Below are 128,188 nucleotides of genomic sequence, written 5' to 3'. Positions count from 1 at the left end.
AGAATAATGCTGTGATGCATATAACCTGGACTGAGGCCTGGTGCACATCAAAAACCGCTAGCAAATCCGCAAAATGCTAGCAGATTTTCAAACGTTTTTACTTATTTTTCTGTAGCGTTTCAGCTAGCATTTTGCGGTTTTGTGAAGCGGTTTTTGGTGTAGTAGATTTCATTTATCGTTACAGTAAAGTTGTTACGGAACAGCTACTGTAACAAAAAACGCCTGGCAAACCGCTCTGAAGTGCCGTTTTTCAGAGCGGTTTTCGTTTTTCCTATTCTTAACATTGGAGGCAGAAACGCCTCCGCAATCCAAAATCTGCAGCAGCCTGGGAGTATGCCCATTGAAATACATTACCCAAGCGTATCCGCACCCGCAAAACGCAGCCGGATCGCAAAACGCAGCCGAACCACTGGTGTGCACTAGGCCACAAGCTTGTTTAGACGTGGTTGTTCAAAACAAAAACACACACACACACACACACATTTCTATAGAGCTTTTCTCCCATAGGACTCAAAGTGCTTAGGCTCTCTCAGATTCAGTGGTTTGTAGTAGGATGAAGTATTCACACAACAACAAAAAATATATTTCTGCAAATGCCAAACTGAACAGGTGGGTTTTCAGTCTGGATTTAAACACGGCCAGAGATGGAGCTGTCCTGATCTGCTGAGGTAAGGAGTTCCATAACGTAGGAGCAGCATGACAGTCTCTTGGGCCAAAAGTTTCCCGATGGCAAAAGTTTGCAGGGTTCTTTCCCATTCGCAACCACTAGGTGGCGATAAAACTCCATTAGCCGGGCACAACTGAGCTAAGTAATGTAGAATGTAATCTCCCTCGCCAGCGATCACTGGCAGCAGAGTTACATCTTTCCCTACTACCCATGGCGGCCAGGAGAGGGAATAGTAACGCCGCTGGGATTTGCAGGCCGAGGTTGATTACATTCTACATTACTTACCTCAGTTGTGCCCGAAACTCCCCCAGCACTGTTCAACGCTGGAGTTTTATCGCCACCTAGTGGTTGCGTCCGGCTAACGGAATAGTACCGTTTGCAGCCTTCATCTGGGTCATCAGAATTAATTTTATTTTGCCAAGTAAGTTTGCACCTACAAGGAATTTGTCTTGGCAGTTGCTTAACAAACACAAACAAAAACAATACAAGGACAGACAGTGTGAATATTACAAGTCAAGGACATTATAAGTATAGTGGCAGTAAGCAATGTGAGAATTGTTCATTTACAGTTCTGTGCTGATTACTATCAAGTCCTAGCAGCTCTAACGTGGTTCAGCATTAAGTATGGCTACCAATTGAGGAAAAAAAGCTGTTCCTGTGTCTGGAGGTTTTGGTAGCGATTGACCGGAATCTTACTCCTGAAGGCATGCGCTGGAAGATGGAGTGAGCTGGGTGAGAGGGGTCAGAGGCAATTTTGGTTGCTCTCTTTCTGCACCTGCTAGCGTAAAGATCCTGCAGGGAAGGTAAGCTACAGCCAATTATCCTTTCCGCTGTTCGGATGATGCGCGGCAGCCTCCCCTTTTCTAATGCTGAGCAGGAGCCGAACCATACAGTCATAGATGAGGTTATGGTGGATTCAATAATTGCAGTGTAGAACTGCACCATTAGATTTTGAGGTAGGCCAAACTTTTTCAGCTGCCGTAGATGGTACATTCTCTGTTGCGCTTTCTTGACAATAGTGGCAGTGTTGTTGTCCCATTTTAGGTTGTGTGAGATCGTGGACCCAAGAAATGTGAATGACTCTACCTGGGTTATCGTGGATTCATTTATGGTTAAGGGGAGGTGCTGGGGGGGGGGGGGGGGGAGATCTCCTAAAGTCTATTATCATCTCCATGGTTTTGAGAGCATTTAGTTCCAAGTTGTTGCTGCTGCACCAGGAGGAAAGCTGTCCCACCACATGCCTGTACCAGGGATGATCGGAACCAACAAATTCCGTTCCGCCGGAATTAACGGATTCCGTCGGAATTTAAAAAAAAAAAAAAAAATCCTCCTCCTCCAAAACAGCTTACATACCTTAGCCAGGATTTGAACCCAGGTCTCAGTGTGTAGTAGGTATCTGTCTTACCCCCTAGACCACCAACTACACTACATGCTAAAGGTGGCCTAGCATGTACCATTATGATCAATCCAATAGAAGAAGTTGCAAATCCCGGCCAAGGTATGTAAGCTGGCTTTTGAAAAAGTACAAACCCTTAATCATAGTAGGAAGTAGCAGTGTTATTGAGTCTTGGCCAAGGTCTCTGCACTGAATAGGTGCAGGCTTAGGCAGGGCCGTTTTCTCCGTTTCTGTTTGGATTTTGCATTTAACGTGTACATTTTTCTATATACATTTCTCCATTTATGCATTTGTGGCAGCATGTACTGTATGCGAGTGTGTGGGGAAAAAGCAGAAAACTGTGCGTTTGTAAATCTGTTATCCATTTGCAGATGGATTCAGGTATGTGTAGCTGGGAGAGCTTGCTGTGTAGCAGAGATGGCATTATGGTATTAAATGCAGAGCTGTAATCTATAAATAAAATCCTGGTGTAGGTTCCTGGGGTGTCTAGATGGTGTAGTACATAATGCATACACAGGTTCACGGCATCATCTGCGGATCTTTTAGGCCTGTAGGCAAATTGCAGAGAGTCCAGCAGGGGATCTGTGATAGATTTCATATAAGCCATTAACAGTTTTTCGAATGCTTTCATGACCAATGATGTCAGGGCAACAGGCCTGTAATCATTTAAACATGTAGGTTTTGAATTTTTTGGGATTGGTACAATAGTTGAGCTTTTAAAACAGGCCAGAACAATTGAGAGTTCGAGAGATGCTTTGAATAGGTCTGTGAATAAAGGAGCTAATTGATCAGCACAGAGTTTCAGGCATTTCGCAGAGAGAGTCTGGCCCCATTGCTTTCTTAGTGTTTTGTCTTTTGAAGAGTCTGTTTACATCTGATTGGCATATTGTTAGAGCATGCACATCTGGGGACAGGTCAATAGATTGTGTCTGGCCTCTTGTGTTGTGTAGTTGCTGAGGCACCGCAGGGGGTGGAGACATTGGCTGGCAGGAAGAGTGTTCAGTTTGCCTGTGGCAGAGATGCAAATTGACTTGTTGTGTTTGGCTTTTGTTGGTAGTGTCAAACCTGCAATAAAATGTATTCAGTTCATTTGCAAGCTGCAGATTGTGTAGTGAGGGCGGAGATTTCTTCCTGTAGCTGGTCATTTCATGCAGAGATTTCCATATTGTGGATGAGTCGGCGTTTGAACATTGTTTCTCAAGTTTTTGAGAATAATCTTTTTTTGCGGCGGTAATGGCTCTCTGCAGTTTGTATTTCGCAGCTTTGTAGAGGACTTTATCGCCTGTACGATGTGCCCTTTCTTTATCGAGGCGCAGCTTCCTGAGATGTGATGTAAACCAGGGTTTATCGTTATTGTACCTGGTGCACTTTTTGTGGGGATGCAGGACTCTTCACAAAAGGTAATATATGATGTCACAGCGTCAGTGTATTCATTTAGGTCGCTGGTGGATTCTTTAAATATATTCCAGTCAGTTAAATCAAAGCAGCTCTGCAGTTTTTCTACAACTTCACTAGTCCATTTCTTAACTGTGGTCACTACAGGTTTGGCAGTTTAGTCTTTGGATGTATGTTGGGATAAGCTGTATAACAGCATGATCAGAGTTCCCCAAAGCTGCCCTGCTGACAGAGTGATACGAGTCCTTAGTCGTAGAGTAACAGTGATCAAGTGTCTTACCTTCTCTAGTTGCGCTTGTGACGTGTTGCCTGTATTTGGGGAGTTCTTTGGAAAGATTAGCACTGTTGAAATTATTATTATTATTATTATTATTATTATTATTATTATTATTATTATTATTAATATAGCGCCGACATATTACGCAGCGCTGTACAGTGTATATATATTGCCATTAACTGTCCCTCAAGGAGCTCACAATCTAATCCCTACCATTGCCATATGTCTATATTATGTAGTGTAAGTACTGTAGTCTAGGGCCAATTTTTTTTAGGGGGAGCCAATTAACTTATCCATATGTTTTTGGAATGTGGGAGGAAACCAGAGTGCCCGGAGGAAACCCACGCAGACACGGAGAGAACATACAAACTCTTTGCAGATAGTGCCCTGGCTGGGATTCGAACCAGGGACTCAGCGCTGCAAGGCGAGAGAGCTAACCACTACGCCACCGTGCTGCCCAGTAGTATGATAAAAAAAGAATCTGGGTACTCCCTTTCCACCTCAGTGATTTGATCTGCGAGATCTTGGAGCGCAGGCTGCATACATGTTTGTGGAGGGATGTACACAGCAGCCAAAATAAATGAAGAAATCTCACGGGGTGAATAGTAGGGTCTGCAGTTTATGAAGAGTGTTTCCAGCCCAGCCGAGCCCAGCATGTCCTCTTAATAACTGTAACATCCATGCACCATCTATCATTAATATAGAAACAGAGACCTCCACCTTTGGTTTTGCCAGAAGTAAGTGGGTCCCGGTCAGATCTGTAGAGTGTAAATCCATTAATCGGCAGAGCGTTGTCTGGAATAAGCTCAGATAGCCAAGTCTCTGTGAAGCAAAGGGCAGCAGAGAGATAAAAGTCCTTCTTTGTTCTGATCAGTAGTTGAAGCTCGTCCAGTTTGTTGCATATGGACCTGACATTTGAGAGTATGATTCCAGGTAGTGGAGAGCGCAGTCCTCTGCGTCGAAAGCGAGTCTGGATCCCGGAGCGCTTGCCTCTTCTTCTAAGCCTCACTGCCTGGTTCAGCACAGTAGCTCCACTGGTTAGGATCCCCAGAAGAACAAGAGTAGATGAAATATCCAGGGGTAGATTACATTTGTCGAAGTTCCGAAAGCTCAGTAGTTGTTCACTGGTGAAGGTTATCCGGGTTGGGTTGCACAAGGCAATGTTGAAAAATAAAAATACATAAAACAAACATAAAAAGACAGAGCAAGCTGCCGAGGCTGCCATCCTCCAGGCGCCTCCTCTCACCACAGGAGAGAGTAAATGCAAATGTGCAGCTGTGTCACACACACAGGTCATACCAGAACAGGGGTGGTTGCTGAAAGGAAAGTGTATTATGGCCCATACTCACGGGCTGCAAAAGTGGCCTGTCGCCAGCACACGTGAGCGTGTGCGCAACAGGCCAGCGACAGCTCCTCGCTAGGTCCCTCCGCGTACACACGCGGAAGAGGGACCAGCGGTGCGACGGAAGCTGTCACCAACATTCCTCCTCCCCCCGCCGGAAGCTTCGTATACTTCATGGAGGTTGCTGTCGCTAGTCCGCGTACTCACGCGGACTAGCAACAGTTGCGGCGGAGTTGCGGCGGCGTCTGTCGCCATGCGATTGAAACTTTCAATCGCCTGGCGACATCAGCGACGGGCGACAGTTCGGGGTGCGCGCAACGCCGCATACTCACGGGCGACCTGTCGCCGCAAAACGTGCGCGCCGCGTGTTGCGGCGACAATTGTAGCCCGTGAGTATGGGCCATTAGTGCTTGTGTGACTGCATTCACATTCATTTACTTCAAGTAGAAGTCCAATGTCAGAAACAGCCACTCCTGATCAACTTATAGCAATAAAAATGGGACATTTTATCAAAAGTTTCAGACGGGGGGGAAAAAAAAAAAAAACACAAACAAACAAACAAACAAACACCTTTAGTTTTTTTTGTACCACCGAATGCTTTGATCAAATTGCTATAAAATGAATGTTATTGTGTGGTGCCTTGAGCGTTTAGCCGGAGATTTTAGCAAAACTCTCAAACGCTAGCGCTTTTCAAAGCGCAAGGGTAATAAAAGTCTATGGGCCCATTCTCATTTGGGCGATTTGCGCTAATCGCCACAAATCACCCAAAACCACTAAACGCAAACATGTAGCCTGCAACATTTTCAGGCGATTTCCCGGCAATCGCGTTTTAGTGCTATAGAAGCGCAACACACAATCACTAAAAAAAAATAAATAAATAAATAAATCACCAGGTGTGAATGGTGATACTTTTGGCGTTAATCACCAAAAACCACCTGAGTAAAACGCTAGCAAAATCGCTAGCGTTTTGCGATCAGCAAGTGTGAATGGGCCCTTAGAATGATCATCTGTTTTAGGGATATGTAATACTTAAAAAAAAAAAAAACTAAAAACTTTTCAGTAGTAAACATAATTGTAAAAGTGAAGCTGAAGCCAGTCCCGTCCCACATCCCCCATATCATAGCAGTAAGCTGTAGCGGTGACAGGTCCGCTTCCTGTGGAAGGTACCTGCTGGGAGGAGCCGCGGCTGTGGCTGGCAGCGGCGCGCCCTCTTGTGGCAGCTGACGAGTAGCACGTAGTGTTCCATCCAGGAGCTCCTCGCGGTCCGGCGCCGTCTACAGAAACACTCCGACCCGCCTAGCTCAAACCAACACCGCCGGGGCAGCAGTGGGGAGAACCGAACCTCCCGCCACTGATGTACTTCCGCCGGCCCGTCACGTGACTTCCCCACAGCGGCCCGTCACGTGACAGAACTTCCAGAGCCCACAAATAGTTAACTCCGCTTTTTATTATAAAATATAAAAATAATAGTGCTCATTTACTCATTGTTCTACCTCGAATAAAAGTATACAATATAATAATATAAATGTATAATTTGAAGAGTTGGGGGCAGCCATTATTCCGCTAGAGCCCTCCAGGCATGGCTTAATAGCTGTCGCAGGATGTGTGCGGCGTTCTGGAGGGCGGCGGCCATTTTGCCGGAGACCGTTTCGCGTTGAAGTCTATGAAGTGGCATCTTCCGGAAGTGGAGACAGAAATCCGCAGCTCAGTTTCTGGTGGTGAATAGGGGAGGGGTCTGTGTGTGATGGTGACCTCCATGTGATGGCGAGTTACGGTAAAGCTGCTCAGGTACTCAACAACTGACAGGAGATCCCATAGCATTGTCTTATTATTACTGTGACTATGGAGAGGGGGAGGAGGGGGGTTCAGGTCGGGGCTCTGGTGGAGGGGTGACATTGTGGCTCCACACTTATTGCAGTGCACTGTAGGTAGTTCATGGTGACCCAGAACCACTAGGAGAGTATAAGGGACTAGGCTGGTTCACATTGGGGCAATTCTTCAGCGCTTTGCTGATGGCGTATCCCTATGGATACATTCATACTGCAGCTGTTGCGATTTCGATTAATTGAAAACACGATGCATGCAGCATTTCAGGGGCAATTGCTCTGTGATTCTTGTTCTATTGAATGGGAATCACAAGTGCAAATTGCGCTGAATCACGAGATTTTGTCTTCAAAACGCGGAGCCAAACACGATCACGGGCAAAGCGCCCAGTGTGAACCAGCCTTTTGAGAGACCTAAAGGTCCTCTTACTAAAAGGTGATGCTAAATTATAATTTTGCCATCTTAAAGGTCCACCATAGCGGAAAAATGTAAAATACATGAAAACACATAAGTATAAAGTACATTTCTTCCAAAGTGGAATTTGCTATAAATTACTTTTTGCTTATGTTACTGTCACTTACAGTAGAGAAATCTGAAAGAACTGACAGGTTTTGGACTTTGCTCAGTCCAACTGCCAGAATAGTGCCCAGTGAGGAGACATGCTTCCCAGCATCATTGTATATATATCCTTTCCATGAAGTGCCAGATATTGTGGGACGGGCTCTCATAGTCATGGAGCCTCCCCAGTAAATGTGATCTTTGACCAAAAACCCATATCTAGAGTCTCTCAATTCACATAAGCATAAGCTGACATCATTCTAGCATTGTTTAAATAGTTACACAACTTGCTGTTCGTTATATCCTGCTGTACCGCATATGACATTTGATTATAGAAGATACAGAATGTTTTATGTACACTTAGGCTTGGTCCACAGTAGATGTGGTTGCAGAACGCAATCCGGGCTCCGGTTTTCGAAACCGTAACGTAAATGGCTGGAAAACTGATCTGTTCTGCCATTTTTGCAGCACTTTTCTAGTCCTTTTACATTTTTGCAAACTGATCCATGCTGAGTGGGGAGGGGGCCGCCATGCTGAAGGGGGCAGCGGGCACAGCAGGGAGGAGGGGGGTCGGACCCGCCTCACCTGGGACTCCCGCTCCCCCTACAGCTAGTTTCTTTTACTCCCCACTCACAGACAGGGCTGGGAGGTCCGCCGCTTGGGCGCCAGGCGGGGAGTTGTTGCGTCATTAGCCGTTGATGGCGTACGCGTATTTTCGTACGCGTCTGACGCATATGGGAAGTGGGTGTGTTACAGATTTGGCGACCTATCAATGTGTGGCTGCATAAGCTCCCCATCAGGTCCTCCAATGTGAAATATACTGTGATTGATCAGTTAGAATATAATGCTATGATTGGATGCTGCTTAACACAGTGGACTATATAAGACTGTTGCAATGATTGTTTGATGTCAGACCACATATAGCCTTGCTTGAGAAAGGAGCAAAATGCTTTGAAACGTTGCAGATGTTTGCTATATGATGGAATCTTGAAATAAAAGAGCTATTTGAAGACGACAGTGTCGGTCCCTTTCCTTCAACATATAAGGACTTATGTTTATGGAACTTTGAGTTCAGTTTAGCTTCCGACAGGTTTTGGACTAGCCCATCTCCTCATGGGGCATTCTCAGGGTTTTCGTTATGTTCAAAAGCACTTAGTGAATGGCAGTTGCTCCATCCAACTGCCATAAAAGTGTAGTGAGCTGGGAGGCTGGCCAGCATCTCTGTATAAATTATTTTGAGGGACTGTCTTTATAAAGAATAAAGGCCATGTTGAGAATATCGCATGAAGAGATGAACTAGCCAAAAACCGGTCTGTTCTGTCAGATTTCTATTACCTACTGTAAGTGACAGCAACATAGGAGAAAAGTAATTTATGGCTCAGTTTACTCTGAAAGAAACATACAGTACTCCTTATTTGTATGTGTTTACATTCATTTTAAATTTTAAATTTTTTTCACAATAGTGGGGCTTTAATGTGAGTTTTACTGCAGCTTTACCCAGCTCCATAAGATAAGGTCTCATTCAGAATTCCCGTTGCTCTCCACAAAACCACTTGCATACTCATGGGGTCTTCTAAACCCCATCATCCAGTCACATAGTCCATGCAGCCTGACTCTTCCCCCCCCCCCCCCCCAATATTCTGATCTGCATCACAACAGCCCATACTAATCGTATTTTCAGCAATTACCACTTTGTCATCTCCTGGAGGTGGACGGCCATGTCATTGAATGTCATTGAAAGCGGACCTGAACTCAGAATGTCCTCTCTGCTCTAAAAGATACACAACAGCATAATAACCTTTAAACAAAAACATTTCTTTGTTACAGCTGATACAAATCCTGCAATAAATCTAAGGGCCCTTTTCCACTATGAAATGCGATTGCGATCCTGATCGCGATCGCAATCGCGTTTCAATTTCCACCATGCGATTGCGATTGAGCTACTATACTCATAGTACAGCTCAATCGCATACAAAACGCGGCAGGATAACGATTGCGCTTTGACCAAAATCGCATCGCAATCGGATCGCACTAATGGAAATTGCTGCTGCAGTTTCCATTAGTTTAATGTACCTTGCGATTTGCGATCAGAATCAAATCGCAGGCTAGTGGAAAAAGGCCCTAAACAGGCTCTACTTCCTGACTCATGGAAGCAGACATATTGTTTACAATTAGTGCTTTCAAATGAGCTTATCTGCCATCTCTGCCATAGGCAGTCATGTTACGGGGGGGGGGGGGGGGGGAATCAGATTACAACTTGTGATTAGACACAAATGAGGGGTAATTAACCAGGCTAAACTCTCTAAACACATACAGGGTGCTTTTCTCTATGCATTTCTCCAGTCCTGTGCTAGAGTTCAGGTCCACTTGAAATAGCTTGCTCTCTTGTGATAACGTGTGGTTAGTGGCACGGTGGTTATGTGACTCAGACCTACTTTTTGTTGCCAATATGAGTAGAGGCATGGATGTTTAAGTGACTGACAGCCCTGCCCCCTCCCACCCCACCAGGCTGTGGGATGGAAAGGAGTAGGGACAGAGGCAATCAAACCACAGTGGTTTTAATTTCCTTTACTGTCCATCCAGATGGAAAGGTCACATGACCCTAAAGCTGAGCACTCGTGTAGGGGAGGGGTTATAGAACTGGGACAATGAGGGAAATATGGGTTACCATTAGCCGCTAGGAAAACAAATTCTGGGTTTCAGCTTTGAAATGTACAATTACCTCAGCAAGTACCTTAGAAATCTATTTCAAATATGGGTCACATGATCCTTGGCTGCTGCTTCCTGATCAGAAAGTCACAGACGTCAGTGGATGGGGCACTGTGACACAGCAGGACTCACTCAGTGAGTGGGCCTCAATCTCAGCTCAGTATGATTAACTTGCTCAGCTCAGAGGTGGGCTTCCCACACAGGAAGTACAGGAAAAAGGGCCTCTTTTATCTTTCTAACTTAAAGGGGAACTGAAGTAAGAGGTATACGGAGGCTGCCATATTTATTTCCTTTTAATCAATACCAGTTGCCTGGCAGCCTTGCTGGTCTATTTATCTGCAGTAGTATCTGAATACCAGCAGAAACAAGCATGCAGCTAGTCTTGTCAGATCTGACATTAAAGGGGAACTTCAGCCTAAACAAACATACTGTCATAAAGTTACATTAGTTATGTTAATTAGAATAGATAGGTAATATAATCTCTTACCCACCCTGTTTTAAAAGAACAGGCAAATGTTTGTGAGTCATGGGGGCTGCCATCTTTGTCATGGGGGCAGCCATCTTTTTGGTTGAAAGGAGATGACAAGGAGCAGGAGACACAGTTCCAACTGTCCTGTGTCCTGATTACCCCTCCCAGCTGCACACGCTAGGCTTCAAATGTCAAATTCAAAATGTAAAAAAAAATTTCACCAAAACAGCAGAACAAGAACAACAACATCAGAAATCCCATCATGCTTTGCACAGCATCAGGGGGAAAAAGCCCGGGCAGTTTTCTTCTGTGCAGCTAAAAATGAGACTTGTATAAGAGAAACAAAGTTCTGATGCTGTGAAACTGTTAAAGAAACACAAAGCCTTTTCAGTACTGCTGAGTCGATTTTTTAGTCCGGAGGTTCACTTTAATGTCAGAAACACCTGATCTGCTGCATGCTTGTTCAGGGGCTATGGCTAATAGTATTAGAGGCAGAGGATCAGCAGGAGGGCCTGGCAACTGGCATTGCTTAGACGGAAATAAATATGGCATATCCCTCTCACTTCAGTTGTCCTTTAAATCTGATGCCTAACATATGCTCACTGTATCTGTGTTATTTTCTTCCCTGCAGCAATGGGCTACATTCTCCCGGATGTGGTACATCATCGATGCCAGGATGCAGCCTCCCGGGAAAATAGCCGAAATATGTGCCCAACGCCTGCAAGGCATACACAAGCCAATCTACCATGCCTTGAGTGAGTATACTACAGCAGTGACTGATCAATTATTTGTTTTACTTGTATGCCTTGAAGCACACCTGATGTGAGAGGGATATGGAGTCTGACATATTTATTTCCTTTTAAACAATGCAAAGTGCCTGGCATCCTGCTGATCCTTCAAATAAAATACTTTCAATATCAGATCAGCGCTTCCTATAGTGGCCTGTCAATCCACTACACCTTCACCATTATCACCCTGTGAGATCCTCACTCACCAACAGTAGAGGGCCTGGATTACATAGGCCAAAAGACACCTTTGGGGCATTAATGGGCTCCCCTCGCCCGCGATCCTCCTTCCCCTGCTTCAAACCAACAATTCTTCAATGGTGACACTGGACCCTTGCTTCATATAGTTTACCTCAAGAGATAATAATAAAACCTCATTGTGCAGCTTGCTAAAAACAACCGTGCTTTATTGGGCTATTGCACTCACGTTTAGGAGATGTTTCAGAAAGGCTTGTGGGGTACATGAACGGGCTCTCCACCCCCGTGCGACCTCCCGGGCTGGCCGCCGCTTAGTTGTATAGGGTCCCGATCCAGCTCATCCACCGCTAGTCCTCACTAGTGAAGGCACGAGTGGAGAGTGAGGAAAGTTTTTTTCCCTTATAGGTTATATATGAGATTTATTTTTCCTGATAAGTGTTTACTGATGTTATTTACTTTATATAGTAATTTCTGTGCATAGATCAACTTCCATAGGAACTCAAGCGCTGTAATTGTTGTGTATATATCCTCTATCCTCGTCTGCTTCGAATCCATCTTCCCATAGACCCTGAACAAGCATAGATCAGATGTTTCTGACTGCAGTCTGACTGGAATAGCTGCATGCTTGTTTCAGGTGTGTGATTCAGACAACCCTGATACTTGAAAGATCAACAGGACTGCCAGGCAACTGGTATTGTTTAACTGGAAATAAATATGGAAGCATCTACGTTGCTCATGAACTGAGAGGGATATGGAGGTGGCCTTATATATTTCCTTTTAAACAATTCCAATTACCTGGCTGCTCTGGTGATCTCTGGCTGCAGTAATGTCTGGCTCACACACCTGAAACATGCATGTGGATCCAATTAGACTTCAGTCAGAGCAGCTAATCTGCTGCATGCTTGTTCAGGGTCTATGGCTAGATGGATTAGAGGCAGAGGATCAGCAGGATGTGGGGCGACTGGTATTGTTTAAAAGGAATTAAATAAGGCAGCCTCCATACCCCTCAGATGTACTTTAAATGCAAGCTGAGTCCCCTATTTACAAATGACTTGAGTTACAGCGTTTCAGAGATACAAAGTTGTCTTTTTGTTTAAAATATACAATACTGGTTTTCTATTGCATATTTTGATTTTACAGTATTGTATAAACTGTTACAAATAATTTAAAACACTTTAACCTCCTCAGCGGTATGGACGAATATATACGTCCATCACCGCCGGAGGTCGCCGCTCAGGCCCTGCTGGGCTGATTTTAATGAAATAAAAAGCAGCACACGCAGCCGGCACTTTGCCAGCCGCGTGTGCTGCCTGATCGCCGCCGCACTGCGGCGATCCGCCGCGAGCAGCGGCGAAAGAGGGTCCCCCCAGCCGCCCGAGCCCTGCGCAGCCGGAACAAACGTTCCGGCCAGCGCTAAGGGCTGGATCGGAGGCGGCTGACGTCAGGACGTCGGCTGACGTCCATGACGTCACTCCGCTCGTCGCTATGGCGACGATGTAAGCAAAACAAGGAAGGCTGCTCATTGCGGCCTTCCTTGTTTATTCTGGTCGCCGGAGGCGATCAGAATGACGCTTCCAGAGCGCCCTCTAGTGGGCTTTCATGCAGCCAACTTTCAGTTGGCTGCATGAAACAGTTTTTTTTTTATTTAAAAAAAACCCTCCCGCAGCCGCCCTGGCGATCTCAATAGAACGCCAGGGAGGTTAAAAGCACACTGAAAACAACCAAACACATAGCTTATACAGTCCTGGCCAAAAGTTTTAAAACTGTCAAAAATATTAGTTTTCACAAAGTTTGCTGCTAAACTGCTTTTAGATCTTTGTTTCAGTTGTTTATGTGATGTACTGAAATATAATTATAAGCACTTCATACGTTTTAAAGGCTTTTATTGACAATTACATGAGATTTATGCAAAGAGTCTGTATTTGCAGAGTTGGCCCTTCTTTTTCAGGACCTCTGCAATTCGACTGGGCATGCTCTCAATCAACTTCTGGGCCAAATCCTGACTAATAGCAACCCATTCTTTAATAATCAGTTCTTTGAGTTTCTCAGAATTAAGGTCCGTACACACGCCGGACTGGAGGCAACGACGGGTCCGTCGTCACCTCCCGCTGGGTGGGCGTTCCAACGACAGTCCGGCGTGTGTACGCACTGTCGGCGGACTGATACAGCTGCTCCTGAGCGATCCGCCCGGCGGATCGCTCAGAAACAGCCGTATCAGTCCGCCGACAGTGCGTACACACGCCGGACTGTCGTTGGAACGCCAACCCACCCAACAGGAGGTGACGACTGACCCGTCGTTGCCTCCAGTCCGGCGTGTGTACGGACCTTAAGTTGTTTTTTGTTTGTCCACCCGCCTCTTGAGGAATGACCACACATTCTCAATGGGATTAAGATCTGGGGAGTTTCCAGGCCAGAGAACCATAATCTTAACATTTTGGTCCCCGAGCCACTTAGTAATCACTTTTGCCTTATGACACGGTGCTCCATCGTGCTGGAAAATGCATTGTTCTTCACCAAACTGTTGTTGGGTTGTTGGAAGAAGTTGCTTTTGGAGGCTGTTTTGGTACCATTCTTTATTCATGGCTGTGTTTTTTGGCAAAATTGTGAGTGAGCCCAGTGCCTTGGATGAGAAGCAACCCCACACATGAATGGTCTCAGGATGCTTTACTGTTGGCATGACACAGGACTGATGGTAGCGCTCACCTTTTCTTCTCCTGACAAGCCTTTTTCCAGATGCCCCAAACAATCAGAAAGGGGCTTCATAGGAGAATATGATTTTGCCCCAGTCCTCAGCAGTCCATTCACCATACTTTCTGCAGAAGATCAATCCGTCCCTGATGTTTTTTGGGGAGAGAAGTGGCTTCTTTGCTGCCCTTCTTGACACCAGGCCATCTTCCAAAAGTCTTCGCCTCACTGTGCGTGCAGATGCCCTCACACCTGCCTATTGCCATTCCTGAGAAACCTCTGCACTAGTTGCACTCTGATCCCGCAGCTGAATACCCTTTAGGAGACGATTATTAGCCACAATATCCTTGCCTGTGAAGCCATTTTTATGCAACGCAATGATGGCTGCATGCATTTCTTTGCTGGTCACTATGGTTAACAATGGAAGATCAATGATTTCAAGCATCACCCTCCTTTTAACATGTCAAGTCTGCCATGCTAACCCAATCAGCCTGACATAATGATCTCCAGCCTTGTGCTTGTCAACATTCTCACCTGAGTTAACAGGAGGATTACTGAAATCATCTCAGCAGGTCCTTTAATGACAGCAATGAAATGCAGTGGAAAGGTTTTTTTTCAGTTATTATATTTTCATGGCAAAGAAGGACTATAATCCATCTGAACACTCTTCATAACATTCTGGAGAATATGCAAATTGCTATTATAAAAACTTAAAGAGACTCTGTAACATCAAAAACATCCCCTGGGGGGTACTCACCTCGGGTGGGGGAAGCCTCCGGATCCTAATGAGGCTTCCCACGCCGTCCTCTGTCCCACGGGGGTCTCGCTGCAGCCCTCCAAACAGCCGGCGACAGACCCGACTGTGACTTCAATATTTACCTTTGCAGGCTCCAGCGGGGGCGCTGTGGCTGCTTTCGGCTCCGAAGTAGACGGAAATACCCGATCTCAGTCGGGTCCGCTCTACTGCGCAGGCGCCGGAAACTTGCGCCTGCGCAGTAGAGCAGACCCGACGGCGATCGGGTATTTCCGCCTACTTCGGAGCCGACAGCCGTCAGAGCACCTGCGCAGGAGTCGGGAAGGTAAATATTGACGTCACCGCTGTACGGAGGGCTGCAGCGAGACCCCTGAGGGACGGAGGATGGGTGGGAAGCCTCATTAGGATCCGGAGGCTTCCCCCACCCGAGGTAAGTACCCCCCAGGGGACGTTTTGACGTTACAGATTCTCTTTAAGAACCACATTTTCTAATTTCCAATATTTTTTGACAGTCTCAAAACTTTTGGCCAGGACTGTACTATATGTCCAAATCCAGAGTTGTCTGAATGAGTAAATCATTTACCAGGGTTTCATCATGTATAAGCACTGGACTCAACTGAAACAATCTCCCGGAACTAAACCTGTAAGTAGGGGACACGCTGTAATAAATAATTTTTTTTTCTGGATTTATGCTGTTCACAAGCTTTAAATTCATACCTGTGTATTTAAAGAAATTACTAAATATAGTGACAAATTAAAAAATGTAAATGCCACAAATACATTTTAAAAACGATAAAACATTTTTTATTAAAAATAAATGATTAAGTACTGCTGTTAAAAATGAAAGTAACTTATTAATAAGGTAGTGGAGATACCCAGGCATTTTATAACTACAGGCAATCCACTTTAATGTGTCCATACATCAGACATTGTATGGGCAGATCAACCAAAAGACAGATCTCTCTCTCAGCGGAGAGAGATCTGCCAGCTGCCCATACACTGCAGGCAGATTCCCTCCTCATCTGGCTCCACCCTCTGTCCTCATACTCCCGTCCCACGTCGGTGCCGGCATAACGTGGGCACATGTGCGTCGCCACACATGTGCCTACATATATACGCCAGCAGCCACATGGGGCGGGAGTATGAGGACAGAGGGCGGAGCCAGCGGAAGATACCGACAGGTAAAGTATACTGCATGAGGCACCCAGGGGCACATTTTACACTGGAGGGGGGAGGGGGCCATGCCGGGGTTTCCGTTGCGTTTGTCGCTCGTCCTAATATCGGATGCTGTTACCACCGTGCATCTGATTAAGCATGTCACTCCTACATATTGCATTTGTGATCTGTACAAGTGACCAATCTCGGCAAGGAATTGGTTGCATCGTCGATTGGGCATGCTCTTGGCGACACCGATTTTCATCCAGTTATAATAATTGAATCGAATGGTCGATCAGTCGCCTGATGTATGGCCACCTTTAGCCATCAATCTAGCAAGCTGACACGATTATGCAGATGTTGTCCGAGCCTCTGGCTGAACGTGTGCAGTGCCTCCAAAAGGTTGATGCAAAAATGATAAAATTGCACTGCATGTTGATGGCAAATGGGGGCAAAATCAGGGCTGTGCAGCCGGTTCAAAAATACTCCAATTCATCAGCTTAGGATTCCTCCACCTCCTCTAGTCTGCATATAACAATCTTGTTGATTGAAAGTATGTGAAATAAGACATTGCATCACTGCCTAGCTTAGGAATTGTAACTTTCACTGCCAGGGTCCACCCATGGCATGTGCGCCACATAGCTTGTAGTGCATCAGGCAGCACAAAGCTAGCGGTGGAGACTTTCCAGTCTATTTCAGATATCATTTCTGATGGAATCTGATCAATGCTAAGTTTCATACGGGTGTGAATAGTATTGATGTTTCAAGATCCATTTTCAATTGGAAATATTTTTTTTACACTTTGCAACAGCAGAGGGCGCTGTTGTTTCAAAAATCCAAAATCTTTCTTCATTCAGACTTTCCTCCTGCATGTCTGCTTTGTTAGAATAGGTGAGCTATGAATCCTAAATACCCTGTTCCCCCTAAAATAAGTCCTACCCCAAAAATAAACCAGGGCGTGATTTTCGAGAACAAATTGAGGAAAGGAAGGTCTCGCACTATGTAGTTTTAATCAAAGTTTCCAGCAAACTATACAATACATGAAATGTACAACATCCAATAAATGAGCAGTTGTGGTATGCATATTAGTATATTCAGCAGCGGTGCATTGTGGGAAGCCACAGTTGCTCACTTAAAGCTGAATTATCGCAAATGCCTTCTGTTTTAAGAAGGCAAATTACTTTGAAGAACTTCATTAAGATGTTCAGGGTTTGGAGAGTTATGATGATGTTCCAGAATGTGATGACCTTAGACTGGGTTCACATTGTATCAAATGAAACACTGATTATTGTAAAAACTGGTCTGTTTTCCATTTGAACGGATCAGTTAGTTACATTGAGCTTTGCCACCTCTGCTGCTGTCCATTCAGGTTCCTGCACAATAGAAATACCGGTATATCGATCCCAGAGCCCCATCAGAAGCAACAGGCTACAATAGGTTGGCAAAAACCAATGGGAATCCGCCCTGAGGACCAGGGAGGATTTATTTTCATTGGCCCACTACTCAGTGAACCAATGAGATTCCCATACTGCCCCTACCCTCTGGAATGCCTTGCCAAACTTAATCAAGACAGCTCCAATCCTGCACACATTTAAATCAAAACTGAAAAGCTGTTTAGTCTGGCATTGATGATCATTTTCCCCTGTAACACATCATGTACTGATCTGAGACAAGCTTATGTGCTTTGGGTCCTACGGGAGAAAAGTGCTTTACAAATGTTTCATTGTTGTAGAGAGAGGTGGAGATGACTGCTTGTATATGTTCTAATGTTGTTTTGAACATCTGTTCATTTGGACTGCTATCTTATTTAAAACTTCTTCCCCCTTTGTGGAAGATGTCTCTTAAAGAGAACCCGAGGCGGGGTTCTGACAATGCAATCCACGTACAGAGGCTGGGTCTGCCTATACTGCCCAGCCTCTGTTGCTATTTCAATCCCCTCTCAGTTCCCCCTGCGCTCTGCAATCCCCCATAAATCACAGCCGCGCTGTGCAGGCTGTGTTTCCATCTGTACTTTCACTCTGCGTGCTCCCCCCGCCTCCTGCATAGCTCCGGTCCTGCTCGCGTCCCTTCCCCCCAATCAGCGGGGAGGAAAGGGGCGCGGGCGGGGACCAGAGCTATGCAGGAGGCGGGAGGAGCGGCAGACTGACAGTACAGAGATGAACACAGCCCGCTGTGACACACTGCGTGTCGGCAGCGCGGCTGTGATTTATGGGGGATTGCAGAGCGCAGGGGGGGTTTAGGGGGGATTGAAATAGCAACAGAGGCTGGGAAGTATAGGCAGACCCAGCCTCTGTATGTGGATTGCATTGTCAGAACCCCACCTCGGGTTCTCTTTAAAGGACACCTGAAGTGAGAGGAATACGGAGGCTGCCATATTTATTTCCTTTTAAACAATACCAATTGCCTGGCAGCTCTGCTGATCTCTCTGGCATCAGCAGTGACTGAATCACACACCAGAAACAAGCATGCATCTAATTCAGTCAGATTTTAGTCAGAAACAGCTGATCTGCATGCTTGCTCAGGATCTATGGCTAAGGGCTTATTTCCACTGGGAGCCGCATCCGTTTCCAATTCGGTTGCGGCTCCTGTTCTGCTGCGTAGCCCGATTCGTTAAGCTGTGCCATGCACAGCTATAGTGATTCGCCTGTGCACCGCAGTAATCTGCCAAAGTGCGATCTGGACTGCAGGAGATGTAGTAGGCAGCGTTTCCCTGCGCAGCTCACATGCAGGGAAACGCTGCCGATTTGGCCCGGATTCAGACATAGTGGAAATTGGACACTTTTAGCCATTGCCCCTGAACAAGCATGCAGCAGATCAGGTGTTTCTGACATTATTGTCAGATCTGACAAGATTAGCTGCATGCTTTTTTTCCTAGTGTGATTCAGACAGTACTGCAGCCAAATAGATCAGCAGGGCTGCCGGGCAACTGGTATTGTTTAACAGGAAATAAATGTCAGCCTCCATATCCCTCTCACCTCGGTTGTCCTTTAACTCCTTACTGCACCTGGTGCAGAATAATCACGGCCCTGGAAAACGTCACTTGAAGCCCCAGGGCCGTGAAAACACATCTTCAACAGCGAGCAGCCGCCGTGCGCTCCAGTCGCCGCCTGTTAGTGGGGAGATGAATGAATGGGAACGCAGTGAACGCCATTGTATCTTCCTGAAGTTACAGTGCCACGCATTACTTCTGATTCACGTCCTTACGTACCCGAATTGGAAATAATGTGTGAGGACATCTTGTGGCCAAATAGTAAAACTACATCCAAACACATTTTATTTAACAAAAATGCCAACACTTACATCTAAAATTAACTATTTCCCTTCCCACACTCCCCCATAGTACCCAAACATTTTTTCTGTCTATAAAAATAAATTGCATAAAAAAATACATAAATAGTTGCCTTAGGGACTTAACTTTTTAAATAGGTATGTGAAGAGGGTATATTACTGTTATTTTTTAATTTGCAGGCTTATAATTAGTGATGGATGCAAAACTGAAAAAATGCACCTTTATTTCCAAATAAAATATTGGCGCCATGCATTGTACTAGGGAAATATTTTAAACGTTGCAATAACCGGGACAAATGGGCAAATAAAATGTGTGGGTTTTATCCACTATAGAACGTTTTATTTTAACACTATAATGTCCGAGAACTGAGAAATAATTACGTTTTTCAATTTTTTTTTTCTTATTCCGATTAGAATGCGTTTAGAATAAAATTCTTAACATAATGTACCTCCCAAAGAAAGCCTAATTGGTGGTGGAAAAAACAAGATATAGATCATTTCGTTGTGATTAATAGTGATTAAGTTATTGGCGAAAGAATGGGAGGAGCGCTGACAGGTGAAAATTGCTCTGGTCCTAAAGGTCAAGTGGTTAAAAGCCAGAAATCATGCAGTGTGTGTATTGGTGTCTTGGTTGCTCCTCTCCTGTGCTGTGCCCAGCTGCATAAAGCCTCGTTCCCCTCTGCTATACAGCGCTTTATGCTGGTGTAGATCTTGCGTTAGGATCCCAGCAGCTCACTTGGATGTACAGCAGCCCTTTGCTCTGGAATGTCAGCGAATATTTTCAGCTGAAGATTTTACTATTCTGTCAGAGACATGTAACAACACAGAGGAGCTGTTGTGAATGCTTGAGTGAGCCGGCAGCCTCCACCTGTCCTGCTGGATGTCAGCCTGTTCTTACACTTTCCTCTCAGCTCTGGAGGGACGCCACATGCCCCGCAGCCGCATAGCTGCACGAGAATCAGAGAGGCAGCACGCCTGCTCATCACCCACGATTCTCAGCAGGTTCACACAGTCTGGGCTTTGCCTTCTAAGGCCTCAGTCACACTGAGGTACCTTCAGCACTCGTTTTTGCACTACAGCACAAGTAATCCTGAGGGATTACTGACACTGCATAGATTGCGGCACGATTGCGATTTCCAACGATTGCATGTGTGCCATTTCCCGCAATTGTGTCTCGCGATTTTCATTCACTGGAATGACGCAATAGCTGAAAAATCGCAGAATACCGCAATGCAAATTAGCAATCACTAGGCAATTGCAATTGTGTTAAATAGGGCCCAAAGGAAAACCCCAATGGAATGCCCCCTCCTGTCCACACAAGAAAGTTAAAAGAAACAGTAGGTGAGAGGTATAAAAATTGTCAATTCGTGTATTAGAGGAAAGCTGAAATAGACAAAGGTACTTGGCACTAGTCTACTTTACGGGACCCAGCAGGAAACTTCATAGAGAAATTCTGCTAATGTGATTGGGTAATCAATGTGCAATCTTGTGCTAATCAAACACAGCGTTGGTAATGGTTGATGCAGTTACTAGCGGCTCCTCACCCTGGCTGAAGGGTATAACTGTGATAACAAGAGAAGAATATATGGAGGAGCGCTCCTTAGTGCATTGAACCTTTTACTCATAAAACATGCAAAGATTAGAAACACTCAAAAGTGATAAAAACAGGTATATCTTGGGTAAGAACCCCAATCGAAGGAAGGCCCCTATTGTCCACCACCATCTGGGACACCCACCACTGCTGGCCACAGAGGAGGAGCAGGTCGCCACCTATGGTTTTTCGATTGGGGTTCTTACCCAAGATATGCCTGTTTTTATCACTTTTGAGTAAGTGTTTCTAATCTTTGCATGTTTTATGATTAAAAGTTTGAATACACTACGGAGCGCTCCTCCATATTTTCTTCTAATGTGATTGGGTAAATGGCATTCTCTAGAACTTTTAGGTTTCCAGTAGGTTGTAGTAAACTACGCCCACACTGTTCAGCCATACAACTGAAGGAAAGTATCCATTTAGGCAGTGTAATGAAATAGAACGGTCAAAAAATGACTCCACATGTGCCTTATATACACAATTTGTTAAATTTTATTTGGGAACATATCCCACGCACACGATACAAAATCAATTCAGTGTTCTCCCCAGGCTCTTTTAGCCGGGTGCTCCACCCGGCTAGTTTTGGTGAGCACCCGGCTGTTATCAGTTCACTTCCGCGTATGATGTAAGCAGAGTTCCGCACAGAAGCACCGGCCCTGCATTCTCTCATATTGCCCCACCCGGCTACTTTTTCATGCCATCCGGCTGGAAAAAAATTCTGGGGAGAACACTGCAATTAAAACCTTAAAGTCCTAGGAGGACCAGCATTTCCACAACAAAAGTACATATTAATGTATGTCGGACAATACTAAATACGTAATTTGCAGAAATCCAAAAGCATAAGTAGCAAACAATAACCGTGAAGCATGTATCACTACAAACCACAGTGATCACTTCTGGTATATACACAGTTAACAGGCTCCGCAATGCATGAATCACAATCTGTGAAAAATGCAAGATAAATAAAATGAGCAGAGGAGATTTGGGTGCAGCCAGCGCCACCACAGGCCGTAATAGAAATTACAGCTATAGCGGTGCACAGTCAGTAACTTCGGCGCCATCAGTAGTTTACTATACCGGAAGGTTTACTATATCAGTTTACTATTATGAGATGATATTGTATCCCCCTTTGAACTTTGCAGTGTATTTTGATGTTTTACAGAACGCAGTTGTACATCACAACTACATGGTGTGCAGACATTAATTAAAGGCCAAGCCACTGCTGATGACGGCCACGATAAAAGGTTACGATGCGCAGCCATATAAAATATTTCCATCCGTCAAGCTGTTAGTGGTGACTTTAATTTGTGGTCGTGTTCGAGAGGCGATGAGTAACCGCATGCTCTGAGGCCGTAAAGCACTTGTTACAGCGGCTGTAAACAGCTGCCACATCTGGGCTGATGGATGGCGCACATGAATCACTCCCCGCACAGTACAGAGGATGGTGTCCATAATCCCGCGGCTGGGCGGGAGAGCTACCTGCAGCCGCGGTGGAAGCTGAGTGATGGGGAAGAAAGCGTTGGAACTTGTAGGCCCTGATCCTGGCTGACCTCTGCCGCTCACCTGTCTCGCCTGAATACCTGAGTGGCAGATGCTGGAACTTATGAAACATGCTGCTTGTGATGAGGAGGGCTTCATGTCCCTGGGGTCAGCGTTACCTGCTTAACCTCGCCGCCCACCCCGCCTTTACTGCAGACTGTCAGCAATTCTGTGTCCAAGGTCGTCTGCAAGGAATTTCTGCAATGGACAAGTTCAGCCAATACCTGTTCTCTTCTTCTGTGGCTTTTTCAAGAGACAGTAAAGCTACCTTATTTTATTCATTTATTTCCACTGCAGCAGAATCCCTTTATACAGTATAATCTCTATAAACTGTAGTAAACTCTGATATAGTGAAACTCCAGTATAGTAAACAAAGTGTAACGCTTGGTATAGTAAACCCTCATATAATAGAACTTCTGTTATAGTAAACCTGTTATTTGACCTCTGCGGTATTTTATATCTGGCAATAGTGGAAAGTGGGCGGGAGCATGTGTCATACATCATTCAGAGACCCATGAGCCATGGTTGGTGGGTGGGCCGACAGCCACTTATAGCCTGCTTGCTATCTGTATATTACTCTGGGCCTGCGTGGATTACCTCTAAAGCACCAGCTGGTGAGACCTATGCTTCCTGTGTCAGCTGCTGCCTGATTACTGAGGGAATTGACTGCCATCTGTGACTTGCTTGTGCATGGCTGCAACGCTACAGTAGCATCCAGGCTGCACAGAAATGTGGACAGAGGAGCGTACTATCAGGACTGGACCTATATTAACTGGTGAGATCTATGCTTCCTGTGTAAGCTTCTGCCTGATTACTGAGGGAATTGACTGCCATCTGTGACTTGCTTGTGCATGGCTGCAACGCTACCGTATCATCCAGGCTGCACAGAAATGTGGACAGAGGAGCGTACTATCAGGACTGGACCTGTATTAACTGGTGATACCTATGCTTCCTGTGCAAGTTGTTGCGTAATTATTGCATGCAAATCCCTGCATTTTGAGCACTGTGCATATTGAGACACTGTGCTGACTTGCTAAAGCATTGAAAAGAAAAAAATGACCCCCAGTTATTGACTGAATTAAGATGCAGTACTATAGTATACTTTGTGCTTGAGTATGACCATTTCTGATATAGTAACTTCTGATATAGTAAACCACTTTTCCCATTCCCTTTGAGTTTACTATAAAGGGATTCTACGGTAGTAAACTCCAAGGGACTGGGCCAAGTAGTTTACTATATCAGAAGTTTACTATATCAGAAATTGCCATACTCAAGCACATAACGTATACTGTAGTACTGCATCCTAATTCAGTCAATAATTGGGGAGTTATGTTTTCTTTTGAACGGCATTTTATTTATTTATTTTAGTTTAAAACCGTAAAGTACACAGGAAGCATAGATCACCACCAGTTAATGCAGGTATCGGTAGTGTGCAGCCATGCACATGCAAGTCACAGATGACGGGAAATTTCCTCAGTAATCAGGCAGCAGCTTACACAGAAAGTATAGGTCTCTCCAGTTGATGCAACTTCCAGTCTTTACCCCATGCACCAGCGGGGGCTTTTGAGGTAATCCACGCTGGCCCCGAGTAGTGTGCTGCCGGCCCCACCCATGGCTCATGAGTCTGTGACTGACCTATGACACATGTGCCCGCCCAATTTCCTTTATAGCTGGATACAGAATACCGCAGGGGCCAAAAAACAGGTTCGGGCCTCTTGCACACTACATGCGATTCAGATTTTTTTATACGATCCGATTTTTAATTCTGATTAAAAAACATAGCAACTTACAGTAGTTTTTTTTAATCTGAATCAAAAATCGTATCGTATTTAAGTGGACCCAAATTTTAAAATACAAGATTTCAGAAATAAAAGCTATTTTCTAAATTATAATGATAAATAGCAGCCTTTTTTCAGCTGCATTATGACAAATATAAAATATTTTACATTTATCGGAGGAACCCCTCCCTTCCTTTCATATTGCCAGTATTTTTCCGGCAAACTGGTGGAGGAGATAAAAAACAAAACACCAGCTGCTACTGATGATGTCACCGGGAGGTGATCTCCGCTTGTGTGAGATTTTGCATAGACTATGCCCGTGAGGGAGGGTAGCTGATGACAAACACACCCATGATCTAAAACCTCCTACTAAGCTCAGAAGTAACGGCTTCCACCTGTATAACCCTAGTTATGAAAAGAGAAGGGGGAAAAGCATGCACTGAAATGCTCATCGGCTTAAAGGAGTGTTTATTTATCTTTGTGTCAGAGTGGTGCAACTAAATATTTTGAATTAAAAACATGTTTGGTTTGGGTCCGCTTTAAAAAAAAATCTGAGTCGCATGTAGTGTGCAAGAGGCCTCTCTATAACCGAAGTTCTATTGTATCACGGTTTATTTTGCCAACGGTTACTCCCGTGTACTTATAATGGCACTTGACCGCTAACTGGACATTTAGCGTACTATACCCATTTATATACTATACTATACCAGTGTTTACTATAACAAGATTATGCTGTATTTACAGTTTATAACACCACTATGATCAAAGACAAAAGTCAAGTCAAAAATCTCTATTGTCATGTAACGATAAAAACATTGTACAATATTTTTAGGTGCAATTTTCCAGTTCAAACCTTAACACAGTAAAACTAAATAAAACGTTAATAAAAAATTTAAACAATATTTCCATATTCGTACATTGTATTACACTTGTCCCCTATCCAATATACTATATCAGAAAACACTAGGTCAGATAGACCACTTAGTAGCGTTCAGCATAGTAATGGATTAGGAAGAAAACTGTTTCTCATTCTATTCATCTTGATGTTTATGAGTCTGAAACGTCTGCCAGAGGGAAGAGGTTCAAACAATGCATATTCTGCATATTGTAAAAATATATTAACGTTCCTGGAACAGCCGTAACTATGTAGTTCTTCTGTTGAAGGGAGAGAACAGCTAACTATCTGCTGGGTGACCTTAAAGGGGCTCTGTGGGTGTGTGCTGAAGATAAAAACCGCCACTTACCTGGGGCTTCTATCTGCCCCATGTAGCAGTAATGTCCCACGCCGTCCTCCTCCGATCCGCCGTTCCCCGCCGCCGGCACCAGGCAATTATTCGTCTGTCATAGCTGAATAATGCGTGCTGCCGTTCGCCTCATCGGAAGCTTACTGTGCAGGCGCAGTACGAAGTTTTCTTGTACTGTGCCTGCGCAGTAAGCTTCTGATGACGCGGGAGTGAGCAGGCCACAGCCGCAGTTGGACGGCATGCCGTGCTAGACCGGGGCCGGCGGCGGGGAACGGCGGATCGGAGGAGGACTGCGTGGGACATTACTGCTACAGGGGGCTGATAGAAGCCCCAGGTAAGTGCTGGTTTTTATCCTCAGCTCCCCCCCTACAGAACCCCTATAAAGGGTTACGAAAACCCATACTTACCTAAGAAGGGGGAATACTCTGTAGCAGGGATGTCAAACTCCAGTCCTCACATTTTTGGCACAGCTCAAATGAATTGATGGGACTGAATCAGGAACGTTCTGGTTCATCAAGTAGAACATGTTTCTCCATTTCTCAGTCCAACCTAAACACTGGCATGGATATGGCCCTCAACGACTGGAGTTTGACACCTGTGCTATAGAGCACAGTTCCCCAACCCTGTCCTCAAGGCCCACCAACGGTGCATGCTTTGCAGAAAACCACAAACATGCACAGGTGAGGCAATTAGTGTCTCAGCAGAGCTGATTAACTACCTGTGTGGATTTCCACAAAACATGCACCGTTGGTGGGCCTTGAGGACAGGGTTGGAGAACACTTAGTAGAGGCTTCCCAGGCAGTCCTCTGATCCCAGACCCCGAAGAATTCCAAGTAGGGCTTGTCAGAATGAAGTTCGAGGCTGTGAGTACTGCACCTGCACACATACGGCCTGCGCAGTAAGCCGGAACCGTTCCTGCAGCACCTCGGGAGGGCGAAGCCTCTGGATCCTAATGAGGCTTCCCCTGTCCTCCTAAGCCTCGGCAATCCAGGGCTGCCAGCCTCTGCCCGAACAGCACACATGTAAATATGTACTTTCTGCACTCCTGTGCAGGCGCAGTAGCGGCTTTTTGATAAGCTCCAGCGGAAATAGCTGAGCCCAATCGGGTCTGCGCCTGCGCAGTAGAGCAGACAAGATTGGACTTGGCTATTCGTGCAAGAGCCCTTTGGAATGCTGCTACTGCTCCTCCACAGGAGTGCAGAAAGTAAATATTACTGCAGACACACCTGTGCACTATGAGAGAAATCGCCGCCGGGAGACTTGGACGCAGGATACAGCCGGTATGGCTTATTCTGCTTCTGCACCAGTACCCGGCGATGTTAAATAGTATTCCCCCTCCAGGTCCACGTGGATGGAGGGGAATGAAATAATTTGTCTTCCAGCAATTGCTAGAGGCCGAATTACAGTGTTTAAAAAGTAACTTCAGCTCCGTCTTCTGACGGCACAGACGTTACTCACTGTGCGCCGCTATAGCCGTAATTCCTATTACGCTCTATGGTGGCGCCAGCCGCGCCCAAATCTTCTGTGCCGGAACAGCAGTGTTCGCTTGTCGGTGGATTTTTCAGGGGCTGTCAGCGCTGGATCCCTAAGGCTGAAGAGGACGTGGTGAGCCTCATTAGGACCTATGGAGCTCCTTTTTCTGTGCTATTGTGCAACTGGAGAACCACAGAGACAGGACCAGGATGCTCTCTACTGTGTAGTGATAAAAATACACCAAAAGTCTCCTAGGGATGTTCTGTTCCCTGAGCACCCTCAAAACTCCCAAATGTTAATGTTAACTCCCAAAAAGCAGAAGTCTGAGACCCTCTCCACACAATTCCCATTAATAAGTGTATGATGGTTATCTGCCTTCTTTCTGAAATCCACTATGGGCTCCTTAGTCTTAGTTATGTTTAAGAGCAAGGCTTACTACAGGGCTGGGCTTATTATTTTAGAATTCCCACCAGGATGGACACTCCAGACCACAGTTGAAGAATAGAAGACCCTTCACGCTAATGCCTGTAAACAGCACCACTGGTGATTCCAAAGCCCGACTTCCTGTGGGTTCCAGCCCTCGGGGCTATTTACCTCTGAGTGCATTTTGTGATTGCGTTTGATTGTAAAACGTTCGGTACCCTGTTTACTGATGGAAACCTAGCAGGGATAGTTCCATTAGTGCGCTGTGTTTGCGATGCGATTTTTCTCAAAATTGTTGTGCCTGCTGCATTTTTTTTGTGCAATTTGCCTCGTATAGAAATGCAGGAAAATCGCATAGCAATCATGCCATCACGCAATTTGTTTCCCCATCGATTTTAAGTATTTTCCCGCCTTTTTTTAATTTCATTCTTCTGAAATCACAAATGCACCGTAATTGCACACAACAGATCGTGGTAGTGGAAAATTTAACAATTGAGTTTCTTAAGCTGAATATTCGCCTAACAACGCTGGAAGACGGGTCACAGTAATGTTCTCCAACGACGATCGTTCCCTGATCCATCTTCCTGCTGGCGGGAACATGGGACATCATACGGCGGCTCATGACTGGAGCAAACCACAGTTACAACGATCGCGGCACTTTGCACAGGAGTCGTCGGAGATCTTAAAGATCTGATCCGCTGTGACGGTTGATAACGCCGCGCATCGCCAAGCATCATGTAATCGTGCACCTGTACCCATGGCGCAAGATGGCAAAAACGATTGCTCGTCACTCGAAAATATCGACGGTCGGAAAAATCATATTAAAATCGTGTAGTGAGTACAGGCCTGTAGTGGAAGGCAGCCCTAAGGGCTCTTTCCCACTAAGACAGCGGTTGATGCGACGTTAAAGAGACACTGAAGCGGAAAAAAATATATGATATAATGAATTGGTTGTGTACTATGAATAATTACTAGAAGATTAGCAGCAAAGAAAATATTCTCATACTTTTATTTTCAGGTATATAGTGGTTTTTCCAACATTGCATCACTCTATAATATGTGCAGATTACACAACACTCAGCATTCAAAATGAGTCTTTCAAAGCAGTCTGTGAAGTAATGACCTCTCCTCTAGCAGAGGAAAAGTAAACAGTTCAATTACAGTTGAGATAATAAAAGTCAGATAACAGCCCTCTCCACGACTAGCTTTTTTGCATAGAGATAACAACTGGAGTTTCTCAACTCTTCCTGTACTGGAAACAATTAGACTGATGTATCTGATCTTAATGTTTTTTTTCTTAGCTGTACTACACATACAAATCATAATATCATCATTTTTTTTCCGCTTCAGTGTCTCTTTAAGGTCGCATAACGTGCCCCTAACACAACGCATTTTAGCTTTGAAGTTGGACGTTACATTACACTGCGTTATGCGTCTCTTGTTGCGTACTTTTTGACGCATACGGATCGAACGAAAACGGCGCATGCGGCAGATTTAAAAAAAAAAAAAACATTACTGAGCATGTGCAAACAGTCTAACGCCAAATATGAGTATAAAGCACAGCACGCTGCACTTTCAATTAATGTGCAGCGTTATACTCCAACGCAACGTGGGCACTGTGAACAGCCCATTGATTTTACATTACTGTGAGTTGGGCTGCGTTACAGGCTGCTCTAACATGCGCCTGTAACATCCCTCTGTGAAAGTAGCCTAAATGAGTGTTTGACTTCCGTAGACACACATCTGTCCGTCTCTCTGTATGTGGTCTGTGCTGGTGATTACCACACACCCCACACACACACTGAGCATAAGAAAGATGCTCACAGCGTGCTGTCAGACCGTCCGGCCGTATATCACACGCCTGTAAGAGGGAGGCGGGGCAACATGCGAGTTCTCCCTCCAGTCTTGTCACAGGCATGTTAAGAATTGAGATCGCTATCAGGGAAATAACATTCTGCCTGTTTCTAGGTAATACACATCATATTTCATCATTTTTATGCTTTCTAGTCACTGTACAACGCTCGCTGGCAACACAAGTAAAAGTGTGTGGAAACTTTCCAATATGCACATTTTCCTCACCACAAAATGTAAATAGACAGGGTGTCTACGGCAATCAATATCCCCCAACGCTGTCCCCCTTAATGTCCAACATGTCCCTAACCACCACCCCCGCCCGGCGCACTATACAGAACCTGTCCATGGCAGCTGCTGGCTCCGTCAATATACGCGTCCCACATGGTTGCCGGCCTACACATGGGCGCATGTGTGACATCACATGTGCCCATGGTACTCCAGCAACCACTAGGGCTGCGTATATGGACGGAGCCAGCGGCAGACACAGACAGGTAATGCATTGTGCACGGAGGGCTGGGGCACATTGGACATAGGGGGGACAGCGTCTAGCCAGCGAGGCGGCGTCAAAAGGCCAATACCTGATCGATTTCAGCATGAAATTGATTGTGAATTGGCCTGCCGTGTATGGGCAGCCGACAGATCTCTCTCTAATCAGATTCGATCAGAGAGAGATTTGTCTCTTGGTCGAATCTGCCAATCATCCCTAAATGTGTGCCTACTTTTCTCTCCCATGGGGTTGTGTAGCTTTTGCAGGGCTCTGTTATAGTGTAATTCTTAGCTGGTGGAGAATGAGTAGAGTTTTTGAAAAAATTTTCATTCTTTGTAAATTTGCCCGCCCATCTCCACCAGAAGTTTGAGTTCTGAACAGCTGACTTGAAAAAGAAAAGTTCATTTTGAAGGAACCAAAAAATAGCTTAACAACTGAATTCCTTGTAGGAGGTGTCTTTTTAAAAAGTGTTAGGCCTTGTTCGCACTAAGGAAATCAAAAGTGCCCAGACTGCACTGCTGTTCCCTCTGATGCATTGCGCACCATAAGTGTCCATGCTGAATTATGTGTGACTAGTAAAAAGGCCTGCCCGATAAAAAACGGCCGCTAGTTCCCCCCCCCCCCCCTCCCCCGCGCCATGCGTGCACAGACGCGTCCCGATTGCCCATCCCCCGTCGCTGTCCATAGTATATGCACACAGGGAGATGTTGCTTGCTTGGCAGTTGGAAAAAGATGTTATTTCCCACAATGCAATGAGGTTCACAGACGGAAAACTATCAGGTCTGGAAGCACAGGGACACACACACACAGGGACATGGGGCGGAGAGACACTTGCAAATTATTATATAGAATGGCTTTTCCTATTCAATACTAGCCACGCCCCTGAGTATTTCCTATCATTGTGGCGTAATGCCCCTGTAATCTGTGTTGCAGGTGACTGTGGGGACCACGTGGTGGTAAAGAACACCCGGCACATCGCTTTCTCCGGCAATAAATGGGAGCAGAAGGTTTACTCCTCGCACACAGGGTAAGTGTGACCTCACGCAGCTAACTCCGCCCTACAGCTTCGTTAGTAGTTTTCAACAGATTTGTCATGTGTTGAAATACCTTCTAGGTTTTTTGTCGCTGCTACTCTCTATTAAGCTTTGTTCACATCTGCAATCGCTGAGGCCATGGTTTCGCGATTTTCTGAGTCCCCCCCCCCCCCCCTTCTGGCGCTTACCTGCACGCTACAATTTGTCAAGTGCTTTTCTAAGCGCTTTTGCTGAGCGACTCTGTTTTTTCACTCCCTGCCGTCAGTCAGGAAGTGAACGCTTTCACCTGGAAATGAATAAATACAATGTATTTATTTATGAAATCGCAAACGCAATCGCCGTATAAAGCGGGTGTTTTTGTTTTGAGCGTTTTGCACTTTTCCTATACCTTCCATTGTAGCAAAATCGCCCTAAAAATGGTACATGCAGCGCTTTGCTGAGCGGAAAGCAGACGAAACGCGCTGATATGAACTACCCCATAAGGATTCTTTGCACAAGCGGTTTAGGGCGTTTTTTTAAAACCACCGGCATTTCAAAAATAGCAAACGCCCTAGGTGTGAATAAGCCCTTAGAGATTGCCTAATAATATAGATGTAGTCTCATGCAGAACCCCCACAGCACTTCTCCAGTACACTCAGGTAATCCTGTATTTAAAGAGGCACTGTAGTGACATGTAGTAGAATGCAGTAAAGTATCCAGGATACCCACTTTTGTGGTAATTATCCTGGTTTTAGCATCAGAAACACTTCCTATAGCTGTATATTGTATGTAACCCTTACCTCCCAGTGATGCTTTGTCTAGGCTGTTTAGCTATGTGAAATTCTCCCCACAGAGCACTCTGGGAGAGCAGGTATTATTTCTACTTATATCCCCAGTAGAGATGCCTGGAGATCTCTAGAAATACCTCAGACAAGAGTGTCCTTATTGTAAACATCAGAAGTGGAAATCTTCCTTGGACTGATGGATAACATTTTCTTTCCTATGCAGTTATCCTGGAGGGTTTAAGCAAGTCACAGCCGCTGCTCTCCATCGGAAGGACCCCACTGCTGTGAGTATGAGTGCCAGTTTGCACATTTTGTAAAAGAGCTGCTGTCCTCCTCTCTCCCAGACTGCCAGGCAAGGTCAGACACTCTGATAGTCCGGGACACACCTCTCTGGTTAAAGTGAACCTCCAGACTAAAAATCTACTCAGCAGAACTGAAAAGGCTTGGTGTTTCTTTAACAGTTTCACAGCATCAGAACTTAGTTTTTCTTTCCAAAGCATCATTTTTAGCTGCATTTTTATCTAAGCTCCACCCATCAAAGAAAAAAAAGCCCGGGCTTTTTTTCCCTGATGCTGTGCAGAGCATGATGGGATTTCCTATGTTGTTATTCACGTTGCCTAGCAACTGGGAGGGGTGATCAGGACAGTTGGAACTGTGTCTCATGCTCCCTGTCACCTCCTTTCAACCAAAAAGATGGCTGCCATCATGAAATCAAACATTTGCCTGTTCTTTTAAAACAGGGTGGGTAAGAGATTATATTACCTATCTATTTTAATTAACATAACTAGTGTAACTTAATGACAGTCTGTTTGTTTAGGCTGGAGTTCCTCTTTAAGCACAATGGAAGGCGTGTCCATGTGGCAGGGAACATGGGTAGAACCTCCCTCTGTGCCGGACTCCCTCTTAGCAGAAGCAAGTAGCTTATATTTCCAAAAGTGTTGAGACACCCCTCCAAATCACTATATTGGTTCCAGTCTCTTTCTTGGCCACAGACAGGGACAGATTTACCATAAGGCACTGTAGGCACGTGCCTACAGGAGCCTGATGATTGAGAGATGGCTTACTCCCCTCCCCTAGTGCCTCCCTCCCTCCTTCCCTATGCAGAGACCTGAGCAGAGTGTAAATGAGAGGCTACTCACCCAGCTCTCTGCATTCCACTGCAGCGATCTCCGTTTAAATGAGGGCACCACTAGCTACTTAATATTGAGGGTATCTCTGGCTTATCTAATGCTAAGGGGCACCTGTAGCTACCGCTAATGGGCAAGGGAAGTAAGGGAGAAGTGACAGCTGGGTCAGCCAGCACACTTGCGGTGCAGTTTGGCAGGTCTTTGTAGGTTCATAGAGGGCAAAGTCTAGGGTGCCAGGTCATCTGTGCCTATAGGCTCCTGTGATGTAAATCCAGGCCTGGCCTCAGGCCTATAAAATCCAGCACCTAGGCATGCAGACTACTTCTACAAATATCTGTGAATGGACAGATCGCTCTCCAGAGCTTGTGAATTCCAGCGATGAGTGTTCTCTGGAGTGGACAAATCATGCTTCTCTGTCTGGTAATCCAATGGATGAGTCTGAATTTGGAGGATGCCAGTAGAACAACACTTGCCTCACTGCACTGTGCCCAGGGGTGTAACACTGGCCCCCTCGATCCCCGCCATTTCTGAGGAAGGGGAAGGCTGTTCCTGTACATTAAGAGGAGCGGCAATAGAGAGTTATACATAGCCTGTTGCCAGCGGCGATGCAGGTCCTTTTCAGTTTACTAGTGCCTTGCAGCCAGCCAATCACCATGCGGCTTCCATTCCTGCCACATGACATGAGACTGAAGCCGTATAGTGATTGGCTGGCTGCACGGCACTGACAAACTGAAGTGAAGAAAGACTTGTGTCGTCTCTGGGAGCAGCTAATGTGTAAGGGGCGGTGTAATTATGCCTATGACTGTGCCAAGTTTAACTTTGGAAGAGGATTTATAAAATAAGGTTTTTTTTTTTTTCTGTTGTTCTTTCCGCCATGGGAACTATTTGGCTATCCAACGATTGTCTTTTGTCTTCCTGTCTCCATAAAGCAGCGCGTCCATATGGCAATTATTCCTAAAACCATTGCTTGGACCATTGTCGAAAATGATCACCAACGTTTGTCTTGGTCGGTGTTTGTGTATGTAACTCTAATGGTTCTTACACACGTGCAACTTTTCCACTCAACTGTTGTCCAAACTTGGTCACGTGTGAACGTGTGACAAACAACTTGACGAGCGACTGATAACAGGTGGTTTGCCCGATCCATCGCTTGGTTGTGCAGTCGGTCATGTTGTCGGGTTGGTCATGTGCTTTTGTTGGATGTGTGTACGAGCCGTTACAGATGGTAGGTGGTCTTTATCAGTCCCCCTGCGCAGTAGCCAGCGACGGGCCAGCTTTGTGGGGGTCACCGCTGTTGGCCCGAAGGGAATCAGGATAACATTGTGAGCACAGGAAGACTTCAGGAGGCTACAAGAGGCTCCAGATAAGTTAAAATCATTTTTTTTTTTGCTGACTTAAGTATTCCTTTAACTGCTTACAGACCACGCTGGTTGAAATCTACACCATTTGGAACCTGTTATTCCTGCCAGGGCATAGATTTCAATCATCCCCGCCACACACTACCGCCGATCATGCCGCTCTCTTGCTGCTACAGCCCCTCACTGCTGTTGGTATGACGGCAGAGGTCCCTGAGCCAGTCAAGAGCCGATTTCATTGGTTCCTGATCTGTGATCTCATTGGCTCAAATTGATGACAGGTTCAGGAGCCAATTAAATCAGCTTCTGACTGGCTCAGGGAGCTCTGCCGCCATAGGGATGGCATAGCAGGGGGGCTATAGTGATGGGAGAATGGTGTGAATGCTGGTAGCAGCTGGTCAGTGCTGTGTGAGATTGATAAGCACTGTTTTTTTAAACCAGCAGTCTCTGGTTCTTAACCTCTAGCTGACTGCAGCGGCAGCCCAAGGACCACCTAACGCCGATCGGCATAAAGTCCTGTGGTGAGGATTTGCAGGAGATGCATGGGCAGCTCCGCTCCGCCATCAGTCTCCCAGCGGCGATCGCCGCTAGGAGACCGTCTATTAACACAGTACATCGCTGCGATCTAGAGCAGCGCTGTACTGGGGACAGCCGTGTGACACGGCTGTCTTCCTGGGAGACACCAAAGCGATCCGCTGTCATAGGCTGAAGCCTATGTCAGCCGATCACACTGATTGGCTGGCGGGGGGGAGGGAGGGAGGGCTGTAAAATGGAAAAAAAAAAAAGCAGACATTAAAAAATAAATCAGAAAAATATTTATAAAAAAAATAAACAATCATCCTGGGAGCCATTACAGCCCACCAACAGAGAGCTCTGATGGTGGACTGAAAAGGGGGGGGGGGGAGAAATCACTTGTGTGCTGAGTTGTACGGCCCTGCAGCGAGGCCTGAAAGCTGCAGTGGCCTATTTTGTAAAAAATGGCCTGGTCTTTAGGCGGGTTTAAGCTTGTGGTCCTTAAGTGGTTAAAGGAAACCAGAGACTAATTAAATTAAGTTTTACACATACCTGGGGCTTCCTCCAGCCCCATCCGCACATAGATCGCTCCCACGCCGCAGTCCTCAGCCTTCTCTATCGCCGGTACCGGGTCCCGTAACTTCGGCCAGTCTGATCAAGAGCAGTGCGGTCTCTCTGCCGGAGGATATTACTGCACCTGCCCAGTATTATTCTCCGCTGGAGAGCGCACTGCGCATGCTCAGACTGGCCGAAGTTACGGGACCCGGTACCGGAGCTGGAGAAGACTGAGGACAGTGGCGTGGAAGCGATCCCTGCGGATGGGGCTGGAGGAAGCCCCTGGTATGTATAAAACTTTTAATTTAACTCATCTCTGGTACACTTTAAGGTTCCAGAGACTGCTGGCATGGAAAGGGTTAATCTAGTGTTGTGTGTGTACGTAGCTTTAGCCGTGTGCAATGATCTGCAAACTTGGCCCTCCAGCTGTTAAGGAACTACAAGTCCCACAATGCATTGCAGGAGTCTGACAGCCACAGTCATCATTCATAAAGGTAAATGCATTGTGGGACTTGTAGTTCCTTAATAGCTGAAAAGCCAAGTTTGCAGATCTAGTCTAGTGGAAGGGAAAGTGAAAGCCACATAAAATGGGCTACATTGGCCTATGGGACATAAGTTAGACAATCTACAGTTACACTTAACTTTTTCTGCTTGTCTCCGCCGTATAGTATCCATTTCACTGTAGAGAGGGATAAACCAAGAAAGCTGACATTTGATGAATTTATCGATTTAGACGTGTCGTACACTTGTCCGCGGATACAGCCATTACAGACAGCTCGTAAATCTTTCACCGCTGGCATTGGAAAGGCATTAACGTCTCCTCTCTGCATGTCTGTGGGCCATTTATTTTTTATTCATGTGTTAAAAAAAAAGTTTGAGATTTGTATGTGTAACCCCCACAGGACACGACGAAGGGTATGCGAAACGTGTAGATTCTGCTCAAACCATCGCTGATCAAAGCATAGATCCGGACTCTGTCCACCCGTCAGTCACATCTCACATTGCAAATATCTCTATTCCCCCCTCCCCCCTTCAATCACAGCCGCCCACCCCGGGCTACAACCTCCAGCTCACTAAATCATCTTCTGATGGTAATATTTTCTGCTGTAGCCAGAGGGAGAAATTTGGAGGACAGTCAGAATGTAACAGTTAGGATTTCACCTGCTGCGCCTGTGCTGAGTAACAAACCCACGTACGCCCTGATCCAGGTTCTACAGCTGATATGCCCAACGCCTGTCCTCGCACATGATAGCCATGCCAGTATTTTACCCGTCTTATAATTAGAGCTATACAACGTATGTGTGGGGATCCTGACCTTTGAAAATTGGATCTGTTCAACTATTTCATAATAGTGATAATAAATCCAACATTTGTATAGCGCTTTTCTACTGTCGAAGTCAAATCCCTTGAGAGCTGCAGCCACTAGGGGCACGTTACCTAGGCAGTAGCAGTGTTATTATTATTATTATTATTATTATTTAGCATTTATATAGCGCCGACATATTACGCAGCGCTGTACAGTGTATATATATATTGTCTTGTTGCTGTCCCTCAAAGGAGCTCACAATCTAATCCCTACCATTGCCATATGTCTATATTATGTAGTGTATGTACTGTAGTCTAGGGCCAATTTTAGGGGGAGCCAATTAACTTATCCGTATGTTTTTGGAATGTGGGAGGAAACCGGAGTGCCCGGAGGAAACCCACGAAGACACGGAGAGAACATACAAACTCTTTGCAGATAGTGCCCTGGCTGGGATTCGAACCAGGGACCCAGCGCTGCAAGGCGAGAGAGCTAACCACTACGCCACCGTGCTGCCCTGGTGTGTGGGAGTCTTGGGAGTCTTGCCCAAAACCTCCTTACTGAATAGGAAGAGCCGAGATTTAAACCCAGGTCTTCTTCGTCAGAGGGCATGCCCTTAACCCCTTAAGGACGACAGGCTTTACCCCAAGCCCCCCCCCCCCCCCCGTGACAGGCTATTTTTTACAAATTACACCACTGCAGCTTTAAGGGCTCGTTGCAGGGCCGTACAACTCAGCACACAAGTGATCTCCCCCCCCTCCCTCCCTTTTCCGCCCACCAACAGAGCTTTCTGTTGGTGGGCTGTGATTGCTGTTGCAGTGCTTGTTTGTTTTATTTATTTATTTATTCTCCTATTTATTTCCCTCCCCTTGCCGGCCTATGACAGCCGATCACCCCTGAGCCTCATGGGGACAGCCGTGTCACACGGTTGTCCCCAGTACAGCGCTGCTGTAGATCACAGCGCTGTACCATGTAAATAGACGGCGGTTTCGCCATCTAACAGTCTCCTAGCGGCGATCGTTGCGTCATTCAAGCGGGGATGTGCGCTGATCCCCTGTAATCTCCGCCCCCAGGACTTCACACCAATTGGCTTTGAGTGGTCCTAGGGCTGCCGCCGTGTCCACGCTAATTGGCGTGGAGCGGTCGTTAAATAGTTAAAGCAAACCTGAAGCTTTTTTTAAATAGAAAGCAGATACTTACCTAAGGAGGGGTAAGGCTCTGAGTCCTATACAGCCTTCGCTCTCCTCTCCTAGTCCTGTCGTTCCTCCTCTGTCTCCCACGTTCAAAACTCCCGCCAATGGAGGCTTCAGGAGCCTGAGTGCGAGAGAGCCAGCTGATGCATGCGCACTACAGAGCCGTCTGTCTTTGGGAGCACTCGGGGTACCAAAAACTTCTGAAGCCTCCCGCAGATGAAGAGAGCAGTCTCCAACCCGTCGGTCAGAGACTGCTAATGGGAAAGACAGCGCTAGAGCGAGGGGGCCAGGAGAGGAGCGGGAGGGCTCTATAGGACCCAGAGCCTTCCCCCTGCTTAGGCAAGTATCTGTTTATTTTATTTTATTTTAAAAGCTCTTTAGGTTCACTTTAACCATTACACTATCCGGCTCAGTGTTCTCCCCGGAATTTTTTTTCCAGCTGGGTGGCACAAAAAAGTAGCCGGGTGGAGCAATATGAAAGAATGCAGGGCCAGTGCTTCTGTGCGCAACTCTGCTTATAGTAAAGGAGGAGGTGAGCCGATGACAGCCGGGTGCTCATCAAAACTAGCCGGGCGGAGCACCCGGCTAAAAGAGCCTGGAGAGAACACTGCGGCTACTAAGAGGAACTCTCCCAGAATATCCCCTGTACACATTCCTGCCCCTCCTACAATGTAAACGCACTTCACAAATGACGCTTAGATCAGAAGACACGTGGATGGGAGGAGTATAAGTGGCCTGATGTATGTCATGTGACTGTACACCTGTTAGTTAGAAACCCACTTTAGCTTCAGTTCACCAAGCATTACCGCATGCGGTAGAGAAGAAAACAGCTGATTTTACTGAACATCTTGGGAAATATCCATTACAGCAGGAGGATTAGCCATACTATGCCAGCGAAAAAAAACACATCTATAAGTAGATAAATACTTGATCTACTTACATAATACATGTATTGTACTGTCCACGTTTTGATTTCAGTGAATTTTATATAGTACATGAAGAGACTTGTGTTCCTGGCGGGAACCATGTCTTTTGCCCACAGTTTGAGGCTATATCCTGATGTCATTTCTGCCCTTAACTTTTTTTTTTCTTTTCTCCTCCAATCGCTGAGTCACCGCAGCCTTGCTTGTACACAAAGTAAGCAGAACATCATGTTTCAAATAGGCAGCTAGGCAGCGAAATAAATGGAAGAGGAGGAATACAAAACAACAGTTATGACCCATTCCAGTCTGGCTTCAGGAAACACCACAGCACTGAAACTGCCCTCATCCAAATATGCAACCACCTGCTCATGGCAAGAGACAGAGGAGAGTGCTCGATCCTCATACTGCTAGACCTTTCTGCAGCCTTTGATACAGTTGACCATGACATCTTGATAAACAGGCTACAGGAATACTGCGGCATTGATGGCATAGTTCTTCAGTGGTTCCAATCCTTCTTGAGTGGCAGAACCCACAAAGTGTCTATGGGGCCCTTCCTGTCCACCCCTGTATCACTTAAGTATGGGGTGCCCCAGGGCTCAATCCTCTCTCCCATGCTTTTCACGATTTGCATGTTACCGCTTGGAAAACTAATCCAAAAACATGGCCTGACATACCACTGCTATGCAGACGACACCCAACTATATCTTTCCTTCAAGCCTGGTGTGACAGACCCAACTCTAACTATAAACGCCTGCTTACGTGAACTACAGCAATGGATGAATGACAACTGGCTGAAACTAAATGCAGACAAAACTGAAGTCCTTCTGATTGGAGGGCAGAGCATGATAACAAAACAACTTACCGTATTTTTCGGACTATAAGACGCACTTTTTCTCCCCCAAAAGTGGGGGGAAAAAGTCACTGCGTCTTATGGTCCGAATACAGGGAGTCCCCGACTTACAAACACCCGCCGATACGAACTGCCGCTGCGCCGCAATGTCGGGGACTCCCTGTGCAGTCCACTCTTTGTCCTCCTGTGTCCTCTTCTTGTCCCTGCCCCCCCGCAGTGTAATTAGCGGCCCCCGCTGTGTAGTTAATGTCAGCAGTGTATAACCCGATAATCCCCGCATCAGTACAATGACATTGCCCCCCCCGTAGTGTAATTAGCGGTATCAATATAATCCAATTAGGCGCCCGCTTTGTAGTTAGTGGCAGCCATGTATTACCTGATAGTCCGCATTAGCATATTCCTGATAGTCCGCATTAGCATATTTCATTGTCTCCCGCTGGCGCTGTGTAATTAGCAGCCATCCGATCCTAGAAGTCCGCGCTGCTCAGAGACTTTTCCTATGCGTCATTCGCCTCTAGTGCCGGCTTTTCATGTTGCGTCATTACAGGCGGCCGGCACTAGAGGGAAGAATGACGCATAGGAGAAGTCTCTGAGCAGCGCGGACTTCTAGGATCGGATGGCTGCTAATTACACAGCGCCAGCGGGAGACAATGAAATATGCTAATGCAGCGAATACACTGCGGGACTATCAGGTAATACATGGCTGCCACTAACTAGCGGGCGCCTAATTGGATTATATTGATACCGCTAATTACACTGCGGGGGGGGGGGGGGGGGCAATGTCATTGTACTGACGCTGGGATTATCGGGTTATACACTGCTGACGTTAACTACACAGCGGGGGCCGCTAATTACACTGCGGGGGGGGGGCGGAGACATGCAGAGGACACAGGGGGACCAGCAGAAGACACGGGGGGCCAGCAGAGGACACGGGGGGGAGGCCAGCATAGGACACAGGGGGGGCTAGCAGAGGACACAGGGGGGACCAGCAGAGGTCACAAGGGGGACCAGCAGCACAGGGGGGCCAGCAGAGGACACGGGGGGCCAGCAGAGGACACAGGGGGGACCAGCAGCACAAGGGGACAAGCAGAGGACACAGGGGGACCAGCAGAAGACACAGGGGGGGCCAGCAGAGGACACAGGGGGGGCCAGCAGAGGACACAGGGGGGGCCAGCAGAGGACACAGGGGGACATGCAGAGGCCAGCAGAGGACACAGGGGGGACCAGCAGAGGACACAGGGGGGACCAGCAGAGGACACAGGGGGACCAGCAAAGGACACAGGGGGACCAGCAGAGGACACAGGGGGACCAGCAGAGGACACAGGGGGACAAGCAGAGGACACAGGGGGACAAGCAGAGCACACAGGGGGACAAGCAGAGCAAACGGGGACAAACTGAGGAGGTCAAGGGGGACAGATGGGGACTCAGAAGTCACAAGGGGGATAAGAAGAGGACAAAGAGAGGTACAAGGGAGGGCACAAGAAGTACAAGAAGTCCATAATAATTGGGGTGAGAACATCCACAAGATGCCCCTGGACCATAGACGCACCAGGTTAAAAATATTTTTTTCCCCTGGTTTTTGCCCTCTAAATCTAGCTGCGTCTTATGGTCCGGAGCGTCTTATGGTCCGAAAAATACGGTAACTTGCAGTCTTCATCACTGGGAATAGGAGGCACGGATCTACGCAGCTCTGATCACGTGCGTAGCCTGGGAGTTCTAATTGATGGGAATTTAAACTTCAGAACTCAAATCTCTGCTGTGGTGAAATCATCCTATTTTCACCTGAAGAACATTGCAAAAATCAAGCACCTCATCCCCCCAGAAGAACTGCCAACCTTAGTCCACGCCTTCATCACATCTCGACTGGACTACTGTAATGGTCTCTACACTGGCCTTCCAAAAAGGCCTTGTACCGCCTACAGCTGATACAGAATACTGCTGCCAGACTGCTAACCAACCAACCCCGTCACGGCCACATAACACCAGTCCTGCACTCCCTTCACTGGCTACCTATAGAATGGAGGGTCCTATTCAAGATCGGCCTACTGACATTTCAATCCCTGAATAATCTGGGACATGGAAACATGAAAGATATGTTGCAGCTGCGTAGCAATCCCCGCATTCTCAGATCCACAGGTTCTAATAATCTAGTCATACCCAGAGTCCACTTGGAAACTTTTGGTCCCAGAGCCTTCTGTCATGCTGCCTCTACGTTTTGGAACTCCCTACCTCAACAGATCAGGACAGCTTCATCCCTGGCCGTGTTTAAATCCAGACTGAAAACCCACCTGTTCAGTTTGGCATTTGCAGAATTATAACTTTTGTTGTGTGAATACTTCATCCTACTACCAATTACTGAATCTGAGAGAGCCTAAGTGCTTTGAGTCCTATGGGAGAAAAGCGCTATAGAAATGTTATTGTATTGTATTGTATTGTATAGATAAAACGAACTCCCAGCATGCAACTGTTTGGCACTAACTTTTAAAGGGCCAGTGCTCCTAAAGTACGTCATCACTCCAAACCATAACCGCAGAAAAAGTTTTGAATGCAGGATCAGCATCTTTATCACTTAATACACTCAGACCAGTTGCTGTTGAAATTTGATTTTTATGGTGACAATACTGCTTTAACTAAGACTCAACACACTCCATACAATCTTGGTTGTTCAATCTTACCACTTTCATGTAGTATAAGAGCTCATCCAATCAAGCATTCAAGGTATTTTCAATCTGTTGGTCCTTATACTACATAGATTTGGTAAATTTGTACAACCAAGATTGTATGGTGTGTGTTGAGCTTTAGGCTTTCTTATCTCTTCTCGTCTAGTCCACCTTCAACTTCAGTATTAGAATGTGAACACTAGATGGCAGTGGTGCCTAACACTTCCATGCGTTCCCTTCCATTTGATGTGTTTGACATATGTGGATTATTTCGTTACTATTACTGTACTTTAAGAGCTGGAAAGTAAACTGGAAAGCTGTCAAAGCCACTTTAATTTAATCAGCATACATATTTTGTCTTCTGTAATATATAAGTCTGCTACAGTATATTCCATGCGATCACAATGCTGAGTTATGTACACATAGCAGGGGAAGCATGAATGAGGGAATGAGGAGGTTAATGTCTGGTGCAAAAATCGAGATCCTTCTTATTTATCTGAGGATTATTCATTTTATTTACGGCTCTTTACATCTCTTACACCTGCATATCCTTAGTGTAATAAAGAGCGCCTCCCGTATAAGAGACAGACTGTCATGTCAAACTCTACCTTAAAGAGACTCTGTAACATCAGAAACCTCCCCTGGGGGGTACTCACCTCGGGTGGGGGAAGCCTCCGGATCCTAATGAGGCTTCCCACGCCGTCCTCTGTCCCACGGGGGTCTCGCTGCAGCCCTCCGAAAAGCCAGCGACAGACCCGACTGTAAATTAAATATATACCTTTGCTGGCTCCAGCGGGGGCGCTGTGGCTGCTCTCGGCTCCGAAGTAGGCGGAAATACTCGATCTCAGTCGGGTCCGCTCTACTGCGCAGGCGCCGGAAACTTGCGCCTGTGCAGTAGAGCGGACCCGACGGCGATCGGGTATTTCCGCCTACTTCGGAGCCGACAGCCGTCAGAGCGCCTGCGCTGGAGCCGGGAAGGTAAATAATGACGTCATCTTGTACGGAGGGCTGCAGCGAGACCCCTGAGGGACGGAGGACGGCGTGGGAAGCCTCATTAGGATCCTGAGGCTTCCCCCACCCGAGGGGAGTACCCCCCAGGGGATGGTTTTCACGTTACAGATCCTCTTTAATGAAGGGGGGAGTGGAGCTCTGTAAAAGCAGCGCAGGAGATTTGGGCGCAGCCGGTGCCACCATAGGCCGTAATAGGAATTACAGCTATAGCCGCACTTAGTGAGTAATTTGGGCACCATCAAAAGACAGAGCACAAATTACTATGAAAACACTGTAATTCAACCACCAGCAATAACTGGAAGCCGAATTACATATTTCCCCTACTATACATAGTGGGAAATAGTAATTAACGCCGCCGGGACTTGTGCAGGAGCGACGTAAGCCATTGATCGGCTTTACCCTGTGCCCAAGTCTATTGGTGGCTGTATAATGGGGGGGGGAGGCGGTCAGGAGTTCCTCTTTAAGTCTTATAGGACACAGCCGGCTTACCTACGTTTTCACTACAGTGTTTGTCCTCATAATGCAATATGTTGTATTAATACTTGTGCATTTCTGCATTTTGATTTTGCAGCTCTGCTGCACAAGCCCTTAAGCTCTCTACTCCAATACGCAGTTTTTTTGGACAATTTTTTGTGTCAACGTTTTTCACAATATCGCATAACCTCATTTAACAGAAATTCGATAAATGGTGTTTCACAATGCATATCTAGGAGATCAAATCACGGAGAATCGTTCTGATCCCCATTGACTTTTGCTGTAATTTGACACAAACGACACAACCTTTTGTCAGAATTGTTCGGGTAATGATCTTTCGTCGGCAGAGATGCCGATCCATCTGGCTGTGGGTACGTAACTCTATAGTAAGTGTGTCAGTATGCTTCTCAGGAGGAGTGCAGTGGACGCCTGGCATTCTTGCCTGAGCTGTGAGAAGGAGTTGGTGGCCCCAGGCAGAAATTCCTATAAGAGCCACCTAATACTGCAGGAGGAGTGTAATCAGTCAGAGCTCACATTCCTGGCTTCTAGGTAGGCTCTGATCAGACCCCATCACACACATCTCAGCTGTACTGTCCCATCAGCAGGAGCCGCATCCTCCACTCTGCAATCTTCTTAAAGCGGACCTCAACTCAGAACTTCCTCTCTGCTCTGAAAGATAAGCAACAGCATAATAACCTTTAAAAAAAACATTTCTTTGTTACTGCTGATAAAAATCCTGCAATAAATCTGCAGTGTGTCTACTTCCTGCTTTCATGGAAGAAGACCTACATCTAGCAATGATGGGCAGAATCGTCTAATCTAATAGAATCTGATTAGAGAGAGATCTGTTGGCTGCCCACACACCACTGGCCGATTCCCGATCAATTTCATGCTAAAATTGAGAAGAAATCAGCCTTGTGACTCCGCATCCGACCGCCTTGCTCTATTGTTCAATGTGTCGTGACGTCGTCATTCATCCCCCCCACCCTCCCCCCAGCCCCCCTGTACTCTGTGCATGCTAAACATTACCTGTTCATGGCCTCTTCTTGCTCCAGGCTCCTTCTGTTGTCCATACATGCGCGCCCCACATGGTCACCTAGTAAGGGTGCGTATATGACATCACCCATGCGCCCATGTTACTAGGCAACCATGTGGCACGCATGTATGGACAGCAGAGGGAGCCCAGAGCAAGCGAAGGCCGCAGACAGGTAATGTATACTGTACAGTGGGGAGAGGGGCTGGACGACATTTTACATTGGGGGACAGTGCCGGGGTTTGGTTGCGTTTGTCACTTGTCTCGACATCACTGGCCGTTACCGCCACACACCTGATTGAGCAAGTCGGCCCTACATCTTGTAGCATGTCTGATCGATTAATGCGACGGGATTGTGCCATCGCACGCACAGCCGCCTTTTGGATGTGAAAGTCACGTCCAAAAGGCAAAAATAGTTAAAGTAAAAATCAAATCACATTGTGCTTGTGTGATTGCTGGTCGAAAAGAGCATTTAAAGGTGGGCACTAATGATACGATTTGCCGAACAATTGTTTATGAATGATTCTTCGTATGAATGATCGGAAATGATCATTTGGGACCACTAATGGACAAAAATCTCCTAACCAATCCGATCAGATTGATGGGATAGATCCGAAAATTGGATCAATTTCATTCATCTGCCTGCCCAATACAGTCCAGATGACGTTAGTGCGATTCTGTGAGCTGCATGCTGAAGTGTAAGCAGATGCCGACCTGGCATGCGCGACGCGAATACGTGCGGCGGCCACTTTAAAATATCTGCGTCACCATAGACTTACATGACTTTTGCCTCTCCGCATGGTGCCACGCAAGATGTCCGTCAACGCTGTGTTGTGCTTGCGGCGGCCAAGCAGGGCCGGTTCACTCATGAAGCAAGGTGAAACATTTTCATCAGGTGCAGAGATTTCAAGGGCAGCATTTATTTACTGTGTGTATCTTCCTGAGGAGTGAGGAGGAATGGAGTGGCTGACGGGGACTTACAGCCAGCCAGAGTGCTATTGTGTAGAGCTGCAGCATGTCATGTGAGAATATTAAATGAAGCAGAGTAAATTGTCGGGTGTTGTGTGATCATTCCAATTCCGGGGGGGGATCAGGGCATCCTCACAAGTTTGCCTCAGGCTGCAAAAAGTCTATAACCGGCCCTGTGGCCAAGCGTCAAAGTCGTCACTTCCGCCGCTGCACATCACATCACACAGGTCTGAAAGGCCCCATAGACTTACTGGCGGTACTCCTGCAGTAAAACGGGCCAACACACCGTGCCAGTGTGAAAGGGGCCTGAAGCTATTGATCAGGGAACATAGATCTTTCCAAACACCATTTTACAATAAAAATTCAGTTAATTAAAATACTTATTTTAGAAGTTGACATGTCTACAACAAATCTGCTATCAGAGGACTATGCAATGATTTTTATTTTGGTTTTAGAGTATCACATGTTGTGTTTTTCTGTCCCGTAGATTATGAAGCTGGCGATATATGGGATGTTACCAAAAAACCTTCAGAGGAGGACCATGATGCAGAGGCTGCACCTGTTCGCTGAAGAGGTGAGTGCTCCATGTCTGTGCAGAGGCTGCACCTGTTCCCTGGAGAGGTGGGTGCTCCATGTCTCTGTGCAGAGACTGCACCTGTTCCCTGGAGAGGTGGGTGCTCCATGTCTGTGCAGAGGCTGCACCTGTTCCCTGGAGAGGTGGGTGCTCCATGTCTGTGCAGAGGCTGCACCTGTTCCCTGGAGAGGTGGGTGCTTCTTGTCTCTGCAGAGACTGTACCTGTTCGCTTAAGAGGTGGGTGCTCCATGTCTGTGCAGAGGCTGCACCTGTTCCCTGGAGTGGTGGGTGCACCGTGTCTGTGCAGAGGCTGCACCTGTTCCCTGGAGTGGTGGGTGCACCGTGTCTGTGCAGAGGCTGCACTTGTTCCCTGGAGAGGTGGGTGCTCCGTGTCTGTGTAGAGGCTGCACCTGTTCCCTGGAGAGGTGGGTGCTCCATGTCTGTGCAGAGACTGCACCTGTTCCCTGGAGTGGTGGGTGCTCCGTGTCTGTGCAGAGGCTGCACCTGTTCCCTGGAGTGGTGGGTGCACCGTGTCTGTGCAGAGACTGCACCTGTTCCCTGGAGAGGTGGGTGCTCCGTGTCTGTGCAGAGGCTGCACCTGTTCCCTGGAGTAGTGGGTGCACCGTGTCTGTGCAGAGGCTGCACCTGTTACCTGGAGTGGTGGGTGCTCCGTGTCTGTGCAGAGGCTGCACCTGTTCCCTGGAGAGGTGGGTGCTCCGTGTCTGTGCAGAGGCTGCACCTGTTACCTGGAGAGGTGGGTGCTCCGTGTCTGTGCAGAGGCTGCACCTGTTCCCTGGAGTGGTGGGTGCACCGTGTCTGTGCAGAGACTGCACCTGTTCCCTGGAGAGGTGGGTGCTCCGTGTCTGTGCAGAGACTGCACCTGTTCCCTGGAGAGGTGGGTGCTCCGTGTCTGTGCAGAGGCTGCACCTGTTCCTTGGAGTGGTGGGTGCTCCATGTCTGTGCAGAGGCTGCACCTGTTCGCTGAAGAGGTGGGTGCTCCGTGTCTGTGCAGAGGCTGCACCTGTTCCCTGGAGAGGTGGGTGCTCCGTGTCTGTGCAGAGGCTGCACCTGTTCCATGGAGTGGTGGGTGCTCCGTGTCTGTGCAGAGGCTGCACCTGTTCCCTGGAGAGGTGGGTGCTCAGTGTCTGTGCAGAGACCACTCACTTGTGAAGAGATTCCCTACAGCTCTCTAGAAGCTGGTGTGGGATTTGGTATTGAGTTCTAGTGACTGTAGTTTTCTACTCTAAAGACTCCACAGATTGGAGCAGATGTACAAATGCTGAGTGGAGCTGACAGTAAAGTGGGGGAGGTCTGTAAAACCTTCCAGACAGAGAACAATGCACAGTTGAGACCACTTATGGTGTAGTCATACCTCCCAACTTTTTGATGTAAGAAAGAGGGTCACTTCAACCCTGCCCCTGCCACACCCCTAGTCACGCATATAGTAAAGATTTCATAAGAAAAATATATTGTTTTATAATTTAAATCACACTGGTCCTTTCCATCCTGGTTCATTTTCCTTCATATTAACATATGAAAATCAGAAATATACCCATTTAATGTGAACTAGAGACGAAGCACCCTCATGTATTTTACCATATACTGTATATTAGTGGGAACATTACAGAAAACCGCTACCCTGCTCTCTGTTTCATTCTTCACTGTTCAGACTGCTTCTTATCAGCCCTGATAAAATCCCAGACTGAGCATTCAGTCTGGCTTTGCTCACGAATCATAATAGCTGAGTCATTATAGCAGAGCCAGAAGGGGGCAGGCTTGGCCTTGAAAAGACATCAGAGAAGACAGACTCAGCTATACTGATTCCTGAGCAAATCCAGACTGAATGTTCAGTTGGGGATTTTATCAGGGCTGATAACAAGCAGATTGAGCAGTGAAAAATGAAACAGAGAGCAGGGTAGGTGTTTTCTCTAATGTTCCCACTGACATATATGGTAAAATACATGAGGGTGCTTCGTCTCTGGTTCACTTTAAATGATAGAAATAACATTTATAGTATATTAAACATTTTTCAGTAGAAAAATACATATACAGAGATCTGTCATGAAAAGAGGGACAAATGAGGAAGAAAGACAGAAGAAGGATTTTGTTCCTAAAGAGGGACTGTCTACTGACTCCAGGTACCCAAAAATTACTCTGACTCCACAGTCTCTCCAAAAGAGGGACAGTTGAGAGCTATGGTGTAGTATGTTATGCAAATGGTATAAATAAGACCAATAAAATTGGTACTCACAAACCAGGTTTGAGGAACGACAACCACCCTATATACCATACCATATATACCAGTAAGCTTTGGGTGTGATGTATCCAATGACACATGTGGATGTACACGTCTTGAAACGGTAAGAAAGCTCTCCAGTGTATGTGTAGTTAGGGTCACCAAGGGAGCAGACCGTTAGTGGCCCAAACTGATAGCCACCCCATTTCGGGTCGCGATGTAATGAGGGAGTGGCCACAAATAGTATAAAACACTTAAAAACAGTTTAAAATATAAGAGGACTTTACCTCAGCATGACACATAGTCTAGGGTAAAAAAGGTGGTTTAAAAAAAAAAAAAACCTGCTTCCACAAGTCAGTTAATAGTGCCTTAGGGCAAGTATAGCTCAGAGCGCCTTACTACAGGCGCTCCAAGCCGTGTGATACTTGCCCTAAGACACCATTTACTGACCTGAGGAAGCGGGTTGACTCCTGTGAAATGCATTGAATGGTGTTTTTACAAATAAACTACCTCTTTTGTACCCTAAACTGTGTCATTCTGAGGTAAGTTCCTCTTGCCTTTTTTTAAAGTGTTTTATACTTTTTGGGGCGCCTCCCTCCCAAGTGACTGTAAAGTGAGCTGAGCCTCTGATTTTATCTATTGAGCAGTGAAGCCGTCTGTCACAATAAAGACCAATCAGGGATCTTTGAAAGGGGCGGGGCTTCCTTCTGACACTGATGGGTTTCCTCCTGACACTATTTGTAACAGTAATGAGTCTCCCAGGTATTTCTCTGAAATTTCAGTCTGCAGTTTTTACTAAAGGTAACCTCTGAATAGTGCATTAGGTGAGGGATAGCAGTCCTGTTTGCGTTCCTGATTTGGCTCTTATTGTAGAACATAAGTGTATAGCTGGCCCGGATACACAACGACAGCCTGAGCTTCATAGGAGGAAGTTCCTCCATATTCATAATAAGCGGCTGGGGATCTAATTAGGTGGCTGGGGAAACGGGTCGATTTATTAGCGGATAACCTCGTCTTGTGATGACTGCGCAGCGCTCACAAATGACTCCGCCGCAGCTGTAAATGTCAGATCCTGTTTAACTTTCCTCGTTGTGTGTAATAGCAGCTCACAGCTCTCTTCCTGCTAGAGCTGCTGGCTTGTAGCTTTTACCTCCTGACTGATGAAACTGAACTGAACTCTTGTCCAGCATTCGTCATAGATGTATAGACTAACATTTAAAGGACATTTAAAGTCAGAAAAAAAGCAGTTTAACTTACCTGGAGCTTCTTACAGCCCCCCTGGAGCCATCCTGGGCCTGTGCCGTCTTCCGGCAACCCTCCAGCCAGCAGCATTGACCCCTTCAAAGCTGCCCTGGCACTTGCCTCCTCATCACATCCCCATGCATGGCAGCGTTCCAAGCATGAGCAGTATGTGAATATCTCTGCTGTGCATGTGCAGAATGCTCCAGATGATGGGTGCGCAGTCAGGGTGCGCCCGACTCAGGGCCGTGCATGCGCAATAGCCTCCAACTGGCCACGCCAGCTTGGAGGGGGTCACCGCTGCTCACTGGAGTTTCACGGGAGGACGGTGCAAGCACAGGTTGACTTTTTTGGGCAGGTCCAACAGTGTACCTAGTGTGACCCCGCCCATAAGGAAGCCTATGCCTCCTGGTACGCTGCCTTCTGCTCCAGAAACTGGTCCAGCAGTGTACCTATTGTGACCCCTCCCATGAGGAAGCCTTTGCCCCCTGGTACACTGCCTCCTGCTCCAGGGAATGGTCCACCAGTATCCCTAGTGTGACCCCGCCCATAAGGTAGCCTGTGTCCACTGGTAGGCTGTCACCTGCTCCATGGAATGGTGCTACAGTGTACCTAGTGTGACCCCACCCATGAGGAAGCCTATGCCTCCTGATACGCTGCCTCCTGCTCCAGAAACTGGTCCAACAGTGTACCTAGTGTGACCCCGCCCATAGGGAAGCCTATGCCTCCTGGTATGCTGCCGTCTGCTCCAGGGAATGGTGCATCAGTGTTCCTTGTGTGACCCCGCCCATAGATCTCCTGCGGTTTCCATCCTCTGTGATTTTTAGTAAACCAGGGGCATCATGTCAGCATGCGGTGTTTTGTCCTCAGCTGGTGTTTTGTGCTTTTTATCTCAGAACATCCCTGAGGAGATCCTGAGGAATCTGGTTACTGAGCTCAAGCAGCCCAGAGTGGTTCCGCGAAGGCTGGACGAATACTCCAAGGAGGAGATCGAGGCATTCCCCAAACTCTGGATCCCGTATGTAGAGATTTATCTATCTAAATCATGGTGTGGGAAATATGGGGGGGGGGGGGGATTCTGATGATACATCAAGTAAGTAAATATTTTACTGGTAATAATGTACAATTTTATTTTTTTAATTCGATGGTTGCAGGAAATATGGGAAATGTAGTTCAAATATAACTAAATGCTGCAAGTTAGTGTCACAAAAGCAGGAGGAGAGATTTCCGTGTTGAGTCCAGATTGGCATGTTTTGCTTTTTTGAGCTAAAACACACCTGAAGCAAGAGGGATATGGAGGCTGCTATCTTTATTTATTTTAAAACAATACCCGTTGCCTGGCTGTCCTGTTGATCCTCTGCCTCTATTGCTAGGAATACACAGGCCGTTTTCTCCCGCAGATCGAGCTGCTGGCTCGATTACGGCACTCCCCGCGGGCGCCCGGATCGATTCCCGCTCGTCCCCGCGGGTGCTTCTTATCTTCCGCTCGTTTTCTGCTATTGTCCTGCCGCGGGTATCGAGCGCGGAATCGATCCGGGCGCTGATCGGACATGTCGGAATTAATCAATCGAGCCATCAGCGGCTCGATTCTGCGGGAGAAAACGACCCGTGTATTCCTAGCATAATGCTAATACACCATACAATTTTCTGTAATGCTGGGCATAGACGGCTTCGTTTGTGTCTTTATCAATCGAGCCTCTGATGGCTCGATTGATAATTTCGATTCCCCGCTCGATCCCCGCGGGCGGACAATAGCAGGGAATCGAGCGGCTGATAAAGAATGCTTGCGGGGACGAGCGGGAATCGATCCGCGCGCACGAGCAGTGACGCTCCAGCATCGAGCCGCTGGCTCGATACCGGCGCATTCTCGAACGTCTATGCCCAGCATTAGATTCTCTGTAAGATTTACCTGCCAGATAGATAAATTCCAACATGTTGGAAATGATCTATCTAACCATCTATCTGCCGAGCCATTAGGCATTGTTCTACTCAGCAGGAGATAACCAGAAGACAATGCACCAGAGATAATGACCAGTCTCTACAGAAAATAATCTAATTATGCATTCTAACAGAAAATCTAACAGAAAAATCAAAGAAAATTGTATGGTGTATTTCCAGCATAAAGGCCCATACACACGTCGGATTTCCGACGTGTGTATGGGCCTTAATGCTTTTAGCCTAATGCTAGGCATATACCTAGCCAATTATGCGCCGGATCGAGCCGCTGGCTCGATGCCGGCGCATCCCCGCTCGTCACCGCCGGCGCTGCTTATCACCCGCTCGATTCCCTGCTATTGTCCGCCAGCGGGGATCGAGCGGGGAATCTATCCGGCAGGTCATCGGACCTGTCGGATATTATCAATCGAGCCATCAGCGGCTCGATTGATAAGGGCTGAAAATGCCATGTATGCCCGGCAATAGACCCTGAACAAGCATGCAGCAGATCAGGTGTTTCTGACTGACGTCTGACTGGATTAGCTACTGTACATGCTTGTTTCAGATGTGTGATCCAGACACTATTATTGCATGAAAGATCAGAAGGACTGCCAGGCAATGCACATTGTCTTAAAGAGAACCTGTAACAAAAAAAAAGTTCCCCTGGGGGGTACTCACCTCGGGAGGGAATAGCCTCCGGGTCCCGCACATTTACTAGAAAGAACCGGAGAGCTACCTATTAATACTTTGTGCGACTAAACTAGGAGCCAGCAACAGACCACCACATAGACTATTGCAAAATCATATACTGATTGCTGTCTCATGCACATATAAATTGTATTACTGCCTTAGCTGCTTAATGCTGAATCACAACACATTAAAATTACACAGACATTTAAAATCACTACCTGGCCAGGAGCGCTTGCAATTTTTATGAGGGACCTGACCCATGTAAACATGCAGCGTTATCGCCCAGCCTTAGCCTATGCAGAAAACGCTCTGCACCACATGGGTCAATAGGGTCCACAGACCACCACCGCTACACCCTGCACACTGTGCGCCGCTGAATCACACTGCACACTCTCTGCACGGATTATGAATCCTCATAATGATCGCTCAATACGGAAGTCCGCTTGGAGAGATCAAAACTTTTAAGTTTGCGTATATGGATCTGCCTCACTTAGCACACTGGGGTTGGCTATTCGTCTGACTTGACTTAACAAGTAATGTCACTGTGTGACTTGCGGTACTTGCGCGTTCAGAAGGCGGACTCCAGTCCGCTTGAGATCCAGTCCCTCAGTGCACTGGCTTGCTTAATCGCGTAGACGTCCCTGATTCCGTTCTCCTCACAGGCTGTCCACCGGTATGGTCTCGTGGCTCTTGTTTAGTACAACTGGGGATCCCGGCCGTGTGGAGTATCGCTCAGCGTGCCGGCGTTTGCAAGTGGGAGGCCAGCGCGAGCACTCCTGCGGTAGCCACGCCTACCGACGCGTTTCGCCCCGCCCACGGGGCTTTTTCAAGGTAGCGAGTAGCGATAGGTCTGAACATCTCTCCTCTTATGCTCATTCATTCAAAGCTCCACCTTCAGCTTGTATTCTCCATGGCAACAAATGCCTCCATTCATTTACATTTCCTGGTAACGGTGGAGGTAACTAATAGGCACGGGAGATGTACTGAATTCATACTCATTCATTTTGCTCCATTTCCTTTTTAGATTGTTTCACCGACAGTAATATAGAGTAATAGGAATTTGGTCACTAGATACAGTGGAGGAAATAATTATTTGGCCCCTCACTGATTTTGTAAGTTTGTCCAATGACAAAGAAATGAAAAGTCTCAGAACAGTATCATTTCAATGGTAGGTTTATTTTAACAGTGGCAGATAGCACATCAAAAGGAAAATCGAAAAAATAACCTTAAATAAAAGATAGCAACTGATTTGCATTTCATTGAGTGAAATAAGTTTTTGAACCCCTACCAACAATTAAGAGTTCTGGCTCCCACAGAGTGGTTAGACACTTCTACTCAATTAGTCACCCTCATTAAGGACACCTGTCTTAACTAGTCACCTGTATAAAAGACACCTGTCCACAGAATCAATCAATCAAGCAGACTCCAAACTCTCCAACATGGGAAAGACCAAAGAGCTGTCCAAGGATGTCAGAGACAAAATTGTAGACCTGCACAAGGCTGGAATGGGCTACAAAACCATTAGCAAGAAGCTGGGAGAGAAGGTGACAACTGTTGGTGCGATTGTTCGAAAATGGAAGGAGCACAAAATGATCATCAATCGACCTCGCTCTGGGGCTCCACGCAAGATCTCACCTCGTGGGGTGTCAATGGTTCTGAGAAAGGTGAAAAAGCATCCTAGAACTACACGGGAGGAGTTAGTGAATGACCTCAAATTAGCAGGGACCACAGTCACCAAGAAAACCATTGGAAACACATTACACCGCAATGGATTAAAATCCTGCAGGGCTCGCAAGGTCCCCCTGCTCAAGAAGGCACATGTGCAGGCCCGTCTGAAGTTTGCCAATGAACACCTGAATGATTCTGTGAGTGACTGGGAGAAGGTGCTGTGGTCTGATGAGACCAAAATAGAGCTCTTTGGCATTAACTCAACTCGCTGTGTTTGGAGGAAGAAAAATCCTGCCTATGACCCCCAAAACACCGTCCCCACCGTCAAGCATGGGGGTGGAAACATTTTGCTTTGGGGGTGTTTTTCTGCTAGGGGCACAGGACAACTTAATCGCATTAACGGGAAAATGGACGGAGCCATGTATCGTGAAATCCTGAACGACAACCTCCTTCCCTCTGCCAGGAAACTGAAAATGGGTCGTGGATGGGTGTTCCAGCACGACAATGACCCAAAACATACAGCAAAGGCAACAAAGGAGTGGCTCAAGAAGAAGCACATTAACCTCCCTGGCGGTAAGCCCGTGCTGAGCACGGGCTATGCCGCCGGGAGGCACCGCTCAGGCCCCGCTGGGCCGATTTGCATAATTTTTTTTTTGCTGCACGCAGCTAGCACTTTGCTAGCTGCGTGCAGTGCCCGATCGCCGCCGATCCGCCGCTATACGCGTCACCGCAGCCCCCCCCAGACCCCGTGCGCTGCCTGGCCAATCAGTGCCAGGCAGCGCCGTGGGGTGGATCGGAGTCCCCTTTGACGTCACGACGTCGATGACGTCATCCCGCCCCGTCGCCATGGCGACGGGGGAAGCCCTCCAGGAGATCCCGTTCTTTGAACGGGATCTCTTGATCTCTGATCGCCGGCGGCGATCGGAGGGGCTGGAGGGATGCCGCTGAGCAAAAAAAAATAAAATAAAAATAAAACGTATTTGCTGCCCCCTGGCGGATTTTGCCAAACCGCCAGGAGGGTTAAGGTCATGGAGTGGCCTAGTCAGTCTCCGGACCTTAATCCATTAGAAAACCTATGGAGGGAGCTCATGCTCAGAGTTGCAGAGACAGCCTCGAAACCTTAGCGATTTAGAGATGATCTGCAAAGAGGAGTGGACCAACATTCCTCCTAAAATGTGTGCAAACTTGGTCATCAATTACAAGAAACGTTTGACCTCTGTGCTTGCAAACAAGGGTTTTTCCACTAAGTATTAAGTCTTTTATTGTTAGAGGGTTCAAAAACTTATTTCACTCAATGAAATGCAAATCAGTTGCTATCTTTTATTTAAGGTTATTTTTTTGATTTTCCTTTTGATGTGCTATCTGCCACTGTTAAAATAAACCTACCATTGAAATGATACTGTTCTGAGACTTTTCATTTCTTTGTCATTGGACAAACTTACAAAATCAGTGAGGGGTCAAATAATTATCTCCTCCACTGTATATATTGATGTTTTGGCATTTCCACACCAAAGAGGCAGATTATCGCTTGTTACAGGAAGTACACAAGGTTTAGATCAGTATTCAAGCCTCTGGGTATTAACCTCCTTGGCGGTAATCCCGAGCTGAGCTCGGGGTATGCCGCCGGAGGTCGCCGCTCAGGCCCTGCTGGGCCGATTTTGATTCTGAAAAAAGCAGCACACGCAGCTGGCACTTTGCCAGCCGCGTGTGCTGCCCGATCGCCGCCGCTCCGCGGCGATCCGCCGCGTGCAGCGGCGAAAGAGGGTCCCCCCAGCCGCCCGAGCCCAGCGCAGCCGGAACAAACAGTTCCGGCCGGCGCTAGGGGCTGGATCGGGCAGCTCTGACGTCAGGACGTCGACTGACGTCCATGACGTCACTCCGCTCGTCGCCATGGCGACGAGGAAAGCGAAACAAGATAGGCCGCTCATTGCGGCCTATCTTGTTACTTTCGATTGCCGGAGGCGATCGAAAGTACGCTTCAGGAGCGCCCTCTAGTGGGCTTTAATGCAGCCAACTTTCAGTTGGCTGCATGAAATATTTTTTTTTTAATTAAAAAAAAACCCCATTGCAGCCTCCCTGGCAAAATAAATAAACCGCCAGGGAGGTTAATGTCCCCAGGCGGTAGATCCAAGTTTGTTCAATCTTATAAAGATCTTTTTCGATATCCCCACCTCGAAAGGAAATGCGTTGTTTGATTATACCTTTAAATGTCAGGCCATCAGGCTGGCCATTATGGTAGTCCCTGAAGTGTTTCCCCAGAGGACTATCGAGATCTTGATTGCGAATGTTTCCAACATGGTCACCGATACGCTTGCTTAACCGATTTTTTGTTTTACCTATATACAGGAGATTGCAGGGGCATCTAATAGCGTATACTACTCTTGTTGAGTTGCAATTTATGTTGTCACGTATGTCGAATGACATCGTGGTTTCACGGTTGGTGAAGGTTTTGGTCCTCTCCACATACCTGCAATTAACACATTATCCACAGGGGAACATCCCCTCTCTCACAGGATATCTATCCAACCATGTCGCAGGCTGTGCGGAGCCAAACTCAGACCTCACCAAACGATCTTTTAGGTTTTTTACTTTTCGTGCCGTCATAAAAGGTCTTTCCCCTACACGTTTTTTTATTTCATTATCCAACATGAGAACATGCCAGTGTTTTTGGAAAGATTTTTGTAAATCAAACCAGTGAGGTCCAAAGTCTGTCACAAATCTTATTATTTCATCTCTAGAGCCCGGGATCTTCCTCTTTTTCTTTACCGTGATTAGAGAGTCTCTCTCCTTTTCTACCAAGGCACCGATTGCCTCATCAATAATTGGTTCAGGATAGCCTCGCTCTAAAAATCGGGACTTTAGTTCATCTGATTCTCTACTGTAATCTTTGCCTTGAGAGCAGTTACGTTTAATTCCTGTGTCCTTTAGGGATAGATCTTTTTTGTGAAGGGAGATGGAAACTAGAGAAGTGCAACAAAGGGTTCCCCGCAGTGGGTTTGCGGTAAGTGCAAGTTGTCAGGATCCCATCCTGTTTTTTAACCATCAAATCAAGAAAGGACAAGGACTCCTTGTCATATTGATAGGTCAAGTGTATATTCCTAGAATTACACTGTAATCTGTCCACAAATTCAGCTAACTCGGATTCAGTACCCCGCCAGACCAGGAGCACGTCGTCTATGAACCTCAGCCAGAGCATAACATGACTCCGAAAGAGGTCAAGGGGGTAAACATCCTGCCGCTCCCAAAGCCCCAGATGTAAACAAGCGTAGGCTGGGGCACAGGCCAGGTAGTGATTTTAAATGTCTGTGTAATTTTAATGTGTTGTGATTCAGCATTAAGCAGCTAAGGCAGTAATAAAATTTATATGTGCATGAGACAGCAATCAGTATATGATTTTGCAATAGCCTCCGGGTCCCCTTCCCAGCTGCAGGCAGTCCAGCGCTGGCTCCCCCGAAGTGTACCGGAATCCTCCCCTGACAAGCGCTGATTTTTTTACCTTCCCTGGCTCCAGCTGGGACGCTGTTGCGGCTATCCGCACGGAGATAAGCAAAAATAGCCAATCTCTGTCGGGTCCGCTTTACTGCGCAGGCACAGGAGACTTGCACCTGCGCAGTAGAGCGGCCCGACAGCGATCGGCTATTTCCGCCTATCTCTGAGCGGAGAGCCGATACTGCCTGCGCTGGAGCCGGGAAGGTAAATATTTACATCCCCGCTGTTTGGGGAGCTTTATCTCCGCCACCGTGGGACCGAGGAGGACGGGAGAAGCCTCTATAGGATCCGGAGGCTTCCCCAAACCGAAATGAGTACCCCTCCAGGGGAGGTTTTTTTTATTACAGGTTTTTTTTAAAGGAAATATATATGGCAGCCCCCAGAGTCCTCTCACTTCAGGTGTTCTAAGAGACAGGTTTAAAAGCAAAATGCTTTGAGATCAAGTGGGCAAAGAGGAGCCTATGGCATTGGGTTACCCTGTTTTCCCGCAGGGTAAGAAGACAAATAACATTTATATTGCACTTTTCTCCAGGCGGACTCAAAGCGCCAGAGCTGTAGCCACTAGGGCGCACTGTATAGGAAGTAGCAGCGTTAGGGAGTCTTGCCCAAGCTCCTTGCTGAATAAGTGCTGGATTAAACAGGAAGAGCCAAGATTTGAACCCAGGTCTCCTGTGTCAAAGGTCGGAGCCCTTAACCATTACACTATCCAGCCACTAATGCAACAATGCAAGGCAACGGGGCCTATCACACTCACCTCATCGTATTGCACTGGAAGTGCCTGGTAGGCCGCCGCAAAGTCAACAGCCCTTTACCGTTGGACTTCTGCGGCAACACAAGTAATGGAAGTCAATGGGCGACGCAGAAATTTTAAATATGTTGGCGCCAGTATTGCGACAGGGAAACCCATAAATTCCAGTTTTGTACTTCCTGTCCAGCAGGAAGTTTATCACGTGGCGAGGGGCGTAAGGGGGGCTGGTGATATGCATATGACCCTGGCTGCGCACACTGCCGCAGGGTCACGTGAATGATGTTTTGTGTGATGTGGGCGGAGCATTGCACCGCAAACACACTGGCCAGGTGTTTGTTTTGTTTTTTAAAAAATCAGCCTTCTCCATTATTTTCAGTGCATTTCACCTTAACTTCCAAGTTTCACTCTTTGGCCTCCATTCACTAAGCTTTATCAAACACTTTACCGAACGTTTGATAATTTACCTCATTGGTAAAATCTTATTTTAAATTCACTAAGGTGTTATATATTTATCGAATGTTTTAGGTGAATTTGTCTCTAGAGATGCGGATCTATAAACTGGTGCTGCCGGTATTTTTCTTTCCTGAACACTTTTTTTTGTTTACAGTACTTGCTATGCACAATTTATGTAACATAAATTTCTATTAAATACGTCAATAAATGTACCTTAACTGTGACTTTATACAGGAGGTGTCTAAATGGGCTCAGTGTATAACATCATTTTATGTCACGCTAGAGTTGTGTTGTTCTAAGCCTTCGTCTTTCATGTCTTGTGTTTGGCTTTGTGCTGCTTCTCTGCTGATGAACTTTGAGGTATTAGCCTCTCCTGGAAGGCCGGCTATGGAAGTTCTCTGACATCTGAAGCCCCGGCTGGCTCAGAGCGGGGCAGCCGTCACATTGTGAGGTTAATCCTCCGCATTAAATGCCTTCTATGCTTTATTTTCCCCATTATCATATTCGAAACTCCTTTGTGCTCTCCTGGCAAAGCTTTCCGGTCAGGAGCGCCGGGCTGCTGTGTAGATCTCTTTACATCACCCCCCTCCAATGCACCTTCTGATTCAGAGTCCGCGGGACGGGAATTAGCCGAGTATTACGTCCTGGACTTTAGCGTCGATCAGAAGTGGATTGTGTGATTCCAGTTTGCTCAGAAGGGGCCCGGCGGTGGTGAAGGAATGCTTTGATGTGCGATGGAAGTGGGGGCGTGGCTTGCGTTCAGTCAGACGCCCGCTCACGCCTCCCCCAATGTCTCTGGTACAAGGGACACCGGCCAGTCCTTTCACTACTGCAAACTATTGTCTTGTCTGTTCAAGACGACCAGCCAAGCTTGACATACGCTCAAGTCCCTCAGAACTTACACAAAGGTTTATCGCTGGGTGAAGTCTGGGGCGGTAGACGTAGCATGGTCCAACACTTCTACTTGTTTATGTATTCAGTATAAGAGACAAATGAACGTGTTCCTTACAAAGCAGTTGTGGTTTATCATCAGAAGACACCTCTAAGCCTTGAGCCTTATACCCACTAGATAACTCCGAAGTGGAGCGAGCGGATGTGATCACTCACCTATCAGCACCGCCGGGATCCTCCTTCAGCTTTGCCTTCCAGAGTCTCATCTCTATGACGCCTTCTAGTGGGGGTCCCTAATTACATGCACCACTGGAGAAGTCAGAGAGATCAGAATGTGGATGGTAGAGCTGAAGGGGAATCCTGGCTGTTCTGGTGGGGGAACCTGTGCTGGGGTGGGGGCAGCAAATACTGGGGGCAGGGTAGGTTCTAGTAACAATCGGGCCACAGGGCAAAATTAACCTGCGGCCCCCCAACAGACCCCCATGACCAAAAAGTGGCATTAAGGGCTCTTTGTTGCGGCCAAATTTCCTTCCTGTGCCCCTAAGCCGCGTGCTGATCCCCCCCCCCCCCATCACCTCCCAAGTTAACTGTGCTCCCTGAAGCCCCTGCAGAGTGTTAGACAGTGTAGCATCTCACCTGCCCACCAGCACAGCTGAGACGTTAATCTGCCAAAGACTCTGCAGAGGCCCCAGGGAGCAACAGTTAATATGGGGGGGGACACCTTGGCCTCTATGGTAGCGCCGGCCCTGACTGGAAGCACAGGGGCACATCTGGCTGTCTACGCTGGGGAGTGGGGGGGGGGGGTGCCCTACCAGTGTGAAAGATATTTTTTGCGGGAGGGGAAGCATACGATTACTTTGCCCCTGTAATATTTTTAAGTAGATTGCAAGCCGAAAAAGTGTGGGCAGTCCTGCTTTAAACCCTGTGGTTCTGAAGGTTAATGTCCAACAAACACGGACTCCTTACAAGGACTCCTACTGATGTTCTGTCTGGCATTTTGAGATCGGTATTTAACTTTTGCTACATTCCACCCCCTTATTTAACCTCTTGTCTGACATTCCCAATGGTCCTCTGGCCTCTAATCATCCAATTTCATGTCTCGGTCATCTGTTTTCAAGCTGCGTCAGATTGCTCAGTTGGCTTCTGTGCATAATCCTATAGGCTGCCTGGGCCTCATGCCTGGATAATGAGGCTGGCTTAAAGGACAGGTAATGACAATTTACGCAAAGGGGATGAAGAGAAGGAACAGCTTGAAAGAGCTTAAGACGAGCATCAGAGGAGGTTCAAGGTGATGGGCCTCTTCTGTAATTTGTAGGGCTCTTGAGACGTAACACTAACTATGTAATTTCCCCCCTGAAGTGCTTTTACGGCTCTAAATTACAGGGCCCTCCATACATGGTTGATCTTTGACTGGGAAGCCTGTAGTTTCAGTGATGGGACAATCATGTGGTGGGGATGAACTTTGAGGGTGTTTTTCTTTCCCGTAAGACCTTTAGGTAATGAACCTGAGTCCAGCGTGGACAACCTGTGCGTTCTTCTGTCTGCTGTCAAGTGTGAGCCGCTGTCTGGAGCACAAAAAGCACATCAGGAAGAAACAGCTGTGGCCTTAAAGCACAGCTGTTTACATTATCCCCCCCCCCCCCCTGTTTCTTTGTACCTGTAATATACCCCTCGTGTATGTATGTTTATTATATAATTATTCTAGATCAGCCCCAGGCTGCCTCCAAATCAGTACTTCAATTAGAGTCCGTTACTGATTTTGCTCCACTTAAAGGGAAGGTTCAGGGACTGTTTATAAATATAAATAAAAATCCGCATCCACTTACCTGGGGCTTCCTCCAGCCCGTGGCAGGCAGGAGGTGCCCTCGGCGCCGCTCCTCAGGCTGCCGGTGGTCTCCGGTGACCGACCCGACCTGGCCAGGTCGGGCTCCTTCCGCGTTCCAAAATGCGCCTTACGGCGGCGCGCTGACGTCATCAGACGTCCTCCGGGCTTTACTGCGCAGGCTCAGAACTACTGAGCCTGCGCAGTAAAGCCCGGAGGACGTCCGATGACGTCAGCGCGCCGCCGTGAGGCGCATTTTGGAACGCGGAAGGAGCCCGACCTGGCCGCCGGCCTGGCCAGGTCGGGTCGGCCACCGGAGACCACCGGCAGCCTGCGGAGCGGCACCGAGGGCACCTCCTGCCTGCCACGGGCTGGAGGAAGCCCCAGGTAAGTGGATGCGGATTTTTATTTTTTTTTAAAAGTCCTTGAACCTTCCCTTTAAGAGATCTGTAATGCCTACCTCCATCCTTCCTGCTCAATGCCTGTGGTTTACAAGCCTTCCCCATTACCAGCACTAAGTACACCATATACAGCAGTGCTTTGGCTACGGCCTGTTTCTCCCTTTTCCCCCAAACTCTCCACCATGGAGCTTCTAGATCAGCTCGTCTCAATCCCATTTTGCTTTGAGGAACCGTTCCATAGAAGAAAGTTAAATCTACAACTTATATTTCACACCCATACATTTTCATTGTCATCTAGTTAATACAGCAGCAGCTTAATTCTATTTGTGCATGCAGAAATATGGCTGTGCTCATACATGGCCAAGAGTGTGGCCACAAGAGCGTATTCCACAAGTTAACATTTAAGAGCGCCGGACCCAAGCAAGCCTTTGTAAGGTAAACACAGAGTTGGGTTCATGCTGTATCCTGATACTTCTGTGTATTCGCTCATGTTCTCGTTCCTCACAGTTCCCGGAATCACTTCTTGAGAAATGTGATGTTTGGCTAAAGGAAGAGGCAAGATTGTTGTGATGTTCCCTCCTATCATTTCCCAATTTCCTCATCTTCCCTGCCCATTTATTCCCCTTGAGGGGAGTGAATGGGAGGGCGATAAGAGGGAACATCACTTCAAGCCTGCCTCTTCCAGTCTGAAAATGTAACTTTAGCTAAAAGGCACGTTTTTCAAGGAGTGATTATGGGGATTGGGAGGAACGAGGACATGAATGGACAATACACAGAGGCATGTGGATCCAGCATGGACATAACTCTGGGCTCACCTTAGGTAGCCTTGTTCGGGTCAGGTGTGCTTTTAAATGTTTTTAGAGGGACCTAGGGCTTGAGGAGGATCGGGGAAGCCTCAAGACTATCCAGAGGACTCCTACTACTGAAGTGTGAACTCCATTATTTTAGGTGTCCATAGCTGAACGTCTCTGCATAGGGGCAGCACAGTGGCATAATGGTTTGCGCTCTCGCCTTGCAGCGCTCGGTCCCCGGTTTGAATCCCAGCCAGGTCAACATCTGCAAGGAGTTTGTATGTTCGCCTCGTGTCTGTGTGGGTTTCCCCGGGCACTCCGGTTTCCTCCCACATCCCAAAAACATACAGATAAGTTAATTGGCTTACCCCTAAATTGGCCCTAGATTACAATGCACACTACATTATATAGACATATGACTATGGCAGGGATTAGATTGTGAGCTCCTCCGAGGGACATAAAGCAAAAAAAAAACCAAGAACCCAATATAGTATAGTATGTATTAGAAGAGGGAAGAATAAATGACACGTAAGTAATATACTTACAAACCAGGGTTACCGCATAGGCAACCACTGAAGATGCAGGTGGGGAGATTAGACCTGTCTCCACTCAGGATTAAGATGTCGCTCTCTGTGGATAGAAGAAAGGGAGGGTGTATCACCCTTCCACCAATAGTGGATAACTTACTTTGTAAAGGTGTACAGAGGCGCCAAAAGAGTAAAATAAGCTAAAATCATCTAAAAACGTTCAAGAGGCGGTGGTGGATCAGCCACTCCAAACAGACACGATGCTGTCGATATGGTTAAGACCATTTATTCACTAGTAAAAACTGGCAATGCGTTTCACGGGCACAATCCCGCTTCATCAGGCAACAAAACAGGAGTAACATACAGCTAGGGGTCCAGACTATGCTTGGCACCTCTCCTCCGAGGGACCGTTAGTGATAAGACAATATACTCTGTACAGCACTGCAAAAGATGTCGTCGCTATATAAAACTAAATAATAATAAAATGCACATTAAGAAAATTCATAATTAAAATAATGCCACCCTTGGGGTTGATTTAGATCAGTTATGTTTACACTGACACTAGACTCGGCCTTTCTTCATTGGTGTGTCCGGCATTGGCCTTGGCTCGTGGTGCAGACTCTGCTTCCTCGGAGGGTGGCGTTGATGCGTTATCCCGTCTCTTCCCTGGCCATGTGTTTCAGATAGGAGATGTAATCTCTACAGCGGCCTGCATTTGTGCTGAGAAATTCCTGGACCTTCAGCCAGTTTATAAAGCATGTGCTTCCTATTATAGTGGGATCATATTCTTACACTTCAAGAAGCTGGAACATAATACCTAAATAAATTGCGGCTGAAATCCAGTAGCTGCCAGCAGTCTGTCCTGAGCTGTGTTCCGCATTAAGCGGCTGTGTGCCTGGGGAGGGAGGGAGGCTCGGTTTGTTAAGGTGGAACTCTGAGGGAGCAATCCCTTGATATATGAACATAGGTCATCGTCCAGGGACATAGCACTCGCCTTGGTTGCCTAATAGAGTGGGGGTGGAGTATGCAGTGTGGGAGTTGGGGGAATCAGTAGGTTCTTACAAACCTACAGTGCGGGCTGCTCCTCTGGTAGTTGTGCCACTAAAAGGAATATTCTTCACCTAAGTCCTGCGCCTGACTGCATCACATGACCTTGCATCACATGACGTGGCATGACAAGAACAGCAGTACATAGATGAGTGCACGGAAGTGTAGGGACCTGATGCTGGAGGATGATTATATAAGTATAAGTATATAAGTATTCAGCAGTGTCAGTAGAGTATTAGCAGGTACCGGTCACCACTAGGGATTATGGGAAGTGCAGTGCTGTGTCTAGCAGACAGGTGGCGCAACATCAACAGCTCCCAACAATGCGTGCATCCAAAATGGGTGCTGGGGAAATTTGGACACCAGTGATAACTGCTAGTAGAATATTGGTAAAATTACTTATGATTGTAAAATATGGTACATTTTACCGAAATTTTGATACCTTATCCTTTTCTCTAGCGGTGCAACCCCTGATCTCCCCCCATCGATGACTAACCCTACCACAGCCCCCACCCATGCCTATCTTTATCCCGAACCTCCCTCCCCCTCCCCCCCCCCCCCCTTCCCCCCTTCCCAACAACACAAACCTGCTGATATATGCTCTAATTTTTCCACACACAAAAAAAAAACTATAAATATCGGGCGCTAGGAAAGTTTGGCCGCCTCCATAGGCTCCCTTACAAATTGCAGCTATAACGGGAAATTTGGGTGCAGGATAAAAAAAGTTTTCCTTTTATAGCCGCAATTTGTATGGGTACCTATAATGGCACCAATACTTCCCCATTGCCCAAATTTCCTGTCACCCCCAACAACACCGCTGCTAGGAAGGGTGCAGGACAACATCAGGATATTCAAAACCACTTCAGGGTATTTGAACGCATATTTTTACATTTTAAAGTTAATCTCTGTCAGATGAGTGTCGAGAATGAGTGTGATGGATGTTCTGGGCATCCGGAGTTACTCTTTAACGCAAACCGGAAGTGAAAATAAACTTATGATATAATGAATTGTATGTGTAGCACAGCTAAGAAATAGAACATTAGTAGCAAAGAACAGAGTATCTTGTTGTTTTCCAGTACAGGAAGAGTTAAAAAGCTTCAGTCGTTATCTATGCAAAAGAGCTTCTCTGAGCTCTTCAACCCAACTTGGGTCGGCTACAGTGCTGTTTTCTGAACAGCTTAAACAGCCAATTAACAGTGAGAGACAGCTTGAGGTGAGGTTTCACTGCAGGAAGGTTCAAAGGATAATTGTTTCTGCTTTGTTCTATAGCTTAAAAGTCACAGTGTGGTTTAAAAACTGCAACTGTGACAGAATGACGCAATGTTAAAAAAAAAAGCTATATAACGGAAAATAAAAATATGCGATTCTTTTCTTTGCTACTAATGTTCTATTCATTATCCGTACTACACATACAATTCATTATAGCATCAGGATTTTTTCACTTCTGGTTTGCTTTAAAGCGGTATAAAACCCTGACATGATATTCAATAAAAACATGTTTTCCTACTTTCTATATGCCATACGGTTATCATATGTGCATTTCTGCATAAGTATTATTATTCATTTAGAAATTACAAGTTCCCAAAAGTACAATTTTTTGCTTTGAGAGCAAACTTTGAATTTTATTCATAACTGGTTTTATTCATATTGTATTGAAGGCATAAATGCTTTGAATGTCTGTCTGTGTCCAGGAGCTTCTGCACAGTCAGAGAATGTGTCACATTCCTCACTTGATACAATTAAATAAACACAAGATAACATTATCTAAAGTTTGGATGCGTCCAGATTTCTCTGCATTGAACTGTCAAGTCCTGTGTGTAACCCTTTGAATGCTGTTCTAGTAAAAAAAATTGCTTGTTGTATATATTATGCTGTAAATAATTTTTTAGAGCAAAGAAGAAATGCTGGGTTTCATTCCGCTTTAAGTAGAGGCATGCAGAGGAGGGGAGGGGGAGAAACCCTGAGAGTCATTCCATAGACTTCCAGAAGTCCATCATATAAGCAGATGTAATGAGGCTCCTATTATTCTGGGTGGATGCCGTTTATCAGACGTAATAGAATGTGTAATGCTTCTTGTCAGCATCACAGCAGTGGATTTCCATAAACAGTTCATGTGGCGTTTACATGTGATAAATGCCGGCGTGTCCTGCGCGAGTAATGGAGACGGCCGCAGGCGGAGGTATTTCAGCACTAAATCATCACGTTTGTCACTTAGCTGCCCTTCCCTGTCATCAGCCCTTCCACATTCATTCTATCGGCTTCCCCCAGAGGAGCTTCATAAACGCCACAAATAATAAACGCACTTTAATACGAACAGTATTGAGCCACTTGTGGCTTTATCTTGGCAGAAAACACGTTTTTAAAAAAATAAGACGTTTCCTCCTCAAGCTCTGCTAGACTGCAGTGTAAACTTGTGGACTAGGGACTTTCCTGTGTTACTTTTGGGTTAAAAAAAAAAAAAGTGTAGTAGGAGGGGGAAGAGTGGAGCAGTGTCAGAGCCGGAAGTGGCTGGGGAGACACATGAAGGTGGAGTTAGAATGTTAAGCTGGAGCAGGGAAGCAGCAGCAGAGCAGGAAGTGGCTGGGGAGACACATGAAGGTGGAGTTAGAATGTTAAGCTGGAGCAGGGAAGCAGCAGCAGAGCAGGGAGTGGCTAGGGAGACATATGAGGGTGGAGTTGGAGTGTTTAGCAGGAGCAGAGTGGAGCAGGGAAGCAGTAGCAGAGCAGGAAGTGGCTGGGAAGACATGTAAAGGTGGAGTGTTTAGTAGGAGCAGAGTGGAGCAGGGAAGCAGAGCAGGGATTGGTTGGGAAGACGTGAAGTTGGAGTGTTTAGCAGGAGCAGAGTGGAGCAGGGAAGCAGTAATTGCAGAGCAGGAAGTGGTAGGTGTATACAAATGGGCCACCTTTGTAGTAGCACAATGCACACAATGTTAGATAATTGATGTGAAAGGTAGCATGTTTTTATAAAGTGTTTTATCATCACAGTGACAATCTGAATAGCAGGCATGTTTGGGCATCCTTAGCAGGAGTGGGTAGAGCTGGTAATCAGACATCAGGCAATCATTACAGCGATTAGTGGGAAACGTCTGGCATTATGAGAATGCAGTATAGGGCTTCTGCGTTCTGCTGGGAAGTGCGAGACACCCTCCTCGTCAGCCAGGCAGGAGAGCCGAGACCCCCTCCTCCTCAGCCAGGCAGGAGAGCCGAGACCCCCTCCTCAGCCCCATCTCAGGAGACCTGCTGTCCAGGTGGTTCCTGTTTCTCTGAGGCTGATTCTCACATCGGTCTGTCACTCAGACTCTGAAATGATGCTGCAGTTCTGGTCTCCCACCAGAGGAGTCACTATAATACTGCAAACTGTCTCTGTGTATTTTGGCAGAGCCTAATTGAACAAACCGCAACTATAGCTACTCTTGCGGCCAATTATTACCATTTTTTTGTGTGTATAAAGTTGTTTTTGTTTTTTTCTGCCATGCTACATGGAGCACATCAAAAAGGCATCTCACTGACACTCAGAGGAGCTCACAATGTAATCCTTGTCTAGTCATAGTTTTAATGTTCTAGTATTATGAATTTACAGTACACCTAAGTACACCTCCTACTTTTTTTTTTTGTAAATATTTTATTATGTATTCATGGGATGACACTGAAGATGTGACACTTACAATGTAAAGTAGTCAGTGTACCGCTTGTATAGCTGTGTAAATTTGCTGTTCTAACAAAATAACTCAACACACAGCCATTAATATCTAAACTGCCGGCAACAAAAGTGAGTACACCCTTAAGAATGTCAAAATTATGCTCAAAGTATCAATATTTTGTTTGCCCACCATTATTTTCCAGTGCTGCTGTAACCCTCTTGGGCATAAAGATCACTAGAGCTTCACAGGTTGCCACTGGAAGCCTCTTCCACTCCTCCATAATGATATCATGAAGCTGGTGGAAGGTGAGACTTTGAGCTTTTCCAGCTGAGGATGCCCCTCAGATGCTCATTAGGGGGTTTAGGTCTGGAGACATGCTTGGCCAATCCAGCACCTTTACCCTCACTTTCTTCAGCAAGGCAGTGGTCGTCCTGGAGGTGTGTTTGCGCTTGTTATCATGGTGGTATATTGCCCTGCATTTCAGTTTCTGAAGGGAGGGGTTCATGCTCTACTTCAGTATGTCACAGTTGATATTTATGGTTCTCAATGAACTGTAGCTCCCCAGTGCAGTGTTCTCCCCAGGCTCTTTTAGCCAGGTGGTCCACACGGCTAATTTTGGTGAGCATCCGGCTGTCATCGGCTTGCCTCCTCCTATGTGGTAAGCAGAGAAGCACCAGCCCTGTATTCTCCCGTGCCACCCACCCCGCTACTTTTTCTGCCACCCGGCTACTTTTTCATGCCACCCGGCTGGAAAAAAAATTCTGGGGAGAACACTGCAGTGTCAACAACAGTCATGCAGCCCAAAACCCTGACGATCCCACCACCATACTTCACTGTAGGCAAGACCCATGTCTTTGTACTACACACCTGGTTGCTGCCAAACACGGTTGACACTATCTGAATAAAATATGTTTATCTTGGTCTCAGTAGACCACAGGACATGATTCCAGCTGCTTGACTTCCGCAGTCTGTTTGCAGGCTTTCTTATGCATCATCTTTAGAGAGGCTTACTCCTAGGACAACAGCCATGCAGACCAATCTAATGTAGTGTGTGGTGTTTGGTCTGTGCACCGATAGACTGACCCCCCCACCCCTTCAACCAATGCAGCAATGCCAGACAACATCTGGATATGAGGCACCTGCACTCATCTTCTTTGGTCAACCCAGGAGAGGCCTATTGTAACGAAAATTCCGCAACGCCGGATGGATTGGGGAAATACGGTCGCATCCGTTCCGGCAGGCAGACTTTCCTACGCTGGTTGCGGAAATTTGTCCGCATCCGTTGCGCAAAACCTTCCGAGAGCACAGCGCCAAACTCACCAGCGTGCTGCTCACCAGGGCTCTGTCATCATGCCGCTAGGGGTGCGTGCGCACGCCAGGCATGCCTTTATGCTTTATGACCTGGAGGTCAGCTGACGTTTTTAGCCTACTCTGATTGGTTGCTGCTTGGGGTGGAGACTCCTTTCCCAGGCAGTATTTAAGGAAGTGCTTTTCAGTAACACTTTGTCTGTGTTTGCGATACCCTGTGTCAGCACTCAGACCTAGTCAGTTCCCGTGTGATAATCCAGCAGGACCCCGGCTCTTGTCACATCTAGTCAGCCTTGTTTTGATATTGCGTTATATATTCGTTTATCGCCAATATATACGCATATTATACTGTCTTGATTTATTGTGTATAATTCTGTGCCTGTCTTGACTATCCTTCTGTTTCCTGATTCTGTACTTCGCCAGCCCGTACCGTTATCGACTATTGGCTTGGTTTCTGACTATTCTCTTGTCTCACGTTTCTGTACTGCTGCCGCCTGATCTGTTGCCGAACCTCATTTTGTCTGACCTTTCTCCCTTCAGTGGAACGTCTCCCACTGTAGGGTTCTATCAGAGGCTTGCCTCTTTGAGATGACCGCCACTAGCAAACCCTTGCTGCTAGAGGCCGAGACTCCTCCACTGCGTCCCTTGGAGGATGTCACACACGGGGTTCCCATTCAGAGGTAACCACACCTCTGAGGAATTACTGTGTGGTGGACTTTTCCACAGACTTGTGAATTTACACTGTATATCATTGTTGTCTACTGTTCCAGCTTGCTGGAGGTTGTATTTCTGTGCCCCATAGGGATACTTTCTTACCAGCTCCTCTAAGTAGTGAGTGTCTCTACACTTTGCTATTGCACCAAGCACCTTCCTGCATCCGATTGTTCCGTGTCTCGCTATACTTGCATTATTGGTGATTCTGCAGATCACCATATAATCAGGTATAGCCTCTGTATTGTTGGTGATACTGCAGATCACCAGTAATCAGAAAATCCGTGCTTGCTGACATCAATCGTTACACCTATTCTCAGTGGAACCTGTTCTGTTAAACCACTGTATGGTCTCTTACCATGCTGCAGCTCAGTTTCAGGGTGTTGGGCAATCTTCTTATAGCTGTGCACAGCCTAGCTGAAAAAAACCTCCTGCAGATACTTGCCCGTAAGTATGAAGATTTGTTCAGCTCGGGGATCAGCTGGCAATTGCGGTAAACATAGACATGCACATAGAGTAGAACACCAGCGAGCGGTAGACTAGAAAAAGGACGGAGGCATAAGGGGATACGCTTTACTCCACATGCATGGGTTTGTGTACCGCAATTGCCAGCTGATCCCCAGCGTGGAATATGACTACACAGCTGAACAAATCTTTATACTTACAGGCACGTGAGTTAAATCATCACCAGCCCAGGGTTGTGCACGAATGTAGCGCACTTAATGAGGCGTATTCCGTGCTGTGGTTATTAGAGGGGCGCAGCTATGGGCTGTGGAGTTGGTACCAAAATCATCCAACTCCTCAGTTTATGAAACTTCAGACTCCGACTCCGGGTACCCAAAATTGCCCCAACTCCTTAGTCTAATATAGTGCTGTCCAACTTCACGGGCATGGAGGGCCCTTTTTTTTCAGACCACCATCCCCCCCCCCCCCCTTCCCTCGGAAAAAAATAATGCAATTAAAGGACAATTAGATTGGCAGCACTTTCCACAAAATGCAATTCAAGATTTCGGTGAAGTTGTGTGGCGTGTGCAGTGCGGCGAAAAACTTGTGTTTCATTGTGCGTACAGCGGAGCGCGCCGCGCCGAAAAATGGGTGTGGCCATGGACCAGAATGTGAGTGTGGCCACGGGTGGAGACAAATTTACATGAACTAAGCAATGTGGGACATTAGATTAGGACAGTGGTGGTGAACCTTTTGGAGGCCAAGTGCCCAAACTGCAACCCAAAAGTCACTTTATCGCAAAGTGGCAACAGCAATACAAACGTTTTAACTCATACATAAACATTATGGAAAATCCAAGTTGAAAATAAACTCTGAAGATAAACAATTTCATCCATCCTACGCCTGAAAAATGTATTCTTTTTTTTTACAACCTCCCAGTTTTATTTTCCGTTTTAAAAAGCTAAAAAAGTAGGTTTAATGCTATTGTCTCATATGATGATGATTCAGCTTTTCCCATAGTCTCGCAGTTAGCAATCATGTGACCCCCAACAAGACAAATTCAGCAATCATGAGGCCCCCAACAAATCATGAGGCCCCCAACAATACACATTCAGCAATCATGATGCCCCCAAAAAGACAAATTTATCAATCATGAGGCCCCCAAATCATGAGGCTCCCAACAAGACACATTCAGCAATCTTGAGGCCCCCAACAAGACACATTCAGCAATCATGATGCTCCCAACAAATCATGAGGCCCCCAACAAGACAAATTCAGCAATCGTGATGCCCCCAACAAATCATGAGGCCCCCAACAAGACAAATTCAGCAATCATGAGGCCCCAACACGACAAATTCAGCAGTCATGAGGCACATAAATAGACACCTCTCACCTGGCTTCTAAATTATCCTTTACCGGCTGCTGTGCCTGGCTGACCTGGCAATACTGTTTTTGGCCGGATTGGGGATGATGTGTGGGCTGAAAGGCCTTGCGGTGATGCGGTGGGAGGGCTGGCGGTGATGCTGTGGTGTGGCCGGATGAGGTAGTGACAGATGCCCCCCCAGTTAGTGACAGGTGTCCCCCCAGATGAGGTAGTGACAGGTGCCCCCCCAGTTACCCCTGCTGTGCGCTGCCCGGCCGCCAATGCCTTCTCCTGTATCCTCGCTGGGCTGCCGCTGCCTGCCTCACAGCTCAGACCTCACAGATCGCGGCGACTGAAGCAAGGAGAGTGCGCATAGCACTTGCGCGGAGGAACTTCACATGCGGAAGTGACTAATGATGTCACTTCCGCATGTGACGTACTTCGTGTATGCGGTACCGTGCACACTCTCCTTGCTTCAGTCGCCACGATCTGTGAGGTCTGAGCAGTGAGCTGTGAGGCAGCGGGGACACAGGAGAAGCCACACAAGAGAGAGTAGGCATGGCGCCCATAGCGCACGCCATGCCTGCATCTCGGGGAGACGAGCGGGCCGCAGCAGGAGGCCTGGCGGGCCGGATGCGGCCCCCGGGCCGCCAGTTGGACAGCGCTGGTCTAATACATACCAGGGCTGTAGAATTTGGTACAAAAATCATCCAACTCCTCAGTTATATTATAAGACCTCCGACTCCAGGTACCCAAAATTGTCTCCGACTCCACAGAGCTGGTGCAGTTTGATGTACACAGGGTGGTTGATACAACATGCTTGTGGTTCTCATGTGAAGGCAAAGTGACTTTTGGCTTATAAGTCTCCCATTTAACAGGGGCCCAATAACACTTTATACCTCCAAATAGAGTTACAGAGTACCCAGCAAGCTCATGGTGAACCAGAACTCCTAGGAGTGTGGAAGGGGATCAAAATAGCAAATAGAATTGCACTTCTGAACTGCCTAGTACGATTAGGACATAGGATCATCATGGCCGAACAGCGGCTTGTGGGTTTGCTGTTGCGTAGCGTATAATATATTGTTTGATTGGCATATGCTTTAATACATTTTGTTTCTGGTGCTCGTTGCAATGTTGTACTTGGAAATTTGCTAGGTAGGTGAAGAAGCTGTAGACTATCATTGAAAGTTAATATAAAATAGTGTCCAGTTGCTACCCATTACCCTGAGGATCCAGTTCAAACTCCTGACTCTAACGTACAAAGCCCTCCATGAGTTGTGCCCTCCATACATCTCCTCACTAATCTCAAGATATTGTCCCTCCCGCAACCTTCGCTCCTCCCAAGAAATTCTCCTGGCCTCTAAGCTGATCACCTCCTCTCATGCTCGCATCCAGGACTTTACACAAGCATCACCCCTTATCTGGAACTCTCTTCCACAGCCTGTACGTCATGCTCCAAACCTGGACATCTTCAAACGCACTCTTAAAACACACCATTTCAGACAAGCTTATAACATTCTATAGCCCTTATTTACTTATCTGACACAATGTAATCAGAGGCAAAGGGTCACTGCCTCATCCATCCTCCACCCCCTTACCTAGTGTGTCCCCAACTACCCATTAGATTGTAAACTCGCAAGGGCAGAGTCCTCCTTCTAATGTTTACTGTTTTTGTCACAATATTTGTGCTGCTTGGAACTCTGCTGTACATTTGTTAGTTGTATCTATGTTCCCCTTGTCGTCTTATTGTGCTTTGTAAACCGCTGCGGAATATGTTGGCACTATATAAATAAAAAATAATAATAATACTATTAGCTTTTAAAGTGATGCTCGTTTTTATGTAGGGTCAAGTGGAGTGGATTTACTGTAATTTTAATTGTCTTTTTTTTTTCTTTCAGGAGTCCCGACTACTTACCGAAATAGGCTGGACATCACCAACATCATTATCCGAATCTTCTTTGTGACTATATCACTAAGATCCAGACCACCGAGATTTGCATAATTTTTTTTCCTATGTTAATATTTCCTTTGTTTTCTGTGACAATAAATTACATTTCTAGTATCTTCGTGTCAGTTTTTTGTCCTCTGTTGGTCACACCATTTCCTGGGTCATTACAGTATATGGCTCTGACATCAATGACATTAATGCTCTATGCCACTGCTACAAATGGCCTGTTAAACTCCTTCCTGTTTGTGTCTGGCAGGCCACACCCCTAGCATGACGCCTGGCCAATCACATATGTGAACCATGGTAACATACATACTGTATATGCTCGAGTATAAGTCTAGAAATGTAGGTCTGATTCGCTTCATAAAAGTATAGGGGTCGACTTATACACGAGTCACGGACAACACTGAGCACACTGAGTAATGTGTGTACTAATAGTGACATTCCCATTTGCAGCAGTTTACCCTGTGGTAAGTGATAATTTGAGGAAAGGAAATGCCAAGAAAACACAGGTCTGAAAATCCTGGCCACAACATTGAACAAGGAAAGGGGCAGGGGGGAAATACTTAGCTGCATAAAATGAAGTGAATAATTGCAGCACTTGGGGGCCTGTAGGAAGTATTGGCTGCACTAAAGGGACAGGAGGGGTTAATGGCTGCAATACTGTATGCAGTGCAGTCATTAAGCCCTCCTGAGCCCCAAGTGAAACTATTACCGTATTTTTCGGACTATAAGACGCACTTTTTCTTCCCAAAAAGTGGGGGGGAAAGTCAGTGCGTCTTATGGTCCGAATGTACAAAATTTGGACCACATACATATATGGCGCCGGTGATGCATTCTTCCCCCAGCAATGCCCCAAGCCTAATGCAGAGCCAGCGTGATCTGTAATTCAGCCAGCGCAAGCCCATCTTCAATCAAAGTAATGCTGACAACATGTCCCTCGGTAGCGACATGTCCCTCGGTGGCGCACAGCCAGTGTGAGTCTATAATAGCCAATAATAATAATATACAGCCCCCCCCCCCCCCCCCCCGCACAATCCCCGTGGCAGCGATCCATTCAGCCAGTGCAAGTCCATGTTTATTAAGTTATTGCTGACATGTCCCTCGGTAACGATCGGTGCATAGCCAGAGTCAGTATAATGCTGATAATAGCCAATAATAATAATACACAGCCCCCCGCACAATCCCCGTGGCAGCCAGTGATATCCAATGCAGAGCGCAGCAGAAGTGCAATTACCGATCTAGCTGGCGCGTCCTCCATCTTCTCCAGTCTTCAGCCGGTGCAGTGTAACGCTATCAAACACAGCACCGGCACGCTGCAAGTCTCTTCCATACTTCCCGGTGTAGTGCGCTCTCCCTGCCTATTGGCCGCGATACCTCAATCCTGATTGGCTGCCAGCCCTGCAATGCGTAGTGATTGGGCTTCTTGGTCCCACCCGAAGAGGTATCGCGGCCAATAGGCAAGAAGAGCGCACTACACCGGGAAGTATGGAAGAGATAGGACTTGCAGCATGCCAGTGCTGTGTTTGAAAGCGTGCACCGGCTGAAGACTGAAGAAGATGGAGGACGCGCCAGCTAGATCGGTAATTGCACTTCTGCTGCGCTCTGCATTGGATATCACTGGCTGCCACGGGGATTGTGCGGGGGGCTGTGTATTATTATTATTGGCTATAATCGGCATTATACTGGCTCTGGCTATGCACCGATCGTTACCGAGGGACATGTCAGCAATAACTTAATCAATCATCAAGGGGTGAGCAGCACAAACCAACTTTTAATGCAATTTTTTTTGCAAAGTATGCACGCAGCAGTGGAGACCCCAATCCCCACAAGAAATATATAACATACAGAGGGGCTGCAGCACACAACAGGAAAACAGTGACAGGGGCTCTTGGTTACGCCCCAACGCGCCCAAGCTTACCAACTGCGCCAAAGTGTCCCCGACCCGGTGAGCCCCACTCCAACCATACAATGCCAGTCCCTATCAGCAGTCTAGTGGGAACTAATCCAAAAACCCAAGAGTCAACTAAATGGGAAAAAAGGAAATTAAAAACACCTCACCTTTCACTAGCTACCAAACGAACTCTCTGGACATGTGCAATGCACTCATTTATATGTTTAACTGTGCTAGAGGTGGGCGTGGTTATGCAGGCTCACAGGGGAAAATTATAATCAATCATCAAGGGGTGAGCAGCACAAACCAACTTTTAATGCAATTTTTTTTGCAAAGTATGCACGCAGCAGTGGAGACCCCAATCCCCACAAGAAATATATAACATACAGAGGGGCTGCAGCACACAACAGGAAAACAGTGACAGGGGCTCTTGGTTACGCCCCAACGCGCCCAAGCTCACCAACTGCGCCAAAGTGTCCCCGACCCGGTGAGCCCCACTCCAACCATACAATGCCAGTCCCTATCAGCAGTCTAGTGGGAACTAATCCAAAAACCCAAGAGTCAACTAAATGGGAAAAAAGGAAATTAAAAACACCTCACCTTTCACTAGCTACCAAACGAACTCTCTGGACATGTGCAATGCACTCATTTATATGTTTAACTGTGCTAGAGGTGGGCGTGGTTATGTAGGCTCACAGGGGAAAATTATAATCAATCATCAAGGGGTGAGCAGCACAAACCAACTTTTAATGCAATTTTTTTTGCAAAGTATGCACGCAGCAGTGGAGACCCCAATCCCCACAAGAAATATATAACATACAGAGGGGCTGCAGCACACAACAGGAAAACAGTGACAGGGGCTCTTGGTTACGCCCCAACGCGCCCAAGCTCACCAACTGCGCCAAAGTGTCCCCGACCCGGTGAGCCCCACTCCAACCATACAATGCCAGTCCCTATCAGCAGTCTAGTGGGAACTAATCCAAAAACCCAAGAGTCAACTAAATGGGAAAAAAGGAAATTAAAAACACCTCACCTTTCACTAGCTACCAAACGAACTCTCTGGACATGTGCAATGCACTCATTTATATGTTTAACTGTGCTAGAGGTGGGCGTGGTTATGCAGGCTCACAGGGGAAAATTATAATCAATCATCAAGGGGTGAGCAGCACAAACCAACTTTTAATGCAATTTTTTTTGCAAAGTATGCACGCAGCAGTGGAGACCCCAATCCCCACAAGAAATATATAACATACAGAGGGGCTGCAGCACACAACAGGAAAACAGTGACAGGGGCTCTTGGTTATGCCCCAACGCGCCCAAGCTCACCAACTGCGCCAAAGTGTCCCCGACCCGGTGAGCCCCACTCCAACCATACAATGCCAGTCCCTATCAGCAGTCTAGTGGGAACTAATCCAAAAACCCAAGAGTCAACTAAATGGGAAAAAAGGAAATTAAAAACACCTCACCTTTCACTAGCTACCAAACGAACTCTCTGGACATGTGCAATGCACTCATTTATATGTTTAACTGTGCTAGAGGTGGGCGTGGTTATGCAGGCTCACAGGGGAAAATTATAATCAATCATCAAGGGGTGAGCAGCACAAACCAACTTTTAATGCAATTTTTTTTGCAAAGTATGCACGCAGCAGTGGAGACCCCAATCCCCACAAGAAATATATAACATACAGAGGGGCTGCAGCACACAACAGGAAAACAGTGACAGGGGCTCTTGGTTACGCCCCAACGCGCCCAAGCTCACCAACTGCGCCAAAGTGTCCCCGACCCGGTGAGCCCCACTCCAACCATACAATGCCAGTCCCTATCAGCAGTCTAGTGGGAACTAATCCAAAAACCCAAGAGTCAACTAAATGGGAAAAAAGGAAATTAAAAACACCTCACCTTTCACTAGCTACCAAACGAACTCTCTGGACATGTGCAATGCACTCATTTATATGTTTAACTGTGCTAGAGGTGGGCGTGGTTATGCAGGCTCACAGGGGAAAATTATAATCAATCATCAAGGGGTGAGCAGCACAAACCAACTTTTAATGCAATTTTTTTTGCAAAGTATGCACGCAGCAGTGGATCTCCACCTGCTCACCCCTTGATGATTGATTATAATTTTCCCCTGTGAGCCTGCATAACCACGCCCACCTCTAGCACAGTTAAACATATAAATGAGTGCATTGCACATGTCCAGAGAGTTCGTTTGGTAGCTAGTGAAAGGTGAGGTGTTTTTAATTTCCTTTTTTCCCATTTAGTTGACTCTTGGGTTTTTGGATTAGTTCCCACTAGACTGCTGATAGGGACTGGCATTGTATGGTTGGAGTGGGGCTCACCGGGTCGGGGACACTTTGGCGCAGTTGGTGAGCTTGGGCGCGTTGGGGCGTAACCAAGAGCCCCTGTCACTGTTTTCCTGTTGTGTGCTGCAGCCCCTCTGTATGTTATATATTTCTTGTGGGGATTGGGGTCTCCACTGCTGCGTGCATACTTTGCAAAAAAAATTGCATTAAAAGTTGGTTTGTGCTGCTCACCCCTTGATGATTGATTATAATTTTCCCCTGTGAGCCTGCATAACCACGCCCACCTCTAGCACAGTTAAACATATAAATGAGTGCATTGCACATGTCCAGAGAGTTCGTTTGGTAGCTAGTGAAAGGTGAGGTGTTTTTAATTTCCTTTTTTCCCATTTAGTTGACTCTTGGGTTTTTGGATTAGTTCCCACTAGACTGCTGATAGGGACTGGCATTGTATGGTTGGAGTGGGGCTCACCGGGTCGGGGACACTTTGGCGCAGTTGGTGAGCTTGGGCGCGTTGGGGCGTAACCAAGAGCCCCTGTCACTGTTTTCCTGTTGTGTGCTGCAGCCCCTCTGTATGTCAGCAATAACTTAATAAACATGGACTTGCACTGGCTGAATGGATCGCTGCCACGGGGATTGTGCGGGGGGCTGTATATTATTATTATTATTATTGGCTATTATAGACTCGCACTGGCTGCCACGGGGATTGTGTGGGGGGAGGGGGGGGGCATATTATTATTATTGGCTGTTATAGACTTGCACTGATTGCTGGCGGATTGTGCAGGGACATGTTGTCAGCAATAACTTTGATAGGCGATAGACTTGCACTGGCTGAATTATGGATTTAGGTTTTATCATTAGAGGTCATTTGTGTTAGGGTACGGTCAGCCTTGGGAGGAGATAAAGCAAGGGCAAGCTTCTGCTGCATCATCCTGGGCAGATCTACTCCATACTAGACACCTCATCACTTGTTTGTACTCCACATTTGCCCAGAGGCACATAAATAATCCCCAAGGCTGTCTATTTAGGTCTCCCTCATTCCTGAATTGTCATTGCCTTTACATCTGCACTTGTACCTTGTGTTGCAGGGATTCCTTTTTCAGGGATTAGTGTAGCTGGTGGGGCAGCAGAAGTTGGTGTAGCTTAGATAGACAGCTTGGGGGGTATAAACTTCACAAGATGCCCCTGCAACATAGATGCAACCAGGTTTAAGTATATATATATTTTTTTCCTGGATTTTATCCTCTAAACATGGGTGCGTCTTATGGTCCGGAGCGTCTTATAGTCCGAAAAATACGGTAACTTTGCTAGGTAGACTTATACTTGAGTCAAAAAAACATTCCAGCCTAAGAGGGTTGAATATTGGAGTTGACTTATACACAAGGTCGACTTGTATTCAAGTATATACAGAACTACTGTATATTCCCTACATACAGTAACATTTAACTGCTTTTCTCCCATAGGACTCAAAACTCATAGCTACTGTACGTCCCAGATCAATACAGGGTTGCAGGCTGGACTGTGTTGCAGAGGAAATAGTCATCTGCTCCACATCTTGTCTCAACATTGAGAAAGGGGTGTTTATATAATATGCTAATTTGGGAGACGTGAGTTTTCAAAATTGACCTAGATTAACCACTGTATGCAGAAACTGGACCAATCAAATGAACTTACAGACAATTCTGATTGGTCAAGTTTCAGTCTACATACAAAATGCAGCCACATAAACCTCAACAGGGAATAAATATTGGTCATCTGTAATTCATATGTGTACCGAAAGGAAATTATGTGTGACCTTAACCTTTGGGATTCTCATTAGAGATGTTTGCTGAGATGCTAGTAATTCTGACTTGCATGCAAATTGTATGCAGTCTGGAATTGGGCCAATTAAAAAATGACAGCCCCCATGGTGGCATGGGTAGCGGAGCGGCAGACAGAGGCCTCTTAGGCCACCACTGCAGGCTGGAAGGCCATTGCAGCCTCCCCTCCCTGGACACACTGCACTACAGCCAGCCATTCCCATGCAGACCACCTGCACCGGATCTGGTCGTAAGCCTGAGCCTAATCTTTCGATGTATTGCAACAGTTTCCCTCCGTTCTGCACTGCACTGCACTGCACCACGCCGTAACCTAAAGCAAGCATGGCATGGACTGTTTTTCTCCACCTATGGGGACCCTCGGACTCTATCTCTATTCTATCGCTCCTTTTTTCTCTCTCTCTCTCACCACCTGCATTTTCCAAGACATGCGGTGGGGTGTCTGTTATTGCTGCAGATCAGTTGAGCGCCGCACAGAGTGTAGCAGGCAGCTCCGCTCGACATAGCACTCAGACGGACCCATCTAGCTAAATGTTTTGTGAAATGTAACGTAACAAGATGACTGCTTGCATATCTCCGGGTACAACCCCCGTTGTACTTGGCAAAATAAATTATTCTGATTCTGATTTAACTGGGCTAGTTGCAAGCAGCATACAACTTAAATAAAATTTCCACGCACGCTGGTATAATTTGCATCTCATTCGACTACCTCTACTTGTGCTAATGTTGGGGGATGGCATCTTTGTGAGGGGTGGAGCTTTTTTAACTCCTAGGGACATATGTAAGGACACTGCCACTTCAATATCATTCTGCATCCCTTGTTCTCCCCCACTGGCCTTGATGCAGGGACGGATTTACTATAAGGCACTGTAGGCACATGTCTACAGGCACCTGATGATGGAAAGGCATCTCACTGCCCTCCCCTAGTGCCTCCCTTTCTCTCTCTCTCCCTCCCTCCCTATGCAGAGTTCTGTGCAGAGCGTAATTGTGAGATTACTCAACCGAGTCTCTGCATTCCACTGACCAGATCTCCGTTCAGTCGGGAGCAGCTAGCTACTACTTTGGGACACCTCTAGCTACTTAATACAGAGGACAGCTCTGGCTACCTAATACTACCTAATACTAAGGGGCACCTGCAGCTAGCTATGCTGGGCAAGGGAAGTAAGGGAGAGCTAGGACAGCCAGCACACTAGTGATGCAGTTCAGCAGGTGTTTGTAGGTTCATGGAGGGTGAACTCTAGGGTGCCAGAACATCTGTGCCTATAGGCTCCTGTGAGGTTAATCCGGGCTTGCCTTGATGCACCTTAATTTTGTACAATTGTCGGCAATGCAGCTTCACTCAGTGCAAAAAAATAGCCTTCATTTTTGTGGTTCACCAAGGAAAAAAAAAAGGTTGCCCACTGCCAACCCTAAATGAATTCCCCAGGATCCCTATGGCTGTTGTATTGTTTTAGTAATGAGTGACAGGCCCTCTTTGTGCCTAAAGAATTCTCTCTTCTATAAAGTAACAGAAGTGAAGCCAAGTTTTATATTGAGGGAGGAAAAAAGCTTTAAACGATGTTATAGTATTTTATACTCCAGCTGTCTTCATACTTGTCTCGGCAAATCCGTACATTCCAGAGCTGGTAATTCAGTTACATATCGACATCGCTGAGGACTCTTCTGTTATGAGCGACTACCTATTTGGCTCGCTGTCTGCAGGTTGGAATTTAGTGATTTTATTTGAAGCTTCAGAGTAGTAAAAGCAGAGAGCTCAGAGATTGAGAGCGATTTCTGTAAGGCTGTTATTGAATTGCTAATTCAGAGGGGAAGCCTAAATCTGATTTTTACTATCGGAGAAGTTAAAACCAGATTAGCTTAATAAAGGATAGTCCTGGATTTCTGTCTGGAAATAAAACGCTATCAGTGTCAGCCTGGAGATTATATGGATGTCAGATTGTCAAAAGGATTGCGAGGTGTGACATTTAAAAACTGTTCTTCAGGCAAAGTGTTATTGAGTTTTAGTTGGAAAAACAGACAATAGTGCGCTGCAGAGAATTGAAGACAAAAGATCACCAAAAGTTACATGGATAGTGATTATGCTGTACAGCAGTGACTGGGTAGTGTACTTGTTAAAGCGGACCTTAACTCAGAACTTTCTCTCTGCCCTAAAAGATAAGCAACAGCATAATAACCCTTACAGAAAAACATTTCTTTGTTAAATTTGCAGTGTGGCTACTTCCTGCTTTTATGGAAGCAAACCTATTAACATGTTTGGGCAGCACGGTGGCGTAGTGGTTAGCGCTCTCACCTTGCAGCGCTGGGTCCCTGGTTTGAATCCCAGCCAGGGCACCATCTGCAAGGAGTTTGTATGTTCTCCCCGTGTCTGCGTGGGTTTCCTCCGGGTACTCCGGTTTCCTCCCACATCCCAAAAACATACAGATAAGTTAATTGGCTCATCCCTAAATTGGCCCTAGACCACAGTACTTACACTGCATAATACATACATAGACATATGATAATAGTAGGGATTAGATTGTGAGCTCCTTTGAGGGACAGTTAGTGACAAGACAATATATATATATATATATATACTGTACAGCGCTGCGTAATATGTCGGCGCTATCTAAATACTAAATAATAATAATAATAATGTTTACAAATTAGCTGCTCTGCCTTGGTAGAGGAGAGATCAAATTGCACTTGTGATTAGTCACAGATGTGAGGGATTAGACAGGCTAAACTTTCTAAATACATACAGGGTGCATTTCTCTGTTTTCCTTCTGTCCTGTGCAAGAGTTCAGGTGCACTTTAACCACTTCTCAACCACAGGGTTTTTCACCTAAAAACCACAGCAATTTTAACATTTCAGGGAGGCAAGGGTTAATGGGGGTATCATTTATTAAAGAAAAAAAAAAAACCTCACTGATGCTGATCACTCACTAATGCTGTATTAGTTATCTGAGATCCTCTCTGGAGTGATCTCAGTAACTGTAACAGCATAGAGACTGATACAAGGAAGCACGGTGGCGTAGTGGTTCGCGCTCTCGCCTTGCAGCGCTGGGTCCCCGGTTCGAATCCCAGCCAGGGCACTATCTGCAAAGAGTTTGTATGTTCTCTCCGTGTCTGCGTGGGTTTCCTCCGGGCACTCCGGTTTCCTCCCACATTCCAAAAACATACAGATAAGTTAATTGGCTTCCCCTAAAAAAAAAATTGGCCCTAGACTACAGTACTTACACTACATAATATAGACATATGGCAATGGTAGGGATTAGATTGTGAGCTCCTTTGAGGGACAGTTAGTGACAAGACAATATATATATATATATACACTGTACAGCGCTGCGTAATATGTCGGCGCTATATAAATACTAAGTAATAATAATAATAATAATACAATGTTTACACACATTCTGAATGAATGAGCACCGTCATTGGCTTTGGCAGTGCTCATTCAAACTTGCAAGCACTTTGATTGGCTTTGTGAAAACATGTTCACATCAGCCAATCACGGACCAGCGGGTGCCCGCCACGTACGCGCGATCGCGCACAGCAGGAAAATAAACAGGAGTTGCTTATCTACGCTCCTGTGACTCTTAAAGTGAATTTTAAAGGGGCGTAGATAAGCGTGGCAGAGGTTGCTAAGTGGTTTAAGAGACACTGAAAAAAAAACAACGTTTTTACTTCAGTCTTCTTTAGCATGAATGCCCTACCTGAAATGCCGCATCCTCGCGGCTGAACACTCAGTTAACCTCCTGAGCGTTACGCCGCTCAGGAGGTGTTGTTACTTTTTGCCCATTTTTTTTATTAACCCATTCAGGTTCCGTCGTTTTCACGTGAGAAATGTTCACCTCCCATTCATTAGCCTATAACTTTATCACTACTTATCACAATGAACTGATCTATAGCTTGTTTTTTCCACCACCAATTAGGCTTTCTTTGGGGGGTACATTTTGCTAAGAGCTACCTTACTGTAAATGCATTTTAACAGGAAGAACAAGAAAAAAAATGGAAAAATTCATTATTTCTCAGTTTTCAGCCATTATAGTTTTAAAATAATACATGCCTCCATAATTAAAACTCATGTATTGTATTTGCCCATATGTCCCGGTTATTATACCGTTAAAATTATGTCCCTATCACAATGTATGGCGACAATATTTTATTTGGAAATAAAGGTGCATTTTTTCCGTTTTGCATCTATCACTATTTACAAGTTTAAAATAAAAAAAATATAGAAATATTTCATCTTTACATTGATATTTAAAAAGTTTAGACCCTTAGGTAAATATTTACATGTTTTTTGTTTTTTTATTGTAATGGTTTTTTTTATAGTAAACATTTTATTTGGGTAGTTTTGGGAGGGTGGGAGGTAAACAATAGGTTTGTAATGTAAATGTGTGTTGACTTTTATTTTTCTTTATTTTCAGCTGTAGTATTACTTTTTGGCCACAAGATGGCGGCCATGAGTTTGTTTACATGACGTCACTCTAAGCGTAACACACGCTTAGAGTGACGCATCGTGGAGGGAACAGCCAGAAAAGGCGCAGCTTCCGAGAGAAGCTGTCGCTTTTTCAGCGGGGGAGAGGAATCAGTGATCGGGCACCGTAGCCCGATTCACTGATTGCCTGGCTACCGAATTCGCGGCCGGTAGCGCGCATGGTTCCTGGACGTAGTTTCTACGTCCAGGATTCAAAATAGGTTAATGTCCCAAATGTGTGTAAATCCTCTAGCTAGCACTAGGCTAGCTAGAAGAAGTCTCTGGCACCCTTTGATTGTCACAGCTCCCCCAATTATACGTTACCCCCCTGGATCCAGCGATTGGTGCAGCCTCCCCGGACTGCTCCGGTCTTCTCTATGGGGAGGATCACACATGACGTCAGTGACTTCATGCGCAAACCCGATCCTTCCCATAGAGAGACCGGAGCTGTGCCGGGAGGCTGCGTGATCACTGGATCCAGGGGGGCAACGTATATCGCGGGGATCCGGGAGTGGCCGACACTCTTACTAGCTGGCCTATCGCTAGCTAGAGGATTTACACACATTTGGGACATTTATTTATTTAAGGGAGACTCCTTGGGCCACAGAGCGGTATGCCCGCCACAGTGTCGGGCATACCGCTAAGGAGGTTAATGCCCCTGAAATCCCCGGGGGAAGATTTGGGGATCGCTTCCTGATAGAGGCAGAGCTTTGGGCAGTAGCGCTGCCTCTACTTCCCTCAATCTGTGCTGATCACCGCCCCTCTGTCTTCTTTCACTGAGAGGGGCGGGGAGAGGCGGTGATCTTCATTTATTTTATTGTGTATTTTGTTCCTCTTTTTATTCCATTTAAAGGCAATGTAGGTATTAGCTGATATATATTGGATTAATCTCTAATGGTGGCCATACATGGTACAATAAAAACTTTCGATTATCCCGTTTATTCGATCTAAATGATCGAATCGAATGAAAGTTGACTTTTTTTTTCGATCAAGAAATTCGAACGATTATCCTGTTTTTTCGAGAAAAATTAGATTGGACACGCTGGAAAAATCTTTATATTCAATCTAACAGAATAATCGAACTAAATTATCTAATCGAAAAAAAATGAAAATTTATACCATGTATGGCCACCCTAATGCAGATTTTTTTTTTGTGTGTTCAGGTGTGTATCCTAAAAGTAACATTTTTGGATCTTTTATGGTTCCATTATTAAGGACTCATGATGGCAACTGTATTGGTAGGTGAACAGAGGTGCCAGAAGGATAAAAGTACATAAATTTTTAAAAAAAAATTGCTAGGAGGAAGTGGTGGACTCGCCTCCGTTAAAGCAGACACCAAGGACTGTAAATATATAGATATACACATTTATTGAAAATACCCCAAAGATGCAACGCGTTTCGCGGGCACAGCCCACTTCTTCAGGCAATAAGCAGGAGATAAACAACAGCAATTCAGTTATAGCAAGCAGAGCGCCTTTTATTTTAAAGGGGAATCAAGATGGCAGCCACAAGGAGCATGGTAGAAAAGCGAGTTATGTTGTCCCGTGTTCCTACAATTACGGTATGTTTGTTGACCTTAAAGAAGAACTCCAGCCTAAACAAACATACTGTCATTAAGTTACATTAGTTATGTTAATTAAAATAGATAGGTAGTATAATCTCTTACCCACACTGTTTTAAAAGAACAGGCACATGTTTGATTTCATGATGGCAGCCATCTTTGACTGAGGTGACAGGGAGCATGAGACACAGTCCAACTGTCCTGTGTCCTGATCACCTCTCCCAGTTGCTAGGCAACGTGAACAACAACATAGGAAATCCCATCATGCTCTGCACAGCATCAGGGGAAAAAAGCCCGGGCTTTTTTTCTTTGATGGGTGGAGCTTAGATAAAAATGAAGCTTAAAATGATGCTTTGGTAATGAAAACTAAGTTCTGATGCTGTGAAACTGTTAAAGAAACACCAAGCCTGTTCAGTTATGCTGAGTAGATTTTTAGTCTGGAGGTTCACTTTAAATAAAATATCAAACAAAAGCAGAAAACAATGTAAAACATTAAACAATCTTTATTTTGTCTTGACAAAAACAGTGGAAATGTGTTTACAATAAATTACATGTTAATTCTACCGGTCAGGTAAGCTTTTACTTTTTCAAACTTCCAAATAAAACTTCAACTTTTTTATGACAAGGTCACTTATGAGTTCATGTTCAGATAATACTGTAGATGTAACACTTTAGCTTGTTGTATTGATTACCAAGAGCCAAAAATAAACTGAAAAATAACCAAGACCCCAAAACATACAAAAAAAATAAAAATTTAAAATTAACAAATGCAGACTGGTGCACCCAGACTTTTTGAATTACTGCAAAATTCTAAATTCTATAGTCATAAGTACATGAATTTTCAGGGAGTAGTATATTAATATAATTTAACTTGAAAATCTGGTTTTGGAAATATTTAGGATTAATCTTACTCATAGGCTTGAGCTAGCTACTAGAACAAAACTGCCAATCATCTTAAAGAGGAACTTTAGCGAAAAGGGGAAAATATAAATCCATACATTGCAAAGTGAGAAGTAAAAAAATAGAAGAGAGATCAAGAAATGATTGATATTCACCATGTAATTTGTTCATATTGTCTGATCCACAATCAGCCTGCACATCATCATCTTTACTACTGGCAGACAGGAAAAGAAACAGACAGCACCAACTGCTATTATCTATAACCACACTCCATAACAATAAATAGGCTAAAAGGATTTTTTTTTGATGTACATATGCACAGAGGGAGATGCTGGCTGCTTGGAAGTTGGAAACAGCTGGTATTTCCCACAATGCAACAAGGCTTGCAGACAGGAAACTGTCAGGACTATGGTCATGACATCACACTGTGTGTTTCACCACAATATCAGCCATACAGACCCCCTGATGGTCTGTTTGAGAAAAGGTAAAGATTTCTCATGGGAAAGGGGGTATCAGCTACTGATTGGTATGAAGTTCAATCCTTGGTTACAGTTCCTCTTCTACATCTAGACAGAAACAGAATGTAACAGTTTATCTGTTGTTGCCAATATAGAGACTTTTTATGTTTAGGAAGCTTGGCGTAAGACTTTCACTAGAGTTGCTCAGACATCTGACAATGAATAGAACGAATGATAAATTTATTACAGTGGTGTAAGACATGCTATTGTCAGCCACTGGAAAACATGATGGGAATTAAGCGGAGTGCGCTGGGTTGATCCGAATGATCCAGACTTAGGCAGCTACAACCAGGGGAATATGCTGTGAATAATGGTGTGAAGCAGCCGGAAATCCTACTGCACTCCCAGCCTGATGCAGATGCAGGACCTGCCTGTTGGCTACACACACAGCCCCCCATCCTAGATGATTTCACTTGAAATACGGAAACCTGTGATCATTTGAACAGATCAATAATCGATCAGTCTAGGTGTGTGACTGCTGTATTATAACTAAATGTTGCAATAGGATAAGGTGTTGCCCGGGATCCCATAACATTAAAGGCCCACTATCGCGAAAAAAGTAGGCAATTAACATCTGACAGAACCGACAGGTTTTGGGCTAGTCCATCTCCTCATGGGGGATTCTCAGGGCTTTCTTTGTTTTCAACAGCATTTCCTGAATAGCAGTTTAACTGCCAAAATAGTAAGATACCAGCCAGCTTCCCTACTCACTTGCACACTATTTTGTCGGTTAGACTTTGCAGCTGCTGTTCAGGAAATGATGTTGAAAATAAAAAAAAACCCTGAGAATCCCCCATGAGGAGATGGACCAGTTCAAAACCTTTCAGTTCTGTCAGATTTTAACTGCCTTCTTTTTTCTCGATAGAGGTCCTTTAATATTCTGAGGAAAGACTAGCTGGACAATGAGCATTGACTTGTCATTTTACATAGAGTGTGATGAGTGTAACCAATGACCAAAATATGCACAAATATATAGTCCCCAGTTAACGAACAAGACTATAGGGTTCAATCTTAACCTGAATCCATTCTTAAGTCAGATCACTGTGCCATATCTGTTCCCCTGTGCCTTCAGTGTCCCCCTCTGTGCTATCTCTTCCCCGCACTTTGTCACCTCTGTCCCCCTGTTCCCTTAGTGTTGCCCTCTGGGCCATCTCTGCCTCCACAGTGCCCCCTCTGTACCACCTCAGCCTCCTATCCTCCTTCTGTCTTACTGATGATCGTAATATGCTTATGTCGCTTATGCAAATTTTCACATAACATTTTGCAATTACAATCATGCATATTTATGACTTTGAAAGTTTTTGTGGTTTATGTAAAATCAATCAAAATTCAGAGGGTTCCAGCGTTGGATCACATATTTGCTTTAAAATATGTATACAGAGCGGGGAACTTGCTATATACAGTATCATGTACCACAGCCACATGTCATTTTACACAGTTCAACATCGTTCAAATTGATTTCTCAAAAACTACAAAACATTTTTGGAGCTTGTTCTGATTATCGGGTGTTCACAAGTCAGGGATACCTGTATATGTGTGTGTATGTGTATATATATAGTCAGCCCCACCCACAGCAAGTGACCCCGTGCCCCACCCATAGCAGGAATGGCCAATATAGCATCTTCTGTTCTTCTCATAGCAGGTGTGGTCAATATAGACCCCTTGCATTTTTTTTATGGAAATGTATTATGGAAATTTTATGGAAATGTAGTAAGCTTGAAATTAGGCCATTCAAGTGCAGTGGGTCATGATTTGGTTGACCCGACTTCAAGCTGCATAGATATTCATACATCAGACATTCATTTCTGGACAGTCTAGAGGTTCTCAGATGCAGAGCCGGGACAAGGTCCTCCAGCACCCAATGCTGAGACACCAAAGTGCGCCCCTCCATCCCTCCCACCACAGCCGTCACACACTGATCGCTATTAGACTAAGAGGCATCCCAGGGCCCCCAACACCTTAATCTCTAGTTATATGGCTTGCAGTCACTGCCATGTATTCTCTTTTCTTATTTCTCTCTGCTTCATACACAACAGGGGAATGATAGCTGAGTGGGTTGTGCGTAGTAGTAGTAGTAGTATTTTCTGTAATGTACTGATAAACATTAGACTTTCATATATTTTAGATTCATTACACACAACTGAAGTAGTTCAAGCCTTTTATTGTTTTAATATTGATGATTTTGGAATACAGCTCATGAAAACCCAGAATTCCTATCTCAAAAAATTAGCATATCATGAAAAGGTTCTCTAAATGAGCTATTAACCTAATCATCTGAATCAACTACTTAAAGTGAACCTAAAGTCACTTAAAAAAAACGAGATTAACTCACCTGGGGCTTCCCTCAGCCCCCTGCAGACGATCGGTGCCCTCGCAGCTCCGCTCCGATGTCCCAGGACCCGCCGGCGAGCACTTCCGGTTTGGCCGTCACCGGCCGACAGGGATGGGAACGCGAGTGATTGTTCGCGTTCCCAGCCTGTATATCGCCCCCTATGCTGCTATTGCGACCTCCTGGCCGCAATAGCAGCATAGGGGGCGATATACAGGCTGGGAACGCGAACAATCACTCGCGTTCCCATCCCTGTCGGCCGGTGACGGCCAAACCGGAAGTGCTCGCCGGCGGGTCCTGGGACATCGGAGCGGAGCTGCGAGGGCACCGATCGTCTGCAGGGGGCTGAGGGAAGCCCCAGGTGAGTTAATCATGTTTTTTTAAGTGACTTTAGGTTCACTTTAACTCTAAACACCTGCAAAAGATTCCTGAGGCTTTTAAAAACTCCCAACCTGGTTCATTACTCAAAACCGCAATCATGGGTAAGACTGCCGACCTGACTGCTGTCCAGAAGGCTATCATTGACACTCTCAAGCAAGAGGGTAAGACACAGAAAGAAATTTCTGAACAAATAGGCTGTTCCCAGAGTGCTGTATCAAGGCACCTCAGTGGTAAGTCTGAGGGAAGGAAAAAGTGTGGCAGAAAACGCTGCACAACGAGAAGAGGTGACCGGACCCTGAGGAAGATTGTGGAGAAGGACCGATTCCAGACCTTGGGGGACCTGCGGAAGCAGTGGACTGAGTCTGGAGTAGAAACATCCAGAGCCACCGTGTACAGGCGTGTGCAGGAAATGGGCTACAGGTGCCGCATTCCCCAGGTCAAGCCACTTTTGAACCAGAAACAGCGACAGAAGCGCCTGACCTGGGTTACAGAGAAGCAGCACTGGACTGTTGCTCAGTGGTCCAAAGTACTTTTTTCGGATGAAAGCAACTTTTGCATGTCATTCAGAAATCAAGGTGCCGGAAGACTGGGGAGAGGGAAATGCCAAAATGCCTGAAGTCCAGTGTCAAGTACCCACAGTCAGTGATGGTCTGGGGTGCAATGTCAGCTGCTGGTGTTGGTCCACTGCATTTTATCAAGGGCAGGGTCAATGCAGCTAGCTATCAGGAGATTTTGGAGCACTTCATGCTTCCATCTGCTGAAAAACTTTATGGAGATGAAGATTTCATTTTTCAGCACGACCTGGCACCTGCTCACAGTGCCAAAACCACTGGTAAATGGTTTACTGACCATGGTATTACTGTGCTCAATTGGCCTGCCAACTCTCCTGACCTGAACCCCATAGAGAATCTGTGGGATATTGTGAAGAGAAAGTTGAGAGACGCCAGACCCAACACTCTGGATGAGCTTAAGGCCGCTATCGGAGCATCCTGGGCCTCCATAACACCTGAGCAGTGCCACAGGCTGATTGCCTCCATGCCACGCCGCATTGAAGCAGTCATTTCTGCAAAAGGATTCCCGACCAAGTATTGAGTGCATAACTGAACATAATTATTTGAAGGTTGACTTTTTATTGTTTTAAAAACACTTTTATTTTATTGGTCGGATGAAATATGCTAATTTTTTGAGATAGGATGGGCATTGAGAAAGGTTGGGGACAACAGAAACGTCTGCCTGTATATCATAATTTGAATTTGCTCAATAAGAGCGCCGTGTGCTGCAACTCCTCGTTTCATTTTTATATTACCCAGAGGGATTGGGCTCCCTCAGTTGCGGGCACACAGATCCACAGAACTTGTTGGTGTGAGCTGCTGAACCCCCTCGGACTTATATATATATATATATATATATATATATATATATATATATATATATATATATATATATATATATATATATATATATATAAATTATCCTTATAAATTATCTAACTCTGTGCGATTTCTAAAATCCTGGGTAATATTACAACCACCCTTCCTCCTCTGTATCCTTAAAAAATCCATAACATTAAGTTCAAAGGGCTCCATTGGTCACCTAAAATGCTTTTGTGTAGAGCAAACTCGCCAGGTCTTTGTTGGCGATAACATGTTATTTATAGCTTCCTTACTCCCCCTTTTTTTTCATGAATACACTTCTTTCAGTTTACCGACACAAACAACGTTTTCATTACCACACTATTTCCGCATGCGTAAAACATGCGTTAAATTTTATGAATCCACTATCAATTCAACAACATACCATGCGGTAATTTACCGCTTGGGCGATAACGCATGCGATAATGCTTTACGAATCGAGGCCTAAATGGGAATGTACCGTGATTTTTTTTTTATATCTTTTTTATTAGGATTGTTTTCCCTATTTTTTCAAAACAGATGACTTTAAATACCAGAAATGAAAATTAGATTTTTTTGTCTGCCACACTTTGAAATACAAAAAAACATATTAAATTTTTTTTTCTGCCCAAATGGAAAACTCCACAGTCAAAATCGAGGCCTGATTACCAGTTACTAAATCAGGAGTTTTGGTATGTGTTAGAGACCTCACTACAACTGTGAAATAAAATGCTTTTCTGTCTAGGAACCTAGTAGGTCAACCAAAAGGTGGAAAACCAAAAATGAAATATTCATTTTTCTCATGTTTCTAATAAAAAAAAAGAAAATAAATGAAAAACAAATGTAATTTTGCACCTATGCATTCACCTTAAAGGAGTTTCGTTTGCTTTTTTAAATACTCTACATTAGGGTTCACATTACCACTAGTGCTAGGGGAACTTTATATATTCCCCCACTTATCTCTGTCTGCGTCACTGTGTTCTCCTCAAAGCATGCAGGAGAGTCTGACGAGGAAATCTGATCAGAGGAGGTAACAGGTAGCTAGATGTGCTGGAATATTGCTGGAATATAACTAGCAGTCAGGGATATATGTATACACCACTCCTGACTGGCTGCTTTTGATGTCACACTTCTCTGTAGTATATAACAAAGCTCTGGCTGGTCTGTGCTGTCCATGCTGTGAGCAGGGGGCAGGAAAAAGGTGGCTCCCCTCCTCCCCTATACATTTTCCTGGTGTTTAGTGCTTTTCTCCTCCCTCCCATATATGGCTTCCCTGGTGATCTAGGGCTTCACTTCCAATATAGCTTCCCTGGTGGTCTATAATGGGCCAAACTTAATGCAAAGTGGTGAAACCACTTGAGGGCCAAATTGAATGGCTCTGAGGGCCAGATTTGGCCTGCGGGCCTGAGTTTGACATGTATGATCTACATGAAGGCTAGAAGACAGTTCTGGAGGCTGGGTGAGTATTTAATGGCCTGCAAATTTCCCCCAAAAAACCCAAAGCACAGTCCCTGATATCCCCTCAGGCATGCCGGTTAGTTTAGACTCTCTATTGCATGAGTTCCTGATAAAGAGGACTTTGCTGTATCTGTACCTATCCCAAAAAACTAATTCATTAGCAATAGTGGTGCACTAATCCTTTATGTTCAGACAAGACTTAAACATAACAAAACAGAACAAAGAAATAACAGAATCAATGTTTATTCCTGTCCAGGCAGTACACTTTTGTTTTTAAGAGCAGATTTGTTTTGAGGTTCAAATTTATGTAAACAATTTCCAAAAACATTTTTAAAAAAAAGTTATTTATGTACAACGTACTGTAGACAAGTGGTGGTCCCGCAAAGGAAGGACATGTAACTACTGGAAAGAGTCTATTCATCCTCCCAAATGGTCGGAGACTTGGACGATCTTTTTACAATGCTACGGGAAAGTCGACTTATCCCAGGAGATCTCACCTCTGTTGAGTCCTCCTCCTGTACCGGGGTGAAATGTGGTTGGTCGTAACCAGGATGTGAGTAAGCTTCAGGGTAGGCAGCATGATGGTAGCTTCCATAGGGATCTGGTTCATCATCATCGTCATCATCGTAAGGACTTGCAGGGCCATAGGTTTCAGGAGAACCATGATCAGGTTGTCCCCCATATCCACCTTCACCCGCCACCACCACCATGATTGTAGAAAGGATTAAATACATACACAAAAGGGCATATAAAAAATATACTAAACGTAGTAACAATATCTAATAATGTACATAGGTTTAAATACTGTACTTTAATTTACAACACTCAACAATACGAGAAAGACAAGTCGACAAAAAGATAGCTGAGGACTTAACTAGACAACCGTCACCAAGACACAAATTGAATTCAATGACATTTACATCGGCAATGACTACAGGTCACAGTATCTTGGTTTCTTTCAGCTGCTACAACAACCTGCTTACTGGCTGCATTCAGGTTGTCCCAATAAGGTTTACTGACTTGTGTGTCTGTATAGCTCTCCAACATTTTTCATTTTCTCAACTTAAAGAAGAACTCCAAACAATTATGAAAGCCTCGGGACTCTCCAAATGTGTATTCAATGAAATTTGCTTCCAAAAATTAAGCTAAAAATTGTGATACTTCTAGTATTCATAGTATATCTTTGGCCACAGAAATGGTTCAGAATTGCTGTCCACGTGGCCAAGCTGAAATGTATTATGAGAAACTCTTTTCATTATACCCTGTATTATTCGGCACCAATGCTCGCACATTATTCCCTTTCCACCAGCCTGATACTGGTTCTACTTTCTCTAACCTCTTTGTATAGTAAATGTTTATTGCTCACAGCACGGTGTCCAAACAAAATTCAACAATCGGTTTGGGGCTACGAAGGGACGTACAATAAATAAAGGCGCCAGGAAATTTGGGTGCCGGCAAATAGTAGAATGTCAGTACATGTATTGGTAAATGTTACCGATATTCGGCTACCGCAAAACCTAACTCTACTCTCACACAGAGCCCTCCTCCCTCTGCTGCCTAACCCTAACCTTAATTATCCCTCTGCCAGAAACCCCATTCCCGACTTCTAACCTTAATCGCCGCCCCCACACACACACCTCCGCGCAAACCCCCTTCCTGATGTCTAACTATAACTGTACTCCCACCACAAACCCCCTTCCTGGCGCTTCACCTTAACCGGCCCCCCAGCCTAAACCCCCTTACTAACGTCTAACCTTTACCACCCCCATGCTGCAAAAAGCGATAAATATCGGGCACCGCCATAGAGGCCCATACAAATGTAGTTTAGAGACACCTGCTAATTGTAGCCACAGTTTGCATAGTGAGTGGCCCCAGTGCCCGCTATTTATCGAGCACCTTCAGCCCCCAATTTCCTTCTATAAATTATATTTGTATGGGCGCCTACGGCAGCGCCCAAACTTCCACGCCTCTACGGCGCCTAAATTTCTTGCTTCAAGGAAGGGTTTCTTTGTCAGGGATAGCAAACCAAATCCTGTTTGTTTGCCTTTCTCTGACAAAAGGGTCTCTCAGTTGCCATGAAATAATGATGGACTTTATATGGACCATATGCTGTGATCAATAAATATTTGTTTCTACTTTAGGAGCTACGCTGACCTCTTTAGACTTATAGGAATGCTATAATGTTACCTGATAGTACTGATTACTAAAAGGATCCAGAAAGGTGTGCAGCTCACTAACCTAATACTTTTTGAAGCAAGTCACAGGAATACATTTCTGAACTCATATCTGAAAAATGTTTTTAATTCCTCGTTACCTGAGTCTGACAAATCCTAATTTTTCGGTGTCCTGCAATAAGTGCACACAGCTTACGAATCACTTCCGGTATCACAGAGGGTATCTCAAGGCCTGCAGGTATTGCTGGAATACCTTATTGGGATCTCCAAACATGAACACAACAACTGTACCTTGGATTTTTTTGTGTATTACAAAATAAAGTTGATTTTTTTTTTCTTTTTTAAATAAAAATAATACGTATGTTAAAAGTATCAGCCAGTGAACTTCTGAAAACATTAAAGCCAAATGTAAATTGACAAAAACAAACAAACAGATACTTAACTAAGGAGAGGAAGGTTCTGGGTCCTTTAGAGCCTTCCCGTTCCTCTCACGGTTCCCTTGTTCCACCGCCGTTCCAATCTGCCACCGTGGGAGGCTTCGGAAGTCCTGGGCAGCTCCTTACTGTGCATGCATGAGCACAAGAGAGAGCCCATTAGCACAGGCACAGTTCAGCACCGCCTGTCTTTAGAAGCACTCGGCCTCCCAAAGACTTCTGAAGCTTCCTGCAGCGGCACAGAGCAGTATTCAACTGATAGGCCAGACACCGCTATCGTTGGTGACAGTGCTGGAACGAGGGGACCGTGAGAGGAGAGGGAAGGCTCTATAGGACCCAGAGTCTTCCATCTCCTTAGGTAAGTATCTTTTGTTTATGTCACTTACATTCAGTTTAAATAAACTGACAAAAACAGCAACTGACAGTTATGCAGTTCACACTGACTTTGCAGCTGCTTGCTTAGAAAGCACGATGAAACAAAAGTATTTCTTAAGGTTTCTTAATAATGGAACTTTAAAAATCTGTTTAAAAAAAGGCTTTCTTGTTTTAACTGGAGTCATTCTGATGACTTTTGCTTAGAAAGTGGGAAATTGGCTGCCATCTCTCAGGGCGTGGTCAGGGCGGAGTCACTTATACCAAAGCCAATCAGCTGCTAAAGCAGATCCACTGGGCAGCAGTGAGGTTATCTGGCTACCACGGCTCCCCTATGGCTGCTGCAGCCTAAACTCTCCTTGGACTCCCAGCGAAGGGAAGTGGGGTTCCAAATCCAGGTTACGATGTGTGAAAATATGATGACCTTCCAAACAGCTGACTGGCAGGAGTTCTCTTGACACAATCCCCACCAATCAGAGAGGATGTCATTGGTTTCCCAGCTTCTAAGCAAAAGTGGACAATGTGTTTAAAATGAACCTGTCAGGACTTGTAATGTTTGTGAAATTTGACACTTCTGCTCAAAGGAAACCTGAAATAAGGAGGTATAAGGAAGAAGCTGTTGTTGAAGTCCATTCAGGGATGCTGCTTTTCCTGGCAGTCATTGTTAAATGTATCAACAGTATTACTGAAACTGCAGTATAGTAAAGCAACCACAAGAAGTCACTGTTTGTAATGTGCTGTGATGATCTTTATGGTATTGTGATTTCCTGTATTCATTCTGTGTTCCTTTGTTCTAAGTAAGCTGCATTTCCTGATGGAGGTGTATAATTTATCTCTGCAAGTTTTCTTCAGTAAAGAGTTCTAACTTGTTATACTGGGTGCTGCCTATCTGTATTTACAGGCCACTCTGCTCCTTCAGGTTATGGGCCCAGTCACCGGATGCCCAGACCCGGAGACACGTATACTCCGGACAGCCCAGATGGACACCCAACGGTGATCCAGCGAAGCGAAGCAAAAGGCTACAGGGCATCTCCCAAAGGAACTGTGATCTACAGATAACAAGTAAAGAGCAGGAGCAGACATGGATAGTGGCCCAGAATTTAAGGTGGCCATACACTTATAGATTTGCAGCAGATTTGACCATCAGATAGATATCTGTCAGATGCCTGTCAAGTTGAATCTGACAGGAATCTGATGTGTGCCACACACTAGGAACAGATTCCAATAGATTTCAGAATAAAATCTATTGGAAATCTATCAACATGCTTTAATGGACCATTAGATCCAATGTAACTCTATGGGCCATCGATCTGCCAGCAGCAGATCGACCTAGATTTTTCATCCTGCCAGATAGATCAAATCGATCGAAATCGGTCGCAAATCGATCGATTGATAGATTTGATAGAATTGATTTCCTATCGATCGATGGCTAAAATCGACCAGTGTATGGGCCCCTTTAGACCAGCAGTGATTAAGTTGAAAAACACGAACTATCAGTTATGGAAGTTTAAAATGGAAATGCTGCTATCTAGAGATTATCTGTCAGTCATGCTAAACAGATGAGATAAACAATTGTATATATCCTCCTACTCCTAAAAATAACTTTTTTTAGACATCCCATGGTCTTATTTCTTATTTAATCATTTACAAACTAGATTAAATGTTTTGGTGCCTCTGCTAAGTGCCAGCCTAATAAGTGTGCCAGAGTCAGAAAAAGGTCAATAGTTCATGTATTTTACATCCCTCTGCTCTCATAAGTTTTATTCTGCCAGGAAAAATTTTATGGCTTGACTTTGCTTATCACTGATGTTTCCTATATTCCTGACAAGGTACTGACAAGACAGAAGCTGTGACTTCCTTAATTAAAAATGAACTATTTCAGGTAGCAAAACATAGCAAGTAAAACAGCATAGTTATTAATATGTTTAGCACTGTACATACACATGTTTATCTCATCATGTCACAAGTCACCTCGGGTACACTTTAAAGCATATATAAAGTGACATAATGAGCTAAAAATACACACTCACAGTACTAGCCCTACTAAGAAATAATCTCAACTCCCTTTCTGTTTTCCATTACAGGAAGAGTTAAAAAATGGTGAGTTTTTATCTATGCAAAAGAGCTTGTCGAATTCAGTCCAGTTTCCTGAAAAGTAAATAAAAGCTAAAAGGCTAATATCTGTCAGGATAAAAGGAGATAATAAGGTTGTACTGCAGGAAAGTTCATAGGTTCATTACTTCTGCATCTTTTTCAGCTTAGAAGGCAGGGTGTGTATTCTAAAGAGCAGCTAACAGTCTGATGCGATCTTGAAAATAAAGCTATACAACTGAAAATAAAAATATGAGACTTTTTTCTATACTACTAATGTTCTATTTATCCTCTGTACTACACATACACTTCATCTAACAAGTTTATTTTCACTTTTGGTTCCCTTTAAGCAGAAGTGGTTTAGGAAGGATGTCAATAGAGTCCATGAGATGCTTATAATTCTGGTTTACATACAAATTGGGCTAATTAAAATCCACAGGAAGTTTGTTCGATTTGCCCAAGTTGAAAGACGCATATAATTTGCATGTAACTAGCGTGCAAGCCAGCTGTATGAACATTTCATGGACCCACCCTAGCTGCAAACCCTGACAGATTCATTGTAAATGTGCAGAGCTAGCGGAGAGCATGTTTCTTCTATCCAGAATGATCATCTACAGTAACGGAACAACGCATTTGGTGTGCTGGTCATGTGGTGGTCGCCCTATTTTCCACGGGTGGGTCTGAGCGAACAAGGCAAAGTTGGCGGTACCACAAACTGTTGGTGCTCTTCAACGCTGGTAGTCATTGTAAGGGATTAAGCCTTCTCATTGGAAATGAATAGAGTGTGAATGAGATGAGACGGTCGGACGGATTATGGACAAGAAAGAGAAAAAAACACAAAGATCAGTACATGAATTCCATAACGCCAACAAAGAAAAAAAACAAAAATCAACATGCAACTGACAGAAAATGCACAATCAAATAACAGCATTTATGAGAGGTCTGCAAAGGTAACGGCTTGATTCACCACCCAATCACAGGCGATTTCTCATGTACAATTTGGGAACGATGGATCCGATTGGCTGCCCTGACTCCCCAGAGTTATAACTGTTGTAGAGTTACCTTTGCATAGCTTTTCATAAATGTCCAACAATATTTACAGTTCTTCTCTTTACCTGTCTTTTGACTACACCACAAAGTTAAGAATTATGGGGGCAAAGTGGAAGGGCGTGACTATCTTATAAAGGGGGCTGAGTAGTGTACTGGTTAGAGACATCACTTTTGACAAGCCCAGTTATATCCTGAATCAGGGGTGTTTAATTAAAGCCCAAATTCTGTTTTCTTCTCATTTATAAAGCTAAAGTGGAATTTTTGTAAAACTCCACAGCCAGGGCTGGATTTAAGCCAAGGCCACATAGACCATGGCCTAGGGCACCACAGTATCAATGGCAGGTGGGCAGCAGGGTATACTGGGGTGGAAGGAAGGGTCACCTGTATACCTATACTGGAGGGAGGGGGGTCATTAGGCTATCTATACATAAGGGAAGGGAGGGTCATCTGGCTTTTTATATTGAAGGGAAGGGGGGAGGGGTCATCAGTGGCAGTGGCTAGATAGTGTAATGGTTAAGGGCTCTGCCTCTGACACAGGAGACCTGGGTTCGAATCTCGGCTCTGCCTGTTCAGTAAGCCAGAACCTATTCAGCAGGAGATCTTTGGCAAGTCTCCCTTACACTGCTACTGCCTATGGAGCGCGTCCCAGTGGCTGCAGCTCTGGCGCATTGAGTCCGCCAGGAGAAAAGTGTGTTTGTACCTTTGCTGGAGGGAATGGCTATCTATACTGGAGGGGGAAGGGCTATTTGGCTTCTTATACTAGAGGTGGGGGGAGGGGTCATCTGGCTACTTATACTAGAGGGAAGGGTCAACGGGCTACCTATACCAGAGGGAGGAGGGATCATCTGGCTACCTATACTGGAGGGAGAGGGGTCTTCTGGCTACCTATACTGGAGGGGTCACCTGGCTACCTATACTGGAGGGGGAGGGGTCATCTGGCTACCTATACTGGAAAGGGGGGGAGGGGGGCATTTGCTAAGCAGTGGCCTTGGGCGGTAAAGATTACAAATCAGGCCCTGTCCACAGCTCAACTCAGCCTGCTACCACGTGACCACTGCCTTTTTGATGACTCATGCTGTCTGCTCTAGCAGAACTGACAGCATGAGTCAGCAGGAGGGACAGCTGAAAGGTGATCAGGAATGAGCTACTGCTATAGTCATGTTTCTCCATACATTTGAAGTAGCTGTATAGATGAAGAGATTATCAGGGTAAGAAGTAATAAGTGGGCTTTCATTGAAAACATATGTTTCAGGATATAACTAAAGACCCTCAGCACTGTTCCCCATTCAAAGGATCATTTTGTTTCCCTTACCATCTTCAGTTTTGCTTTAGAAAATCCAGCTATGTTTCTATAGAAAACAGGGGACTGTGGGGGTTTGCATGTTGACACACACCTAATGGCGAAGCTAAACAGGAAGCTCTACCACTATTGCAAAAAAAAAAATTAAAAAAACAAAATTGCAAAATTAAAACCGCATATCTATAGAATGTAATATTTTTCAGAGAAAAATGCACTTTCCTATGTTGCAGTCACTTAGAGTGGACAGTAAAGATCTGACAGGTTTTGGACTAGTCCATCTTCACACGGGGATACTCAGCATCTCCTTTATTGTTTACAAAAGCACTGCCTGGAAAGCGTCTATACCAGGCATGGGCAAACTCGGCCCTCCAGCTGTTACGGAACTACAAGTCCCACAATGCATTTGCCTTTATGAGTCATGACTGTGGCTGACTGTGGCTGTCAGACTCCTGCAATGCATTGTGGGACTTGTAGTTCCTTAACAGCTGGAGGGCCAAGTTTGCCCATGCTTGGTCTATACAAAGATGTCGGCCAGCCTGCCTACTTATTTACACATTATTTTGTCAGTTGTACTGAGCAACTGCCATTCAGTAAGTGCTTCTGAACATAAAAAAACTCAGAATCCTCCATGAGGAGTTGGACTAGTCCAAAACCTGTCAGAATTAACTGCTTAATGTAAGCAACAGAAATAAAAAGACATGGTAAAAAGTAATTTATAGTGCATTTTAATCTGGGAGAAATATACTTCTTGTACATGTTTTTTTTTTACATGTTTAAATGTTTTTGTGATAGTGGTCCTGTGCACTGTCATATCTAGCTTGCTTTGTAAACACACGTGAGCACAGCATAGATCGTATTTCAGCAGCTGAACAGCCCTCAGCCAATAAGTGAGGAGCAGGAAAGTGGGAGGGGAGATAACAAGCTTCCTTCTCATCGACAAAATACCAAATAGAGCCAGGCTGACTGAGATAAGATTTATTACAGCAGAAACACTTCTGACCATATTGGAGGGCTTGCAAGGCAGGGTCAGGTTGCAGACTGCATAATAAACATGGAGCAGTGGGTAAATGGAATTTGATTTTATGGCTGACAATCCCGCTTTAAAAAAAATAAAAGGGGCACAAAGTAAAGGGGTGGCTCCTCTCTATTGGGGACACACTAAAAAAATCCCTTCATTTATACAAATTTAAAGTACAAACAACTCTGTGGGAGTCCCACTTCAATTTGAATAACACAGAAGACATATTGACCAACGGGGCACACAATGCAGATAAGCACACAGGGACATGCAAAGAGCCTTTGCAGTGTCATGTTTAGTTACTGAGCCACAGAGCGGACATACACAAAATGTGGGAGATCTGCAGGTTTCCTGTACATACAGACGAGATCCTCGTTAGTCCTCAGTATATGAATGTTAGCGTTGGCGTCGTTCCTTGCGCTGATGAATAAAGATCGGTGCAGCATGGAAGAGTCAGCTAATCAGTCTCAGCAAGCGTGGCAACATGTGAGTGCAAAGCAGCTCAGCGTGGCAATGAGATATCGCTCCTAATGTACCAAAGCATCGCCCGAGCTGGAGAACACTGGAGAAGTGACTGGATTTGTTAAACATTGTCTATTAGGTGGCAAAAGTTTAAACCCCTTTCCTTTTTTAAGTGGGATTAGACTCCCAAAGCTACATTTTAAATAACTAATCTTAGGTGCATAAGATAACATTTAAAAGCATTCCCAAGCATTTCCTCTGTGTAAAAATGTTTATAGCCACTGCAGAGAGCACTACAGGCTTGGTTATCTCTGGTCATCAGCAAATGCAATCCTTGCCAGCCAAGAGACACTCTCTCTGCCCGTGTCTTGATTCTGCTCCTTCCTCCCTTACTGTGCTGAATAAACACATCGCCCTGGCAACAGCTGAGTCACTTGAACAGGATAGGAGGGGGGGCTGAGTGAATACACAAGCAGAGAGATTCTTGCTGGCAACTATTACATTTGCTGATTAGCTGATAGAGTTAAGTAAACCTATACTGCTCTCTGCCGTGAAAACAAACATTTTAAACACAGTGAAGGCTTGGGAATGCTTTCAAATGTTCCTTTATGTACCTAAGAGTAGTTACTGAAATCTTAGTTTTCGGAGAGTAATCCCACTTTAATGTCAGAAAATTATTAGAGTTACAGAAAGGTTTTTAAAACAAGGATTTTGAGGTTTATTTTACTGCACATACCCACCATGAGATTAAAAAAAATGGATTTACGATAAACGAGATGCATTTTTAGTAGTTCTCTTAAATGGGTGTGTTCCAAACTCAATTGTTTGGTCAATCTATCAACTGCCGGAACTATCTGGTCTAACACAAAAGATATGGCCCAATGCGCAGAGGAGAAATTTAAGAGCAGAGCTAGTGAAATGTTTTGAATGTTGAGATCTATCAATATGAATAAGTTAATTGGTTCCCCTATAATTTGGTTTTAGTTTATAATGGGAACATGGAACAGAGACTTTGGTAGGGATTATGGTAGATTGTGATCTCCTCTAAGGACATACAGTGACTTGACTATGTACACTGTAAAGTGCTGCAGAAGATGTCAGTGCTATATAAATACATAATAATAATATGGTAGGGCATTAGACTGACTATGGTAGGATTAGATTGTGATCTTCTCTGTGGACAGTCAGTGACATGGCTATGTACTCTGTAAAGTCCTGCAGAACACATCATTACTATATACTGTAAATACCTACAGTAATAATACTATGGTAGGACATTTGACTATGACTATGGTTGGATTAGGTTGTGAGCTCCATTTAGGACAGTCAGTGACATGACTATGTACTCTGTAAAGTGCTGCATAATATGTAACTACTATATAAATACATAATAATAATATGGCATTACATTAGACTATGGTAGGGATTAGCTTGTGAGCTCCTCCAAGGACAGTCCACTGACTGTCCCCAGAGGAGCTCACAATCTAATCCCTACCATAGGATACATCCCAGGCGATGGTTGCAAACTTTTGCCAGCTGATAGCAGACAATGACACTGTTCAAAAAGTCCAGTCTAGATCAGATATATCCTCTACTGCCCTCCAGCCTTAGCAAGCCTACCCCAGTGTATGGAGGGTGATGCCGAAAGTGATATGTGATGAGGAAGTAGCTGCAATTATTTGCTGTGAGTCCAACAATGATGCCATTAGAATGATTGTCGCAATGAAGCGGTGCCTTCAGACATGACTAAAAGAAAGCAGATGTGTGTAATGAAAACCATTAGCGCTCACCATATCCAGCACAGGAGGCAGCGTCACAATATCCCGGTGTGCCAGGTTGACCCATAGGGCCAGGGTTTCCATTAGGACCTGGGAGACCACGCTGTCCTGGCGGTCCGAGTGGACCTTGGCTTCCTGTACGGCCTTCACCTGGGCTTCCTGAGGAACAAGGAATATACGTTTATAGAGGAACTGTAGTGTAAATAACATAATGAATAAAGCTGCCTATTTTTACAATATTCAGTAAGGCTTTGTTCACATCTAAAATCCAAATCACTGACGCCAGCGATTTTCAATTTGTTGCGCGTTTTCTTTTTCCCCTCCTGGCGCTCCACTACGCGCTACGATTTTGTACAAAGTACTTTTGTAAGCGCTTTTGCAGTGCAAATCGTTTTTTTCACTTCCTGACGCCAGTCAGGAAGTGAACTCTTTCCCCCGGAAAGGAATAAATACAACGCACAGTGAGAGAGTTATCTTATCTCTTCATTCCTTATGCTACCTCCTCTGTAGTTATTTTCACACACAGTTAATTAGCAGCTTGCCTTTAACTTAAAGAGAACCCGAGGTGGGTTTGAAGAATATTATCTGCAAACAGAGGCTGGATCTGCCTATACAGCCCAGCCTCTGTTGCTATCCCAAACCCCCCTAAGGTCCCCCTGCACTCTGCAATCCCTCATAAATCACAGCTACGCTGCTGACAAACAGCTTGTCAGAGCTGGCGGTGTTTATCTCTATAGTGTCAGTCTGCTGCTCTCCCCGCCTCCTGCAGAACTCCAGTCCCCGCCTGCATCCCTTCCCTCCCTGCTGATTGGAGGGAAGGGACGGGGGCAGGGACCGGAGCTATGCAGGAGGCGGGGGTGCAGCTGAGACTGACACTACAGATGTAAACACAGCCTCACAGCACGGCTGTGATTTATGAGGGATTGCAGAGTGCAGGGGGACCTTAGTGGGGTTTGGGATAGCAACAGAGGCTGGGCTGTATAGGCAGATCCAGCCTCTGTATGCAGATAACATTCTTTAAACACACCTCGGGTTCCCACCAATTAAGAAACAAATCTCAGATAACTTCCATTTCCCATGGGTCAGCTCTGAAGTAACATACTTAGGCATTAAACTCACATCCAGAGCAGAAAATCTATTTGTTAGCAATTACGTCCCACTACTGAACCAGGTCAGAAAAGAATGCACTGAAATGGCTAAATCATGGTTATCATGGTCCGGACGCATTGCAGCTTTCAAAATGTTTACCCTGCCAAAAATCTTGTATGTATTTAGAACGGTCAATATACCCCTCCGTAAATCCTACCTGGAAGATCTAAGGAAAAGTATCAACTACTTTGTCTGGAAGGGAAAAAAAATAAGGGTCACTGGTGGAATGACTCCATGGCCAAACCCTGGACCAGAATGGAACACTTCCAACTAAAAAAAAATCTCAGATCAACGCTGTCGAGTATACTCTTGGGCGCAAAAGCTCCCAAAACTGAGTACCCAACTATCCAAGCAGTACTCTTAGCTTGGGAACAGCTAATAAAACATCCACCAGACTCAAGAGACTCCCATACCCCTGTCATCCCACTATCAGCTTTAAGCCCTTTCAGCTCACAACTTAACCTCCTCCCCTGGAATAAAGTGAACATCACCTCTTTGAACTCACTCTTCCATGCCGGCAAGCTGAAATCATTCGCTGATCTCCAAAAAGAATTTAACCTTCCCCAATCTCAACTCTTTACTTACCACAGAATTTTTGACCTAATACAATCAAAAAAAATTAAGCTCCCAAACTTGCCCAGTCAACTGCTCACGACCCTAAATAACAGAGAATTACAAACAGGAGGAATCTCGACGTGGTATGAAGCCACTATCTCCCATTACCCATCCCCCCTCCAAAGATATGCTCTTGCTTGGTCAAACGACCTCCAAACCAATATAACAGAACTCCACTTACTACAAGCAACCTCAAAGGTGATGAAATTCTCTAAGAATAACTCACACTGGGAACTATCTAGAAAAATAGTATACAGATGGTACTATACCCCAAGAAGATTAGCAGCATTTTCACCGGACACCACCCAGATGTGCTGGCATTGCTCCACTTCTGTGGGAACACTCCTACATATGTTCTGGGAATGCCCAGCAATTTATAACTTCTGGCTCCAAATTGAACAATTAATAAAAAGCTCCATACTCAGAGAATTTCGATTATCTCCCAAAATAGCATTATTATTAATTGGTTTGGAAAACCTCCCAAAACCCACACAACCTCGGGTCTGCCATGTCCTACTCTCCGCACTCTATCTAATCACCTCCAACTGGAGATCAGCGAATCAGATCAGTATATCCCATTTGATATCCATAGTGAGTAGAAACTTGTCAATGGAATGTAAAATCAGGGCCAGGAACACTAATGATTACAGGGATTATAACCTACCTGGCTCTTGGTCAAGACTCCTCACTTAAATCGCTCTTCCCCTGCCTGGGGGTCACTCTTCCCCACTTCCATCCCAGAAACCAACTCTCCTCTCTGAGAGGGAATACCCATGCCCCACCAACCCATTGGAAGGGTTGGAAGATATGTTCTGTCAGTACTTGTTCTTTTTCCCCTTTCCCTCTTTTATACACTAGTTTCAAAGTGTATCAAGCACATATACAAGCTCCACTCCTCCTGTAAGATACTCAAACCACAGGTATCAAGGGCTCTTCTAGCCCTCACTTTTAATACCTATGATAAGTCAGCATCTGTTGCTATAAATCAGTTGTTACCGGATCCAGGTTATGTAAAACAACTGATAAAAGACAACTTGAGTTGGAGTGTATTGCATTCTCATTCGTTATATTATACTGTTCTACCAGCATATTTGACAGGCTAGAAGCCATCTATCATAGTGCAACCTTTGTGTACCTCAAGTTTGTATATAAGGTTTAACATTTAAGCTAATTGCTAATTGTATGTACTATGATATGACCTTTGCTTAAATAAAAAGTTTTATGATTAAAAAACACACCTCGGGTTCTCTTTAAGAATTCTGGAGTTATTTTAAGGGTTGAAGAGTTAACTTAAAGCAGGGGTCTCAAACTCGCGGCCCGCGGGCCATTTGCGGCCCTCGATACAATATTTTGTGGCCCTCGCTGGCAAAAGCTTCCTTATAGTTCGCTTCAGTGCTCCCAAGTAATCCGCCGCATCCTCGCCGCTAAACGAGGGCTGCAGAGCCCCCAAATCGCCCGGGGGGCAATCCGCCGGCATTTCCTGGAAGGGGCAGAGCTTTCAGCTTCAGCTCTGCCCCTCCTGACGTCAATCGCCGCACGGATCGCCGCCTCTCCCCGCCCCTCTCTGTGAAGGAAGAGTGAGAGGGGCGGGCAGAGGCGGCAAAGCGCCGCGATTGTGAAATTCCTTATGCGGCCCAGCCTCATCCTGACTTTGCCTCCTGCGGCCCCCAGGTAAATTGAGTTTGAGACCCCTGACTTAAAGACAGAAGAGTTAACTTTAGGTTTGCCTGAATACGACATGCCTTATTACCATGGTGATAACTCTAGAAACGTTATTAAAGACAGGAGATAAGCTTAGTGAATTGAGGCCAATGTATTTATTCATAACAGCGCGAACGCAATCGCTGGATAATCGCCGGATAAAGCAATTTGTGAGCATTTTGCGTTTTTCCTTTTTGCGCTTTTCTTATACCTTCCATTGTAGCAAAATCGCCCCGAAAATAGTACAGGCAGTGCTTTGCTGAGCGGATCGGAAACGAACCACTCAGATGTGAACTCTCTTAGAGAATCATTACACTAGCGTTTTTAGGGCGATTTTTAAAATCGCCGGCGCTTAAAAGAAAACGCAAAACGCCCTAGGTGTAAACAAGCCCTTATAAATTATTTAGTCAGTGTTTGCCCATTGTGAAATCTTTCCCTGATTTAAATTCTGAAATGTATCACCTGTGGCGATGTCTTTAGTCCTGTCAGGGGTAGTTCTGGGGAATGTTTGTTTCTGAGAATTCCAAAGCCAGTGAAAATAATGCCTGGTTTCCCAGAATGCTCTGGGGAGAATTACGAATAGCTAAGCAGAGTACAGCCACGCACACCCCAGCCATGCTTACGTTACCCCATGCAGTAGTACTGCACAGACGTAGAATCCTTCCGGGCATGGGAGTGCGACGGGGGGGGGGGGGGGGGGGGGGCGCGTGCAGCCAGGCCGCGTATGCACTAAAGAGCATGGCTGGCCAGATTACCGGAGCTGATTAGAGGAGAAAGGAGCGGCCAGATAGGACACCTCATGGGGCTGGAGGAAGCCCCAGAAAAGTATAAATATACCCTATTTGTTCATTTCAGATTCACTTTAAGGGGCCAGAGATACTGGGTATGCAAGTGGTTAAACAAAAATGAGTGTTGTTTTGTAATAAAGAAAGACTACTCTATTTGCGTCATTGATGAATGACGCAAATGGAGTCGTGTTATTGTGGAAAAACTTAAAAGAAAGGTCTGAACAAGGCTACTACAGAAACTATTCAAAATGAGTGATAAGTGGACAGTTTTATAAAAACAAGCACAGAAACCGAGAACTGTATGAAAGGCCAACAACCCAAAGGAAAATTCTACTTTTGTGTAGAAAATCTCAATATTTTCAGTTTGGCTATGTCTTTTAATGATTAAATAATGATGTTGATTGATGGAGATTATTTACCACAAAGCTATTCCCAGTTTGGTGATGGGACTGCCATTGATGCTTTGAAGACTACCTAATGTGGCCATGCTGCTTCAGTACAGTCAGGGAGTCAATCATATCTTAAAATAGTTGTTTTCTACTCAACCTTTCCCTTCCTCAACCCACCAGGCAGCAGAGGTTTTTTTGTGCAAGGGTCTTCTTTCCTTAAAGTTTGGGGACAAATCTACAAGGCTGCAGTGGTTTTGTGTTGGAAGCTTCCTTCCCTTAAAGTTTTATGTCCAACCTACAAGGCATGAGTGGTTTTCCTGTTATAATAATAATGGCAGTATTTGTATAGCGCCTTTCTCCTGTCGGACTCAAAGCGCTTGCGAGGCAGCCACTAGAGCGCACTCAGTAGGCAGTAGCAGTGTTAGGGAGTCTTGCCCAAAGAACTCCTTACTGAATTACTGGCTTACTGAACAGGCAGAGCCAAGATTCGAACCCTGGTCTCCCGTGTCAGAGGCAGAGCCCTTAAAGAGAACCTGTACTGAGTAAAAATATTTAAAATAAACACATGAGGTAACTTCAAATGAACATTACATAGTTACCTTGCCATCAGTTCCATTCAGAAGCTCACCATTTTCTTCTGACAATAATCCCATCCAGTTCTGACAATATTTTGTCAGATCTGAAATATATCAGTTGCTGTCAATAAAATATCAGTTGCTGTCAGTTATAGCTGAGAGGAAAACTGATGTACCAGGTAATGTCCATATTTCCCTATGGCTCAAGTGGGCGATGTTACAGTTTAACTGTGTGCTGAAGAGAAAGCTGTTATGGGTAATGGCTATTCTCAAAATGGATAACGGAAAATTCCCTTGATCACAGTGAACAAACAGGACACGGGACAGGAGAAAGGCTCTGAGGAGTAGACTACATGGAAGGTAAGTATGACTTGTGTATGCTTATTTTGACTTTTAATTTTCAGTTCAGGTTTTCTTTAACCAGTACACCATCCAGCCACCGTTATGACCAGGATGGCTGAGCCTGACTGTGGGGCTCTGCCATATTAACCATGCAATACCATTGGGACCATGACATGGAAGAGACTCTGCAGTGCTCAAAGAAGTTGAAGGTAACCCCCATGCCTGTGAGGGTAGGTTCTGGACAGGGACCTATGGCCCCTTTAATGGTCCGCTGGATAACATACTGGTAAGGTTGTTGTCATTAATGTAGGGACCAGAAATGCTGGGTATGCAAGTGGATAAACAAAAATGAGTGTTATTTCGTAATAAAAAAAAAATACTAATCCATTTGCGTCATTGATGAAGCGCTATCATGAATCCAAACCTCACCGTACCATTCAGAATCATAAATATTCTGCTCCAGGTACCTGTAATTAAACACATTAGTGGGCAAACATATTTCCATCCTTTTCAGCCTGAGAGGTTGATTGCACGCATAAGGGAATTTTACCCCCACCCGTGCGATCGTTCTGCTTTGACTGAGTGCCGTTTTGCCCCTGGCTTGTAGGAAATTTGGCATGAGATGAATGTGTACACAATGTTTAAGAAGGTGTCATGTGTGATTATAATTTCCCATTGTATTCTCTTACCTGGCGGTCCTGGAGGACCCCTCGGTCCTTGCGTTCCCACACCAGGGTTGCCTCTCTCTCCCTTTTCACCGGGTAAACCTGTCAAAGAAGAATACGTTATTTGCAAAACTCCACTAAAATAGGTTTGATTAAGACCACGCTTAGGACTGTGGTGGGATTTTCCAGCTAGCTTGTTTGGATATAGAGATACCACACTTACAGGCGGGTCTGCTGTCTTGTGTAGGAAGAAAACACTGCAATACAGAAGTTACACACACACACTTTATAATCAAGGTGCATTATTATGAATATGTTGGGGATGTCCAGTCATTAAAGAGAACCCACGGTGGGGTTCTAAGAATGATATCTGCACAGAGAGGCTGGGTCTGCCTATACTGCCCAGCATCTCCCAAGACAAGAGAGCACAACGATAGGTTGGCACTAGATGCACAGACAGGCAGATCCAGGGGGTAGCAGGTGGACACTCCGTGCCTCCGGACAAGAGGATAATGATGCAACCAATAGGGAGAAGAATTATGTATCCGCCTGGAATTCCAAACAAACGATATATACAGTAGGCCGACTGTATATATCGTTTGTTTGGAATTCCAGGTGGATGTAATAAAGGTGTGATCTAAGCATTATCGCTGGCTGGTGCCCGGATACATAATTCTTCTCCCTATTGACTGCCCAGCATCTGTTGCTATCTCAATCCCCCCTAAGTTCCCCCTGTGCGCTGCTGTCCCCCATAAATCACAGCCGTGCTGTCGACACGCGTGTCGCAGCAGGCTGTGTTTATCTATGTAGTGTCACTCTCGCCACTCCCCCCGCCTCCTGCATAGCTCCAGTCCCCACCCGCGTCCCTTCCCTCCAATCAGTGGGAAGGGAAGGGACGCGGGCGGGGACCGGAGTTATGCAGGAGGCGGGGAGAGCGGCAAGAGTGACAGTACATAGGTAAACACAGCCCGCTGCGTGTCGACAGCACAGCTGTGATTTATGGGGGACAGCAGGGGGAACATAGGGGGGATTGAGATAGCAACAGAGGCTGGGCAGTATAGGCAGACCCAGACTCTGTGTGCAGATAGCATTGTTAGAACCCCACCTCGCGTTCTCCTTAAACACATTTGGGACATAATTACAGGGGAGCAGCCACTGCCACTACAGGGGCGCCAGAGCTTTGAGAGGGCCCCAACTACTCACCTTCCCTTCCTCCAATAAAGGGTTTCATCCTTCAGATCAGGTGTTTTGTGGCTACAATTGTTGTGGGTGTGAAGATCATGATGGCTACACTTGTTTTATGACCCTTGTGAGATGGGCCTCCAGGCTGTGAGGGTCACCAAGGGAAGGTATAGGAAAGGGTGTGACCATTGGCGGCCCCATCAAAGTTTTGCTGGTGGGCCCCATGATTTGCAGTTACGCCCCTGTCTATGTGGCATGTGTCGATTTGATGAAAATACATAAGATGGGGTGTCCGAGAGATTAAAGAGACTCCGTAACAAAAATTGCATCCTGTTTTTTATCATCCTACAAGTTCCAAAAGCTATTCTAATGTGTTCTGGCTAACTGCAGCACTTTATACTATCACTGTCTCTGTAATAAATCAACTTATCTCTCTCTTGTCAGACTTGTCAGCCTGTGTCTGGAAGGCTGCCAAGTTCTTCAGTGTTGTGGTTCTGCTATGAACTTCCCCTTCCAGGCCCCTCTATGCACACTGCCTGTGTGTTATTTAGATTAGAGCAGCTTCTCTCTTCTCTCTTATCTTTTACAAGCTGGATAAATCATCCTCTGAGCTGGCTGGGCTTTCACATACTGAAGAATTACAGACAGGGGCAAAGCTGTTTGCAGGAAGAAAAGAGCAGCCTGAAACTTCAGTGCTTGAGAGATGAAGGGGGAAAGAAACACACAAATGATCTCTTGAGATTCAAAAGGAATGCTGCATACAGCCTGCTTATGTATGGATGTATTTTCTATGTGTGGACATACTGTACATCAACCTACTTCCTGTTTTGGTGGCCATTTTGTTTGTTTATAAACAAACTTTTTAAAACTGTTTTTAACCACTTTTAATGCGGCGGGGAGCGGCGAAATTGTGTCAGAGGGTAATAGGAGATGTCCCCTAATGCACTGGTATGTTTACTTTTGTGTGATTTTAACAATAGAGATTATCTTTAAGTAAAGTGGTGCAGTAGAAGCCCCACTAAAAATGGCACCACCATATGCAGCAATAGTAAAGGCTAGGATTAGTGGCAATGAATAGTAATTATGGTACCCACCTAGCGTCCGCTATTTATCAGGCACCATAATTACTATTCTTTGCCACTGATTGCAGTGTTTTGTATTGCCCCCTATGGCAGCAGCAGGGTAGGTTAGCACTGGCACCTGAATGAACAGAGAAGAGTAGGCAAGTCTTGGGCTAGATGATACGGGTTAACGGAATTCTACTCACCTCTCTCTCCAGGTGCTCCAGGGGAACCAGGAGTTCCAGGAAATCCTTCCCTTCCAGGTGACCCTTGTTCTCCGGGTGGACCGGCAGTACCCTGTCTGCCTGGGGTTCCTGGTGGTCCCGGTACACTTCTCACCGATATGGATTGGCTCGGGATTTGGTTCAGGAGTGAGTTAAATCTGGCCATGTGACCTGCAAGTAAAGATGAATACTGTATATTATCATTGAGGCAACACAAATAATCCTTCATTGTGTCCTTCGTGGCAGGCACATGGACTGCAAAGATCCAAACAAACTGTTATGTCCACAGATGTCCACCTAAAGAACTAAAGAAAGGTCTGGACAAGGCTATAACAGAAACTATTCAAAATGAGTGATAAGTGGACAGTTTTATAAAAACAGGGGCAGAAACCCAGAACTTTCTGAAATGCCGCCAAACCAAAGGAAAATTCTACTTTTGTGGAGAAAATCTCAATTCTTTCACTTTGGCAATGTCTTTTAATGAGTGAATAACAATGTCGGTTAACGGAGATCATGGACCCAATGCGGGCTGTTATGGTTAACAGTGTTCTCCCCAGAATTTTTTTCCATCCGGGTGGAATGAAATAGTAGCCAGATGGCATTAAATAGTAGCCGGGTGGGGTGAGAGGAGAGAATGCAGGGCCAGTACTTCTGTTTGCAACTCTGCTTACAGAATAGGAGGAGGTGAGCAGATGACAGCCGGGTGTTCACCAAAACGAGCCGGGTGGAACGCCCAGCTAAAAGTGCTTGGGGAGAACACTGGTTAATATGGCAATGTTATTCCCAGTTTGGTGACGGGACTGCTGTTGATGCTTTGAAGCCTGCCAAATGTGCCTATGCCGCAGTACATGCGGTCAATCATAATAACTTCTGTCACTTGACAGGCAGCCTATTGGGCCAATCAAAGTGCAGAAATATCATTCTTTGAAGCCACTGGACCTGCCAGGGCTCCGGGGCGGGTTCAATTGAAAGCTTGTTAAGTTTTACGAAGCGCTCGTTAAACTATCAGTGCCGAGAGTAATTTAGCTGCGCACGCTATGGCTGCATAGCGTGCGCTGAGAATTATCACCACTTGCTGCTGTCGTTAAGCTGCACTGCTGTAGCAGCGCAGCTTAGTGAATCAACCCCACATAAGCTATAAATGTCAACAATGTCGACATCAGTACATTTTCAATTCTCCATTTTGTTCCTTCCCAAACTCTGTTTTTAATGTATTCTTCAGTGCAACAAGTGTGTTTCTCTGCACAGGTTGCTGCAGCTGATACTCACTCTGTATGAGCTGTTCACACACTTGCCGGGCGATGGCTCGTACCATGTTCTGTGACTGGGTGTCACCCTGCAGGAAAAGATAATAGTATTACTATCAAAGTTCTCCCACATACACAGGCCCATTCTGATGGCCCATGCCATATTACACATACCACCCCCACAACTTACAGTAAAAGCTGTTACGCTGTGCTCATAATAATTAACTACAGTGTGTGATGGTCCCCGAATCTAAAGTGTGCTTCTAAAATGTTCACTGTTCCCTCCCTGCTTGTTAACTGTTCATCTGCATTCCTCCCCCTTATATAGATTGCTGCCAGCTCTTCAGCAACTAATGAGGATGTCCACTGCCCTAGCCAGGAGTCAGCTTGTTTTGTAAACACTAAACATGATATACTGGCCTCAACCCCCTGCATTAAAGAAGACTTACGCTAACCATATACTTACAGATCACCAGCCGATATGGCAAAGCAATCGATTCCTCTCTGATTGGTATTTATTCAGAGAGGAATTGGTTCCTACCACACGTAACACATTGATTTTCAATAGATTCTAGCAGGGAATCTACTACAAGTTGATAGCGTTGTGCTGTTCCATGCAGTGCAACGCTGTGGGTCGTCAATCTACCGCCACTCCTGCCCTGCCCATAATTAACCTAGCCAGCTGAGTAGGTAGAAAGGTACTACCTCTGCCTCTGAAGCATGAGTTTGACTCCCGGATCAGGAAAAAAATATTTACATCCAGTTTGATACTCTTATTCAAATTTTGGTCAAGATAGATCGAAATTCAATCGTTCTGACATTCTAAGGGAATTAGTTCCCAGCAGATTGGACAGGAGTGATCAAGAAACTAACGGGAAAATTCAAGTGGGTGTGGGTATCTGTATAATCCTCTCCATGCTCATGCCCCTCCCTCACATATGTGCTTGGCACTTCCTCTCTCTGCACTAAACCAGAGGGTGGGTAACACTGTAACAAGTTACTTGTGATAACCTTTGTTAAAATGATCATGTGGGTGAAGTACTTACTCGTTCTCCTCTCTCTCCTTTTACACCTGGAGGTCCCTGATAAGAAAGGAACATTATTATTATTGTCATCACTTATTAACAGCTGCTACTTACACAGTAAACTTAATTATTATGGTAATATCTATGAAGGGTGAGTGTAATTTGGTTTCATAGAGATCTTACATGTGAGAAACAAAAGCAACTGTTAGGTGGTATGACTCTTCAGCATCCACTAAAACTGTACAAACCTCCTCTATACTCACCTCCAAGGAATTTTTTTTTAATCTTTGGTGTCACATGACCACAGAGAGTCATGCAGTAAATGCTGCTACAAACCATTTTGGATCTGATCTACATTCTCCAAACTCCTCCCGCTCATAGCCCCTGCAATACATCCCAAGAATCCCAGTATCACCCTAGAATTGATGTACTTAGTGCTGCATTATATACTGGTTCCATATAACAGCCATGCCTCCCCTCCAGTCAGCTTGAGGTCGGTTTCACACTTGTGTCGTACGATTCTCCTGTGGTTGAATTCCTCTGACTACAGGTTTCCTTTAAGCAGGGATGTCAAACCGGTCCTTCGAGGGCCGAGGTCCTCACACATTTTTGACACAGCTCAAATTAATTGATGGGTCTGAATCGGAAAAGTTGTGGTTCATGAGGTAGAACACACTCCTCTCTTTCTCAGTCCATGCTAAACACTGGCATGGATCTGGCCCTCCAGGCCTGGAGTTCGACACCTGTGCTTTAAGTAAGCAATGTAGAAAGGTGACCTTTAGGATGTGGTGAGAGAAGCTTTGACTAGACTAGGGTGATGAATAAAAAACGTAACATTTTCCTCAGTTATTTCATATCACAGCAGTCACAGTAAACCCCGCCCTCTCTTCATCATCCAAACATCATGGCTCCCCGGCAGTTGTGTCCTGTCACGCTTATCGTTTTCTGGAATGTGCGCGTTAAAATAAATGGCCCTGACAAGATGTTATTGGAAAAAGCCAAAGTTAGTTCTGTGAAGATTTCTTTATCACAAATAATACAAGTGGGGCAGCTGGTTTTCCTCATGTCAGTTACGGCAAACATGTATTTCCACATGAGAGCATATCTGAGGTCATCTTATGATGTCGTAATGGTAAACACACAAAGGGGTTGTATCAGTTCTCTGTTGGCCTTGTAGGGTGAGTTATATCGTTTTAAAGTGAATCTGTAAGAAAAAAGTTCCCCTATAGAGTACTTACCTCAGGAGGGGGAAGCCTCAGGATCCTAATGAGGCTTCACCCATCCTCGAGCCTCCCCAGTAAACCCCCTGACAAGCAGTGACAAGCTGTGCACAGGTGCAGTAGCGCTCAGCAATATTTACAATCTGCGCTTTTGCACAGGTGCAGTATCAGCTTTTCGATCGGCTCAGGCCAGGCAGAAATAGCCGAGCCCGATTGGGTCTGCTCTACTGTGCAGGTGTGAGACTCCTGCACCTGCGCAGTAGAGGGGACCCGATCAGGCTCGACCATTTTCGCCTGAACCCGATCGGAAAACTGATACTGCAGCTGTGTAGGAGCGCAAATTGTAAATATTGCCGCACGTGGTGTTTGGAGGCTGACAGTGCTGGATTCCGGTGGGTGAAGAGTATGGGGGAAGCTTCTTTAGGATCCAGAGAAATCCCCCTCCCAAGGTAATACCCTCCAGGGGCAGTTTTTTTTATTAAAGATTTCCTTTAAGTCGAAGTGCACTTATACTTAAAGCACACCGAAAGTGAGAGGAATATGGAAGCTGACTTATGTATTTCCTTTTAAAGAACTTCAGCCCGGGGGCTTTTCACCTTATGAACTCAAGCAATTTTCACATTTTGGCGATCCTTCCATTCATTCACCAATAACTTTATCATTACTTATCATACATAAATGATACAAATTAGGCTTTTTGGGTGATTACATAAATGATACAAATTAGGCTTTTTGGGTGATTGTTTTTTTTAGCAATTAATCTATTTTCTATGCACTTTAAGGCTATAATTGATGGAATTAGAGAAATATTGTATTTTTTCCTTTTTTTGCCCTTTAAACAATGCTACCATAGATAAAACCTGCACGTTTTATTTGCCTATTTGTCCTGGTTATCGCAACATTTAAATAATGTCCCTAGTGCAATTTATGATGACAATATTTGGAAATAAAGGTGTATTTTTTCTATGTTGTGTTTTTTGTTTTCTCATTGTACCCGATCAATAACTGCAATGCCTTATTTGCAAAAATAACAGTACTATACCTTTATGGCATACATATTTAGTAAGCTGAGTCACTAAGGTAAAAATGTATATATTCTATTTTAAATTCTATCACCCGGGTTTTAGCACCAATAATGAAAACTGATCAGTTTGGTATAACTGCATGAGAATCTATGAATGCTGAATGGGTTGTCACATCAACCCATCCTTTTTTTCCCAAACGTGAAGGTAGGCACATAGCAAACATACTATGTGAGCACTGTCACTGTCTTTTTACAAGCTTTTTATTTTGGCACAGAATATATGAAAATAAACATTTAATTGCTTTTGATTCAGTTTGTCACAGTATGTCACTAAAAAGAATTCACAAGACTTAGGCCTCAATACTAAAACACCCTAAAAACAACTCTACAACTTATCAAGGTTAAAATATTACCACATTTCTCTCAGTTGATAGCTAGTGTAGCATCTAGCTGGCCGTTAACTCCGAAGTGAGCAAGTGGCTCTGTACAGACCAATTTTTGCCACAAAGTATTTTAGCGCCATACTTTGTTTGCAAAACCCTAGAAGCATCTGAACAACAGAAAAAGGCCACAAATTGAACCATTGTGGAGAGCTAACAACCAGGGCTATTCAAAAATGTGTGTTTTGTAAGCTACAGACTTGTCATTTAGCTAAAACTCTCCCAAGTTTGATCATAATTTTGAAAATGACATTTTTTTTGAATGATGGTTTGAGTTTGTCCCTACATATTTTTTATATATGATAAGGTCCAAGCTATAAGACAAATCAAAATGTATTCTACAACTTGTTCTGATTAAAATTAAATCACATATACGTCATTTGATGACAAACTGGATGCATAGCAGTCCATTATTCTTAAGGTGTGCCTATGGTTTTTTTGCAGGCCATTTTTTCACTAATTGTTACAACACCATTCTTTATTTGCATAACCCCAGAAGAGCCAGGACATCAGAAAAAAAGCCACAAATGTTACCATTATGGAAAGTTAACAACCAAGGCTATTCAAAAGTGGGTGTTTTGTAAACTACCAAACCAGAAAAAGTGATTCAGGCAATGCTTCATAGAATCCTATGAGCTGACACACCTGAGAGATCAAATTACACTTGTACAGAACATTTATATTGCACTTTTCTGCTGGTAGACACAAAGCACCAGAGCTGCAGCCACTAGGGAATGCTATAGGCAGAAGCAGTGTTAGGGAGTCTTGCCCAAGGTCTCCTACTGAATAGGTGCTGGCTTACTGAACAGGAAGAGGTTAGATTTGAACCCAGGTCTCCTGTGTCAGAGGCAAAGCCCTTAACTATTACACCTTCCAGCCACTGCTCTAATTAGTCACAGATAATAAGGAATTAGACAGACTAAACTCTAAATACATACAGCATGGATTTCTGTTTGTTTTCCTTCTGTCCTGTGCAGGAGTTCAGGTCCACTTTAATAAACTTTGTTAAAAAAGGAGCAGTGAGGGGTCAGGAACCAGAACATAGAACTCAAATGCAGGATATAATAATAAAAAGAATTACATTTCATAATGGGTGATTCAATTCCATCACAGCTCCCCTGGAAACTGTATGGGCTAATTTCTGTGATTAGATTTACACTTTAATACTTTTCCCTCAGGGAACAATTAGCTATAATAGGTGTTTATTTGGCCACTCGGAGTTCAGCTTTAATGACCTGCCAGAGATATTGTCAAATAACTAATCCCTGGGTGTTCATTACTATTTAAAGTAATACTTGAGCAAAAAAAAAAAAGTTTACTGATGGATGCAGATTGCTGCCCCGCCGCTGCCTTCTGTCAGATGAGATTTCCTGAGTAATTATCGTAAATGACGCTGATTGCAGAGGCCGCCCCAGGTGTGCTGAGACAATAGGATAACCTGACTGTGGCTTTGGCAGCTCGGTGGTTGGGGGAGGGGCTGGGTACCAATTTTGGCTGCATGGCGTTCCAGTAAATCCCGCGATTCCGTCAATCAGGGGGGCTTCCTGGCACTGATCCTCCCCCCATTGGCTTCCAGGTATTTCATATTTTCACAGGCTTTACAATAAGCTGGAAAAACACGTCTCTGTTTATTTACGTTCCTCCCAGTAAGGCTGCAACTTATATCCTATAAAGGAGATTCTGTGCCTCTACCAAACCCGCATTTATTATTGAGAAATGGATTCTATCATGGATGGATAAAAAAGGGAAAAAAAGGAGAAGGAAATAGGCACAAATAGGATTTTAGCATTGGTCGGTGCTGAGCATTTGTGCACATAATAGTACGTTTGCACATAATAAACCATGTGCAATGTTTTCTATATTCCATGTCTGTACTATATGCAATAAATATATTTAAAATACCTGTTGTTTCTGGAAGGCAGCATTCAGTAGCTTCTTATTATAATTACTATTGCCAGGGGAGCAGAAGTTCCTTTGTCACAACAGAGCAGATCACCTGACTAACAGCCCACCTATTCCTAATGCATTCACAAACACTAACCTCCCACCCTCCTTCTCTGCCTAAAGGTGGCCACACACCATACAATTTTTTAAATATCTGTTCAATTCAAGAATCGCAATCAATTTTTCTGACTGATTGTAACATTTCAAAAATATGACCAATGCACCACACACCTATGTTCAATTCTTCCCCAATTTTGATAAAAATGATTGGAAACTCTGAGAAATTTGCTAGGGTGTGTATGTTAATTGACAATCTAACACATACCATACAATCTTTAGAAAAATTGAATTTTTTTTCCAGCATTCCAGATCGATAAAAATCGAAATCCGATCAAATTTTTCAGTTGAATGAAAAAAAAAAGCTTTTGTTTTTTTCGGGAGATCCGATCATATTTATCGAATTGCTGTAAAATCGGATCATTTTATTGTATTGTGTGTGGCCACCTTAACACTAACCTCTCCTCTGCCAAAGACTAACCTCCCCCTTCCTCTGACTAACACTAACCTCCTCCTCTCCTCTACCCAACAATAACCTTCACCCGCCCTCTGCTAACACTAACTCCCCCCCCCCACCACCACCACCACCTAACACTAGCCTCCTCTCTCCTCTGCCTAACACTAACCTCCCCTCCTTCTCTGTCTAACAGTAACCTCCCCTCTCCTTGGCCTATTTGCTAACCTCCCCCTCTCCTCTGCCCAACACTAACACCTCCTCTCTTCTACCTAAACATAACCTTCACCCGCCCCCTGCCTAGCACTAACCCCCCCCCCCCCACGCCTAAGTTTAGCCTCCCCACTCCTCTGCCTAACCCTAACCTCCCCGCCTTACCTTCTCTGCCTAACACTAACCTCCACCTCTCCTCTGCCTAACACTAACCCTCCCCTCTCCTCTGCCCAACACTAACCCCCGCTCTCCTCTACCTAACAATAACCTTCATCCGCCCTCTGCCTAACACTAACACTTCCCCCGCCTAACACTAGCCTCCCCTCTCCTCTGCCTAACACTAACCTTATACCGTCCTCTGCCTAACACTAACCTTCCCTCTCCTCTGTCTAACACTAGCCTTCAACCGTCCTCTGCCTAACACTAACCCCCCTCTGCCTAACATTAAGCTACCCCCACCTCTCTGCATTATTTTTATGGTTTGTTTTGCTTTAAAAGGAAATAAATATGGCAGCCTCCATTTCCTCTCACTTCAAGTGTCTTTTAAAGGACCACAGACAGCAATTCAAACCTCACAAAGGTTCTATAAACATATTGTATTCTACATATGGCAACAACAACAGTACAAAAACAAAAACATTTTGAGTAGAGATCCACTTTAAACACATCCACATGTGATTCTTGTAGTTAATCTATGATGGTCTATCACATATTTGTTCAGAGGTATTTCTACTCTGTGCATCTGTTGTTACATTTAGGGAGGACTATTGCATCAGGTGTGAGGGGGAGAGCTGGCGAACATGGACTGCTTATCTGCAAAAATCGACATATTTTACTTCTATAATTTACAGTATATGGACTACCGCCTTGTTATATACAGTATATACTGTATATGTGTGTTACTTGGCAATGAAGCAACTGTCATCTTCTATAACTCCGTACAGCACTTAGCTTCCACCACTGGACAGACAAGTGTAGTGAACAGGCTGGGACTACTTACAGGAGATCCTAAGTCTCCCCGGGATCCAGGGCTGCCTTGAACACCTGGAGATCCGGGATTGCCTGGTGGACCCTGCAAAGGAAGACAGGATTAGTGATTTAGAGATCCAGCAGCGAATAGGACGTGATTTACTGTAAAAGCATACATTTGCTTGGCAAAACAAGTTGTATATATTCAGTGCTTTGCAAAAGTATTCGGCCCCCTTGAAGTTTTCCACATTTTGTCATATTACTGCCACAAACATGAATCAATTTTTATTGGAATTCCACGTGAAAGACTAATACAAAGTGGTGTACACGTGAGATGTGCAACAAAAATCATACAGGATTCCAAACATTAATTTACAAATCAATAACTGCAAAGTGGGGTGTGCGTAATTATTCCGCACCCTGAGTCAATACTTTGTAGAACCACCTTTGCTGCAATTACAGCTGCCAGTCTTTTAGGGTATGTCTCTACCAGCTTTGCACATCTAGAGACTGAAATCCTTGCCCATTCTTCTTTGCAAAACAGCTCCAGCTCATTCAGATTAGATGGACAGCGTTTGTGAACAGCAGTTTTTAGATCTTTCCACAGATTCTCGATTGGATTTAGATCTGGACTTTGACTGGGCTATTCTAACACATGGATATGTTTTGTTTTAAACCATTCCATTGTTGCCCTGGCTTTATGTGTAGGGGTCGTTGTCCTGCTGGAAGGTGAACCTCCGCCCCAGTCTCAAGTCTTTTGCAGACTCCAAGAGGTTTTCTTCCAAGATTGCCCTGTATTTGGCTCCATCCATCTTCCCATCATCTCTGACCAGCTTCCCTGTCCCTGCTGAAGAGAAGCACCCCCAGAGCATGATGCTGCCACCACCATATTTGACAGTGGGGACGGTGTGTTCAGAGTGATGTGCAGTTTTAGTTTTCCGCCACACATAGCGTTTTGCATTTTGGCCAAAAAGTTCCATGTTGGTCTCATCTGACCAGAGCACCTTCTTCCACATGTTTGCTGTGTCCCCCACATGGCTTGAGGCAAACTGCAAACAGGATTTCTTATGCTTTTCTGTTAACAATGGCTTTCTTCTTGCCACTCTCCCATAAAGGCCAACTTTGTGCAGTGCACGACTAATAGTTGTCCTATGGAGAGATTCCCCCACCTGAGCTGTACATCTCTGCAGCTTGTCCAGAGTCACCATGGGCCTCTTGACTGCATTTCTGATCCTTGTTCGGCCTGTGAGTTTAGGTGGACAGCCTTGTCTTGGTAGGTTTACAGTTGTGCCATACTCCTTCCATTTCTGAATGATCGCTCGAGCAGTGCTCCGTGGGATGTTCAAGGCTTTCGAAATCTTTTTGTAGCCTAAGCCAGATTTAAATTTCTCAATAACTTGATCCCTGACCTGTCTGGTGTGGTCTTTGGACTTCATGGTGTTGTTGCTCCCAATATTCTCTTAGACAACCTCTGAGGCCATCACAGAGCAGCTGTATTTGTACTGACATTAGATTACACACAGGTGCACTCTATTTAGTCATTAGCACTCATCAGGCAATGTCTATGGGCAACTGACTGCACTCAGACCAAAGGGAGCTGAATAATTACACACACACCACTTTGCAGTTATTTATTTGTAAAAAATGTTTGGAATCATGTATGATTTTCATTCCACTTCTCACGTGTACACCCCTTTGTATTGGTCTTTCACGGCATTCCAATAAAATTGATTCATGTTTGTGGCAGTAATGTGACAAAATGTGAAAAACTTCAAGGGGGCCGAATACTTTTGCAAGCCACTGTATACAAAACTCGCAAACATTTACATGTATAAGATTGTTTGCATGATTAAATAAAGCCTACACCTCTTTAGAATGGAGAATATCTGGGAGTTACGCCACATAGATAGATAGATAGACAGACAGACAGACAGACTTCACTGGTGATCTGTGGATCTCTGGACGAGCATTCTAAATGAATTAGATTTAAATCAGGCATTGACTAGCTGTAAGGCTTATTCCACACCGCGGCATTGCATTGTGTTATGTTGTCACCTTTTGTATAATGCAACCAAAACCATTTGCCGTTTCATGCGATGTAATGCAGGCAAAGAAGCAACTGACCAAAGTGCACCTAGATAAACAAACATTACGCACGCCCAGTGGCGTAGCAATAGGGGGTGCAGAGGTAGTGACTGCATCAGGGCCCTTGGGCTAGAGGGGCCCCAGGGGCCAACCCTCAATCATACTATTAGCTCTTTATAGTTCCTGTGCTGATAATAATCACTTCTATAGTTGATTTGAATAGTAGTGACCATTAACACACTGTTTCCCATCCCCTTCTTGCACCTCTGACACTGTGGTGTCCTCGATTGGTTTTGGTGTGTTGTATCTATTGTTATGTATAGAATGCTTGGGGGGCTCCAATGTAAAGCACTGGGGCCCATAACTTCTTAGCTACGCCACTGCGCACATCATTGTGTGCACCGCTAGCAACTGCATGTGTTGCGTTATAACACTGGAGACCCTTGCTTTGCAGCGCAACTGATGAGGTGTGAATTGTTGAGTAATTTTGAATTAAGCCACGTTATGGTGCGCAAAATATTATCCGATACTACGCAACACCACGTTTCAGAGTGGAAGTACAACAGAGCCTTGCTAGTGAGAACCTGTGACTAAGGATGGGTACACAACCTACCTGTTGGCAGCAGCAGAAAATGTTAGCTCACCTATGTCACTGCCTCTCTCTGGTGCACAGCATGCTGCTCTTCATGCTTCCTCCACTTCCGCCTTCATAACAGAACTTCCATTTGTGAAGGTGGAATTGTCAGAAAAATGGAGAGCAGCATGCAGTGCACCGGTGAGAGGTAGTGGCATAGGTGAGTTCTCTGCTGTGGCCTTGCACCCGCCAATACGTAGGTTCCGTTTCGCCACAGGCTAAAACTGAATTTTGTACTTGGTTGCTCACCCCTAATTGTGACAAACTCTTCAATGTCTAATCAGAAGCCAGTTTGCCACTGTTTCTTAATCCACTGCTTGCTTCCCATGGCTTTCACCACCATCAGTGAGTAGGAATGATCATTCATGAAATGCTGATAATTCCAAGTTGATGCAAAGTTTATGATATATTTTATGAAAATTTCTTCAGCTTGGATTTGGATGAACCAAACCTTCTAGAGTGGAGTACAACAGAGCTATATCCACTTCAGCCTAACTGGACAAAATGTCTCATCCAGTTAGGCTGCGCGCACTCCCGCGGGTCGCGCTCGCTCCCGCGCCCCCCCTGTGCGCTCCCGCTACCGGCCGTTAGCTCGGCGAACAGTGAAAGGGATTATAGATCCCTTTCACCGATCGCATCCCCCCCGGAGAAAAGCCGACAGCGTCTCTCCAGACGCTGCAGCTTTTCTGGTTCCAAAAAGTTACGCGTCTTCTTTCTTCTTCCTGGGAGCGAGCTTGATCGCTCCCAGGACTATTTGACTGTGGCCATCTTGTGGCCAAATAGTAAAACTACACCCACATGCATTTAACATTATTCAGGTACACTTTTTACATTAAAAATTACTGTTTACCTCCCACACCACTAATTACCCACATACAATTTTCAACAAAAATTTACAACAATAAAAAAAACAAAAAACATAAATAGTTACCTAAGGGTCTGAACTTTATAAATATGCATGTCAAAGGAGTGTACTAATATATTTTTTTAAATTATGGGCTTGTAAATAGTGATGGACGCAAATTGAAAAATTGCACCTTTACTTCCAAATAAAATATCGGCGCCATACATTGTGATAGGGACATAATTTAAATGGTGTAATAAGCAGGACAAATTGGCAAATAAAGTACATGGGTTTTAATTATGGTAGCATGTATGAATTTCAAACTATATTGGCCAAAAGCTGATAAATAATGATTTTTTTTCCATTACTTTCTTAACCACCCTGGCGTTCTGATTAAATCGCCAGGGTGGCTGCGGGAGGGTTTTTTTTAAATAAAAAAAAAACTATTTCATGCAGCCAACTGAAAGTTGGATGCATGAAAGCCCACTAGAGGGCGCTCCGGAGGCGTTCTTCCGATCGCCTCCGGCGGCCAGAAGTAACACGGAAGGCCGCAATAAGTGGCCTTCCGTGTTTCGCTTACCTCGTCGCCATGGCGACGAGCGGAGTGACGTCATGGACGTCAGCCGACGTCCTGACGTCAGCCGCCTCCGATCCAGCCCTTAGCGCTGGCCGGAACTGTTTGTTCCGGCTACGCTGGGCTCGGGCGGCTGGGGGGACCCTCTTTCACCGCTGCACGCGGCGGATCGCCGCGCTGCAGCGGCGATCAGGCAGCACACGCGGCTGGCAAAGTGCCGGCTGCGTGTGCTGCTTTTTATTTCATTAAAATCGGCCCAGCAGGGCCTGAGCGGCAGCCTCTGGCGGTGTTGGACGAGCTGAGCTCGTCCAGACCGCTCAGCTGGTTAATATTTATGTTAAAATGGATTTAGAATAAATTAATTTTCAGCAAAATGTATCACCCACAAAAAGCCTAATTGGTGGCGGAAAAAACAAGATATAGATCAATTCATTGTGATGAATAGTGATAAAGTTATTGGCAAATGAATGGGAGGTGAAAGTTGCTCAGATGCACAAAAATGTCAACCCTTGGGGCTGAAGTGGATATGATATCACAGATTTCAGAGTGTGGACAATCAGGGCCTAGTAAAAAGTACCACTTCCATAATCAACTATACAAATATAATTGTTGAATATTTTTGTTAGAACAATAATAGAGGCAATCTTACCATTGGATAAAATAAATCTTACCATTGGTCCGGGTTGTCCGGTAGACCCTGAGGGACCGTCTTTCCCTGGCAAACCCTGTGGAGGAAGATGACAAAGATGTTGGAGGAAATCATTTTTATTTTTATACCAACAGCCCCTTTTTTTATATATTATTATACATTTATACAGAGCTGACACATTTTCTTACGGAGAGCATTGAACCAAGCATTGTCTAGAGCTGATAATTTTCCATGCTGGAAAGAAGCGGTAACTCTCTGAGGAAACTCAAAGAAATGTGAGGAGAACATTCCCAAGTCAGCATTTTATAAGGCATTTCATTGTAAATTTGCATTGATTATCTATGTACATTCTTTAGTGCACTTTGCAGTTGTAGTCGCTACAATACATATTATATATAAGGCCTGGCTGGTTCCTGTAGCTCCTTGCTGTGAGTAGAGCGGAAGTTACTTCCACAGCACAGTGCAGATCACCTGACTCAGGTCATCTCCTCCCTGTGCTGAGAGAGATTAACTCTTTGTGGTCAGCACTGCAGCTACATTTCCTTCCCACTACGTATGTCATAATAATTTCAACCATCCCTAAAAGCCAGGTGTAACGCTGGAAAAACACATTTTTATTGAATGTTATGTCAGAGTTTTGTACAACTTTAATTATCCTGGTTTCATCATCACAAACACTTCCTGTGTATATATTGCTGTATATTGGTATGTAACCCCACCTTCCCAGTGATCTTTAGCCTAGGCTATCTGTTAACCCACAAGACTGGCTCCTAATGGCTATTTGTACAGAGTATATAGTCTTGTCCATAACTGTCCCTCAGAGTGGCTCACAATCCAGTCCCTACCATAGTCATATGTCTAATGTATGTATCGTGTAGTGCATGTATCATTGTGCATGTATGTATCGTGTAGTGCATGCATAGATAAAAAGTGTTTGAAGCTGGTCTGTCGCTGGGTCAGCAAATGCATCTGGTGAGCGTGTAAGCTTTCAAATTTGCACACTAAGGAGAGTTACTGCACAGTGTGAGCACGGTGATTTTTACACTGGTGAAGGAAAAAGTGTCATCAGTAAGAAACAGGATTACGCTATGTGCATTTCTGTGTTTGTTTTGAGTCATCACTAGGAAAAAGTGCTAAAGATCGTGAGGATTCGTTCTGTCATTGAGCTATTTCTGCTGATCGTAAAACAATCAGCAATAGGATCTGGTGAGCGGATTTTACACTACTGCCTCAGGGGGGCTGCCTCATACTGGGGGCACATCTGGCAATGGGGAGGGGGGCTGCTTCATACTGGGGGCCCATCTGGCTATAGGAAAGGGGAGGGCCTCATTCTGGGGGCACATCTGGCTCTCCATACTGTGGAGGGGGCTATACTGTGGAGGGGGCTTATACGTGAGTGAATCTTTTTCCTGAGGGAGAAGTGGGTGCCTCGGCTTGTACACGGGTTGGCTTATCCGTGAGTATATACAGTAATTTAAGGGAAAAAAATATTCCCAGAAACAATAATGCTCATATTAACTTCTAACATAAAGCCAAAATGAACAATCCACGTGAAAATCCACAGTCATGCTCCTTGCCCATTGGCCTGAACATTCCCCCTCAGCAGGTGTTGAGAATCAGGCCTCTGTGATGGTGTATACATTAGACAGAAGCAGCCCCTTTCTTTGCACATTCCAGCTCGCCCTGGATTGGCACCACTTTACAGTTTGTAACCAGAAGTATTTGGAATACTCCCTAAACAAACGTGCTCAACAATCCACTAAGACTTGCAGTTCCTTTGCGCAAACAAATCGAGGCTCTCTGATAGGGCATATAAAATATGTTATACTGGGTAGTAAAACAGTCCATAAAATAAATCATTACAGTAATCTGTGGGTTAAACAAAACATTATAGACCGCACAAATCTGGAAGGCAGGAATCCATTGGTCATAACCCTCTCCTGAATGTACTGTGGATTCTCATAGTCATAGACCGCCTGCTGCTCTGGTCTACAAGGCCATACATACAGGAGTCCTGTTACCGATGTAGATACTTTGCTATTTTATCTACAGGGTCATTGTAGCATTAAAACCAATGGCAAGTTGCAGAGGGGTGTCCCCAGACAGGCATTAAACTGAGATGCAAACATGGTCGGCCTACCAGAGCACCGACAGGCTAGACATATTTATTCCGTAAACCCAGCCCTCTTGAATAAATATACCTGCAGAGTAGTATTTTACTTCATCCAGCAAATTTGTAAGAAATGCACTTTCATGTTGTGACAATCCAGCAGGTAAATGGGCAAAAAGATAGTTACCAAAATTATAACCCAAAGTCCAATAATTGAGCCAAACCTCACTGGATAAAATGAGCGATATACATGTGGTTGCTAAAGAGTCCGGTAGTTCAAAAACGTCCAATCCTTGTCTCTTTAAAACGAGCACAAGCCTCAGAAGGAGCTAGGAACCCCTCCGCGAAACGGTCATTAGGCCGTGCACCATAGGGACCCACTGCACCTCCGCCAATCACAGCACAGCATCATACTGTGTCCTTGCAGATAAGTAATCACTAACAATTGTTTGGATTTTTGTATGTTGTTTCACCTTACGAATTAAAGTTGCATAGACCCAGATTTCAGTTCCTTTGTTGTTCATATCTCTTTGAAGCGGTATCGTCACCATAAAAATCAAATTTCAACAGCAACTGGTCTGAGTGTATTAAGTGATAAAGATGCTAATCCACCATTCAAAACTTCCAAAACTTTTTCTGCTGTTATGATTTGGAGTTATCACATACTTAAGGAGCACTGGTCCTTTAGTAGTCAGTGCCAAAGAATTGCATGCTGGGGGTTCTTTTTATCTATAATGTAT

At 45.2% G+C, this 128,188-nt stretch overlaps 3 protein-coding genes across 7 annotated transcripts in view; 1 reads left to right on the top strand and 2 right to left on the bottom strand.

Annotated features, from left to right (window-relative positions):
- Nucleotides 1-4,960, bottom strand: part of MTBP (MDM2 binding protein) — a 59,975-nt gene extending 55,015 nt beyond the window's left edge. Inside the window, exon 1 of the mRNA XM_068238409.1 lies at nucleotides 4,745-4,960. Coding sequence (XP_068094510.1) covers nucleotides 4,745-4,960 — 216 coding nt within the window. The remainder of the gene's footprint in view (nucleotides 1-4,744) is intronic.
- Nucleotides 4,961-6,762: 1,802 nt separating this feature from the next.
- MRPL13 (mitochondrial ribosomal protein L13) lies at nucleotides 6,763-73,695 on the top strand. The gene is made up of 7 exons (XM_068234938.1): nucleotides 6,763-6,865; nucleotides 11,269-11,392; nucleotides 30,825-30,918; nucleotides 31,913-31,973; nucleotides 46,143-46,229; nucleotides 50,601-50,722; nucleotides 73,532-73,695. The coding sequence occupies exons 1-7, from the start codon at nucleotides 6,839-6,841 to the stop codon at nucleotides 73,554-73,556; spliced, it is 540 nt and encodes a 179-aa protein (XP_068091039.1). The 5' UTR covers nucleotides 6,763-6,838; the 3' UTR covers nucleotides 73,557-73,695.
- A 21,544-nt stretch (nucleotides 73,696-95,239) lies between these two features.
- Nucleotides 95,240-128,188, bottom strand: part of COL14A1 (collagen type XIV alpha 1 chain) — a 430,812-nt gene continuing 397,863 nt past the window's right edge. For all 5 annotated transcript variants that reach the window (XM_068237960.1, XM_068237964.1, XM_068237961.1 and 2 more), the window contains 8 exons: nucleotides 125,361-125,414; nucleotides 120,584-120,655; nucleotides 114,253-114,288; nucleotides 113,229-113,295; nucleotides 111,942-112,130; nucleotides 109,517-109,594; nucleotides 103,281-103,427; nucleotides 95,240-98,420 (listed from right to left, as the gene is read on the bottom strand). In XM_068237960.1, coding sequence (XP_068094061.1) covers nucleotides 98,389-98,420; nucleotides 103,281-103,427; nucleotides 109,517-109,594; nucleotides 111,942-112,130; nucleotides 113,229-113,295; nucleotides 114,253-114,288; nucleotides 120,584-120,655; nucleotides 125,361-125,414 — 675 coding nt within the window. In that variant the 3' untranslated portion in view covers nucleotides 95,240-98,388. The remainder of the gene's footprint in view (nucleotides 98,421-103,280; nucleotides 103,428-109,516; nucleotides 109,595-111,941; nucleotides 112,131-113,228; nucleotides 113,296-114,252; nucleotides 114,289-120,583; nucleotides 120,656-125,360; nucleotides 125,415-128,188) is intronic.

The sequence above is a fragment of the Hyperolius riggenbachi genome, chromosome 5 (assembly GCF_040937935.1).
Source record: "Hyperolius riggenbachi isolate aHypRig1 chromosome 5, aHypRig1.pri, whole genome shotgun sequence".
In the NCBI taxonomy this organism is placed as follows: domain Eukaryota; kingdom Metazoa; phylum Chordata; class Amphibia; order Anura; family Hyperoliidae; genus Hyperolius; species Hyperolius riggenbachi.
This window is presented reverse-complemented; position numbering and strand designations above follow the sequence as displayed.

What these genes read in the sequence shown, in the direction of transcription:
- MRPL13 (XM_068234938.1), top strand. Translation starts at nt 6,839, where the DNA reads ATGGCGAGTTACGGTAAAGCTGCTCAG. An exon ending in GCCAATCTACCATGCCTTGA is followed by an intron (nt 11,393 to 30,824) that starts GTGAGTATACTA and finishes TCTGTGTTGCAG; the next exon opens with GTGACTGTGGGGACCACGTG. An exon ending in TGCACCTGTTCGCTGAAGAG is followed by an intron (nt 46,230 to 50,600) that starts GTGAGTGCTCCA and finishes TTTTTATCTCAG; the next exon opens with AACATCCCTGAGGAGATCCT.